This window comes from Microplitis demolitor, chromosome 10 (genome assembly GCF_026212275.2).
Source record: "Microplitis demolitor isolate Queensland-Clemson2020A chromosome 10, iyMicDemo2.1a, whole genome shotgun sequence".
In the NCBI taxonomy this organism is placed as follows: Eukaryota; Metazoa; Arthropoda; class Insecta; order Hymenoptera; family Braconidae; genus Microplitis; species Microplitis demolitor.
In genome coordinates, this window is record NC_068554.1 from 5,643,692 (window position 1) to 5,761,635 (window position 117,944).

The following is a 117,944-nucleotide window of genomic DNA, read 5'->3' on the forward strand; positions in this document are numbered from 1 at the left end:
TGAAGTAGTACAGAGCTGTCAGAAAAAAAATTACCTCGATTTCTGAATTAGTTTCATTTTTATTACACTTCCAAATATGAGATTAATTTGAAAGTAAATGAATTTAAAAAAAAAAAATGAATTGTATATTAAAAAATATATTGATTATATTAAAAAAAAAAAATCTTGTAATTAGTAATTAAATTTTGTTGTAAAAATAAATTCAGTGGCCATTTTGTCGAATCGCTGATTCATGCAATTGAATGATAATTAAATCTTGATAAAAACGATAATGAACATGGCGGTGAGTGAATAAAAAAAAGTCATGACGTGCAGATATTTGATTAAAAAAAAAAAAATTTATTATTTAACTTACTGTCTAGGGAACGTCCGTGGTTTGGCACGTCCATATTAGCTACTATAATAAATATATTCCAAAAAAAATGTAATAAAAGTGTTATATAAATAAATAAAATTGTGAAAGCAGGGCGACCAAAAAAAAAGCCGAAAAATAAATCAAGACACAGCAAACACAATGGCACAATATTTATTGGCAAAATAATAGTGTTATAATATGCACTATAAACTGTCAATTTTTTTATAATTATATAATATATGTGTATTTGTTTATATCTTTTTAATAATTAGTAACTAGTTAAGATTTTTTTTATTATGCATAATTCTGTTTAAATAACTAATACTTGGTCTAATACTTTTGCTTTAACTACAATCATGTACAATTTATTTAATTTTTTATTTCTATGTTAATATAATAATTTATAAATAATTTTTTTTTTTTTTTTTATTAAAATAGTCATCTAATCTTACTATATATGCATTTAAAAAAATGAATAAAAGTATATTAATAATTAAATTTACATAATCACAGACTAATTAAAAAATTGTTGAATTTCAACAATAAACTTTTTTTTCTAATCCTACGTATCTATAAGTGCCTACGAAAAAATTTAAAAAAAAAAATTTGAGAATTTTAACTTTGGAAACGTTATTTTTGAAAAATTGTGATTATAATTCAATTTATATTTCGGTTAATTATTTGATGATTTTTTGATGTTCGACTAATAGGAAAAATTTATTTTCAATTGAAATTTCATTTTTTTGACTGAAATCAAAAAATTGAATATAGAAATTTTTTTTATTGATAGTAATTGGAAAAAATTGTATAGAAATAGAAAAAAAATTTTATTTCAAAGCTTAAAATTTGTAGTTCTCAAAATCAATTTACGAAATAGCTTGAAATTTTCGTATTTATTTTTTACAAAATAAATAATGAAATTTTTGGATTCATTCAATTTTACGCTCATGTATTATATATATTTCTAAAAATTTATTTTCATATTTTCTTTCTAAAAATTTGAATTTTCTACTTCAATTTTTTTTTTTTAAATGTTTTCATTTTAAACCGTTTACGTCTTCCCAAATTTCGAATGAAACAAACTAAAATTTGCATCAAATTTTCATGACTTTTTTCAAAAAAATCGTATAGGAAAAAAAAAATATTTTATTAAACCATAAGCTTTCAAATTCTTTGCATAAAATTAACCCAAAAAAATTTTCAAAAAAATCTTCCGTCAAAAAAATTTCAATCCCAAAAATTACAAAATTTTCTGACCCAAAACTTCACAAAATTTCTTTCACACAAATTTACCAAAGCGCATTTCAAACTGAAATTAAGTGAAGCGCATCTGAGGTTCTTGAGCTTTGAAAAATTTTTTCCATGTCTATACAAATAATCGCAATTCAAATTACATTAATTTGAATTTCGTCTTTCCTTCGTATCTTTACTATTCTCAAATTTTTTTAGTGAGCGTAATTATTAAAATAATTAATAATAATAATAATAATAATAATAATAATAATAATAATAATAATAATAATAATAATAATAATAATAATAATATAAATATAAATTACATAAAAAAATGATGTCCAATAAAATTAAACAAAACAATTATTCGCAATTACATAAGCCTCTGAATTTGAAAACAAAAAAAAATATAAATATTTAATTAAATAAAGTAAAATTAATTAATTTAAATAAACTGTGTATAAAAAGCCAATGACTACAGTAGCATAAAATAAATATCTGGCCCTCTATATATATATATGTATATATAAATGTATATATTAATAATAATAATAATAATTGAAATATTGAAATACCTCAAACCCTTGTTGAAACTGCGCATTAAAATACAATTTAATATGTTTATTGTATTTTTAAAAATGTCAATAAAACGCCAGCGTACAATATTTTATAAATTATTACTATTTATTTTCACTCCCGAATTATCAGATCGTAAAAAATATTACGTCGTAATAATAAATATATAAATAAAAATAAAAAGTGGTAGTTATTGAAACATTGGCCACATGTGAAATTAAAAATATTCAATCACAAGTGAGTTGAATAAATATATAATCATTTGTTTGTATTTGTAAGTGTACGGACACAGTAACAAAATAACGATAATATGCATGTACACCAGGGCATAAAGCGTCATGCGGTGCAGCCAAGCGTTTGTTGCTGTTTACCTGCAAACGGCACGTCACCGAAGTACTCCTCGACGTTGTCTGCGGACATACTTTTGTCAGATAAGGACACGCTTGATAATGAACCACTTGAGGCGTCTAATGAGCCACTTGGTTGAAATTGTAACAAATCGTCGTCCGTTTCTGTTTCCATGTCACGTGACCGACGTTTGTATACCTTTAAAATAATTTACGGATTTTACATACACTTACTATGTATGTAAACAAATAATTATCTTAATTAATTATTAATAATTTATTTTAAAAAAAATTATTATATTAATTATTGAGTTTGATGATTTTTGGGAAAATTATTTTGTCGCGGCATCAAAAAATTTTTTGGTAATTATTATTGTATTTGTAGCCATTAAAAATTCAAAATATTTTTTTTTTTAATTTATGAACTTTTTTTTTAATTTTTTTCACTGTAAGAAATTAGTGGAGTGGATGCGGAGCAGATTATTGTATTTTAGGATGGTTGCTAGAATATTTTTTCAGACGCTGTATAAAACGCTTCTTTTTAATGAACAAATTCGTGGGGAATTCGGTTTTTTTTTTTTTTTTTTTTAAGTAAAAAGAACACGTGGCTCAGAATGATCAAAGTTCATTTTTCGATACGATCGCAGTTTTTTGTAAATATCTCATGAAATTTGCAGATTAAAGGAAAAAACCATAGGAACAATTTTGTAGGAAATTAAATTCTTGACAAAAAAGGTCTTATTCATTTTTTTTATAGAATGTGTATTTATGAAGATATTTTAAAAAAACTTTTTTTAGATCTGAATTGAGCGTTTTAAGGATTACAAATTTTGAAAATAACATTTTTTTAAATATATAGAAACTACAACAAGCATTAATGATTGATATGTTACGAGTTGCGAAGTTGTCTATATTTAAGAAAAAACGTTACTTTTAACATTCGTAAGACTTTAAATGATCAATTAATAAGATCTAAAAAAGGTTTTTTAAAATAACTTCGTAAATACACATTTTATAAAAAAATGAAAGTGACCTTTTTTGTCAAGAATTTAATTTCCTACAAAATTGTTCCTATGATTTTTTCCTTTAATCTGCATATTTTATGAGATATTTAAAAAAAACACCGGGATTCTTTCGAAACAAGAATTTTGATCGTTCTGAGGTACGTGTTCTTTTTACTGAAAAAAAAAAAAAAAAACCAAATTACCCACATATTTTTTCATTAAAAAAAAAGTTTTTTATAGGGCATCCCTTTTTTGCAAATTTTTTTTAAACTTTCTTTTTTGAAAATAAAAAAAAAAATTTTTAGATTTTTTATGGCCAAAATTTAAATGAGTCCTAACTTCAAATAATTGCTAGATTTTTTTTTTTCATTTTTATTATATTGACCTCTTTAGAATTTAGGCAACATTCAATTTTCACTTTTTTTTCTTATTTTTTTTTAGTAAATAAATTAATAAATGAGATATTGGAGATATAAAATTTCAAATGACCTCAAGAGGTCAAGGTTCGATTCCCGACGAGGGTAAAAACTTTTATAAAAAATAATTTATTAATAAATTTGATTTGCAGCTTGTATAGAAATTCACGCAACTTTTTTTCAAAAAATAGTAGAGAGAAAAATTTATTTTTTAAATGGACTTTAATATTTTTAATAAAAAAAAAAAAAAAATGATTTTTTATCCATTAGTGCGAGTATTAATAGTAACATTACAACTAAAAAATTTCCATTTCAATAGTCGCGAAAATTTTACCAAAAAAAAAAAAACACACAAAGACGTAAAAATGTAAAAATGAAATTCATACAGTCGGGAAATAAAAACTGACGCGATTTCAATGCAAATTTATTGAAATGGAATTCTTTCGCGGTCTGTTCTCTTTGGTCTGATAAAAAAAAAAAAAAAAATAAATAAAAAAATAATAATAAAACGGAAAAACATCGAGTACAAATATGAAAAGCGCGGAAATGTGAGCCGAATGTTCATCTCAACCGTAAATATTTTACATGATAAATACGAAGCTAGTGTAGGTAAACAAATAAGCTCAGTGTACACATACATTTACATATATATATATATATATATTTATAAAGGTTTGTTGACAGGATAAATGGTGAGTCGGTGATTTAAACCGGTGTCTTTCTTAATCTTGTTTAACTAAAGTGCTCATAAGAAACGCAGACAGGCAGATCTTGCAAACAGTAGTCAGATCTTACATCAGATGTTGTGTATTAAATTTTTGGAAATAAGGATAAGGATGCCTGTGTAAAGATGCGAGTAAGTGAGTGAGTGAGTTAGTGACTAAGAAAGACATGGAGGCGAAACCGCAGGTACAAATTTGTTGATTTCACGAGCAAAGATGACATAAACGGGTTGAGAAACTCAAGGGAAATATATACCTATGTATATATACATATATATTACACTATTATAGTAGAAGTACTGAGACAGAGTGTAGTGCAGGAAAGGCTTCATTATTCAAAGGGTGTCGACGTCTTGCGTTCTGCCGCTTCGTTGGACACGCGAAAGTTGACGGGTGAAATCCAACCATCCACGTACCCTACATCAAATTCTCCTTCACACGCGTATTTTCCGTAAATACATCTTGAATTGTCTACTCTCTTCTTCAGATTCTCTTTACTATCTCTCTCTCTCTCTCTCTCTCTCTCTCTTTCTCTTTATCTCTCTTCACATGTTGTCTATACTCGGTTGTCTACAGTCTACAGACTAGACTACACTAGGTATTCTCGACTCAACTCACTCGTTTTTGCATCTTCCATTTTCTATCCTGACACTTCTGGTAACATTTCTCAAACGTAACGAGAATCTCTATTCGATTCTGACGTTTTAAATTGCTCTCCCGCGTCACGTTCACGAAAATAAATTCCCGCTATTTACTTCAAAGCTTTCAAGCTCTCTTATCGACTTATTAATTTTTTTTTTTAATATTATATCACCAAGAAAATACCTTTTAAGATTTATAATCGTATAAACATGTCAAATTAAATTTTTTTAGTGAAAGCAACGTCTGGAATTCATTTGTTGGCCACAAAGGCCTTTGGCTCGCGCAGCCAACTCAAGCTTTTTATTAAATTTATCAATTTCTTATTATTGTACCAATTAATGTATACTATTTTATATACACAGTTAGAAATCTTGTGTCAATTTCAACATTGTGCGTTTGTGTTAATTATTAACATTAATTTTATGTTAAATAACTGAACACATCCCGAGTCGAAATCTTTGGCATACTTTGAACCTAAATGAGCATTCACGGCCTAAATTAGAATTTTTAGGACATAATCGTTGTAAAAACTTGAAATGAACCTACTTAGAGTTACAAAGGCTTAAATTACACCTACATAGTCATAAATCGTAAGACGAACGTAACTAGACTTAACAGAAGAGAGGACTTGCTAGGAATACTACAAAAAGGTAAAATTGTTAAATTTGCGGACTACTGAAGAATTGATACAAGTGATTCAGTTATTTCTCTCGTAGGCTAATGATACCCAAGGGTGGATTGGGTCCCACAGATAGCCTGGAACTAACGGAGCGTCAATTTAGAAAAATCCTGTTAGTAAAAACTGGCTGCAAGTGATCCACGGATTTTAACAGTCTATTGATATCTAGAAGTGGAATAGGACCTAAAAGCAGTCTGGGATAAACAGAGAGTCGATTAAAAAAACTGAGCTCATTCGCTTCACGATATATGTCTTTATAAGTCTGTTGATTCTATTCAAGCTTTTACAATGATTATGTTTCTAAAAAGTCTGATTTAGGTTATCAATGCTCATTCAGGTTCAAAGTACGCCTTAGATTTCGACTCGAGATAAAAATTTTTATTTTGACAGAAAATTTGGGTAAATTCAACAGACTTTTCGTGTTAAAATTAACTAATAAATATAAGCACATAACCTAACCAACTCAAGTACACTGATCTAATCTTAGTACAACTTTTGTCAATTTAGCAAACAATTAGTTCGATTTTCAGTAATTTTTCTAAAAAACGGAGCTATGAATTATCCTCCCGTAAAATGAGAATAAAAAAATCATTGAACCTGATCATAAAAATATTAAAATTATCTATGATTATATTTAATTGTAAATCAATTATAATTCAAGTTTTCTTGCAGACAATGCTGCTACAATGCTTTGCTTGTTTATAGTAATAAAGAAACGCGCGGGAGTGTTTAGCTAAACAACACAAATTTAGTGTTAATTTTCGAGTAACACAAGAAATGTCTGAAATTCCAGATTTTCTAATCATTTAACATAAAAAATCAAAGTAAAATAACACAAACGGTTTATGGTGAATTAACAGATTTCTGTGTTGAAAATCAACAAAAAATTTAACCAAATATTTTTTAACACAAATACACAAAATTTCTAACTGTGTAATAAATATATAATATAGTTTACAGTAATTATAATGTAATTTACAAAATATTTTATCATTCTGAGTAATTTATCGAATCGGAAGCAACTGAAAAACTTCAAAGAGAAATGCAAACAGATGGATGATCTACAGTGACTATATTTAAATATGTATACATATATTTGACATGGGAACATATGAAATGTATAAGGATCTAAGAGCCTTGAAGACATAGAGAGAGTGTTCCTCCATCCGTAGGTTATATTCACTGTGCGATATTCCATGAAGCGTAAGAAGACCCATGAAAGATTGCGGGTGCATATGAGTCAAGTTTATATGCCAGTATATATAGGTTGTGTATAGCGAGTACGGATATAAGGAGTTGAGTGTATAAAGTATGATATGGATATGCAGTAGAATCCGCTGAGGCAGACGTAGATGCAGAGTTAAAGGAAGAGCAAGTATGAGTGTAGAGGCAGTAAGTACAGAGGCATGAAGCATCATCAGTGCTTGTTGCCAGCTGGAAAAGGAGAATGTCACGTATATGGTAGATCACAGCAGAACGATCACAAGATGACATACACAGGAAACCCTCACTACGGTATTGAGATGGTTAAGCATGTCGAGGAGCTAGACTCCTTGTAAATCGCATCAGAGATCAAACACCCGGTTATATATTAAATGTGATTCGTTGGATCTCTTACTCTCTATTCTGTATTCTGTACTTTACTCTATTCCTCTCTCATGCTACCTCAGGATATATGTTCTTCCGAATTCTAATTTTGTGCCCAAATGACTCAAGTCAAACTGCATCGCTGATGTCTATCTCAATTTAACGGTTTCATTTGAAATTTTTTCGCATCTTGACGTTTGAATGACAAACCGATGCAAGGAATTTTGTTAAATCGAGGGTGAAATATTTTTTAAGTTTACTTTTGTTCCTAATTATTGATACAGCGGCTACCGTTTAATTGGATGACGAAAGTTTGTTTTCAAGAATATTTTTTTCATTTAAGGAAATTAGAAGCTAATTAATAAATGATAAGTTTAAGTTTTTAAAACTTACCTGACTGAGTGGACGAATTCGTTCGTGAATAGACTTCTCTGCCTGCAGAGCGGACGGTGGAGGATGATCTGGAGTAGGCGGTTGTATATAATGAGTAGGACTCGTCGGAATAAGCATCTGAACCCTCTTGAGTCTTTTATCCGTAGCTTCGCGTCCATCTCCCATAATTTGGCTCTCGTTTTGTGCATCACCGTTTTCCCGTCTGTCATCCAGCAAACTCTCTTGCGAGGATTTCAAAGTAAGAAATGCATTTGAAACAAACGTTCGGTCGTGGGAAGTTTCACTGCACGGTGACTCATCTACTGCCGCATTATTGTCGAAGTCATAATTTTCATAAGCTCTTTCGCAATGTCTGCGTAATTTCCGTCTTGGATTTTGAAGTTTTATCAAACGGTCGCCGTAAACTGCCGTCAGAGCAACTGGTTCGACGTCTGGTCTTCTATTGGTACCTTCTGATGTGCTGTACCGTGATTTCATGTCTACGTATTGGTCGACGCTTCTGGTTACGTGACGAAGCTGATCTCGCCGAGTTTGTAATTGTTCGAGATCAATGTGACTTCGAGCGCCACTTCGTGCAAGAAATAAATATTCGTAATTACTGGGACCAAGTGAACAGTCTGCTGACAATGACATCTGAGTTTGCAAATGAGTTGGTGATACCGATAAATTTCTTCTCGGAGGTTTTTTTGGTGGAGTTGGCTGTAAAAAATTTTTTTACACATAAAATATAAAATTGTCAAATTTTGAATAGAAAATTAAGGCATTAACTATTAAGGGGTAAAGGGGCCTGAAATACAAAAAAAAGAGGATATTTTTGTGATTTTTTTTTCACAGTATTTTCTTTATTAAAAGTCTTAAAATTTGTGACATTGTTAAGCATTATTTGAAGAATATTTTGTTAAATTTTCATAGAAAAATATTGAAAAATAAGTCAGTGGTAGTGGGGAGAGACAAGTCACCTAAAAAAAAAGTCCATGCGGTAGGCAGGATAACTCACGACTGCCTTATCTAAAATCAAAAAAACCAAAAAGATTTCTTTAGTACATTATTTTATCTTGGATTTGAACGGAGGAATAAACAAAATATTTTTTTTTTAATTTTTGGTAAAGGTGCAATCAAAAAATTTTTATTTTTACCAAAAATTGCTTCTTTTGTTTAATTAAAAAATAAGTAGTTATTGAAACAAAAATCCTTCGTTCAAATCCGAGATAAACTTATGTACTAAAGAAATTTTTTTGGGTTTTTGATTTCAGATGAAGCAGTCATGAGTTATCCTGCCTACAGCATGGAGACTTTTTTTTTGAGGTAACTCGTCTCTCCCCACTACCACGGGCTTAGTTTTCAATATTTTCTTATGAAAATTTAGGAGAATATTCTTGAAATGATGCTTAATAATGTCACAAATTTTAAGAATTTTAGTAAAGAAGATACCCTGAAAGAAAAAATCATAAAAATATACTTTTTTGTATGTATCTCAGACACTTTTCCTCCCTTTTTTAATAAAAATAGAGCACATCCGACGCTTCGTCATCAAAATGTGCAATTTAATCGAAATAGTTTCCCATTTAAAATAAAAAATTTAATGGTTAATTTTAATATCCAGCAAATCTATGCGTTCATTCATTATACGCATATACAATTTGATTAATCAAAAAAAAAATATATAAAAACTCTAAAGCATGACTCTATAAAATATTGTCTTATAAGTAATTATTGTTTAATGACCGACTTGGATTTTTTAGTTCACTAAAATTCGAATCTTGCAAAACAACTCTTTGTATTTTGTAAATGTTGCCTCAAAAAGAGAAATTATATTTCATGTTAATTTACTATATGTCTACGCATACTCTAATGCTGATTTGTATCGAGGATTATATCCTGTTGAAATCAAATAAATAAATAAATAATGAAAAAAAAAAAAAAATAATTATTGTTTAATTATTATCGATAAATTAATAAACGATTTTTTTTAACCAATTGAAAGTAACGCCATCTGTAGAGTGATAAATGATGTACAATCTACTTTTGAAGTCGATGAAGTAAAAAAATTATTGGCTGACTTTATTTTTATAAATAAATTTATTAATTAAAAAAAAACTTACCGAGACTTTACTATTAGAGGCAGGACTATGAAGTGAACTAGACAGCGGCGCCATGGGCAAGTAAATTCCGGAAATACCAGAATCATTAGGTAAACATCGTCTGTCCCGAGGGCTAGGTCCTCCAATACTTGACGAAGAAGAGACACTCAATTGATCAGACTCCCGGCCAGTAAATCCCGGGGGCAATGTCAAGGACAGGTCCTCAGAGACGTAGCTGCCCTCAGTACACCTTGGTGCCGGTGGCGTCTGATATAGTCCGCTGTCAGAGCCCCTAAACAACCAGCCCAATTTACTCATCATGTCACTAATTATTTATTACGATTAAAGTAACTCCATAACCACAATTACAATTAACAATTAAATTAGAAAAAAAATAATAATGAATGTATGTAAGCATGTATTTGTAATGTATAAAATAAAATATCTAAGAAGCCTGCTAATATATCAAGCCTCATATCATATAATATATCAGCGTCTGCAAATGTGTAGCTAAAGCCGTAACAGCATACCGTGTTCGCGGTGATACTGGTGTGTTGATATAAATGTCAATAGGTTTGTTGTCATCGGGTGTTGTTTGATCGGAGCTTGCAAGTGTGTTTATTGAGTTGAGAGTGTCTGACATTGACATCAAGACACTGTCGAAGAATGAACTTGGATCCGAGTAGCTTTCGGTCACTTGTAATTCCGGAGCATCGTAGTAGTAGTTGCCATCAAAATCGTTGCTGAAATAACGACGTAATGTCCTCGAATATTTTATAAACTACAATCTATAAATATCTACCCATTTAACTACAAATACTGATACGGAATGACTGTCATTTTGGGTTTCGGTCACAAAACGGTCAGCGGATTGTCTTGTGACCGATCCTAAACGACGAGTCTGTTTAAATAACAAATGACCGCCAAAAAATTTTTTGTCACGAATTTGGTCAGTAACTTCTAGTTACCCAGTTAGAAATTTTGTGTAATTGTGTTTAAAATTATTTGGTTAAATTTTTTGTTGATTTTCAACACAGAAATCTGTTAATTCAACACAAACCGTTTGTGTTATTTTACTTTGACTAATTTTTTATGTTAAATGATTAGAAAATCTTGAATTTCAGACATTTCTTGTGTTATTCGAAAATTAACACAAAATTTGGGTTGTTTAGCTAAATACTCCCGCGCGTTTCTTTATTACTATAAACAAGCAAAGCATTGTAGCAGCATTGTCTGCAAGGAAACTTGGATTATAATTGATTTACAATTAAATATAATTATAGATAACTTTAATATTTTTATGATCAGGTTCAATGATTTTTTTATTCTCATTTTACGGGAGGATAATTCATAGCTCCGTTTTTTAGAAAAATCACTGAAAATCGAACTAATTTTTTGCTAAATTCACAAAAGTTGTACTAAGGTTAGATCAGTGTACTTGAGTTGGTTAGGTTATGTGCTCATATTTATTAGTTAATTTTAACACGAAAAGTCTGTTAAATTTACACAAATTTTCTGTCAAAATAACAGATTTTGTGTTCAATCATTTAACATAAAATTTGTGTTAAAGATCAACACAAGCACAATGTGATGAATTAACACAAAAATTTGTGTAGACTGTTTGCAACACGATTTTGTTGAATTTGACACAAAATTTCTAACTGTGTAGATGATTCGTGACCGTCATTAAATATTTTGTCGCAGATTTTTGGTATCAATAATTTTGTCAGTCACAATCAGCTAGATGATGAAACGAATTACTTTTTTTTTAAATGATTGAAAAATTTACTTTTTCCCCCATATTCTCATTAAAATGGCGGTTTAAAAACTTTAATTTATATAAAATTATAAAGGCGCTCGTAAGATGTCACCACAATTGTGACGGTCCGTCATTTTATGAACGGTTCGCGGACTGTCTTGTAATCATGACGTGGTCAAAAATGACCTTACTAATTACAGCTAAATATTTTTACGAACGTCCTCAAATAATTTATCCATCAGTCGAAACTTTTACAAGATAATGATAATGACAATAATAATAACAATAATAAAGAGATTAATATGGAAGAAAGTAAAGAAAGACCACAAGGGAGCATAAGTTAAGTTATAAGTGTAACAGTTATTAATTTAACGTTGAGACGGGCTAACATTTACATTGTTTAACATGATGGATTCATCTCGAGACTAGGTAGAAGCGTGTACAAGACTAACGTCAAACATTGATGGTAGCGAGCGGGGTTGCCGAGAATAAGAGTCCAGAATAGGGGCCAGAGCTGCCGGAGGGTGACCCGAGGCGAATGAACCAGCGGACCACCATCAGTGAGGACTACTGCCTACATCAGGAAAATTAAACCAACCCAACCGGTGCTTAACGCGGTGGAGCAACATCACCACCTTTATACTGCGTCCTTTGCACTTTACAACCTACGGTCTCTTTCATTCATTCGGTTGCTTGCTCGCTCACTCACTGGCTGGCAACCAGTTGGTTCGCTCAATCTCGGGGTTTCTCTTCGTTTTCCTTCAGCAACTAAATCCCAGACTACCATTACTAGTAAAACTCAAACCACTGCTGGCACTAATACTAGTACTGATATTCACTGCTTTCTTCATTTACTTCCACATACAGCAGCTCATTCACTTCAACCGGGGTTTACATCTGTGCTTTTGTTTGCCCACATCTAGTATATTAAACCTGGCAGCTATCCGACCGACCTGTTACAAAACCCCATCTATATCTATATATCGAGTCTTTCTGGAAAATATTACTGCCGAGGTCAGTTTGAATTCGCCGGGTTGTTAAAATAGAGATACTGAGTAATAAAAATAAAGAAAAAGGTAAAAAAATTTTAAGTTTTGTCTGGCATTTTTAAATTTTTGTTCGACATTTCTTCACGTACTCTCTTGTCTTTTTATATGACTTCTTTCATTTTAGAGTGCGCTCACTGAGCGTAACATGCTTGGCTGCAACTGCTACTGCTTCTGCTGAGATACGAGAAAAATGGGAAAAAATATATACAAGAGCGAGGCATATCCATCTCCAGCTACATCATCATCACAGTATAATTTAAGTTCTCGAAAAATTGTTTCTGAATTACTACTGAGTGTTTGTGAGTGTATGGGGTGTTCTCGACTGCTGAAAATCTTTATGGACGATGCACAATTACGAGACACTCGTTCATTAAATATATAATATTAAATAGTACCTGGGGTTTTATGATACTTTTTAGTGTGGGTGTGTGTGTGTGTGTGTGAGTGAGTATGTGTGGGTCGGTAGATAGTGTGAATTAAAGTTTTACTAATGAGACTTACAAGGACATGACTGAAGTACCGGATACTCGGCGGTCTTCGTCCCGCGGTTTGTGATAAAACTGCCACTGCGTTGGCGACGAACCTTCTGCTGGAGAAAGATCTTCGCGCGCATTGTCATATGGGCTACCCAGAGTATCATTTGTGCGTGGAAGATGCTCGCTGTCTGCGTCACTCTCCACGCCGGAAGACGATCGATGTCCTGTAAAAATAATTTTATTTATTTGTCAGAAAAATTTTTCAAATTTTGACGGAATTTTTGAAACTAAAAAGTTCATTTTTAAATTACACAGTTAGAAATTTTGTGTTAATTCAACACATTGCGTTTGTGTTGATCTTTAACACAAATTTCGTGTTAAATAATTGAACACAAAATCTGTTATGTTGACAGAAAATCTGTGTAAATTTAACAGACTTTTCGTGTTAAAATTAGCTAATAAATATAAGCACATAACCTAACCAACTCAAGTACACTGATCTAACCTTAGTACGACTTTTGTCAAGTTAGCAAACAATTAGTTCGATTTTCAGTGATTTTTCTAAAAAACGGAGCTATGAATTATCCTCCCGTAAAATGAGAATAAAAAAATCATTGAACCTGATCATAAAAATATTAAAATTATCTATGATTATATTTAATTGTAAATCAATTATAATCCAAGTTTTCTTGCAGACAATGCTGCTACAATGCTTTGCTTGTTTATAGTAATAAAGAAACGCGCGGGAGCGTTTAGCTAAACAATACAAATTTAGTGTTAATTTTCGAATAACACAAGAAATGTCTTAAATTCCAGATTTTCTAATCATTTAACATAAAAAATCAGTCAAAGTAAAATAACACAAACGGTTTGTGTTGAATTAACAGATGCTGTGTTGAAAATCAACACAAAAAATTTAATCAAATGATTTTTTAACACAAATACACAAAATTTTTAACTGTGTATAAGGTAAGACACCTACTGCTCAATCACTCATGTATTTATATATCTATATATACTAAATTTTACTAAACATAGAGATACAAATACATGAAGTGATCGGGTACTAGTTCCCTGATCGGGTACTAGGTCTTTTACCTTAGTCTATGCATATTAAAAAGTTCAGTGACTTTTGAATTTGAAAAAATGGATATTCTTCAACGTAAATAATTAAATAAAAAATGATAGTAAATACAAACTTTTAATAACTGCAGTAATATCATGAGTAACATGAGGCGGGAACTGCCCCAGAAGATCCAGCACCGTATTGTGTCTTGCATCGCGTATCCCCAAATCAACTCCGCGGTCCAAAAGTGTCCTCACAACTTCCATTTTTCCACAAAGCGCAGCCTCGTGCATCGCAGTGCCAGCAGAAGTTCTCGTGTTGACGTCAACTCCCGATGCCAACAGAACTTCAACAACGGCCCTAAAAAATAAACCAACCATACCCATGAAACCAAAATCCATTATCGCTCTATTTATAATCCATTTCTCGACGATGAGTGATAAGTGATCTCGGTGATAAATGATGAGTATCTACGGGTAGATTCCGGTGAATATAAACATGGGATACACGTAACTAGCAATAGAGCATTGAAGTACAGTGATGGCCACCGTTAGCTCATGACATGATGAATGTATGTCGAGTAGGGAGATTCAGCGGATGGAATATAATGCCGCCGGGGGCCAGTGAATCAACCAGTAGTGGTATAGCGCAACAGCAGCGATCCATCGCATATAGGATTGGGAAACCCAGGGATACGAAGAGCAAGAGGCAAGAGGAGATAGAGATCCGATTCGCATCCACCTATGTTGTTATTACCGTACCATAGGGGTATTTGTACTGGCTTACCAAGAGCAGCGATATTGAATCCGATAATTGACATTACCCCACCTGACTCTTCATATTCCCTTTCTGTAACACACGCCTCCATGCCTACGATTATTCGCGGCTAACCCTGATCCCACTTTAAATAATTATTTATCCCTTTAACTTTTTTTCTTTATATATTTACTTATAATATGATTTAGTGTAAACACTGTGAAAAAATCTAACGTGAGTATATGATATCCCAGTGTAAATTTAACCCTGAAAATGCTGATAAAATGACACCATTAGGGGTGTTGAAAAAAAAGTAATTTGGTTTTTGAAGTATCAGAAGTCGAGTTGCATTTCGAATACAAAAAAAATTTTTCTACTGTTTCAAAAATTAATGACATGTTAATGTTGTTGGGTAAACTATGGGAAACGAATTTTTGTGATTCAAGTCTTTGCAAACTGAATCAGAGAAAAATAAAATTAAGTTATCAATGATTATCCAAGTAACACGTGTTTGAGCAAGATTCTGGAGTAAGTATCATGAGCAAGACCCCTAGCTGCTAGTGTCTTTTTCTACGTATGTCTTTCGCAAAATTGTGTATCAAGAAACTTATGCCAAGATTTGTGTATGTCTTGCTCATGGTATCGTACGCAAGAATATTGAAGACGTCTTGAACATGGTGCAATGAAAAAGTGTCTGACGCATTTCTTGCATTAGTAACTTATAGTAAGTATTTACGCATGGCTTGCTCAAGATCTGCTCAAGGTTCGAGGTCAATTTTGAGCCTTGAGCACATCTTGAGCAAGCCATGCGCAGCTATTTTGAACTAGTCTTCCTCCAGAATTGAGTTTTATTCTCGCACACATTTCTTGTGTAAGGCTTGCAATTTAAATCTGGTCACAAGTATCTGCAGCAAGACACATAAGTAGAAAAAGACACAGCACCTATCGACCTTGAGAGCAGACTTGCTCAAAAATTGGAAAAGATTATTACATGAGATAATTTATCATCTTTAAATCAGATATTGCTTTAAGAAAAATACCAGAGTTATAATAAAAATAATTATAATATTGTTCGTAAATATTTAGTTTGATAAGTGATTAAAAATTTCAGCAATTTGATCAATTTAATAAAAGTGACATTTCTAATTTTATAGATAATAAAATTAATTTTATCTCAATGCACGATAATTACACAACTCAATTGCGAAACGCTTTTTTTGAAAATAAAGATTGAAACAAAAAGAAAATGTAAACAAAACCTGTGATATTTATCAGTATGTACGGATGTTGGTAAACATAACTAAAAAAATACACAACCGATTGATCAATTTTATTTTTTATTACACGTGAATTTTTAAATAGAAGAACCCTTTTGAAAATCACTGTTCAAATCCTTTTGGTTTGATTATAATTGATAAAAACTTAAAATTGGCAATTCATGAAAGAATTTAGCTGCCATTTTTTTACCATTATTATTTTTTAAGGTATATATAAGTATATGTTTATTAAGCATCGGGCAATCCCATATCCGGTCGAGTCAAATTCAAATTAAGATCAAAATCAAATACAATTTTAAACCAGATCAAATTCAAAAGCCGGCGACGGGACGTATCTCAGGACTGAAAGACCTCACACTTTATGTGTGAAAAATTCTTTCAGCTCCACGCCTAGCCAGTGATCGAAGTTCGAGATTTTTTTCAATATTTTCTTGCATATGAAAGAGCCATCTATTCACAGAAAAAAAGAAATTCTCGACTGAAGATAAATATTCTTGATTCAAGAAAATTTTTTTGGAGACCTAAATTTTCTCAGATAAAGTAGAAATCTTCTCCGACCAAGACGACTTTTTTTTAACCAAGACAAATTCTCTTGGCTCAAGAAAATCTTGACTTGGTTCCCGAAACCGTTTGTCTTCAAAAATATTTTCTTGACTCAAGATATTTTTTTTTCTGTGTTGATTTCTTTTTAAATGAGCAAGTGAGTTTCGCACGCTTCGGTTTTCCAACTTTTTCGTAATTTTATTAAAATATTATCATTATTTCATGTTTCGTAGTTCTTAAAATATCTATACTTACACCATTATATTCCGATCGAAGTTAATTGACTTTGCATGTACACCGTTTTAACACCGGTTAGATAACACCGCTGCACAGGCGGGAATTAATTTTAACACTATATCGATTTGAAATAAGTCTATTTTTGGACCGGTTTTGTTATGGTGTAAAAATGTGTAAACAATAATTGATAAACTTATCTGATAATAATAAATATAAAAAGATTTAACTTTTTTTAAAATCAATATAATTGAAGAGTGAACAAATGGAACTAAATACACTGGCAGCCATCCAACTGTATCGCGATGCGATCATAGAATTATAGTCGAGGCGTTGTTGAAACGATTATTGCCCACTCTACTCCCCGTAAAACCCTCTTTATCCTTCCACCAGAATCCGTATCCTTCTCTTTTCCTCTTATGTAACATTCCTCCCCTTCTCCCTCCAGCCAACAATTCAACGTTTAGTTTTTTCCCTACGGGTTACACTCTGTCGCTTAACAATCACGGCAGATTACCAAACACGTTTTACGTAAAAATTTAATGGAACGGGTGCGGTTATACCCCGATTACGATGTAACCCGTAGTTTCGCGGCTGTTACGATTTAGCGGCCATTTAAAAGCCCATTCAAAATTATTATAATAGTTTATTTTACTAATGCAGATAAATATTTATAGATTTATTAAATTTACGTAAAATTTACTTTATTAATAGCCAAATAATTGTATATTTATTATTTGGTTGCATGCATTAGCGGTTTATTAAAAATTTACGATAATTATTTTTAATTCAAAACTTTTTACCGCATGTTTATTTTTTCGCTCGGTTTAATTCAATTAATTAGCTTATATTTTTTTTTATTTACTAAATCCATTATTCATAGATTACATTATTATAAAATGAATTTAAAAAATGTTAATTAAAGGCTGAATAATGAATTAAATATCAAGTTTTTTTTTTAACGCATAATTTAATATAAAAAAATCTTAAAAGCGGCAAACCCGTGGGCCAAATTCAAAAGTTCTCGCTGTTTTTGAGCTCAGAGAACTTGAAAACGTCATTATTGGTTGCGGAACAAATCAACCGAAATCCAATAAGTTCTAAGTCTTAATGAGTACTTTTGATTGCCGCCAAGAAGATTCAAATCGGTTGATTCGTTCCAAAGATATCGTCGGATAAAAAAAGCTTGCATATATACACACGGATGGACGGGCGAACATCACTCGGAAATAGTCAAAATTGCTCCCTAGGAGCTCAAAACATCGAGATCGGATGAAAACTCGATATTCGAAACTCGGGCCGAAATCAATATCTTCCATTTTTTTGAAAATTTTCAATTTTTATAGCGGGAATTTAAAAAGAAGTGATGTTATTATTTATAATTATAATAATAATGATAAAATAGGTATTAAATTTAATAACAAATGTATTTACGGTGAATTAAACATGTCAAATTGCCGTTAGGATGCTCATCATCTGTAAAATTAAATCCCGTATTAAGATGTGTTCTGTATGGATCAGAAACTACGACAATGTCTTAGTATTCAGCGTTTCGTGTAATGGGATTCGTTAATGCCGAGCTGATAGTTTGTGGTGGCGCTGGTTGTAGTGGGAGAGTTTGATTCAGAATTGAAGATTTGGAGTTTAGGTGGATTGATAAAGGGAGAAGCTGGTTTTAGAGCAGGTCCAAATGGTACTCTAGACTCCCGGGAATCTGCAATATAATCGTGGCCAGTAACACGCGGTATTGAATATAGAATAGATCTGAGTATATATAGTGCTGAGTATAGAGGGATTGTTGTGTAGTTGGTTGAGGGGTTGGTAGTCAGTATATCGAGAGTATCTGGCGTATATCGGTTGAATGGGATTATACAATACCGTGCTCTCTGATTGGCTCTAATCGGCACTATTGCACTTTGAGTGTATAGCTTCACTATATTGTAGCCTACCCACTGGTAGTAGTGTATGCTGTATGCTTTACATACCTGTGGCCATTTCGTGAAGCTAGATGCAGTGGTGTGTGAGGGAAGATTAGCGATGAGGAAGAATTACGAAGTGGTTCGATGAGTTCTGGATGTGTTCTCACTATCAATTGTACCGTTTCTAATCTGCAAAACATAATTATTAAAGTTTTTTTTTTGTAAAATACAATCAATTTGTAAATTTTGAGGTTTTTTCGAATAAACTTTTGATTTTACGACAAAATTAAATACACAATTAGAAATTTTGTTTATTAGTATAAAAAAATTGTTTGCCCTGGTTAAGGTTAAGAAAAATGATTTGAATCGACTATTATATAGACATACATTTAGCATGGATTGAATCATTTTTCTTAATGAGAGTGATTAAATTTTTTGTGTTGATTTTCAACGCAAATCTGTTAATTCACCATAAACCGTTTGTGTTATTTTACTTTGACTAATTTTTTATGTTAAATGATTAGAAAATCTGGAATTTCAGACATTTCTTGTGTTATTCGAAAATTAACACTAAATTTGGGTTGTTTAGCTAAACACTTTCGCATGTTTCTTCATTACTATAACCAATCAAAGCATTGTAGCAGAATTGTCTACAAGAAAACTTGGATTATAATTGATTTACAATTAAATATAATCATAGATAACTTTAATATTTTTATGATCAGGTTCAATGATTTTTTCTATTCTCATTTTACGGGAGGATAATTCATAGCTCCGTTTTTTAGAAAAATCACTGAAAATCGAACTAATTGTTTGCTAAATTGACAAAAGTCGTACTAAGGTTAGATCAGTGTACTTGAGTTGGTTAGGTTATGTGTTTATATTTATTAGTTAATTTTAACACGAAAAGTCTGTTAAATTTACCAAAATTTTCTGTCAAAATAACAGATTTTGTGTTCACTCATTTAACATAAAATTTGTGTTAAAGATCAACACAAGCGCAATGTGTTGAATTAACACAAAAATTTGTGTAGACTGTTTGCAACACGATTTTGTTGAATTTAACACAAAATTTCTAACTGTGTAAAATAAATCCTATAAATAAGTTGAATGTATAAATTTTGATTTTATCGGATTTATTTTTTAATAGGAAATATAAATTAGAAGTAAGGCAACGTAACCTAGAAAATTATTTAGCATTCAAGCATGCAAGTAAACGACATTTTATTTTGAATTAAATAAAATGGCGGGTTCTAAAATCACTAAAAAGTTTATAAAGTTAAAAAAAATTTATCAAATTTTTAGGTAGTCGTCATATTTTTCTAAGAATAAAAAAACTTCATTTATTTCATTTCGCAAATAAAATCAAATATTTATTTATATTTTGCCTGGTCGAATATTAATTTTATTTTATATTTTCACTGAAAATAAAAATTAATAAAAGTCAAATATTTAAAGTAGCGATTAAATAGAATAAAAAAATAACTTTTGTCGAATAAAAACCTCTCTATTTTTATTAATAATTTTATTAAAAAAAAAAAAATATATTTACCTGCCATACTGTGCAGCGAGATCAAGTGCTGATTCGCCCCGGCTGTTACGGATACTAGGATCACATCCGTACTGCAGCAGTTGTGCCACCACTTCTGTATGTCCATACTGTGCTGCACAATGTAACGCCGTTTCATTGTCTTTTGTCTGCAATAAATAATTTTATTTATAAATTTATATAAAAATTTAACATTCTATTTTCCAAAAACAGAATAATAAAATAATAAAATATCCCTACCGTGAGATTGACATTCGGTACAGACGGACCCTGGCTTAAAAGTAATCTGACGATATCAGCATCCCCAGCCCAAGCAGCCAAATGCAAAGGTGATGATCCTTTGGCGTCAACTACATTCGTTGATGCTTCGTACTGCAATAGCAGTTTCACTATTTCTCTAAAATAATTACAAAAAAAATATTATTAATTTTTAGTAATTAAAATCGATAAATAGATAAAGTAATTGAATACTTACTTATGGCCATTTAACGCAGCATGATGTAAAGCTGAGTAACCACTGGCGTCTTGCACGTTAGCTCCAGGACCTCGTCGAAGACTATAAAAAAAAAAGGCCATTCAGAATCCGAAATTGAAGCAAATTTTTCATTTTTGATAATTGTTTATTTGGTGATTATAAAATCACCTGGCGCCCAACTTTAAAATTTTGAACAAGGTTGCCAAATAGTAAGTGTACTCGGACTTCACACCGGTAGATCCCCGGAGGTGAAAAACCCGTTACAATATATTTACTAAAATTTAGTAAATATAGACATCGAAATTCATGAAGTGATCGAGTACTAGTTCCTTGATCGGGTACTAGGTCTTTTACTTCCATCAAAAATCAATCATGTAGTTTCGGACCTTTATTAAAATTTGAGAAATTATCCTAATAAAAAACAAAAATATATATACCTCATTTTATCAGCTATGACATCCTATTAACCCAATAAGACTACACGTTTCCGTTAAAAAATTATTTAAGAAAAAAAGCGGCGGAAGTAGCGTTCTTCGTTAATTTGAAAATTAAAAATTGCCACCATTTTAAACCTAATTGACCTATTTCGCTTACCTTTGAACTTAACTGAGCTTATCATTCATAGAATAAGTGTGTCAAGTTTCATTAAAATGCGTTTAGAAATGCAGACATTGTCATCGTAACAAAGCGCGCTATAATACATAAATATCTAAACTTTTGAACCAATAGTATTTTTGGAACCTACTCAATGAATTATGGTTAGACGATGGAGAAATTTTTTGAAAAGACAAATGCAATAGATAGATTTCTATGAAATCTATTAGAAAGCAATAAAAAAATAAAATAAATTTATGAATATTTAATAATGTAATTAAATTGTAACAACAGAATATCGTAAATAATTTAACGACTAACGGAACAACGAAATTGTTTCAGACCACTTTGAATAGAATCTATCTCACACCGTCCAATTAATTCAGCGAATATACTCATTCGTAGACCAGTCAGTTTCCGTTTGTCAGGCGCTTCATTTCCGCAATCAAGTATTCACGTTTGCTCACACTAAACTGGAGTTGTTGCGGAAAGACGTACGCGCAATAGACATCGATTTGGTATTTAAATAGACGAGAAGCAGTAAGTATATAAATAAATAAATAAATAAATATGGTGAGAAAGGAAAAAGCTGAGAATTGAATGAAAATGATGTTTTGAAGCTTGAAGAGTATTATTGATAATACGGAACAAAACGAGTTGAGATAATCCGTAGTGTCGACGTAAATGCAATGGTAAAGCTTCTCGGTCGCGTCAACCGACCTGCTAACGAAGCCTATACGTCTGACACATGTCCTCGTTAAACACTATTGTTACGTCAAACCAACAAAGTCCACGGTTATATAGATCCAATACACCCCTATATATAAACTTTGCTGTTCTCTAGAAGTTATATATGTATATATATTAGTAGGATAACTGGGGACTGGAACAGCCCCTGGAGAATTGACAACTTATGTTTCTTGACCCTTTTCTTAATCATCGTTACTTTGATACGAGTAAAATATTTTTATTTTATCTTATTACTTCCGGCATATGTTAATTTATTTTATTAGCTCATTTTATTGAAAAAAAAATTTTTTCAGTTTATAGTTATAATAATTAATATTATTTTGTTCCGATAAAAATTATGTATAAAAATTTCGAGCAAAATTTGTGGATTTTTAAGAAAAAATTTTTTTTAACAATACAGTTTAATACCTATCATAAGCCTGCTTCATAATCCTCTTTCCTTCAATCGGGAGTTACTGAGTCCAAACAGCTTCCCCCACAACCACTTTTTTGAGTTTCGTACCAGACATCCCGTTATAAGCCTCCGTTCAAATTCTCTAAATTATAAACTGACAATACGAACAAAATATCTAAATAAATTATGAAAATTTACTATCGATGTTTCGCGGAGAATAATTTAATCATTATTAAGTAAAATATTATTTATTGTTCATAGTTGTAATCATTAATTACAATTAAAGCTTCTGTTACAATTTAAAAATTTTATTGATCATTATGTTGATCAATAAAATTATTATTATCATTACTGTAATTAATACCGTTGTCATTATGATTTTTTGCATTACAATTATTATTAGTGTAAAAAGATAAGTATTTATTTTAGCGCTATAAGCACTAGAAAAATTGGGATAGTGACGTATGTAACAAAACGTAAATATGACGTTTAAAATGATATAAAATAAAACAGGCTTATAACGGGTAGTCGAGAACAAAACTAAACGCACGGTAGGGAAGACTGAAATTTCAAGAAAAATTTCCCCTACCTCCCCTAGACCAGACTAGTAACGGAAAGTCGACTGTATATTGAATGAGTCAAAAAAAAAAACTATTGAATAAAATGTAAGTACTTGGCTCAAGAATTATTTTAATTAATTACATATTTCATTAGAAGAATAAAAAATAACAGGGATAATTTAATTATTGACAATTAATTTATTAAGTATTATTGATATGGTATATTTATAAAACTTAATTCAAAGATTAATTATTAATTTTAATATTCAATTTATAAACTAAAAATACTCAATTTATTTTGTCTTCAATTTTTTTATTTAAAATAATTTCCTTACGAATTTGAATGACAGTAAATTTATTGAAGACTAAAAATTATTTAAAGAAAAGGTAAAATGGGCATCCTGAAGTTTTTAAAATAATAGAATTTTCGGCAAAAATAATTCCAGAAAAATTTACAAGGAAAAAAAATGAACATGGGCCAAATGGGGTCAACCTGAATTTTTTCAAATTTGAATTCGCCTAAAAAATGTTTTAATCAATTTAATTAATGGAAAATTAATTAATTTACATTTCCTATGCCATTTTTTAAATGAAAAAAATTTTTTCTACATGACTATTTTTTTTAGACGGCTAATTTTTGCCCAAATCCATTTTTCAATAATTAAGTCATCAATAATAAAATTTTCTAATAACGGAAATGACAAAGCATCTACAAATAAATCCAAATATATTTTCAAAATTGATTACACAATTACTATCCTCCCTATTCATTTATCCCCATATTTATCACTAAAATCCCCAATGATTGATAAAAGATTAATGACAAACCAAACACTCGTTTCCGCAATATAAAAAAAACTCAAGGTTTTATTATCAATTTCTGGCACTCAGCGCCCCAGGAAAATATTACTATCATTTTATGACACTCAAAAAATAATAAAATATATAAAAACTCAATAAATAAAAACTACCAAACTAAACATCTCATCTCTTCTCACATAAAGTTATATCGTATCAATAAAAAAGTCTAAATCTCATTAGTAGGATTTCCAATAGATCCAAGTCAAAGGCCGCGGCGTTTCTCTGATCCATTGAACGAAACATCAAAACGTTACCGCGATGAATGCATCCTCAAGTACATCATTCTGTTAGAATAGACTGAAAAACTATAATAAACGAGTATATAAAAAATAAAGATGAAAAAGAAATAAAAAGAAAAAAACGTGATGCTGTAGAAGCAGCACGTGCTTATACACTTGAGCAAAGTCTATAAGAACTTTAACCAGTTTCACTCTCTTTTCTTTTCGTCTCTTATTTTTTATACACATATAGATATATATTTGTTTGTTTTTTTACCCTCTACCCTGTTTTACTGTGTAGTGGTTCTACTACCGGTTGGTTATTTGTGCTGGATATAAGAGGGCTGTCTACTGTACATTGGATTGTGATTCGCAAAGCCAACTACTTATACACTCATACGTAGTTAAACTTTTCATCATCAGAGTTATCTTGATATTTATTTGTGTGTGTCACCTCTAAGTGCGTATACTTTATGATAAGAGTTCAAATGTCCATGTGTGCACATGCTTGTGTGGGTGAATTTGTATGGGTTAGTGTGAAGGGATGAAGGGAACGTGAACAAGTAGAGAGAAAAGGGCAAATGGCAAATAGCAAATCCCCTACAGAAAAGTTGGGGACATTTTACTCTCCATTCATCGCTTCACCCGCACACTCTTCTATCACTGAGTTTCTTAATTAAACTCTGAAGATTGTCTGGCAAAAGGACATCGGTCCTGTATATGTCACTAGTGTATGAGAGTATGGAAGTAGAGTAACTGGCTAGGGATATGAGTTGTCTTCAACTTTTACTTTTACTCTTAGTCTGCTTTCACTTTGAATTTACTTTTTTTTTCTAATGTGAATCCACTTGGACTTTAAGTTTTAATATGAATTGAAGACACGGTGGTCTTTTAGGCACAGGGACTTAATTAACGATACCGTAGGGAAGATTATTTTTTTTTTTTTTCAAAAGATGTAACTTACTAGTGGTAATGAAGTTAAAAGTAATTATTATATTCGTAATTCATTTATTTTTAAATAAAATTTTATTAGATTACTTTGGTGTAAAAATTGTGAAAAAAATTTTTTTTTGTAAATTGGAATGGATACTTTGGTTTACAAAATATAAAAAATGATTTTAGAATAAAAATTTTAAAATAATAAAAATCAATTAAATTTATTATGATCTTGAAGTTAGCAGACCTTTAATAATTTTTTGATTTTTTTTTTCAACAAATCAATTACGAAAAAAAAAAACTAAAATATGCACATTTAGAAAATTTATAAAACTATTGATGCAATTTTTTGGATTATTTTTTTTTTTTATAATTTATCATTTTTTTTAAATCCAAAAACTATTAGACGTCGACTAACTTCAGTATCATAAATTTATGATTCTGAAGTTAACAGACAATTAAAAATTTTCGAATTTTTTTTTGAACAAATAAAAAAAAAAATCTAAAAATATGGGCTTGTAGAAAATTAAACAAACTATAGGTGTATTTTTTTAGAATATTTTTTTTTTCATTATTTATCATCTCAATATCATAAATTTATGATCATAAAGTTAATAGACAATTAAAAGTTTTCAAATTTTTTTTCAACGAATCGAAAAAAAAAAATTCTAAGAATATGCACTTGTAGAAAATTTTAAAAACTATGGGTGCATTTTTTTAGAATATTTTTCTTTTCATTATTTATCTTTTTTTTTTAAATCCAAAAGCTATTAGATGTCGACTAACTTCAGTATAATAAATTTATGATCCTGAAGTTAACAGACAATTAAAAATTTTCGGATTTTTTTTCAAGAAATCAAAAATTCTAAAAATATGCACTTGTAGAAAATTTTAAAAACTACTGGTGAAATTTTTTAGAAATTTTTTTTTTCATAATTTATCATTTTTTTTTAATCCAAAAATTATTAAACGTCAGCTAACTTCAGTATCATTTTGAATTCACATTATCGACATTTTTTTAAATTTCCAGATCATTCAGAAGTCTCTCGTTATCTCTCAGTTTTCAAGAAAAGTAGACCGGAAGTTACTCATTGATAGCAATACCTAAAAATACAACAATAATTACCCTACGCTCCAATAAAAAAAAGATTTTTGTAATAAAAAACATTCTTTTGATCTTAAAATAAAAAACTTTACCGTTAAAAATAAATGTTTTTATAAAAAAACTTTTACTCCAAAACATCGCTCGTACAAAAAGAAATAAATATAGTAAGTATATACATTAAGGGTGCTGAGGCATCAATCGATAGTTTCCTCAGTAAAAAAATATATATAACCCGAGACATGTATCCATCTTGCCTACATACAGTAACTTAGATAAATGTTCTAATAAATTTTTTTCTTCCACCTACGCCTCTTGACTTTCTCTCAAGTCGTTTGTTAGTATCAAAAAAAAAAAAACCCCAGCAGAAAATTAACAAGTACAAGTATGAATTAATTAACAATCTCAAAGTGAATAAAAAATGGCATAAAAAATTTTTTTCTCCTTTGCTTAAAGTGCTTTTACACAAGAGGGAATTTCTGCCTAACAGTATATTAGCAACTTCCGCATTTAAAATAAGTCGTTATTATTCATTATTTAACACAACAAGTATCATTAAAGTAATGAATATTAAACTGTCTAAGTCATAAAAATTAACACATGTACAATTACTTACTACATACTTACATGTTAATTTGAATGATAAATATTAGTGTTGCTATTTAATAGTCATTAAATTACCCAAATAATGTAATTGTTAATCCTCAGGGCACGTGTTACACAAAACTGTAAAATAATGCAGTGTATACATAACGTACAAATTTATTTCATGAATTATTTAACGGATTTAGCCTCTTGGCAGTACAATCGATGTCACGTTCGGACAAGTCGATTGCGCAAATCCACAGAATTATCTCTCCCTGGGTTACTGCTACTAAATTATTTATTATTTTATTTTATTTAGATTTCTGTATCTATATTTGCAATACTTGGGTACACTTAATAACTCAACAAGTGTTTAATCAACAAATTAAACTTATACAAAGAAAAAAACATCTTTTCGAATAATTGTATTCGAAATTTTGGATCTAATATATTTTTGGTGAAAAAATTTGAAAATTTCATTCAAAATAATTTTCTTAATCAAAGAAACCTGAGTTTATTTATGTACCTGAGGATAAGAAGTTTTTTTGTGCAATTAAAGAAAAGTTGGAAAGTAAAAAATTTACTGGATGATCAAATTTCTGAAATTTTTCGCGTATAGATGTTGATATGTCAGCGGAAAATTTCAGGTAAACCACAATTTCTGGAACTATCCCTAGAGATAGAAGAAAATGATGCTTCGCGCCAAACATGAAATTGATAATGCAATAATTTAAATAGATTAATTACTCGACAAAATGTTGTTTTCACAGAAGTTTTTTTTTCTGTGTATAATCAATTAAATTTAAATTGTTAAAACTCAATTCATTAAACGAACGTTCTATAATGGATAGTTTATAAATAGGTCGTATCGTTCGTGGAATACTTGAATTGAATAAAGACTCCTATCCCGCGTACTTGAGTTTAAAAATAAATTTCATTTTAATTAATGGTGTTTATTGTAGTAACGAAATTTATTTTCGTATTAATTAATTTAAAAACGGTACAATTAATTTATTTATTGTTATTATTATTTTTGTTGTTATTGTTGTTATTATTATTATCAGTTATTGTGACGTAGTTTTAAAGGTTACTGAACTGTCAACACGTGCCGGAACTGAATGAAAAACGTGCGATGCGGAAAAAATAATATACGTGTAAATAAATAAATCATGACTTAAATAATTAATTTAAAAATTATTATAATAGTCAGTTGATAAACTTAATTTTAAATTATTCAAATTTTTCCGCCAAAAAAAATTTTCAATTAATTATAAATGACTGAAATTTTTTAAATTATTTAAACTCGAAAATATTTTATTAGCAAATATATAAATTTGTTTTTTCAAGTTTATTATTCTGTAAAAAATAGAAGTGTGCAAATAATTCGAACTTAGAAATTCGTATCGAATCAAATCGAACTACTCAATATTAGCAGTTAGAATTTTTTGAATTATTTGTGAATTTAAAAATTGCTCGTAATTTTTATAATAATTCAAAAATTTTCTTTTAAACGATTTGAAATTGTAATAATTTTTCCAATATATAATTCAAATTTTTATCTGAGGTAAATAGAGCTCGGACACGAGCTCCATTAAATAAAAATTAAATATTTGAAAGCTGATCAAAATTTTCTTTATTTAATTGAGTAATTTGAAAAGTTAAAAATAATTTAAAAACTTTCGGATAATCTAAAATCAATGAGTTATTCAAAAAGTTACAAATAATTCGGAAAGTCACGACTCATTCGAAATTTCAAATTATTCGATTTGAACTCGACTCACTTTAGTAAAAAATGAACTTAAGTGATAACTTTTTCCCATTATAAAAAACAAATTATTAAAAGCAGAATTTGAATACTTATAAAGAAATTTCCGTAGCTAATTTATGATAAAATTTCAAACTCCATTTAAGTCATAAATAATTTTAAAAAATTAAATAATTAATAAAAAATTGAATTAAAATATTTGAAGTAGTGTAAAAAAAAATTCAAATTTAAAATGAGTGTGAATATAGCATATATGACAAATTTTAAATTACAAATAACCGTATTAAATAATTAAAAATATAAAAATAAAAAAATTCACATACTGATTTTCGAATTTTATAAATGCGCATTTTTTAAATTTAATTCACTCAATTCAAAATTTAAAAAATTGACAACTGTCAACTACATTCACACATAAATTAAACGAAATAATTTCTGCGAACGAGTATTAAAAGTGACCGTACATAATTTATAATTTGAATTTAAAAAATACTCGGAATAACTTTATTGAACAAAATGATTATTTGATAGGGTCCTTACTCAGATGCTTACTCAACCTGGTGTACTAGATATATATCGTACCGGTACACGCAATTCAGCAATGAATGTTCAACAATGATTCATAACATCTACAATTGTTATTACTCCATTGATAAAATACCTGCAAGCAAGCAGCCTTGATATCTTTCCTTCCTTGTTATTTTCATTTCTTATCAGTTCATTCTACCAAATCATTACGCTCATTATTTATCAAATAATTAAATCCATGCTACTTCATCACTCAAAAAAAAAATAATAACAACAATAAAAATAAAAAAATAAATAAAAATTTTTTTTCATATTTTTATATAAATATTATATATTATTAACACCTAATATAGGTCACGAGTCTGCCCAGATCTTGATATTATACGAAACTAAAAAATCATTACAGCAAACAAGTGGAGACAGATGATGACCTGGATCTTAACTTTTTAAATTTAAAATTCCTACTTAACTTTTAAAACCTCATCCAGCAAATAAATAAAATAAGTGACCAGTTTATTAAATAATTAAAAATAAAGTTAACAACTAATTTAGTAGGTAAAAAAACGGGTTAACACCCACCTTGCCAATGGACCACTCCTTCGAGCTCGTTGACCAAGAATTTTTTCCACAATTGTAACATTTCCACTTCTTGCTGCCTCCAGCAGCTCCTGATCTTTTCCCATGTCCCATTTAACACTTTTAAACACTTGTCATATTACACCACCTTACTCACTGCTATTTAATTATTATTTTACTACTAATATTTACCGAGTTTACGAGATACTACTTTTCATTGATCCACCGGCGCCATATTACCACTACACAACTGACACCTGGCGTTTTTATTTCAAATTAAATTCCCGCCTCTACACGACACTGCCACTCATACTACTAGAAATTTTTTTAAATTTTATTTTTACTTTATTTACATTAATAATTAATTATACTGACTAATTAAATTATTTTTACTTATTTATTATTATTATAATTAGTATTTTTGAATACTTTATTGTTTAATTAAGGAACGGAGTTTTTAAAATTCAAATTCTGAGTTCCCGCGCGCAGTTCAAATCTCTGTCACTTTACAGCTGATTTTTTAACGTCACTTGTCATTAACTCCTCAGTATGGTCGCTTTATTTACTCAGTAATTAATTTGCTTTATTTTTTGTTATTAATTAAGTGATTAATTTTTAAATATTGTAAGTGATAATGAAAATTTATTTAAATATTGGGTTTTGTTTTTATTTATTTGGAATTGTTTGTACTAAAGATTTTCAACCGGGTATGTAACCTAACCTATTTTTGTTTTTATTTATTATTTTATACTTTAAATAATAATTATTTTTAATTATCATCAGTAATTCATTGATCGAAAATTGCTATGATTAATATTTGATAATTTTTTGAAATTAAATTTAATTTATTGGTTCGTTTTTAAAAAATTGTCTAATTATAGAAGTTGAGTAATAATTTTATAAATACATACAATAAATAATGAGATTAAAACTTGTTAGTGATAAAAATTTATCATCTACTTAAAAAAATAAGTAATTTATTATAATGTATGGAAATTAAAATTTATTTTGTTTTTAGCATTCTTTTTGCTTTATTTAAAACATTTATTATTTAGTACATTATTTACATGGATGAATTATTTATTACAGTAATTACATTAATTAATTAATTATTTATTTTAAATTATTTGCAATTAAATATTTATAAAAAAATCAGGTAATTTAAAAAAAAAAGTTTTTGGCGGGAATTTAAAATTTACAAAATTAATTTATTTAATTTCTTTTTTTTGTAAATAAAATATTATTTGAATAATAGAATTTGAAATTTTTTGTTTTTTAAAAAGGACTAATTACATGAGTGTGAATGTAACTGATAATTAGAAAGTTTTTAAATTTTTTAATTAATAAATAAAATTTGAGAATAAAAATTTAAAAATGCGGATTTAAATAATAAAAAAATCAGCGCGAGCTTTTTTTAAAATTTCATTATTTAAAACTTATAAATTATTTGATGCCTACTACATTCACACTCTTATAAATTATTTGATGCCTACTACATTCACACTCATATTAATTATTATAATTATTTTTAAAAAATAGCAAGTTGAAAATTTTTAAATGTAAAAAAAAATTATCATAGAACTTTTATTAATTAATTTAAAAATTTCATCTCTTACTTTTTAAATTTTAATTTTAAAAAACCATCAGACAAAAATAAAATATTTATTTAAAATTTTTAAATTTTTAAATATTTTTACCAAAGAAATTTTTTCATCATTAATGAGCCCAATAATTTTTTCTCCTTTAATTAAAAATTAAAATTAAAGTCTAGGCAACTTTTATCTATCTACTAAAAATTTCCATGTATTTTTTTTAATTATACTGAATTTTTTGTAATTTTATAATTTGAAGTCTTAATTAGTAACTGACTTAATTACAAATAAAAAAAAATATGAAGATATTTTGAATAAATATTTAAAAAAAAAAAATTAAAAAAGTTTTAAGTTCAAAGTTTAGTAAAGTTTATGTAACTCGAATTACGTAATGAAGACTCACGTAAATTATTACATAAATAATTTCTTTGAAGTAAATACCAAAAAAAAAAAATTATTATTTTATTTTAGACTCAGTAATAATTTCACTAGATACTGTTAATAGTTTGCATCACAATGGCCAAGCGTTTTACAATAAAACAATTTTATCAGCTTTAAAAAAAACTTCAGTACTAATCAGTAACATTCCACCTGAGTTATCATTTATCATAATTCAAGTACATGCTCAAGAAACAAATCTTACACTTGATATACAAAATGCTCAAAATAAAATAACGCAGATAAATGGCTCGAATATCGGGCTGCAGTTAGACTCGAAAGCTATATCATTCACTCAAATAAATGTGATAAATAATAATAATAAGACTGTACCAGCCTTGATAGCTATCACTGCTTATACTTTACAAGGTAATTTTACTTCTACGATAAATTTATCTTTAGAAATAATAATTATTATTAATAATTTTTTTTATCAGCTCCAGTTCCGGGAGGGTGTAACATGGAATTTGATATCGAAGTATCGCCTTATCAAAAATTATTATTGACAAATTCCACAGTAATTATTGATTCGCAGCCAGCATCTGTTTCTCTTATCAATGGATTAAAGTTACCATGCGAAAAAAATTTAATAACTTATGAAGCTTATCGTCTGTATACTGACGAAAGTGATTTTAGTAATGAGACATATTTTTCTACTATCATTAAAATGCTTACTGTTGATAATATAGTCAAAAATGGTGACAAGGTATCTATTATTTTTATTTATTTTTTTTTTTAATTTTTAAATAAAACTTCTAATTTCAATATCTCATAAATTATCAAGCCTACGAAAAAATTTGCAGAATGATTTTTTGTAGGAAATTTTGTCCTCTACAAATTTGTTCCTATACAATTATATCGTATCTTTGATAAATAACTTGCAATTTTGATTTAAAAAACTTGAAAAGAATTCAATGCTGATGCATTAATATTCTAGTATCTTTAAACTTAAATTACGAGTTATCTATGGAAAATATGACAAATATGTATCAGTACATTTTTGTAGGAAATAAAATTCTCTACAAAAAAGTTTCTGACAACTTTTCCGTAAATTGAATAGTTTAGATACTACTGTAATTCAAAGTAAAACTATATAAAAAAATTATTTAGATCTACAAAGATCTTAATCTAGTTTTTTATTTAGATCTCAGTAGATTTGTGATCTTAATATATTTACCCAGAGAAAGACAAAAAAAAAAATCAATAAATTGTAAAAAATTCGAAAGTTTGATTTTGAAGTAAATTTTGTGACTTAGTAAAAAAATTTTTTTAAATTTTAGATCTAACAAGATCTATATAAATCTGAGTAGATCTATTGGTATTAACATGTATCTGAAATTAAAAAAAAATAGATCTAAGTTGGCCTACAGTCGACTACCCGTTATAAGCCTGGTCTAGGGGACGTAGGGAAAATTTTTCTTGAAATTTTATTCTTCCCTACCGTGCGTTTAGTTTTGTTCTCGACTACTCGTTATAAGCCTGTTTTATTTTATATCATTTTGAACGTCATATTTACGTTTTGTTACATACGTCACTATCCCAATTTTTCTAGTGCTTATAGCGCTAAAATAAATACTTATCTTTTTACACTAATAATAATTGTAATGGAAAAAATTATAATGACAACGGTATTAATTACAGGAATGATAATAATAATTTTATTGATCAACATAATGATCAATAAAACTTTTAAATTGTAACAGAAGCTTTAATTGTAATTAATGATTACAACTATGAACAATAAATAATATTTTATTTAATAATGATTAAATTATTCTCCGCGAAACATCGATAGTAAATTTTCATAATTTATTTAGATATTTTGTTGCTATTGTTAGTTTATAATTTAGAGAATTTTAACGGAGGCTTATAACGGGATGTCTGGTACAAAACTCAAAAAAGTGGTTAAGTAGGGAAGCTGTTTGGAGTCAGTAACTCCCGATTGAAGGGAAGAGGCTTATGACGGGCAGCGAACTGTATTTTAAAATTCAAATTTAAATTTACTGATTATTATTATTTTATTATTTCTAGGTACCAACATTATTTTACACGTCACCAATGCGAAGAATTTACAGCTTATACCCAGGAGTAGGATCTGCTTACGTAATGATCGCAACATTTAAAAACCATTCATCAGCATACGTACCAATATTTTCTTACTCCTGTACTCCATTTTCTGATGACAAGTCTTGTTATTATTTAAGTAAGTAATCATATTCAACCATACATCAATTACTCATCCAACTCCTTCAATAAATAAATTTATTATTCAATTACAGACACAACAATATCAAAAGTACTTTGTGCCTCGGTACTATTTTTCGGAATATTTCTAACATTCATAACCCGTCGTCGTTATGAAGTGGAATTATTTTTACTCGGATGTTTAGCCGGTGGTATTGTCGGCTATACAATATTTCAAGACAATGAATTGGACAGCAAATGTAAGTACTTAATTTTTTAATAAAATTATTACTTAGTAATATAATAATAATAACAATAATAATATTTTAATTAATAGTAACAATAAATTTATCAATAATAATTGGAATAATAATGGGTTTATTACTGGTAATACTCTGGTGTATTAAAGGAATGCCATGTATTGGAATTCTTCAAGCGTCATTGTTCCTCGGTGCTTTGGTGGCCAGTACAGCGTACTTAGGAATGCCAGGCACGTATTATTTTATAGATAATAAAGTAAATAATGACAGTATGAAAGATAAATATAATTAGGACTGAATGAAAGAGCTAGAAAATTTCAATAGGATGACAAAAGTTGGGTTTGAGTTTTAGGGCATTTTAAATTATAGGAAAGTAATGAAAGCTGAGGGTAAATTTTTATGAGCTTGAGCTTGAGGTTTTAGTTGCGCAAGCTCAGGATGATCATCATTCAGGAATAGAGATGTAGAGAGAGTAGAACTAAACATTTCGTTGGGTATGCGGCTTCTATCAATGCTGCCCACTCATGTGGAAACGACGAGTCCCCTACTAGGGTCCGTCGTGCTTTCTCACCATACTGACTGATCTCACCCTCACTTTTTTATGCGTGTGGATGTAAATGTGTGACAAACCCCGAACAGAACGACCAGAAAACTCCCACGGACTAAACCAGCTTTAAAGATCCATATTTACCTAATTGCATTTATCGTACATATATTTATATTTATTTTGTACGTAACGTATTTAGATTACACGCTTGTTATCTCGGAGCATTAATTTATAAGTATTTACAATTACGAGTTACTTTTTTAACAATCGCACGAGCAATTTTTGTAAGATAATTTATTAATTTACTGAGTATCTCAGTAACTACAGGAGATAAGTGTACGTTGTTTATGATCTTTAGAAAGCTTACTTAATTCACTACAACTTTTATCTCAATAGAAAAATACGTAAAACTAATTGTTTAAAAGTTACAGCCGTTTTAAATACTGCGATTACTTTTTTTTATCTTACACACTAATTACATACTTGAAATTACTGTAACTTGCGAACAATTAATTTTACGGTATTTTTTTATCATACAAGTTTTAGCAAATTAATTTTCTTATACAATGACTAGAAGACGGATTTTTTCACTGACGTAAAATTCTTTCTATTTGAAAGATAATTTTTAATGAACAAAACGAACACAATTTTTAGTCGTTTTTCTTTAAAATAATGATTGAAATCGAAAAAAAAAATACAACGTAATAAAAATACCTGTGATATCTATCAGTATATACTGATGTCGGTAAACACAAAGCCTAAAAAAATACATAACCCATTGATTTATTTTATTTTTTATTGCACTTGAATTTTTAAATAGAAGAACTCTTTTGAAAATCACTTTTCAAATTCTTTTGGTTTATTACTCTAACCTAACAAAGTTGGTGTTATGTCGACGCTAATAGCCGTCATGGCAACGGTTGCTATGGAGACTGTTGGCATGGTAACGGTTGCTATGGAAATTCTTGTCTTGGTAATAGTTGCTATGGTGATGGCTGGTCATGTTAGCAACTAATAGGGACAATAGGCATCCATAATCAATATTTTTAATAATGACTTTTTCATAAGATGAGCGTAGAAGGTAGTTATCAAAATATTACAAGAAGTAAAAAATTATGGATCCGCGTCAGCGCGCAAAAGCCTTGTAGTAATTAATAAAAACATAAACCATGCATTTCATGAAAAATTTTAGCTGCCATTACTTTTAATACTTTCTGGTATATAGAAGCGCTATCTATTGATGACTTTTTGAATGGACGAGTTGTGCACGATTGGATTTTCCAACTTTTTTTAATATAAAAAATTTTAATTGATAATTAAAATTATTTATAGATGGCCAACTACCATTAGTCAATGACACAATATTTTGGATAATTTACGTAACAATAATAATAATTGTACTATTATTACTTTGTATATTTTCCCCGAATTCGAATATTATTTGTTGCGCTTTTATTGGCGCGTTCGCAATTATTTTGCCGATTGACTACTGGATTGGCTCGAGTCTCAAATACATTATTATCAATACTGTACGGAGGATTACAATCCATGGATTTAACGTCGCTATTATTCATCCACCCTTCCAATCCAAAGGTAATATATAATAATATTATGCTATATTATATTATGAATCAAAAGATATTGACTTAGCATATTTATTTGAGTAAATATACTTACTTGATATTAATATATACATATTGATATTATGATCTGTGGACTCGAAAAGACATATGGCTATCAATCTTCTGGGTACTGTTGGCTCTACAAAGTATTCATTTGCAAAGAAAAAGATTAAATGGCACTCCAATATTTCCACGTCGTGTCGATTATAATTCAATTGATTCTGAGAGTTCTTATCCAATTATTACCGAGGAACCTCATCATCAACGCACATTTTTAATTGGAAGGAATATTAATAGTGCTAGAAATTACACCACATTTTTGAAGTAAAAGTAAAAGTGAAAGCTCAATATTTTTATACAAAAGTTATCTATTTTAAATATATATATTTTTTTATATTAAGTGTTAATTATTAATTCTTTGAGTGTCAGTTACCATTAATTATTTTTTTACTGCAACGCCATCTAGTAGCTAATTTTTACCATGCATAGAAAATGAAAAAAATAATTTTAATACAACTTTTATCTACGAAATTCAAATATTTAAAAAAATAAATTTTATAAAAAAATTTTCGACAGTCGAAGTCCATTAACTCAAATGATCCTGAAGTTAGCTGACAGTTCAAAATTTTTTGGATTTTTTTTTAAACAGATAAATGACAAAAAAACAAAATCTAAAAATATGCACATGTAGAAAATTAAAAAAAAAAAAAAAAGTGCAATTTTTTTAAATATTTTTTTTTTCATAATTCATGGTTTGAATAAAATTCAAAAATTGAGATGTTGGCTAACTTATGAGTGTGAATGTAGCAGACACCAGACAAATTTAAAATTATAAATAAATAGAGTAAATAATTGAAAAAATAAAATTAAAAAAAAAATGCACTTATTAATTTTTGAAGTTTTTAAATGCCCATTTTTTCAAATTTCGTTTTATTAATTATTTAGTCTATTTATTAATAATTTTAAATTTGTTTGATGTCTGCTACATTCACACTCGTGCTAACTCCAGCATCATTAACTCAAAGCTTTTCCTCAATTTAACCCCCACTACTACATTGTCTCCCACCTGATACTATACATTTGTATGTCTGTAGATATTTATATATGAAGCATACATGTAATCTAAGATCGCATGCACGATAATTTACTTTTTCCAAAAGAAGGTACATCCGTTAACTCGGAAATTCCCGGAAAATTTTCGCTCCTTCATCGACTGTCCGAGTTAATGGAATCCGACTGAATTAAAAAAAAAAATTTATAACCTAAAATACTTATCAATCTTGAGCCGCCATTTTGAATATCCATCCTCCATTTTGATTAGAGTTCAAAACGCGTAAATATTTATATTAACCTTTAATTAAAAAAATTGAATTCTACATGGAAATAAAAGTAAAAATAAATATTAATATTTTGACACTCGAAGATTTGAATAAAAAAAAAAGTTTATTGATATAATTGAATAATAAGAGAAGTCAAATTACCTGACATTATAATGAAATAACATTTATTGAATTAAAGACAAATGTGGCCTAAAACATTGGGTCTATTATATATATATATATATATATATATATATATATATATATGTATATATATATTTATATATATTTTTTGTTTTGTTCTACTACTTACAATCTTAAGATAATCACAGCAACAATATCATTTTATTCACAACACTTACATAAAATTACTGCCGCGAATATTATATATTAGTTATAATTATAATTATTAATCCATTAATTATTAATATTAATATTTTTTATTGATGATAGATTTGTTTATACGCATACATTTTATTTTATTTTGAGTTTCTACGATAAATACTCCCGTGTTAAAATTCACTAACTTATTTAATTATAACAATTATTATTATTATTTTTAAAATCTGTACATTTTGTTATCATTATTCTAAATTTATTTATAAGTATTACATAATTGTGATATAAAATACTAAAAAAAATTTCCGAACGATAACACGGAAGAAATAATAATTATTTAATTATTTACATATTTCAAATAATTTTTTTTTTTTTTTGATCCAATGGCTCATAAAAAGTTTTCTCTATTCACTCAAACTTTTAAATTTAGCCTCAATTTTTTTTATTTTATCTCGAGTTTTATTCCAAAAATATAAATTTTCCCCTGTTACTTTTCATTTTTTTCTGAATATTTATATTTATTTTTATTTTTATTGAATACAATAAAATTTATTTATTCGTCGATTAATGAGTCATCTAGATTGATTTATTTGGTACTATAATTATTGATTATTACAACAATACATTTTGTAATAATATCGTGTGTAATTAAACCTTTATTTAACGTTACTTTAATAAACTTTCTTGTTGTTGAAATAAACTAACTATTGACTGTAATTATGAGATCGAATCAAACATTCTTTAGCTTTATTCTAAATTTATATACTGATTGTTTTTTTATTCATTTTATTACTTTATTATTTATTTATTATGTCAAATTATTAATGCAAATGCACTTGGGTTCATTTAAATCCGTTAATTAATAATAAGTTTCATTCATCGATATACAAAACAAAACATATTAATCTTTAAATCGTCGCGCCTTAGATTTTAATTTATAGAACAAAAATTTTTAGTAATTAATCAAAAGTATCGTAATCGATGTTTTAACGCGTCAATTACTTTAGTTACAATCGTTTTCCAAATCATTTATGCTGTAAAATGAGTATAGACTCGAAAAATTAATGTGCGGACATCACTGACCTTCGGCTTATGAAGCCAACACAAATAATTAGTACATATCATTAGTAATTGATAGTTTTCAATGTCAATTACTCTGTTGTTAAAATTTTTTTCTGTTTTCTGATGAGCATAGACGCAAAATTAATATGCGGGCATCATTAACCTTCGGCTTGTGAAGCCAACACGAATAATTAGTTCGAATTATTAGTAATTCATAGTTTTCAATATTAATTACTTTGTTTTTAAAATTATACTCTGTTATCTGATGAATACAGACTCAAAATTCATGTACGGGCATTAGTAACCTTCGGCTGATGAAACCAACACAAATAATTAGTACGAATTATTAGTAATTGATAGTTTTTAACAACAATTACTCTGTTTTTAAAAGTATATACTGTTTTCTGATGTAGATAAACTCAAAATTAATATATTGGCATCACAAACCTGAGGCTTATGAAACTAACACAAATAAATAGTGTAAATTATTAGTAATGAATCATTAGTAACATCAATTATTTGGTTTTTAAAATTCATTTCTGTTTTCTATTGAGTACAGACTTAAATTTCATGTATCGGCACCACCAACCTTCGGCTTATGAAGCCAATGCATCAATTTATAAGTAATTTATGACTTGTGTAGTTAAATACTCATCTTGTCATAGTTTCTGAGATTATTTTCTATTTTTTAATTACAGACTCAAAACTAATGTATTGGCATCACTAACCTTTGGCTCATGAAGCCAATGCATCAATTTATAAGCAATCTATAACTTGTCTAGTCAAATACTGATTTTGTAATAGTTTCTAACAATATTTTCTGTTTTCTAAAGACTACGGAATCTCAGAACTCGTGTGTTGGCATCATTAGCCTTCGGCTCATGAAAAAAACTTATCAAAAACCAATTCTACCATAGTATAACTGACTAACAGTAAACTCAAATACTAAAATTTATATTTTGATCTGAATAAAAATAAAATCGCGACTACCAGATTTAAAATAATATAAGTGCATTAAATTGTTAAAACTTACTCAATGATTTATATGCAAGATTACTATTAATGATTAATGGTTATTTGTAAATCTGTATATATTAATCTGTATTTTGTTTAATTATTAACCGCAAAGTCTACAGTTTTAAGTCTGAACAGAACAGGTCTTTTTCACTCATGCGTATATACAATATGCAGCTACTATTTATCATCAGTTATATATACATATATATTTATGTATATCTATATATGTATATATATATATATTAACTAAGGAGTAACAAAGTCTATTTTACATTTATTTTTACATCATCTACACTTATTAATTACTTAATCATTCAAATATTTCATTTTAAATTAATGTTTTATTTTTTAATGACAATTTTTAATATCTCATTAATTATTTATTACTTGCTCCACATTTAAAAACCATTTGCGCTTCTCAAACAAAAATTTAAATCAACGTACTGTGAAATAATAATTTTATTTAAAAGTTGAAATGCAAAAAATTAAATAAATTTTTTCATTAAAAAATTGTTCAAATAAATGACAAAAAAAAAAATGATATTAGAGTTGAATGAGAATTTGTTATAAAAAGATCGACGACCGCCATAACTAGACTCGAGCGCGATGGCCGACCCTAAGAAATCCACCCTCACTATCATCAGCAGCATCGAGTTTCCCTTTGCTTGATTCAACTGTTGGGAACCCAAAAAACAGTCAGCTCATCCCGCGAATCACCCCAACAGGAAATCTCGCGAGAATACCACCAGCCGTTGTAGCTCTCTATAAAACTTGAATCCCTTCTACTCAAGCTCACTCACTTGCTCTTATTTGGTAGCTACAAGTTCCGAGGTTCGTTTTCCCCCAACCCCAACCTCATTCTCTATTTCTCAAACCCTAACTTCTTCAACTCCTCCTCTAATTCTTACTCTACTTATTCTTTTCTGTCTTTATCTGGTCTCTTTCTTCATTTTGCAATTACCATACTCTATACTCTATACTCTATACACAGACACAGAAATTTAAATTGAGCAGAATCGATCTTGAAACGTACTGCAGACACATCTGCAAAATTTCTTTTTTATTATTACTATTATTATTATTATTAGTAGTAGTAGTATTATTATTATTAGTATTATTACTTTAATATTAATAAGATAAAATATTTAAAGAAGCGCTTAAACCCTGTATGATCCGGATGTTACTCCACAGTTTGGATTATTTATTTTTGATAAATATAATTTAAAAAAAAGAAGATAAATAAAAAAAAGTAATGAAAATCCAGGCCGAAAATGAGCAAGTCAGGGTGACAGGACTCACTCGGAGGCGTCGGAAGTTGTGTGGACTGGTGTCGTGGCTGGCGTGTTGCCGGTTGCTTGCTGATGATGGTGGTGATGCTGGTGGTGGACGACAGGTGGCGAGGGCAGCTGATGCGTGGGCAAACCCAGAGAAGCGAGAAGTGGCCGTGTAAGAGAACCAGGTGTTGGCGCTTGTGGAGGCGGGCTCTCCTGCCCGACGAGAAGGCTCGCGGGCGGGAACCCGAAAAGCTGGGATCACTGAAGTCGTGGCCAGTAGTTACTTGTTAGATCCGGTGGCTGGGATGGTATTTGAACTGGTACTGATACACCTGCTGATATTACTCCTGTTAACATTTATTTATTAATTATTTACTTTTTGTAATTATTGTTGGTAATTTAATTAATAAAAAGTTTTTTAAAAAATTAATGAGTATTAATTATTAATGATTTATAATATCGGCAAGTGGAATTTTTAATTATGAGCCGGTGGTAAAACATTTTAAATTATAGCCGAATTTAGAATCGAGATATTGAAAATTAGCATGATACTGAAGTTAGCAGCCACTTAAAAATTTTCGAAATTTTGTTTCAACGACTTTATTTTAAAACGAAATAAAAATAAAAATATGCACATGTAGAAAATTTAATAAACTATAGGTGCAATTTTTTCAAATATTTTTTTTTTTAGTAATTTATTGTTTAAAAATAAATCCAAAAGTTATTGGACGTCGGCTAACTTCAATATCATAGTTAATTGATGTCTAATAATTTTTGAAATTTATTCATAATGATAAATTATAAAAAAAAAAATATTTTTAAAAAATGCACGTTTAATGTTGTCAATTTTCTATACGTGCATATTTTTAGGTTTTTTTTAAAATGTAGAAAAAAAAATCCGAAAATTTTTAATTGTCTGCTAACTTCAGAATTATAACTTAGCCGACGTTTGATAATTTTTGAATTTTTTTTTGCAAAACAGTAAATCATAAAAAAAAAATTTGAAAAAATTGCCCTTATAGTTTTTTAAATTTTCTACATGTGCATTTTTTACTTTTTTTAATTTTGTAATTCATATGGTGAAAAAAAAATCTGAAAATTTTGGAATAACTTCTGGATTATCGAAAATTTAATCAGTCGAATTTTTCATTCTTTCTATTCGATTTATAAATCGAATAGAAAATTAATTATCGAATATTTGCGGTGTAAAAAATTGGGAGTAAATTAGGAGTCAATATTTTATTCGAGTTTAATTTACTCAGAGTTTTTGAGTTTTTTAAAAAATCACTCACGGTCGCAGTAAAGGCAGTTTTTTTAGCGGAGTAATTTCGGAATTCGATTTTATTTTAATGATCGACTCCGATCCGGAGTTTTAATTTTAAAATACACTTCGGAGTAAATTTTACTCCAGGGAAATTGAATAAATAAAAATCTTTTGCTCCAAATTCACTCCGAATTTAATCCGCATTCCGCAAATTTTTTACACTGTAATTATTCTCAATAAATTTAAATTTAATATTAAAACACAATTAATGGAACCGGTCTATTAAATTTAAAATCGATTCCTTGTAATCAATTAATCGATTCATTAAATTATAAGTCGATACACTGCAAAAAATTTCCGAACGCGGATTAAATATCCTAGAGTTAGCAGACAAAAATTTTCGGATTTTTTTTGTAAAAAAATCCATTACAAAAAATAAGAATAAAAATATGCACCTGAAGAAAATTTAAAAAACTACAAGTGCAATTTTTTTAAATATTTTTTTTTTTTTTAATTATCGTTTTTAAAAAAATTCAAAAATTATTTGATGCCGGAGAACTTCACTATCATAAGTTAGTAGACAATTAACAATTTTTTTACAACAAATCAATTACGAAAAAAAAAAACTAAAAATATGCACTTATAGAAAATTTTAAAAACTACAGGCGCAATTTTTTTAAATATTTTTTTTATTTATCGTTTTTGAAAAAAATTAAAAAAATCATTGAACGTCAGCTAACTTCAGTATCATGATTAAATCCGGAGATGATTATTTATTTAATCCCCTCGGAGTGATATTTACTCCAAAGTTTATTTTGAATTGAAACTCCGAGTGACAGAGTAAATTCAAATTTAAAAGTCCGTAATCACTCCCAATTTTTTACCGTAGATTTAAAAATGTTGGACAATTTAATTCTTAAAATAACATTTAATAAATTATTTACTCTCTTTTTAATTTAAAATATTTTTCTAAAAATTTATGAACACTAAATATACAATAAAAAATATATACTGATTCATATATGCATTGAAGAGCGTTGATTGTCTGAGCAAATAAATTTTTTATCCAAAACAAAATAAAAAATAGCGTAGCAAAGTGCCTGATAAAGTATATATTTATATATATTTATTAATATATAATAAAAATAAATTTTTCGTCACCATTCCGACGGAGAGTTATAGACATAGGCAATATACAACACACCATTCTTGCACGCTATGGTCCCTATTTCCTCCCCTTTGGGTTCGCACGTTATTGAGCGCTCGCCCAGCCGAGGCGAGACCCAACCCATCCACATCCACATTCTCCTTCTACCCTCCAACCCGCGGGCTCTACAAGAAGGGTAAGAGGAGGATTGTGTAGAGGGTGAAGCTTTCTCTCTTTACCCCGCGCCTACCGCCAACGCGGCTTTCGTTAAACGCAAGAGGGGCGCCGGAAGTATACTAAAGGGATGGAAAAAGATGTCTATATATATGTATATATATATATATATATATACACATATAACTTGGGTGAGGAGAAAGAGGAGTGAAGAGCAAAGAGAAAATAGTCAGTGAGAATTGTGGAAAATGGAAAATTTAGAGAGGAAAACCGCCGAACATCCCATTCTTCGATTCAGCCCAGGGCGTCCATGCCAGATTTGTTTTAAAATCCTTTTACAATTCCGTTATTCCGTTACTACTGTGTGCGTATGCATGGAACTACGTATGCACACGACTAGTATTGTTGATATAGAAAAATAGTGTATCGTATGGTAGCTTAGATTGACGATTCAGCCCGCAATTACCACAAGTTTTTATTCTCACTTTGGGTATTGTCATTTTTTTAATTAAAATTTTTTATTTTACTCGTTTTTATTCTCAAGCTCATGTGTATATTTTTTTTTGTCAATGAAAATGGTGTGTGTGTGTGCCCGGATGGAGTTAAAAAAAAATACATGACACAAAGTGCTGATGTAGGATCTATTGATTTAAATTTTGATTTTTGTGGAAACTGGATTTTAAATCCGTTGTCATGTCATCGATGTCATGTCATTTTTTATTTTTTTGTTTTTTGTATTATTTATTTTTATTTGTAAAAATAGTTAACAAGCAGAACTCCCTCTCACTTTACTGAGTATTAGTTTGATTTTTTTTTCCATAAACTTTAAAAGCTTGAGTAAAAAAATAAAATTTCTGATTACACGAATACGGAGGTGATAAAAATAGACACTGTGAAAAAATTTCGGAGTGATATTTGATCTACTTGGAGGAAAATTCACTCCGAAGGGGAGTTTATTTTAATATTGAAACTACGGGTCGGAGTGAATGCGGATTCAACTAAAATCTAAAAAAGAGCCATCCGGCCTTACCCGGAATGGAAAGGTAGATTTCTTATATATGTAAAAACAATAAAGCTACAATAGTGTAATTAATACTTATTTTTCAAGCTTAAATATGAATTTTAAGTAAATGGAATATGCCTTATTATTTAGAAGTTATTAGAAGACTAAGCAGCAAAAATAAGCTTTTTTTATTTTTTGTGAAATTTTCGATATCATCAAATTGTTAGAAAAGATGTTTCAAAAAATCAAGTATTACAGTGAAAATTACAGCTAATCGTTCAAATTTTAAGATACTTTTTACAGAATTGAGTTATCATTTTCGGTTCAAAAGTTATTTTAGGATGAAGCCAGAAAATTCATTTTTATGAAAATCAGAAGAAATTTCAAACACCCACAACTTCCAAACTAATCGACCGATTGGGCTCATCTTCGAACTTGATCAAGGTAATCGTCCAATAAATAAGTGTATAAAATTTCATTAAGATCCGTTAAGAATTGCGGGCGCTATCGTGATGACAAGGCGCGTTATATTGTATATATATATATACGTACATACATACATATATAAACTTTTGAGTGGATGGTATTTTTTGACTCTACTTGGTAAATTAAGACATATGGTGGCAAAATTCTTTGATAATTCGATCATGAGACCCATTGCAATAGACCGATTTCTAAAGAAATCTATCTAGTTACTCTGCTGAAAAAACAAACTCCATATTTACTCCATGTGCAGAGTGATTTTATTATTAAACTCTGTAACTCTGACGGAGTGAATTCGCATTTAAATAAAATCCGTAATCATTTCGAATTTACTCCCAATTTTTTACAGAGTACTCAATTAATTTTGTAACCATTTGAATTTCCTACTCTTTCAAAAGTCGGGATTAAATTTAAAGTGATTACAGATTTTATTTAAATCCGAATTTACTCCACTACTCGAAGTTCCAGAGTTTTAAAAAAAAAATTATTTCGCATATGGAGTAGATAAGAAGTTTGTTTTTCCAGCTGAGTGATTTGGATTTTATTAAAATCCGCATTTACTCCGGGTTTAATCCGCGTTCACTTCACAAATTTTTTACAGTACAGAAAAAATCCCATGACATTTTTACGTAATTTAAAATTTAATGATAATAATAATAAATGTTAACATTATTATCATAGGCCCATTTTACCCCGAATACAAATTAGTTATTACCACAAAAAAAAAAAAAAAAATAAAATTCAACAAAAGTAAAAAATTGGCAATAAAAAAGTTAATAAGCTAACGAGCGTATTACTAAAATTAATAAGAGTTAAATGGCTAAGTAATTTGGCATAGAAAGCCGGAACAACAAAATATGCAATGAGGATTTTGTGTCTGTACATTTCACAGAGTACATGAGTAGAAAAATTATCTGTATCCGGCGCATTAGCATTTTACAAGCATTCTCTCGTCGTTTCCTCATCTGTGTTCTCTACATATTATATGTACACAAATATATACATAGATATGTACATAAAATAAACTTTTTCCTCAAGAGTATGTACACTGAGTGACTGTTGTCTCTCGAAAAAGCCATCAGACATCACAAGTGCGCTCATATATTTATTTTATCATAATAATTATTCATTCATTTTATCATAATTTTATTTATCAATAAATATTCAACGACAATTTAAATCCAAGTAATTTTTATGGTTATCAGTACTAATTTTTTTTTTTTTTTTTTTTTTTTTTTTAAACTCTAGACTGGAATCGAACCGCTGACTTCTTGTTTACCAGACAATTGGCCAGCGGTCCTTAGATTTAAAAAATCAATTAAAAAAAAGTTTTGTTTATTGCGTTAGTAATTGACTGTTCAAGTTAACAAATAGTCTATATGTTGTTGATGTTATTATTATTTACTTCTGTTGAAAAGAAAAATCCCGGTAATTAAAAAGAATGCAAAGAGCGCATGATAATAAAGGAAAGGATCCCAATTAAAAGTGATTTAATTTACTTACCAGTGGCAGTTGAAGTGGTAGGTTGGTATGGTGCCCCTCCTGGACCGGTCGGTTGACCCCCCGATGTGCTCGGTGTTCCACCGTGGGAGGTCGGTATGCCGCGATGGGGTTGCGAATGCGCCGCACTCGTGTGATGAGAATAAGACTGGGTTAAAGAGTGCAGCGGCTCGTGAAATACGTACGCAGGGTATCCTTCGGCTCGCTGTTGCAGACAACTGCCACCCATTGATCCGCCCAAACTACTAGTCATTGAACTGAAAACCATCAAGTTCAACACTATTATTTTCACCTTATAATTTATATATCATTACAAACTATTGTTAGCATTTTTTCATTCATTTTATTCTACTACAATTTACTCATCTTTAAATCGTTGTAACTTGGGCTCTAATTATCGTACAGTCACGAAAAAAAATTATTTTATAGTCGAAATTTTATTCTATACTTTTATACTATTTTTACTAAAATAATTTTTATTCAAATCCGAGTCCAAAAAAAACCTGTAGAATTTATTAATTTTTTTCTGTCATTACTTAGGGGAGGGTTGAGGTACTTAAGAAAATGCGAGGACTCAAGTACGTGAAATTTTTTTTTTTGTAGGGATATTCAAATAGAAAAAATTTTTAGTTTCCGTTAAAAAAAAAATTGCATTTTTGCGGGCAAAATAGTCACCCCCAAAAAAGTGAAAAAAAAAATTCTGGATATTAAATAAATTTTTTCGTAAGTAATTTACATTAAAAAATTGAATTTTACATAATTATTAGATGCAAAAAAAAAAAAAAAATTTCTACTGACACTCGATTTTTGAAAAAGTTTAACAAAAAAAATTAAAAATAATTCTTAAATATATTTACAAAAGTAATTTTGGAATTTTTAAAAAACATTTTTTTTTTATAAAATTTTAGGAGTACTCCGTTTTCCCCCCTCTCCCTCAATTTAATTTTAATTAATGCAATTAATGGCAGAGTTTTAATTTACAAACAATTTTTTTTTTTAGCCCAATACAATTTTTTCTTCAGAATTAATAAAAATTTATTTAAAACCCCGACATTTAAATTTTAAAATCCATCAGAATCAAGAGAAAAATTTTCCTAGTAACCGCCATTACCTATAAGTATCAGGCATAGTAGCGATAGGCTGGGGAATGGACGAGTACATGGCATTGAACCCAGCATTCAACGGTATCCTAGGAGTAGCCGGCGTAGCAGCAGGTGGTGCCGATCCACTAGAAATTCCCCCAGCACCTCCACCGACGACCTGATCAACGGCAGCACGCCGCTGATTGCGTAATTTTTCTTCCCTGCGCCACTTTGCCCGTCTATTGCTGAACCAAACCTGTAATTAAAAGAGTAATTATTAACACACCAGCCATTTCCACCTCGTCTTCAATTACCACACTCATAACCCAGTCATCCCAAGCAAGTAGTAAAAACCACGTATAGTCAGACGCAACTACATGGCTACGCGCCTCCATGGCTTCCGTTCGATTTGCTACATCACAGATTTAACATCAACATCAACATCAACATCCCCATCCACATCTACATCCAAAATGGATCTTCCCAACAGCTCTGCAGCTTTTCGGCCATTTCAAGAGGCCCCATTATAATCCTATACCCTCAGGGTGCGTACTACTGAATTCCCAAGTACTTGCTTTATATACATATCTATCTATATACATATATACATATATATATATATATATATATATATGTATATATATATTGAAGTAGAAGTAGGATCGGCCAATCAGAGGGCAACTTCCCCGGGGACGCATCGTTGCCATGGTATCCCAGTACGAAGAACCCTCTTAGGCCTTCTCTACTCTTCTCTTCTCTTCTCTTCTCTCGAGTTTGAAACCCTCATGCCTCAATCCAATATTTCCTCTTTATATATCTCTTTTATTATCATTCTTATATACATATAAATATATATAATCATCAATAAATCTTAACATTTAAAGTTTGATGTAAAATAAAATAAAAAAAAAATAGTAATAAATATTTGAATGAAAAAATGTCAGATGTAATTTTAAAAAATAATGATAACAATGGGTCCAGTTGATATAGACTCGGATTTTCTCTTCTGAGTTCCCAGTGGCGGAGTTCGTCTGTTAGTTTCCTGCACTTAGCAAGATCAATACCAGCCAACGAGGCTTGAAAACATGCGTCAACATGGTCTTGCACTGTTTGTACGTCCACATAACGCTTGGTTCGAGCCCCCACAGGCCGCCTACCTCCCGACAGCGAGTACCTCGCTGACTCAAACCCCTTTTGCGTTTATATCACGGCCAATCCTCAACCTGTGTTGTTGTCGCTTCCTCGCTTTCTCGTCCAGTCTCTCCCTCTCTTTCTCTCTCTTTCTCACTCTCTGACCGCTGGATATGCTCGGTGCCGTGTGCCGGTACATTGTGTGTCGGCAGGAGGCTACGTCCAAACAATGTACGACAAGGCTGCGTACATATTAGCTTGTACTCGCCATACGTCACCTCATGACGTTTTCGTTGTAATGTATTAATTAAAATTATTATTATTATTTTCACAATAGTGGGTGAGATTATTTCACTTTTTTCAAAGCGGACGAATGTTTTATTAATTTAATTTAAAATAATTTATTGTTAATTGATTGACCGATTAGTATTCAGTAGCTGGAGGTCAGAAAGAGGGTTTTGGTTTAGTCTAGTTTGTTTTTTGTTTGGATGTTTTGAGATTTTCGAGCAGTTCTATGTTGAAGCACTATGGGCAGTGGTTTGAACGGAGCCTTTTAATGTTAGAGGCACGCCCCCACACACTCGTACACATTCACACTCACCTGGATACGTGCCTCAGGCAATCCAATCTTCTCGGCGAGACGCTCTCGTGCAAATACGTCCGGGTAATGGGTCCGCTCGAATTCTGTAATAAGAGCAACATTGCAACAAGTGCGCGTCATTACTCTGCTTTAATTTCGTTACTTACAAATTTTGTTTTCAAGCTGTTTATGCATGTATATTATATGGAATTATTCAAATAATTATTTTAGTTTTAATTTATTAGAAGTAGGAAAATATGAAGTTTTGGCTAGATCTTTAATTTTTAATATCTTGTAAATTATCATAATTACGCTAATTTTTCAAGAGACCATTTTTGTAGCAAATTAAATTTTCTACAAAATATGTCCTTAGATCTATTCACATATTTTGGATTTTTAATGAATTATTGACTTTTGAAACTTAAAAAAATATAATTCTCAAAATTATCGTATTTTTTTCAGCCTAAGCTTTAAATTTAAAATATCTTGTAAACTATCAGAATTACACAAATTTTTTAAAGGACCATTTTTGTAGCGAATCAAATTCCCCACAAAATATGTCCTTACATCTATTCACATATTTTGGATTTTTAATGAGTTATTGACTTTTGAAACTTAAAAAAATATAATTCTCGAAATTATCGTATTTTTTTCAGCCTAAGCTTTAAATTGAAAATATCTTATAAACTATCAGAATTACACAAATTTTTCAAAGGACCATTTTTGTAGCGAATTAAATTCCCCACAAAATATGTCCTTACATCTATTCACATATTCTTTATTTTTAAAAAGTTATTTGCTTTTGAAACTTAAAAAAATTTAATCCTCAAAATTATTACAGATTTTTTTTCAATCTGAGTCTTAAAGTTCAATTATCTCGAGAACATTCATAATTATGTGAATTTTTCAGGAGACCATTTTTGTAGCAAAAAAATTTCTCTACAATTTATGTCCTTACATATACTCCCGTATTTTCAATTCCTTACGAGAAATTTAAAATAATAAAACAAACCAAAATAAATACCTTTTTCAAGCGCATCGATCTGATCATTGGAAAAAGAGGTGCGATTGCGTTGCAATTTACGTTTGAGCCTGAGCCGAACCTGTGAATCTTCATCCCCAGATGAGTTATGATCTGAATTACCATCAGACGTTGTTTCTTGTTGATGTGACAACAAAGACCCAGCATCTGTTTAAACAAATAACAATAACAATAATAAAATAAATGTAAATATATGAGCTATATAAACAATATAAATAAATAACTTGAGGTGAGAGACATGATGCAAAGCATCTACATCTAACTTGTTCACATAAAACATATATATATATATACATCTATCTATCTATATCGTGTCTATATATAGCGAACATAGAGGCTGTCAAGCCCTGAAGGGCGACGATTATCTTCCGCCTCTGCGCACCGAACCCTCGGCTTTATCATCCCTCCCGCCCTATAACATCTACATCTACATCCACATCTACGGTTACAGCTACAGCTTTGGACCCTTTACTCTGTCGGCTCCAGAGGCTCCAGAGTTAGTGGCGCAGAGCAGGGGGGTCTGTACGTCAGCTGCTCGCTTTCTTGCTTGCTCACCCTCACCCTCACCACTTCTCAGCTATCTGTGACCTCTTTGTCCCTCAGAATCTCTACCATCACCATCACAATCACCATCCTCAGCACTAACACTAGTACTAGCACTAACACTAACACTAACACTAATACCAGTACCAGTACTCAATTCGACTCTACTATACAACTACACCCTCGTTATCCTCTCACATTCTCATACTTGAATTCAGCGGAGACATTTCCTCACAAAATACCGAGACAGAGGTTGGAACCTTGATGGTACATGTAACTTGTAGCCTTGTAGCTACTTGTCACACCAAAGTGTATGTGTGTATACCAGCTTGCTATCTAGCTACGCCTCAACACCCAACCCTCTGCTTTCTCTCCTTTCTATACCAGCTCTGCTTTGGTCTGCTCTACTCACTGGCAAAACTAGTTAGATCATAGAGACACGATGTCTCGATTGCAATTCGTTCGATTGCACTCAATTTCATCCAAACGTACCTCAATGTCTTGTTTGCTTCATTATTTTTTCGTGCGTCGTCACAATATCTTTTTATAAAGATTACTATTCATTAATTTTGATAATTATTATTTTCATTTTTTAATCCTGCGTGTCAATTGAGACTATTTATTTTTTTACTGATTTCAAATTTATTTTTAGATTTTTCTTGATCAATTTTTTGAAATTTCATATATATTTAAGAATTTAATTTTCGATACCTTCATTCAAAATGACGGTACCCAGAAATTATTTCAAAGCTCGCAGCATTCTTTCGCAGTCTTTTTTTAAAAATAAGCAAAAAAAAATTTTCTGTTCATTTTTGAAAAAAAAAAAAAATTAATTTTTGAAAAATTAAAATTTTTTTTTAATTGACTATAAATTAGGCTTAACTAAAATTTTTCAGCTTTATTTAAATAATTTAATTGCCGAGTTTACGTTCCAAGCTTTAATTTCTTTTTTTTTTTTATTTTTTACTTCAATCCATTTCCGTTTTATTAAAAGACAAAGCGTAAAAGACGAGTGCTTATAAAAATAGTCATAACTTTTATTTTGAATCTTAAAACACGTTTTTAAATTTTTTTCTCTAATTTAACCTGAAAATTTTTTTTTTCAAACTTTCGCGCCAAAAGAAAATTCAATAATTTTAAAATTTTATTCATAAATAATTTTAAAATAAAATATGAAATTAAATTTTTTTCAAGTAAATTTTACAGTTTTAAGCAAAACTACTTGATATTGAATATGAAATTCAAAATTTCGCGCGAAATTTTTTTAAAAACTAAACTGTTTAAACTAAAGAAGTAAATAAAAAAAAATGGTAATTTCTGTTAACATAACGTAGTTTTCTGAGACAATAAATCTATTTAATCAGCTCGTGTAATTAAAATAGCTCTTACAACACCCCGAAGCATTTTAATCCAATCTGCATATTGTTGTCTCGGATTTCGTGTGCACGCGCAACTGCGGTAAGAGGACAAAACAAGTAAACGAGAAAGAGAAAGCACTTTGGTGGCATCGTTAATCTGTCTATTGAATAGGAAAGCAAAGCAATAGGTAGTAGGTAGTAGTAGGTAGTAGGCAGTATAACCAAGCATCTGGAACAGTCGTCATCTGTAAGGGCAATCTGCACCCGCAATCTCAATCTCCATCTCGGTTCAATGATTTCACAGATCCTATTATTACATTACATTATATAACTCCATACCATACACATTTATATATTTTATATTCAACCCAGCTATAACAATATGAAATACACTTTGCCTTCATATTTTATCTTTTCTTTATATTTAAACTTTATTCTGTCGTCGCTTATAAAATCCTGCCCATTCTTATGTCGCCTTTAAAATTTTTATAAAAAAAAAAATACTTCGACACTCGAAATCACGCCAAGTACTTGAAGGATCACAGATGACAATGGTTTTAAAAAATCAATACTTATATATATATAGACATATACATATATATATAAAATAGTGAGAAGTAAAAGTAAAAATATAAAAATTACCAGAACGTTTGAGAAGCGAATCATCACGAGGATGCAATTGACCACCGGGTAATAAGGATTGACCAGTTCCTGGTGCAGCTGTTGTTGGTATCCCGGTTGCCAGAGGATGATGGGAAGGTGTAGCTGAGTACCAGGCTGGCGGCCAACCAGTGGCCTGACCGTTGAACATTCTCAGCTTGTCGTAGACACTTTCGGCGCCCTGATGGGCCTGAACTGCTGCTGCCTGTTGCTCTTTCTGGGAGGCTAGATTTCTCAGCACCCTGTTGATCGAGGACACCTGGACACAAACAATTTTATCAGATCATTTATTTGTTTGCTTTGGGTTATGGGCTCTAGTTCTAATTGTGGAAATGGATCTCAAGATGGCCTTACAGATTATTTTTTTTTTATGTCAAAATAATTTTGAATTTGTAGTGACGTTTGGACAAAGAGACATTTAGGATGGAAAATTTAAACCTGCGGTCCTTTTGCGCAGTTGTGGTTTAGATTTCAAGTTATAATGAACGCAACCACTGCGATAACTAGAATAGTTTGTGAATTTCAATCTGTTAGACGAAATTTATTATCAAAGTTATTTTAGTAATCTTTTATTTTTTTAATAATTTAATTAATTAATTTTTTTTTTAGTTCATTACCAGATATTCTCAAGTAATTTTTTTTGAGTTTGAATATTTCAGACTTTGAAGAAAATTGAAGTTCAATTGATATTTGATATTTTTATAAAATTTAAAATATGAGCATTTTGTTTTTTATTTTAATGAATTTCATAATTAGTAAAAATGAAATAATTTTTTTTTAATTAATTAAGATTGGAAAATTAAAAAGGAAAATTTTTTAATGTGAGAAAAAAATACTTCCGGCAAGACATCCTTTTTTTCTGTGCATTAAAAGTAATAATATATGATTCTGAAGTTAGCAGACAATCAACAATTTTTGAATTCTTTTTTAACCATTTAATTTAAAAAAAAAAAAAAAAAACTAAAAATATGCACATGTAGAAAATTCAAAAAACTATAGGTGCAATTTTTTTAAATACTTTTTTTTATAATTTATTTTGTTCAAAACAAAATTCAAAAATTATTAGACGTCGGCTAATAGTATCATTGATATGATTTTGGAATTTTTCAGAACGATAAATTAAAAAAAAAAAATATTTTTAAAAAATTGCACCTGTAGTTCTTCTAATTTTCTACAAGTGCATATTTTCATTTTTTTTTTTCATTGTTCGCTAACTTTAAGATCATGAAATAATTTGTCAGCTCACAATAAAAAATAATGATGATACTGAAATTAGCCAACGTCGAATAATTTTTTGATTTTTTTTTTAAACAATAAATTATGAAAAAAAAAATATTTGAAAAAATTGCACCTGTAGTCTTTAAAATTTTCTACATGTGCATATTTTTAGTTTTTTTTTTTTTTTTTTTGTAATTGGTTTATTAAAAAATAAAATACAGAAGAAGAATTCGATTTTCAAATAAATTGTACTCTAACTCAAAAATAAATTCAAATGATTCGTAAAAAACTAAATTACCTATAAAAAAATAAGTAAAAAAAAGATAATACTAATAATAATAATAATAATAATGAATTATCGTGTGTTAGTATTAGTATTAGCATTAGCATAAGCATAAAGCAGTAGTATACCATAGACTGTAAGGTTTAGTTTCAGTAGTGTAGTTTAGTTTAAAGTATCTCCCTTGGCGGGAATAGCGACTGGTCCGCCGCACAGCAGCCGCAGCCTCGATGCAGGCCATTACACGCGCGACCAAACACGAATAATTGTTAAGCAGCACGCTTAACTGATCCCATTCAGTTTATTCTCTACCCGCTTTCCGCCATCCGCCCCCTTATATTACGATACAGACTACAGACTACGAGCGAATAGGCCGGGGTAAAGACAAGGCCTCTACATTCAACCGAACTGTTAGGACCCAAGTGCGAGCGTTAGTCCAAAGCCACCAACCCTACATGTTTAATATATATCTGGGTCTGGCTCATTCTCTGCTAGCTCTTATTAGGGAGAGATGATTTTACTCTGTTGTATTCTCTTACACTCGACATACGGACTCTTATTATTATTATTGTTATTATTATTATTATTATTTGAGAAGAATGAATGTACCGAAATGACGACACATCCGCGTCTCCAATAATGACTTACACGCGTAGCAATTTAGTATTGAATGAAAGGAGATAGAGGGATCACTCCCTACTTCCTCGGTATATGTCTTTAATCCGGAAACTTTTTTTGCTCTACTGTCGTCCTACGTGATGAGCCTAGTGACCTCTCTGTAGGATACCCAGGATGTTTGTAAGATTCAGATATAGGGGATATAGCAAGGGTGGAATGGACATCCTCTGGTACACGTAATGGACCGATTACCTCCTGTGCTATCGTATTGACGAGACTTTGATTAGGGTCGAGTGGATAGATCCGACGGGTAAGTTTAAGTCTGAGTGCCCATACTACAATTTATTTTTTCTTTAGTCAATAAATTTTTATTGTTACAATTTTTATTTGAAATCATTACACAAGAAGGGACAAAAATTTTTATTTTCTGGAAGCTTTAACAATAAATTTAATAAATTACTGTGTGTTTGAAAGAGTAATTAAAATTTTTTTTATAGATCACTTTGAATGCCGTAATGAATTTATTTAGTAATTATGCGTGAATAAAAGTAAAAAAAATTGGGGTAAAATGGGTTAATTTTTTAACAAAACAATTTTCTTTGTAGATCAGAAGATTTTTTTTTTTTTTAATTTTTTAGGGGCAAACTGGTCATTGCAGTTTAAAAAGAAAATTGTATTAATTATTTTACAGTCGAATACTCGTTATAAGCCTGGTCTAGAGGACATATGGGAAATTTTTTTTGAAATTTTATTCTTCCCTACCGTGCGTTGAGTTTTGTTCTCAGCTACCCGTTATAAGCCTGTGTTTGTTTTATATCATTTTAAACGTCATATTTACGTTTTGTTACATATATATGTCACTATACCAATTTTTCTAGTGTATATAGCGCTAAAATAAATACTTATCTTTTTACACTAATAATAACTGTAATGCGAAAAATTATAATGACAATGGTATTAATTACAGCAATGATAATAATAATTTTACTGATCAATTACGGAAAATAATATGTAGTATCATTTACTACAAGGCTGCAGTAAATGTGTTTGTAGTTAAAAATACTACATAAATGATAAAAGTTACTAAATATGCGACAAATTTTACTAAGTTAATAAGTTGAATTTACTCCTATCTCGCGGTTAATTCTACTGCACACTGCAGTAACAAATACTCCAGGCGGGAGTTGAGAGTACTACAGAAGAAGCACTTCCCGCTATTTCGCCATTTTGAGGTTAATCTGTTGTGTATATTCAATTATTAAAGCGTCTCATAAATAATCATCTGACTTTTTTAAAACCTAAAAATTAACAATTAAAATTTTTTTTTTATTCTACTTGTTTTTACGGCGCATTTATGATAACAAATGTCGTGAGAAAAACAATAAAGATTTCGATAGCTTTTTTGCCTTTAAAAGTTGGAAAAAAAATTGGCTTTCATGTTTTTGGATAAAATTTCTATTTTATCTTTTTTGATAATATTGATGTATTTTTTTTTTTTTAAGTACATAAAACAATGAACAATTAAAAAAAAATTGATCAATTTGATGAAAAAAAATTTAACATGGCCCAGCATGGGTGGAGCCTATTTGTAAATAATTACCATGTTTACTATATACAAATAACTCAATAAGTGATTTTTAGAAATAATTTATAAAAATTTGAGGTTATATACCGTTTATTTTTACGTAACCGCATATCGAGTAAATTGAACTACAATTGGAGTTACAAATACCGCATGCTGTGGCGTATCTTACTTTTTTCGATAGTTGACGCTTAACTACAATATTGTAGTAAATCTAATCACAATTTGGAGTTGTCTCATGTCATACTACAGCCTGTGGTAAATGGAACTCCAGTTGTTGTTGCCATTACTACAATTTATTTTACGTGTAACTTAATGATCAATAGAACTTTTAAATTGTAACAGAAGTTTTAATTGTAATTAATGATTACAACTATGAATAATAAATAATATTTTACTTAATAATAATTAAATTATTCTCCGTGAAACATCGATAGTAAATTTTCATAATTTATTTAGATATTTTGTTCGTATTGTTAGTTTATAATTTAGAGAATTTTAACGGAGGCTTATAACGGGATGTCTGGTACGAAACTCAAAAAAATGGTTATGTGGGGAAGCTGTTTGGGCTCAGTAACTCCCGATTGAGGGAAAGAGGCTTATAACGGGTAGTCGACTGAAATTTATAAAAAACTGAAACATTTTTTTTCCAACTATTTTACCTAGTGACCAACTTTGAATTCTCTTACCAAAATATAAACCTTTTATAACAAGGTTTTTTTTTATTACTTACAATTCAAAAAAAAGACAAAACGATTCCAAAATTTTCAGTAAATTTTTTTTTTAAATATTCGAGTTTTGTTCTAATTTCAGAATTTTTTAAAATTAATTTGCACATTTTTCCAAGACCATATCTAGACACTCCAAAATTCTACTTAACTTTTTTTTTTTCTAATACAAAATATAAATTATCAATTTCATTCCAGTAATTTAATTATTATTACTAATTAAAAATTACACTTCAGAATCTAACTTCCTTAAAAAAATTAACAAATTCATCAAAAAAATAATTAAAAAAAAATCAATTAAAATACTGACGAAAAAAAATTTCTACTGACTTTACCATTACAATGACCATTTTACCCCCTGACCAACTTGAACTCCATTATCTTAGACTAGTATAAATTTATTTAAAATACAGTTTTACTTTGTCCCATTTTTTTCTTTTTTCATGAAAATAAAATTTAAAAAAAAAAAAAGAATAATAATAATAATAATAATAATAAATTTATGAAAATTACTTACACTAGGTATATTATCATTATTACAAACTCCCTCTTGTAACAACCGATCACGTATTTCCCATGCAAATATTGACGGACATTCACGTTTATAATCAGCAATTTTATTTACAACTGGTGTCGTTGCTACTCGTGGTTTACTGCCACCGATTGCACGTGGTTTTATTGATCCTGTTTCATAATATCTGTAATTAATAAGTGAATAAATTAAATAAGATAATAATTATTAATCAGAAATAGATTTTAATGATAAACTATATATGTGATAAGTCTTAACAAGAAAAATCGGTGGTTATCATTAAGTATACAGTAGAGTAGAGAGAATGAAAGGGCTAGAATTGTAATGACCACAAATTGTATGACGTGTGTGGTGTGGGATTGGCTTTGAAAGGAGAAAGAGGTGGTAGTGCGGTAGCGTTTTAGAGAAGAGAACCATCGCCGGGTACGGGGTTCATACTCCATTGGAATTATTGTCACTCCGACAGGGGGCTAAAGCTAGTTATTACGCGGTAGCTCGGCTTTTAAGTTACCCCTGCACGCGTCCAACAATTACCCGGTGGATCGTATGGATAATAGACTCCTGTTAATTCATCAAGGAGTTATACTTAAATTCATTTAATTACCATTTATAATTGCTGCTATACATGCACAATGAAATACAAGTGATCAATTAAAGTATATTTTGTCAATAATTTTTTTTTTACAAATAAAGTTTCACTTTTGATCGATGAATTTCGTTTGAAAAAAGACATTTAAGACCCAAATCATTTTCAAAATTTTTAATATATAAACTGTCAAAAATTTTCGGAGTGAACGTGGATTAAATCCGGAGCAGATGACTGTTCATTTATATAATCCGCTCGGAGTAAAATTTACTCCGGGGAGTTTATTTTGATATTCAAATTTCGAATCGGAGTGAATGTGGATTTAAATAAAATTCGGATCACTCTGTATCCGATTTTTTTTTAAATTCTAGAACTCCGGAGTAAATTCAAATTTCAATAAAATCCGTAATTACTTCAAATTCACACCCGATTTTTTGACAGGGTATTTATTTGCCTCAGTGAGGAGTCTAGTTTCCGTTGCGCCGCCAAATGACCGCGAATTCTTGTAGAACTCGACGAAAAACTTTTTTTTTAAGCTATAGCTTTTTCAAAAATGGACTAATTAAGACCTTTTTTTTTTTTTTTTAATTTTCGTCTTCAAATGTATTTTCCGGAAAAAAATCCAAAAAAATTGAAGACATTAAAATCTTTGAAATTTTTAATTTTTTTGAAAAAATCGCATTTTTCTTCAAATTTACTTTTCTCAAAAACTAAGCGAGATATCGAAAAATTTTATTCCTTAAAAAAGTTTTATTTCGTTGAATTCTACAAGAATCTTCGGTCATTTGACGACGCCACGAAAACCGAAGGAATTCCCAGCTCAGTTATAAATTTTGTAAATTTTTTTTCATTTTGAAATTTATTTGCCTAAATATTTTTTTTTATAATGAAGAGGAAAATTTGAATTTCAAAAATTTTTTTATATATTTATTTAAAAATAATAAAAAATCGTAGAGTGTAAATTAAATTTTTTGGAGACTTGTTTTAAAACCGGATTAAAAAATTTTCAAAAACTAAAATATTGTGATTTTATAAAATTTTGATTGTAAAGACACGTGAAAAATTTTTTCAAGCCAAACCGGAAGTGAAATCGCATGTTTAGTTTAGAGTAAAAGTGAACCTGAATTCTGAATTTGACAAAAAAAATATTGATGGGTAATTATATTAATTAAGAATGAATTGAATTATTGATTAAATAGAGTAATTACCTGCCAAGAATTTTTGAGACACAGCCATTACTGACTTGAAGTATGCGTGAAATGTCACACGGTCTTGCACCGCTGTGAGCTAGTTCGACAATTTTTTGTCTGGTGGAATCCGGAAGTGGCCTTCCATTAACGTAAACACCTCCGAGTTGATTGACCCCACTGTGTCCAGCTGACGAGCATCCAAATATTGAGTTCTGACTGACCATGCCCCCGCCAAGACCTGGTCCGCCTCCATGCATCAAGTCATCCTCTGTGAACCACAACGATCAGTTTAATCTCTCGATTACCTCTCACGTGTCACCGTCTATATAATTTATACATGCACATATTTACATATTCTATATTCCTATTTATTTGCACGTCAATATTATTACGTACACAATTCCTCCTTTACTCACTAATTATTATAATTTTAATGCAATTTATTATTTTTTTTTTTTTTACTCTCTCAGTAAATGGAATAGAATTATAAATGCAATTTTATGGAATATTATTATCAAGAATTATATTGAAGATTTTAAATGCAGCTCGTAATTAATAAATTAAATTAATCTCCTTGTAATGACATAGTTTAGTAGACAAGATAAGACAGACAATAATTATTATTTCAAACTCTCAAGAGATATAATTAAGATTTTAATCATAATAGTTATTATTATTATTATTATTATTATTATTATTATTATTATTATTATTATTATTATTATTATTATTATTATTATTAATTATTATCAATTATTATTATTATTATTATTATTATTATTATTATTATTATTATTATTATTATTATTATTATAATTATTATTATTATTATTAATTATTATTAATTATTATTATTATTATTATTATTATTATTATTATTATTATTATTATTATTATTATTATTATTATTATTATTATTATTATTATTATTACTATTATTATTATTATTATTATTATTATTATTATTATTATTATTATTATTATTTTTATGATAATTTGCGAAAGGTAAATTTTCTCTTGGAGATTTAATTGACAATTTAATAGATCGCTACAATAATATTTTATTTTTTTCTTTAATAGTCTGATCAAATATTACTTTATCTACTTATATATTTATTTTACCTGCTGCACTGTAAAAAATTGTCAGTAAATTCAAAGTGATAATGGATTTTAATTCAATCCGAATTTACTCAAAATTTAAAAGTAAAAAAAAAGTCACTTCGCATGCGGAGTAAATACACAAAAAAAAATGAACTATATAAAATGAGAACAAAAGTAATATAATGATAAAGTGATCAGTAAATACTATTATTCTGAATAGTAATTTTCCATGAATAATTACAGGATAAGTATAAATTTATTGTCTATGCAGAAAAAATTACTATTTGAACTTTAAAAATTTTAACTGATACTTAGAAAATTTATGACACGTATTATAAAATTTATTGTTGGAAATGATAAAATTCCCCATATTGACATCCGGGTTCCAAATTATAACTCCAAATAGGGGAAGGGGGAGGGGGCGAAATAGACCTCTGGGGGCAAAATGGGCTGACATTTATAATACAAATAAGCCCTTATTTCTTAAAGGGCCCATTTTGCCCCACCCTCCCCTGCTAATATTTAAAGTTGATTTTTTTCCCTGTGGGGAGTTTGTTTTTCCAGCGGAGTAATTTTGGAGTGATCTGGATTTTGTTTCAATCCGCATTCACTTCAATTCAGAATTTTAATATTAAAACAAACTTCCCTTCGGAGTAAATTTTACTCCAAGGGGATCAAATAAATAAACAGTCATCCGCTCCGCATTTACTCCAGATTTAATCCGCGGTAAGTCCGCTCATTTTTTACAGTGTATGTAAAATTTGAAAATATTCTTTTTGGCTTTAATTGTAATTGGATAAATAATTATTCAAATCAATTTATACAAGGGTTAAAATCGAGAAAATGTTAAATTTTAGTCAACTAAAATAAATTTTTTTATTAAAAATTTAAAAACGAAATCAGTACTCGCGTTCTCGGGCTGCGAGTATTTTTTATATAAAAATTTTTAATTTTATTTTATTTAAACAAAAATAAATAGTTGAATAATTATCATATATTTTTTTTTATTTTCTAAGCATGCTTACAAAATTTAATACCCGAAATAAATAACAAATGTTTATAAAATCTCTTTGTCATAAATTTTTATGTAATCCTGAAATATCCTTAAGAATTAAAAAAAAATTTATTTCTGTGATAAATTTTTTCATATAAATTCCTCATTTGAAAATTACCTCAAGATCATTAATAAAATAATTTCTTAAAAAAATTTTTATCTCAATAATTAAAAACGTATTGATAAATTAATTATTGAAGTAAAAATTAAAATCAATAAATTTTTTTTTTATAAAAAAAAAAAAAATAGTTAATTAAAAATGTTAAAACGGATAGATGAGATTTAAAAATGATTGAAGTAATAAAAATTGAGTGTATCAGTTTTTATAACGACGACAGGCAAAAGTGCTCCTGGTTGCAAACAAAGAAGAGAACCGCGTGCATCCTGGCATGCGGTAAATTAAAGAGAGTGGAATGATGATGAAGAGTAAAAGAGAATGAGAGGAAAAGAGTCCATGTATATATATGTGTATATATATCTATATACATTAAAAGAGAAAAGCAAAGAAGCGAATACACCGTCAGGTTGCACACGCCAATACACGCCTACAGAGTACGATACAGAGAATAACTATATAGACGACACACATTCTTTATTTATAATTTTGCGTTAATCTACGCGACGACCAGGCAAAAGCGAGTCATGCCGCAAAGTGAGGCAAAAAGGTTCCACTTGGCTGAGCGTGAAACGGGACACAGATTAAATCCCATCCTAGTGGTGTACGACGTCCTCTCACCCTCTCAACCCTCACTCGCTTGCTCATTCCTCTACTCATCTAGCGGCTTCCCCGCGGGCCCCACTCGCCGCAACCCCTTCTGTCTGCTTCTGTGCAGGTATTGCCTCTGCTTATACATACCCACCACTTCAATGTACATCAGTACAACCCTCTCAGCCTATTCGTCATGCTATACGAATGAGCAAGAGCCGTTGATACAAGAAAAAAAAAATTCATAAAGAAGCGCCTCCGTTTTTTTCATATTTTATAAAACATTTTTCATATTTCCATATAATTTTTACCTGCATTATCTTAATTTCACTTCGACGTTTAAATTTACAATGTAAATTTCATTCGAATGATATTTGAATTTTTTTTTTAAATTTATAACTACAAAATTTTTTATAATTTAATTTTTTGAAAATTTTCATATTTTAAATTAGATTTACTAGAATTTTTTCAAGTAACTATAGAAAGTTATATTTTTGTGGTTGATAAAAATTTTCTATATATATATTTAAGAAATTAAAAGTAAATACTGGCCAATTGCCAATAATATGGCGTTTTTTTATTAAAATAAATTATTTAATACTTTTTAAGTAAAATATTGATTTGATTTGACCAAAATAATTTTATAAAAATTTCTAACCTCAAAATTCAATGAGATTGAAGTTAGCCGTCTAATAATTTTTTAAATCTATCCAAAACGATAAATTATAAAAAAATAAATATTTGAAAAAATTGCACTTGGAGATTTTTTGATTTTCTACATGTGCATATTTTTAGTTTTAGTTTTTTTTTTTTTTTGTAATTGATTTGTTTAAAAAAAAAAAATTAAAAAATTATTGATTGGCTGGTAACTTCAGGATCATAGATTCAGCAAAATTATATTTTAATATTTTACTATCATATATTAATGGTATTAAAATTTTGTACAGTGATTTAAAAATGTTCACTTTTAAAGAAAATAATAATAATTTGATACAAGTTATTGATGATATATTTTAGCTTTGGCAAAGTATTGAAAACTCGAAGTGAGTAATTACTATAGCGAGTTTTCAAGTATAAATTAGATTGAAAAATAAATAAAAATAATAAATCATTATTTAAAGTGTACTTTAACAAGTTAGAGTAAAAAAAAAAATGTTATTTATTTATGATAAAATTTATAAATGATCAAGTATATAGATTGTGGTTTAAATTTATTCACGCGTAAAATGATAGCATTACTATACGTTATACGGTATAATCTATACACGGGATTAAACTCTTTTACGTTCATGTCGAACGTTGTGTATTCATGTAGATATGTCGATATATACATACATACATATATATAGATTTACATAGATATATGTGTGAGCAAGAGTAAAATATAAAGAGGACAGAATGAAAATGTGATTAATGGCAATTCGATAATGGAAACAAAACACAGTACGCCAAGCGAATAATACTCGAATTTAAAGCGCAAAGTTTACGTCGTGGGTATTTGTTGACGGGTGCGATAATGGTACGGATAATTAGATCGTTTTCCCATGAGCATCGGCTGATGCATTCACGAGAGCTATATTGGATGAGTGACTATACTGGAAAAAAAAAAACGAATGTTTGCGAAGGTACTCTCATGATACCGGTAAATAATATATACATACATACTCCACATTACATATATATGTACATGTACATATATTTATATTTATGTGTAGAGATCAAGTCCATTTGGACTTTGAGTTGACGATAACGAGCAAGAATCTCTTGACACCCTCAAGGGCCCTGTGTATTTGTCCAGCCGGGTTGTGCCGCTTTCTCTCTCACGAGTAGTTTCGAGACTCATTAAGTTCTGTTAACTCGGCACAGAAGTGCAAGAACCCGTGGCTATGACTACCCGAGCTCTACATACCAATTGCCAAGGCGATACTGAGCATTTAAGGGTGAAATTATATCAACAATTAGATGGATTAACGATCCTCTTAACGAAATTATCGATGGATAATTTTTTGATTGGGTATTACTTCAACACAATACCCGCCGCTTTTTTTTATCGAAATTTTGCTTAATTACCGTTAAACTTTTTTTTTATTCCAATTAACAATTAGTATTTTTAATTATCCACTAAATCTCTAACCTCGAAATTTTACTTGAATTTATTTTCACCTTTAAATTTATTTTTTAATAATTATAGTAGATTATTTCAGTTAATTCACTTGTAAATTAGTTAATTAAATTTATTCGAAATTAATTGAAGGTTTATTCTGAGTACAATGAGTCTGTAAATATTGCAAGTGGAAAAAAAATGGCCGCCAGTTAATTTTTACGAATTTCTTAACCTCCAAATTTTATGAGTGTAAATTTATCAGACATAAGGTAACTTTTAAAATACATATAAATAAAGTAAATAACTAAAATAATAAAATTTAAAAAAATGCATGTACTAATTTTTGAATTTTCTAAATGTGCATTTTTTTAAATTTTTATTTTATATACATTTTATTTTATTATTTCAAAGTTTTAAAAATTATCAGATATCTGCCAACTTTATTGTCTTACAATTTTAAGAAAATTAATTTTATGTTTTTTAAAAATAATTAACTAAATTTTAATTAAGTAGACAACTTTAAAAATTTCAGGTGAGACAAAATAATGACTGGATATAATTTTCATTGAAAGCAAATTGCAAATAAAGTCGAATACTTGTAGAGTAAATGAAAACTAAAAAATTAATCAATGAACACGATACTTATGTAAGAGGTGTTGTATCAAAGAACAAGGAGGTAAAAAATTTAGCCGCAATTAATTAATAAACGGAGACTAAAGAGTACAAACGTTTGACGAGTGAAAGACGGCGAGAGTGTAGGAGTAAAGTAGTCGTGTGAAAAATACATTAAACAGACGCTCTTGAACCTGTGTGCTGTGCTGGGTAAACTTAAGAGTGCAAGAGAGTTGAGGTACTAGTGATAGACACACCTGAGGCTACAGAGTTTCATTTCATGGCGAATGACATCAAAGATACTGTCGCACGTTCTCTAATGAGTTGAATTGTGGTTTAACTTGAATTACGTACCCTAGAGTTTTTAATTCATCTTTTTATTACATTACACTGCATTATAATAGATTACAATAATGTTTATTATTATTATTTATTTCATAAAGAAAAATAAAATCTTACGGTTTGAAGTTTCGTAAAAGTTTTTATGATTTATCTTAAAAAATTACTCGCATTGTAAAGTTTTTTTTTTCATTAACCAAAAAAAAATTTAATTAATTATTAATCAGTATTAAAGTAATTATTAATAATTTTCCAACTTCCGGTGGCGGTAATAAAAATGAATAAAAAAAAAAAATGTATCAAAATAAAAAAAACGCAATGAAAAGTAAACAATCTTTACCGAAAGAAAATGATGATAACAGTTACAATATATTATGGGAATGGTTCCCATAATGCATGGTAACCGGTTTTTTTGAAATGTTGATTATAGGAACGGCACCCATATATATTATGGTAACCATTCCTATAATTATGGATATAATTCCCATATGGTAACTGAGTAGTTCCTATGGAATCATGGTAATTGTTACCATGTAACTATGATAATGATTACCATAATATTATAGGAATAGTTACCATAATATATAGGGTTTATTCCCATATACACTTAGGAACCATTACAATGTGGTTATAGGATTGGTTACTATTTGCTTATAGGAACTATTCCTATGAGTATGGTAATCATTACCATGATTCTTTCACATGCGATATGGAAACTGTTACCATAATGATAGAAATTGTTACCATACTTATGGGAACTTTTCCCAGAAAGTATGGGTCTATATCCCATAATCCCAAGTAATCATTACCATAACAGTATGGGATGATATTTCATAAACGTACTAGGAACAGTTACCATAATTTTCTCTCCGTGTACTGGATCTAAACAATCTAGATCCTTGAAATGTTTTATAGGTGCACGGAGAGAAAACAATAGTTCTAATTCTTATGTAGAATAGTAACCATTACTATGTTACATAGTAACGACGATTTTTTAGCGTCAAGAGTCACGGGACAGAGTAATTCTCCATTCTACATGGTGACGTTGGCTATGCTAGCATAGGAATGATTACTATTCTACATTGACGAGAGAACACTATGCAAATGAACATGACTACAATGTTACTTAGCAACATTTACGGTCTTTTTTTTATTTTATATTTAGTAAATAAGGTTATGACAAAAAATAATTCAAGTTACTTTAAATATATGTAGAAATTGAATGAATCTATTGAAATAATTAAAATATTGCTCAAAAAGAAGTATCAATTTTTATAAAAGATAAAGAATAAATTGAAAAAGAGCCATCCGGCCTTACCCGGAATGGAAAGGTAGATTTCTTATATATGTAAATACAATAAAGCTACAATAGTGTAATTAATACTTATTTTTCAAGCTTAAACATGAATTTTAAGTAAATAAAGTATGCCTTATTATTTAGAAGTTATTAGAAGACTAAGCTGCAAAAATAAGCTTTTTTTATTTTTTGTGAAATTTTCGATATCATCAAATTGTTAGAAAAGATGTTTTAAAAAATCAAGTATTACAGTGAAAATTAAAGCTAATCGTTCAAATTTTAAGATACTTTTTACAGAATTGAGTTATCATTTTCGGTTCAAAAGTTATTTTAGGATGAAGCCAGAAAATTCATTTTTATGAAAATCAGAAAAAATTTCAAACACCCACAACTTCCAAACTAATCGACCGATTGGGCTCATCTTCGAACTTGATCAAGGTAATCGTCCAATAAATAAGTGTATAAAATTTCATTAAGATCCGTTAAGAATTGCGGGCTCTATCGTGACGACAAGGTGCGTTATATTGTATATATATATATACGTATATACATACATATATAAACTTTTGAGTGGATGGTATTTTTTGACTCTACGAGGTAAAATAAGACATATGGTGACAAAATTCTGTGATAATTCGATCATGAGACCCATAGCAATAGACCGATTTCTAAAGAAATCTACCTAAAAATCATAATACAGTAGACTCTGGTTATGTTACATCGGGCGCTCTACTCACTTTCACGTCAATTTCATTTTTTCCTGTGAGTAAGAGTATGGACAGAAATATAACTTATAACCAGAGTCTACTGTAGTTAGTAATTAACAATTTATTTACTTGGTTTGTTTACTTCGTTGTCTTATATATATTTATTAAACTGTAATGACAGCTATTCAAGCATGGGACTGAGTAGCATTCCACATAGCCCTGATTTCTATGCTAGATAGCGATTTTTACCATTTTATTTGTTACGATGTAACATAGTATTCATTACCAGAAAAATCCTAATGAATTATATTCTACATTTCACTATTTACCATTTTACAAAAAATGAGTTTGGTTACTATGGAGAATGGTAATCATTACTATTCATTTCTCTCCGTGTGCTAGTATACATATCGATACTGCCATTCTAATATGTCGTATCCCAAATTTGGGAAATTTTTCAGGAGACGATAGAAACGTTGCACGGTCGGCAAAGAAAAATTATTTGTATTATGTTTACATTGGTATAACCTACAAATTTATTTTCATGTTTTCATAAAATACAGGCATTTGTAGTGAATAAATAATTTTGAATTATATGCTGTAAGAAAAGTCAAAAATTATGCATCATTACCTTCTCACTCATGTCGTTAATTGCTTCCTTAATATTATCTTAAAATCAAAAATGTTAGACGTGACTAAACCTATACGAATGTGGGATACGACATATTAGAATATTTATTTAAAAATACTAAATAACCAATTTGACCTCTAAAATTTTTACATAAGCTGCACATTGTTACAATGATTCCATTTTTAAAAAAAGTGAAAATGTCAAATTTTGTGGGATAGGGAATATTAGAATGGCAGTATCGATATATGTCAGCCGAAAATTGCAGCCACCCCCAGTTACCCCCTAAGTCTCCCTTAAACAGTTGCGCGAAAAATGTTCCGATCTTTGGGTACAAAAAAAAAAAAAAAAAAAAAAAAAAAATGACTTTTGGTAGCCTAATAAGAGCTTAAACTCTGTGGGTTTAAACTTTTTACTCGCTTGACACAGCAAATGCTGAAGAAAGCTGACACCGAGAAAATCAGTACGGTGGTGTGTGTGTATTAGAGGTCGAATGGGGCCGCAACAGGGATGTTTTAGGTGAGAATAACATAACAAGGTAAAGTAAGGTGCCAGTACCCTATCTATTGCGGTACCACACGGAGGGTTGTGGGCTGGGTTGTGGGGCTGTTGCCCCGACAGAAGCCACCCAACTGCTGCTATAGGGTTACGGCGAGCTAACCTCTGCCAAGTTCTTTCAAGCCCTGCATAGTCTGCTCAATCTCTACATGCTCTATCGGCTTTCTTTTTCTCTTACCCTTACCATATCTAACTACGGCACACACACACGCACACACACACGTCTTCTTAATCTCACAAACTAATTTCTCGGGTTATAGAGTCGATGTTAAAGTATTTTCACACTTTACGGATTCTTTTGCTTTTTTAAGTCTTTTACATTATTATTACTCATTATTTAAACAGTTTACATTTTAATTATGCAACGTATTATTTATACATCAATTATTATATATTTTTTTGAATATTTTAATATTTTTACGGTTGATAAAAATTCTCTACTATTGGATTATTCATTCATATATTTAAATTTACAGATAATATTCTTTTTTATGAATTTGTTATTTTATGAAACCGGAAACATTTCAATTGAAATGAAAAAATAATAAGATAAGGAAAATGAGTAAATTAATTCATATTTATTCAATATTTTATACGCGAAATATTTACAAAAGAAAATTAGCATTAAAAAATTTTTTTATGAACTTGGGGTTAAAGACAAACTTTTTCTTAACGTACGGTTCTAAGATTTGAATTTTTGTTTTTAAATTAATATGCGAAAAAAATTATTATTTAAATTTTTGTTATTAAATTGTGTCTTGTAGTCTTTTAGCTACTGAATGTAAAAATAAAATTTTATATTAGTGTATTATGAAAAAAAAAAAAAAAAAGGTTAAAGAAGACACCCCGCGGTGAACCCGACGCTGCGTGACCTAGCAGGACGTTAAAATACGTCAGGATCCTCGTCAACGAGTCGAAAGCGTCACAAAACTGTCATGATTTAATTCTCATTCCGATACTATTACAGATTAATATCTATTCTTATAACTTTAAGTTTAAAAAAAATAATGATAATAATAATGATGATAATTTTCAGCAACACCGCGAAATCGTGAAATTCAAATTTATGAAAATAAATCGTACTGAATGCGTTGTACATTTTGAAATACAAATGACGGATCAGTATTTTCAGTATTTAATTTTTACATTTATTAAAATACCTGTGACACTGGTGATGTAGACATTAATTTAAATCATCGCTCGCGAATCGAGCGATTCAAATTTATTTTGTACACCATTCCACCGCGGTACTGTTTTTGCATCGCCTCACAATCGTGATTGTTCGCTTCGACGACTGCCAGTCAATTAATAACGCATTTCAAATACCTTTTTTTTATCGACGGATAAATATTGTGTTTAACTAATAATTTATTATTGTTTTTGTTTTTCAGTACTTCAGTAGTCGATTTCATATTTTTTTTTTTTATGGCTCAATAAACTTTTTTTTTATTTAATTTATTTTGCATAAATTTTTTAAAAATTTTATTATTTTGTGCAAAATAATTTTCATAAAATTTTATTGCCAATTTTTTACTGTGTTTTAATAAAAATTTTTTTTTTTACTTTTTGATAATAATTTTTGGAATTATTGCTCAAAATAAAATATACAAAATTTTAAACATTTTGTGGAAAAAAAATTCTATATATATATATCTGTATACAGAAAAAAGAAACTTTAAAAATTACTGTTTAAAATAGTAACTCAGAATCTAGATGTCAATAGACATTGCAAAAAATTTAATACTGAAGTTAGCCAACGTCTAATTTTTTTTTGGATTTTTTAAAAATTATTAATTATTAAAAAAAAATTATTTGAAAAATTGCACATATAGCTTTTTTAATTTTCTCCATGTGCATATTTTTTTTCCTTTTTTTTTTGTAATTTTGTTGAAAAAAAAATCCGAAAATTTTTAAATGTCTACTGACTTCAGGATCATAAAAAATCGGGAGTGATTACAGATTTTATTTAAATATGAACTCACTCCGTCACTCGGAGTTTTTTAAAAAAAATCATTCCGCATATGAAGTAAATAGAAATTTTGTCGTTCGAGCAAAGTGATCTGAATTTTCTTTAAACCCGCATTCACTTCAATTTCAGAATTTTAATATTAAAATGAATTTCCCTTGGAAGTGAATTTTTCTATAAGACTGAAACTAGCGGACGTCTAATAATTTTTTAAAAAATGATAAATTAAAAAAAAAAAATTGCACTTAGAGTTTTTAAAATTTTCTACATGTCCATATTTTTCTTTTTGTTAAATTAAATATCTTGCTAACATCAAGATCATATTTTACTTATCAGAGAAAATAAAATAAATAAAAAATCATCTGCTCCAAAAATTACTCCGAATTTACTCCAGATTAAATCCGTCGTTCATTACGAAAATTTTCCACAGTAAGGGAATGTTAAAATTACACAAATAAATTTTACAATACATGTCATACATTTTTGAACTTACACTTAACGATTTTAAAAGTACAAATATCAATTTTTCCTATGCATATAAAATAAATTTTAATATTTATCCTTCAAAAATTTACGTTTAAATTATAAATTGAAGAATCGCTGTTTAGAATGATATCATTTACTGATCACTTTATTATTACATGACTTGTCATTTCTCAATTTATACTGTTCATTTTTTTCCGTGTATAAAAATAAATTTAAAAAGTTATCTTGTACAAAGTGACAGCTTACAAGAAATGTCTTACCGTAATCTAGATACATCTAAATAATAAAATAAAAAACAAACCTTTATGAGGCATTTTCCAAAACGACGGCTCGGGGGTGGACGAGCAAGGGTTAGCCACCCCCGCGCCCAACAGCGTTCTTGCCGCGTGCAGCGCCGCCGCGGCCGCTTCTCTGCTCCTAACAGCCGCAGCGCTCGGCGGGTAATCTGAGACGCCGTCACTTCCGGCACCTGAGACACCCCCGCCGCCTCCGGCCACGCTAACACAGTGCTATCAACACACAAACATAATTAATTATTAACATTCAATCTTACAACAATAAAAAATCTTTACAATTTAATTCAAATCCTTACAAATAAATTTTAAATCCCTTTTTATTTTTTTAAAAATTTAATTTTTACATTTGAATATTTTTCATAAAAAATATCCATGGGTTTAAAATAGACGATTACAAGGTAATTTTACTTGTCGAGTAAATTTACAAATTAAATTTTTTTTGTTATTTTATTTAAAACATAATTACATGAGAGAGCGGTCACGTTGAATATCGATTTCTGTGTTGGTTTAACGTCGCTATTTTATGTAAATAATTTATCGTGTACACAATATAAATATGTAGTATGAAAATAAACTCAAAGGTTTATTATTAAATTAATTTATTAAAATTTCTGTCATACTTTTTTTATAAAAAAAAAAAAAAAAAAATCATAAAAAAATTACAGAAAAAAAAATTTAGTGACGCAAAGATTTTTATTCACCTCAAGAAAATTTTTATTTAAATAAAAATTTTTTGTTTTCCAAAAATTCAAAATTTTTCTTGTGTCAAAAAATTCTTTTTTTTTTTTTTAATTATTTTTTGACTTGTTGATTTATTTTGAGTAATCACAATAAGTTTAATTTAATAAAAAAAAAAAAAAAATAATAAAATGGAATAAATAATTTTAAATACGTCAATGAGTGAATACGATTCACATCAAGTGTTCGCGGGGCTTCTATTCGATAAAAACCCAAGTTTTTTTCACCTTTGACTTTGATTCTGATTGTGCTGGGATGAAATACTTGTAGAGTACTAAAGACCGTCGGCATTTTTGATGTACAAAACATTGCCGAGTGAGTTAAAATAATAAAAGAAAAATATATAGATATAATAATAGTGAATTGCTATGAAAAACGACCCCTTTAACTTAACTCGGAACGCGATTATAACTGCGTCATAATCCTAAAGAGCTTGAGAAACGTACAAAACGCATTGCAAGATTTTTATCCCTCCTATTACTGAGCACTACACTGTACTATTATATACTCTGTAGTCTACTACACTGTAATGCTGGTGAATAGTACAGGGAAAATAGAAAAGTAATGAGTTTTACGCGGCGCTAACGAGTTTTGCTTTCATTAAGCCAGGGATTTTTTTTTAAACCCTCTTGACTCTGAACCATTACGATACACAGATGGATCTTTATATATACTTACAAATCGTTATTTAAATGACATTAAAAACCTCATATTTTATATTTATTTTATTAATGTTTATAAAACTATTTTTGCTTATCACGACTTGATTTTTTTAATTTAAATAACTTGTTAACTATTGACTTTAGGTAAAACTTTATATAAATGTTTTTTATAGAAAATTTTTTCCTCTACAAATTTGTTTCTGTGATTTTTTTTTGTATCTTTGATAGTTTAGCTGCTATTTCAATTTTAAGTTCTTGGAGCAAAAACGAAATGGAAATTTTAAGTAATTTGTCTTTAAAATAAAATTACGGGTCAAATAATAAAAATACGAAAAAATTACAAGAGACAAATTTTACAGGAAATTTAATTTGCTACAACTTTGTTTCTATCCATTTTTATTGTATCTTTGATCCTTTACTCAGAATTAAAATTTGAAAGTACTCGTAAGTACTCCAGTCCCTTCAGTATTCAAATTATAATTCTTTTGTCTTTAAAATAAAATTACGGGTCAAATAATAAAAATACGAAAAAATTACAAGAGACAAATTTTATAGAAAATTTAATTTCCTACAACTTTGTTCCTATACATTTTTATTGTATCTTTGATCCTTTACTCAGAATTAAAATTTTAAAGTACTCGTAAGTACTCCAGTCCCTTCAGTATTCGAATTACAATTCTTTTGTCTTTAAAATGAAATTACCGGTCAAATAATAAAAATACGAAAAAATTACAAGAGACAAATTTTATAGAAAATTTAATTTCCTACAACTTTGTTCCTATGCATTTTTATTGTATCTTCGTTTCTTAACTCAGAATTTCAATTTTAAAGTTCTCGTGAGTACTCCAGTCTGTTCAGCATTCAAATTAAAACTTTTTTGTCTTTTAAATTAAAATTACAGCTCAAATATCAAAAATACAAAAAAACACATTGAAAGAATTTTGTAGCGAATTAAATTTTCTACAAAAAAGTATTCAATGACTTTATTCGTAAACTCAATAGTTCAGTAAAAATTTCTATTAAAAACAATAAGAACGGAGTAACTAAATTCTGAATTTGAATTTTTTATTTAAATTCAAAATATAAAATGATAAATAAATTTAAAAATAAAGTATCTTTGTTACAATTACTTTATAAACACAAACAAATTGAAAATTTTTACCCTTACAACGTAACAATCCCAGCACAAACCTAAGATCCGATTTATCCGTATTATCCCGTTGTTAGTCGGCTACAGATCCATAATACACACAACTAGGCACCTTGCGGTTTCCGTTAGCTTATAAAACCTCAGTAGTTTATAATACCAACAAATCAACATTCAAAGCCAATATATTACCCTGCATTGTAACCATTTTTTTTTTACCCCATCCGATAAATTTACTCCCTAAATCTTTGCCACTAAATTCCCAACCCCCAAATAATTAAAAAAAAAAAAAAAATTACATACCGTGTCGAGAATGGCCGTGATCAGGCCGGATCCGATCACCGGGAACGAGTATCAGCGGTGAAAATTTCACCGCCAGCCGACAATAACTTTTTTTAAAATATTAACTCCAAATATAATAACAACAATTAATATTATTATTAATTTACAAACAATTCCTTGGGTTGTACTCAACTCATACATAAAACAAACAATCACGTCTAAATAAATTTACGCACTCCACAATAAACAATTATTATTAATAGTAATAAGCACCGTCTAATTTTAAAATTAAAAAAATAAACAAAAGTTTTTAATCACTTATCCGTCGGTACACTTAGTTTATAAATAATAAAATCACTGAACGCGTGTTGTAACACAGTCGGTTAAACAAAATTATCAAGGGCTCCAAAATATGTACATTTGAATGAGCGCAATAACTATTATGACGGAGTTAAAATAAAATAACACTTGCTATTGGGTTAAATTAAAAAACTTTTATTTACAACAGTCCAAGTTTGATAACAAATGATATCTAAGATTTAAAGGTATTCCATTTGAGTGGAGTTCTAGTGAATGAGCGGATAAATTTTAGTAAAGATGTTAATATTGATGATGACCAACAATCAAATGATCCGTACGAGCGATGATGAGGAATAATATTTGTCGTTTATTGCGTTTATTGCGCCTGGTTGGCCGATAAAGCGACGGTACGATGGAGCACGTGCAACTAAACTGGGGGTGCAGTGACGCGTCGCTACTGCGGTGCGCGGCGCCCGATTGACCACCAGAGTCTGCCTTTCCTTCACGCGAGGATCCCTCGTACGCTTCGGGATTTCGGCGTCGTCATCTTCAGCCCCCCACTTCTCGAACCAACCGAATCTGAACCCCTAGACCCAACATCCTCTGGCTCACTCTGGTCCCTTTGGTTCTGCTTCCTGTCCTTTTTTAACCCGATACGCTCAGCTTTGCTGTAGTAGGATACATGGACAGTAGACTAGTTTTTACGATGGGCGGGACCTAATTCAAGGTAGTGGGGGGAATTTGTCAGAAGGCGCCGCTATCAAATACCGGGCTTCAGGTAGGGGTGAACAAGGTGGGCGTTACTTACTCGCTGTTGGTGGGATCCCCCCGACGCCATTGTTACACTGGTGATATCGCGGCGTCGCGAATGTACGCGGGCTTCCGACAAGCGACGCTAGAGCGTCGCGACGCCACTTTTAACCTTATCCGCAACGTAGACGCGACCCGCCGGTTAACAACTTGACACTTGTATTGTTTTATTTTTATTTTTTTCATCAGGTAAGACTTTTCTATAACTCTCTTTTCATTTTTCATTTTTTTCAAAAATCTAACATTTATTTTTCAAGTGATTAATTTATTACAATTTTTTTTTTTTTTTAAATTACAAATTATAAAATTTGAAAAAAATTTTTTAAAATTGTGTTCAAATTTTTTTTCAAGTATTTGTTAAAAAATTTCTTTTTTTTTTTTGATTTTTTTTTTTGGTACGAAATATTTGTTGAAAATTTTTTTGTTAATTTTTTTAAGAGTACAAAGATGTGTAACATAACAAACGTTATTTTATTGTGGAAATAACAACATCTAGATCGGCTTTCACGGTTCGCAAACACATTCGCGCATAATAACCCACGTGCACCAACGGTATACGGTATCCGTCGGCGAATATAAGACTCATTTTATAAAATATAATGCAAGATTTGAGCGTGAATTTAATCGGCGTAAAAGCGACGACTGCGGCTGGATGAATTTGTCTTACGACACACAATACAATTCAATGTATAACATCCTTATGTACACAGAATATTAGGTATTATGTTATTATAGACATTATAGTGTGTCGTAGGTTACACCATGGTGTGAAAAAGGGAGGTTGTGTCCCCCTGCATATTACATTGGTGTGTTGCGAACCGCAATACAGGTTTTAGGATCAGAACATCATTCTATATAAATATATATATATATTACTCACGTGTAGTTATATTCACTCCGCCATTGTATCGGATTTATCTTTTACTCGCGTTATATTCTTCCACGTGAATTAATCGTCTGCGCTTATTTTCTCTTGTAACCAATCCAGGGTTGACCGGGATATTTAAAAAAAAAAAAATTTTAATAAAATTGACATTTAATTGCTACACAAAAAAATTTCTTGACATGAGAAGTTTTCACTTGCTTCAAAAAATTTTGAGCATTATGAATTAAAAAAAAAAATTTATTGGAGCAAAAAAAAATTTTTGTTTGGGGGTGGAAAAATTTTTTGCAACAAGAAATTTCGACTCGTTCAAGAAATTTTCGTTTTTAATTTATGGCAGAAAAAAAACGTATTTTGAGTCAAGAAAATATTTTGTAAAACATTTTCAAAAATCAAGCCAAGATTTTCTTGAGCCAAGAGAATTCGTATTGGTCAGAAAAGATTTCTACTTTATTTGAGAAAATTAAAGTTTTCAATAAAATTTTCTTGAATCAAAAATACTTTGTCAAAAATTTCTTTTTCTGTGTAGTACAAAAATTTCCTACGCCTCTGTGAAATTTAATTATTCAATTAAAAATATAATTTATTAAAATACAAAATTTGTTAATTAACTCCATTAAAAAATAAAAATATGTCAATTTATAAAATTTCCAAAAAAAAAAAATTTATTAAAAATTTGGATGTCTATTTTACCCTAGATGTCTACCTTACCCTCTTTTCCTTTATATATCACCAGAAATAATATTCAGTAAAAAAATTAATTTTTGTAATTTTTACGGTGTCCCCCAATTTTATTTATAGAAAAATAAAAAAATTTTTTTTTTGTTTAACGATGTTATTTTACCCCAGTTTTCTATAGAAAATGATTCAATAAAATTCTATAATAGTTTTTGTGAAATAAAAATAAAAATATTGTTTCTCTAAATGGTATAAATATGCATGGAGTTAGATAGAGTGTGACAATCATTAAAGACGAAACAGCTGGGTTCAATTAACCTGCGATTACTTGTGTACCTAGTTCTTATGTACTTTGTTAGTCAGGGTATGTACCAGCAACCAGCAACCATCAGCGTGTACGTGTACATGATGTACGTGTGATAAATGCTCGAGGGCGTGCACTTAATTACACCCTATAGTAAATCTTTTCATCTTATTTTGTAATTTCTTTCCTTTTGATAAAATTCTACTGTGTTTTACTTAATACCACGATTTACCTGTGTATGTTATCTGAGATTTTAGTTTTCGATCGTTGTCTGCTTTTTATATATTTTAATGAATATACTTTTTTTTTAAAATATTCAGGTTACAGAAAAGTAGGTTGGAATAATTATTTTTGATAAATTAGAAAGCCCATTAGAAGTTCATTCTTGATATGTTTTAATCTTTAACGGATGTTAAAATATGATTAAATTGACATGTAACATCAGCATGTTATCTTTTATCAATTTTAGATATTTCAAAAAAATAAATAAATAAATAAATTTTTTTTTTAAAATATAATTGAAGAATTTTTTAAACCAAAATTTTGATAAATTTTTAATTGGAAAAATTCGATTTGTGGAAAATTAATTTGTTTAATTACAAATAGCAATTTAAGAAAAAAATTTTATTTTATATTAAAACTAATTTGCAAAATTCATAACTGCAATTTTTATTAAAAAAAAAAAATAAATAAATAAATAAATAAAAAATTTTATCAATGAAAATTGATAAAAAAAATTCCTAACTATGATTTTTAGTCGTCTTTCAGAAAACAGAAATTTACTTTAAGACTGAAATTAATGATCCTGAAATTAACCGACAATTAAAAATTTTCTGATTTTTTTTTCAACAACTTAATCACAGAAAAAAATAAAAATAAAAATATGCACACATAGAAAATCTTAAAAACTATAGGTGCAATTTTTTTCAAAATTTTTTTTTATATTATTAAATTATAGACCTCGGCTAATTTCAGGATCAATGAAGTTAACCGACAATTAAAAATTTTCAAATTTTTTTTCAACAAATTGTTTACAAGAAAAAAAAAATAAAAATATGCACATGTACAAAATTTAAAAAACTATAAGTGCAATTTTTTCAAATACTTTTTTTTCTAAATTTATCTCTTTGAAAAGAAATCCAAAATTTATTAGACGTCGGCTAATTTCAGTATCATATTTTTTTTTTAATATTAAGGCAAAAATTTATCCGCAAATTATTTATAAAGTTTGTTATTAAAAAACTGGTCGTATGGATATTTAAAAAAAAAAATGATATGATATAGGAGGAGTAGATTTGAAAAATAAATTAATAACTTTTGTAAAAAATTGAAAATTAAATCAAATTTTTACGAACAAAAATTTTTTATAGAAATCAAAAATCTATTTTTTATAAAATCGAACGATTGATTTAGTTGACATAAAAGTTATTTATTTTGGGCAAAGTACAAGTTTAATGAATTGTTCGACATTGTAGCATATTGAGGGAAGATAAAAGAGGTGTATACATAAAAGTTGTTAGCGAGTCTCGACTCATGAGTATCAAATTTAACACACAGCTTTAAGCTCTCATTTGCCTTACTCATTCTCTCTCTTTCTCTGCTCGAAAACTTTTCGTTCTCGCCCCATTTCACTGAGGAATTCAGTAGTACTGGGTCGCCGAGGACGCCACTACTGTCCCTGCAAACCAGTAGAGTAGGTACTACTTGAGTATGCCGACACGACCGAACCAGAAAATAGTGATAAAGTATCGCGTTTTAAAAAAATAAAATAAAATAAAAATAACTAGCCGATTAAGAAGAAAAAAGTCGCTAAAGGGACAGATACTCGATTAAGCGTATGATTAAATTAACTTTACTTTCTTTTAAAAAAAACCCCAACTACACATTTTATTTAAAGTTTAAGTAAAATTATTTTTTTACATCCGTTAATTTAAAATTTTTTGAAATTTTATTTTTATTAAACGGGAAGGTGGGGCAAAGTGGACCCCTTGGGGCAAAGTGGGCCTCCATACAATTTCATGGAGGCCCATTTTGCCCCAGCCCTATCTGAATAATTGCAATTTTTAAGAAAATTATTACTGATGTCGATGGCGCGAAATTTAAAAAATCTAAAGGGTGAATTTAAAAAAGAAATTTTTTTATCATGCGCTTACCAAATCTGATCTCCCTAAATATTACATACGATATATTTAATATCTATAACTATATTAAGTTATCAGTATCTATATCTTTTGATTGGAATCGGTTGGTCACGAGTCACACGTGCTATTATATTGCATGTTTTGTGTGCTCTATTATAAATCCAAGGCACACTTTCTCCATCAGCACTCCGGTCACGCCCATCTCTCGCCTTTCGGCTTATCCATCATCCTCGTTTCAATTCGTTCCGTCATTTGAACTATTCTTTTTTATCATTATTATTATCTACAATAATAAATTATTATCTCTATCAAAAAATTTCGTACTATAAATAATACAAAATTTTTACTACAACAAAATTTACGCTGATTATTTTTCAGTACAAATTTTTAATACTCGGGGAAAAATGGTCATTCCAGTTAAAATAAAATTTTCTTTAATTATTATTTACTCATATGAATTTTTTAATTCTGAGGTAACTAAAAATTTTGAGTTATAAATTTTGAAATGACCACTTTACCCCTCTTCTCTATAAATGTAATTTTATTAAAAAAAAAATTAAGACATTAAAAATTAAATTCAAAAAATTTTTATGACTGAAGTTAGCCGGCGTCTAATAATTTTTTGATTTTTTTTTTCAAACAATAAATTATAAAAAAAAAATATTTGAAAAAATTGCACCTGTAGTTTTTAAAATTTTCTACATGTGCATATTTTTAGTTTTTTTTTTCTCTTTGATTTGTTGAAAAAAAAAAAAATCAAAAAATTGTTAATTGTAATGATTTTAAAGTTAGCAGACAGTTAATAACTTTTGAATTTATTTTTAATAAACCAATAACAAGAAAAAAAAACTAAAAATATGCACATGTAGAAAATTTTAAAAACTACAGGTGCAATTTTTTCAAATATTTTTTTTTTATAATTTATTGTTTGAAAAAAAAAATCAAAAAATTATTAGACGCCGGCTAACTTCAGTGTCATAAATTTTTCTCGTAAAAAATGATGATTTAAAATAAAAAAAAATAATAATTTAGATAAAAAAAAATTTCCATTTGAAAATATGTCAATTTTTGTTAATATATAAAAATGAATATGTTTATATGTTTATAGAATAATAAAATAAGTATTAAATGATAGGTTAAAGTGGCGCTTAAATTGAATATTATACTCCAATTTAAAGGTTCATAGCATATCCCTGATATATGAGCACATGAATGCGATGACTGATAAATTTTGAATGCAAGTGTGCGTCGGCAAACGATGAGCCCCCGACATCTCGGTGTAATCAGACACCAGGAAGGAAAAAAAATCTCAAATAAAAAAAGATAAAGATATATAATTGAAAACATATATCCCCGTGGTTTAAGATCCGTGCCGCGGACTACCGCTGATACACTTGACGTACAACCAAAGTTAAGTCTTTAGCATAAGGTTTAAGCCGCAGCTTTTTTATTCATCCGCAACTTTCCTATCATGATTAACCTGATTTTTCTCTGGCTTTTCATTGCCATTAATATTTACTTTATTTTTTATCAGACGTCCATTCATTAATTCTAAAAAATTATTTTATCAATATTAATTATTTTTTGCGCATTTTTAGATAAAAATTCTTATCCATTTTTTTTTAACAAAAAAAAATTTGCGATAATGCAGGTAATTTTTTTTATATTTATCACATGCGCTTATATATAGCCAACAATACCTTGATATATTTTTAAAAAAAAGTGTATAAGTAGGTGTAAATACGAAAAGCGATATGATGCGTAACGATGCAGTGGCCACTAAAAGGGGCCGCCATCTGACAGAGACCGGCTTTTCTCAATAATTTCAATGGAAAAATTTTCTCACAACCTACATCGACATTATTATCATTATTGTATATAAATATATATGTATATATAATATAACAATCTATACAAGTATCTCAGTGTCTCATTTTTCGAGTGTACACTTCACAGACACAAGCTGCGGGAAAAAAATCCCCGAGGAATAAAAGAAGTGGCAGCCTATGGAGCCGCAACCAGTGGCCGGCAGTTTACTACGCAGCCGCTCCTTTTTTTTGTTACATATGTATCTATATATATTTATATATCCCAACCCCCTGGTGAATCTTGTCTATTTAAGCCCCTTGGCATCCCGGTGTTCATCAGACTCAACCCTTTTTATTTTCGCTGTATCTTTTTTTTTTTATTTTAATTCGCAGGATTTATTTTACAAAATATTTCAATTCAATATTTATTAATAACTTTTTTTTAATTATTAAGAGTCTGAAAATGAAAGTAAATATGTATGTAGAGGTTTGAGTGAAAGGAGATTAATAAATAAATTTAAAAAAAGTTTAGCGGCACTTTAATCTCTTATACATTACATGAGACTGTGTACAGTAGGAAGCGGCATGAGTCTGGTGAATTGAATAGGAAAGTGGTGATGGAATAAAAAATAACTGAGAAGATGGTACGGTACCGTAATCATGTACATTGGAGAAAACGTTCGACTCATTATGGCAACATAAGGTAAGTATGATGCTTAAGTCGCCGACAACTGAATTGAGGGGTAGAGATCAGAGTAGACTGAGAGAATGGATGTGAATACCAACAGTGCTGTGGATAAAATATATAAGTATGGGTATTGTGGAGGGTAAGAGAAAGAGAGTGAGAGATGAAAAGAGAAGATGCGGCAGGGAGAATAATAGGGGGAGGGTATAGAATAGTGGCCGGTAACATCCCTTATTTCGCGGCGGCTCATCGCACGCATCGGCGCATCCCAATACTCTCACTCCTCCCATCTACATCATCATCGTCATTCAGGATCCAGGTGGCTGCATCCCTTAAAAACCATACCGTCTTGTTACCTATATACGCGCTTTAAATTTATACTTTTTAGACACCTAGTGTCATTATTTTTTTTTATACTTTCTCTCAAATAAATTCATTATTTATGAATTTTTTTTTTTTTTTCATGCAATTTATTAATAAAAATAAGAACTGAAAGTAATTTTTTTTAAATTGGCATAAATATTTTATTATAAAACCCGGTAAAATGGGCCGTTAATAAAATAATTTCATATTTTTTATTATACTTCTTACAAAATTTATTGGATTGATTTATGGGAGAAAAAAAAAATGCCAAAAAATTTTACGACTCATTCTGCCCCACTTCCTTATAAATACTTAAATTCCTATTTTTTTTTCTTGAGTCAAATTTTTATTAAATTTTCAATTTCATTTCGAAGTAAAATATAATATTTTTTTTTTACTTTAAATAAAAGCTCCTTTACTCGCTCAGTACCATTAGTCGCTCGCTTTGACTGTTCAATGCGTTTTTTGTAATTTTTATAAAAAAAAAATCTTCAACTAAAAAAATTATTATTAATAAATAATTACTTGTGAATATAAATATATTAAAATATGATGTATCAAATTATTTTATAATAGATTATAAATTTAAATTTACACGGAAAGAAAATTCTAGCAAAATTAATATCGTAATCGTGGACTAGGCTTTTATTAGCGTCAATTTTAAAATATCATTTCAAAATTTACTATATGGGTTATATTTTTTACTATTTAACATCGTAATTTTAACAAAGACCTTTAGGATTCAAAATTACTCCAAAAATTACAATTTAATATCATAAAAAAAAAAAAAAAAAATTAAAATTACAATTCAAAAACTATATTTATTCCTATTTTTATTTTTCTATGTACTTTTGAATAAAATAAATATGACAGTGCTGCCTCTGTTACAATACGATGTAAGCTCGAAAAATTACGATAATTTATCGTAATTTTTAAATATTCTGCGTCCTCCGCAAGAGGCGCTCTCATGACTTATGAATGAATATTCAAATTGTTTATATGGACCTTAAAAATAAGTTAAAGTGTAAGTCCTCAGTGGCCTAGTGGTCCAAGGCGGAAAAATAGACAAAAAGCTAGATGAAGTTTTAAAAATTTTATATCATGGCTACTAAAAAGAGAAAAGAAAAAAAATAAATAATCTAACCAACAACAAGTAAGGAGTACAAGGATCAGCACGAGAACCAATGGATGTGAGCTGCCCAAGGCAATGGGACAACCATCTTCTTTAATTAAAATAATAATAAAGGCTTTTTTTTAAATTATTTGCGGCCTAATCAATACAAATAAAATAAAATATTATGTATGAGCTATGTATATTTATAATTTGCAAATAAACTTCTTTAAAAAAAAAAAAAGTGGTCCAAGGCGTCCGACATTTCGAATTCGAAAGGACTTGGGTTCGAATCCAACGTCCGGACGATCATCACTTGATTCTTTTATTTAAAGTTTCTCTTCAAATTTTACGATATTCACATCGTAATTTATACTAGAGAGCTTAAGACTTGGTATTATTTGTCTGAAGTATTATTTCTTAAATGAAATTTCCAACGCTAGATCGTAAAAATTACGATTTTTAAAGTCTAGTTCACCACTACAACAATCAGTAGAACAAATTACGATATTACAATCGTAAATTTTACTATAATTTTCTTTCCGTGTAGTGACTGTTTTCAAAATCGCGCCCAATCGGACACTTCTTACTTTAACGTTCATTCGTCAGATTAAATTTAGGCTACGTCATTTTTTTAAGAATTGTTATAAGTATATCTTATTAAATATATTTTTAAAATTTATGAAATTTTATATTATGAAAAAATAAAATAATATAATTTATAAATTATTTGTCCAAATCAATAAACTTATGATACACTGAGAAAAAAATTTACTTTTATCAAGAACATTCACTTGATACAAGAACATATATTCTTGATAATTTTCAAGAATGCATAATTTTGTCTCAAGAATTCCGTAGAATCGAAAGAAATAATTTTTATTTAATTCAAGTAAAGCTATTTTTTGTTTACTTACAATGTAATATCAAAGTCATATAATAACAGGATAAATTTGATGCTCTTTTCTCAAGAAATTGATAATTAATAATAATAAAATAAATATTTTGAACGGATTTCTTGAACCAAGAAATTCTTGCTTGGAAAATAGTATTTTTTTTTCTCAGTGTAGTTTAATTGACATTGTCTTTGAGCGACTATAGGGCCATGTGTTGATCGAGTAATGGTCATCGCAACTTTTAGTGAGCGACTATGGGTACACTCAAGGACCTTATTTAAAAAATTAATGATAATTATCAACATTATTCTTCAAACTTAAATTTTATTCTAATATTTAAAACTATAAAAAAAATATATGGTTTTTTATTTTATTTATTAATTTATATTGAGTGATTTAATCTTACTCCAATAAAAAGTGAGTGGGTATAGGAGCTTTTACCTTACATATTTTAAAAAAATTTTAAAAACACAATTGTAATTAATTTGAACGCCTAAATTATATAAATTTTTTTTTTTTGTTAAAAAATAATAAAAAATTTTAATATCCAATAAAAATTTTCTACAGAATTCATTGAATAAAAATAATGAATTATTTTAATCCCGATATAATTAAAGTAATAAATGATTTTTTTTCTATTCATAAAAATATAAAAAATTTATTTCCATTAGTAAATGATCTTACAGATAAAAATTAATACAGCGGTGCCTGTATGAAGTATCGATACCATACTTATTGTAAACATTAAAAGTTTCATATATATCTATAGATATATAACCTGTATAAAATCCATAAAAAACCAGCGCGAATAACATACTTACGCGCGATCATCCGACCACGGATTTCAGTGCGTGTATGTCGGCACTTTTTTATAAAATAAGAAAACTAAAAAATGAAGAAAAAAAAACAGTTCCAAGTTCCAAGTAAGCTAAAGACTTATATATAATAGCCCGTAAGTGAGTGAGTGAGAAAAAAGTATTAAGGACGCGGCATAGTCGAGGGTCCACGAGCAGACTTGTCAGCAGTCGAATGATTGAAAAAGCAAAGTAAAGTAAAGTAAAGTAAAAGTAAAGCTTAAAACCTCTTACTCAGTGTAGCATTGAGTTCTAAGACATGATCTACACTAGTTCGATCCAATCCGTAAGTCTTCGGATCGGTGGGCACGAAAATGCACGCATGGATGTACGTTCAACAATAACTACCAGACGGTGTATATTACTTTTGAAAATAACCGGCGTGACGTAAACGCGGTGGCGTTATTGTTAACTTACAAAGGACTATTTGCCGACACAATTTACCAGGATTATTGTCTGGTGTCGGTACTGAGGAACTAAAACGCCCTGGATATTAATCCTCATTTTCAGAGCTAAGAGCTACAGATAAAAACCAGATACATATACATTTTTAAATTTATCTATTCTTACCTTATAATATACATAGACATATATATTTATATATATATATATATATATATATATATATATATATATATATTGGTGTATTCCTTCATCGATCATGTTCTCGAGGATCTCTTAAATTATTCATGCGTACTCTTGTGTCCACGACGACGAATGAGGACGCGCACTTGTAACGATGACAACCCAACTCAATTTTAATGGAAGGACACTTTTCTTTGATGATACCGGTCATGTTTCGTCGGTACTGTCCCGTTATTATTTATTATAATTATTTTATTTTGTCATTTCGTAACATCTTCAAATCTATTTCTATCACTATTTGATGGACAGTAATTTGATACTTTAAATTATTATTATTATAATTAAACTCATCTGCTTTCTTACTCTTTATTTTTTTGACTTCCCGCTAAGAGAGTTTAAAATTTTCAAAAATTCGGGAAGTTATTGGTTGCAGTCCGATTTTCGAAAATCGAATTTCTAAGAGATCTTGACGTTTTGAGGTTCTAGGAAGCTATCCTGACTAACTTGTATGTAAATATCTGTAGCTTTTGAATGGATGAACCGATTTTGATGGTTAAGGTGTCATTTGACGCGGCTGGCCAGTATCTAAAAGTTGAAAAAAATTGAACTTGATCAGTAGGGCTCGTTCAGAGGTATTCCAATAATAAACTTTTTTCAAAAAAAATTTTTTTGGTAACTTTTAATGTGCTCAATGGATTGATTTGAAAAATTCTTTCCATGTAGCTTTGAAAAAATTATTTTTCAATACAATAAATTTTTTCAATAGACAATTGCCTCAAAATTTGATTTTCTCATAGATGTAACTTGACTTTATTTAAAAATCATATCAGTCAATAAAAAATTTTTTAGCGGCAGCAATTAAAATTACAAAGTTAATAATAAAAATGATAATTGATAATAATAATATACCGTCGGCGTATTAAAGATCGAGACAAAGAAGACCAGGACTCAGCATTCCACGGCAGCTTACAAGCTATCGGATCGAGCATCGCTCGGCTTCTCGTATCCAAAGGTGGCGGATTTGTTTCTTTCTTATCCGTACTTGTACCCAGCAGGCAAGGCCTCCATCTTTTTCTTTTTATCTTTCTCCTATACGTCCATGTTACTTTCAGTGTCGGGAGCACGACCCGTCACTCTACGAACTAGAGATTCAAACGGGCTTATGAGCTCCACAGCCACAGCATCAACCAAACCCATATAATATATACAAATTTAGGTGTAGACGTGGCGCTATTCACCTATTCCTGCTACCGCTCAGCTAAATTATTTAATACTTACCCGAACAATATATATATATATTTAAGTTACCCAGCATTCCTATACATCCTGATCGCTCTTGTCCTCTTGTCTTACCTGCAAAAGAGTTTAACCGACTATATAATATATAATAATAATAATATATGCATGCAACAGACATGAGGAAATGAGAGACGGATGATTTGGGCAGGCTACTGGTTTATATTCGCGTCCACGTCATTTCATCTTAAATTTTATTTATTAAAATAATCCATCAGGTTTAATAAAATATAAATATGTATTAATATAACGTGCATGAGTTTATTCATACGCTCATTAAACGTCGGAACAATCAGTTTAAAGTTTTGTTGGTTATTAAGTCGAGCCATTGAATGGAAGTAAAAAATAAAATATTTTTATTAAAATAACCGGACTGAATAATAATTATTTTTAAAAATAATATTTTATTAATTAGCGGGGGATCTGTCAAATTCTCTATCTTTCTATTCTCATCTGAGTCAAAAAAAAAGGATTAAAAACAAAAATGAGAATGAAAGAATTTTTATATAGGTTCTATTTAAATAATTCTGTGATTGGCACCTGGAGCCTCGGGTTATTTTTTCACTCACAGCATGTTTCTCGACGTCTTCGCAGTGTGTATGTGACGTCCGAGGCACATGACACGAGATCGGTCACGGTGACAGGACGTGAGGCTGAATGTGTGCATAGAAGTTGCCGTCAGGCGGAGGAACGAGGAACGAGTATGGACAGATAAGATGCAAAGGGAGTAGGACGGACTGGAAACTGGGGCTAAAGAGCACCGTAGAGATGGAGATGAAGATGGAACATAAATAAAAGAGGTGAGGAACAAGGCAGGACCACCCCGTCCGCGGCGATCATGTCGATCACGTAAACTGGCCGCCCTCTCATCCATCATACGGCGGTGAGGCTTGTCCTGGTTCTCTAATCGTCAACGCGTTCATGTATTATATTATTTAATTTTCCGGTGTGATCCACAGGACAATTAATTACACCAACAGTCATCTTGTTATTTAATTTTGTTCACGACTAATTGACTAAATGTTTCTCGCTTTTATTCTTATGCTTATGTTCATTTTCATTTTTATTTTTTAACTTTACTAATTTCTTATTCTGTATTTCAGGTTATAATTTTTATTTATTTTTTAAAACACTTATTTTTGTAAATTTTTCAAAGTTTTTATATAAATTTATTTTTACAAAACCATTGAAAAGTATTTTTGGGAATACTAATTTAGGTGTACTATAAGAAATACTGTGTCGGTGTATTTTTTGAGTACTGGTCTTGAAATAGTTTTTGAAATAATAATTCCGATGGATTTTTTTTCAAATTTTAATGGAAAGGTGTTTTGAAAATCACATAAAAATGTATTTTTAAAAATACTAACCTCTAGTGACGTGAAAAATACTATTGGTGGTCTATTTTAGAAGATTCTAATTTGTATGCATTTCTAAAGATGTTATTTCCAATTTTTTTAAATACACATTTTTGAGTAGTGTTCAAAATTCTAATTAAGGTCTATTGGAAAAAAAAATCCAACTTAAGTTTATTTTCTGGAGTACTAATTTAGATATATTTCTAAAGATACTAATTTAGACGCATTTTTAAAATTACTTATTTATGTCCAATGTGAAAAATACTAATATCAGCTTGTTTTTAAAAATTCTAATTTAGATTTATTTTTTAAGATATTGATTTCAGTGTATTTTTGAAAATACTATTTTGAGACTACTTCAAAAAATACTAATGTAGATTAAATTGTTAACAATTATGATTTTGGTGTATTTTTGAAATTACTAATTTCGGTGTATTTGTAAAAATCCTAATTCCGATATATTTCTAAAGATACTAATTTTGGCGCATTTTTTAAATTACTTATTTATGTGCAATGTGAAAAATACTAATATCAGCCTGTTTTTAAAAATTTTAATTTAGATGTACTTTTTAAGATATTGATTTCAGTGTATTTTTGAAAATACTATTTTGAGACTACTTCAAAAAATACTAACGTAGATTAAATTGTTAACAATTATAATTTTGGTGTATTTTTGAAATTACTAATTTCGGTGTATTTTTAAAACTACCAATTTAGGCGTATGTTGAAAAACACTAATTTCGATAAATATGTTGATGACTATACTTTCAGTGTCTTTTTGAAAATACGATTTCAGGTTTACTTAAAAAAATACTAATACTGATGATGGATTTTGGAAATACAAATTTTAGTATATTGTTAAGTATACTAATTTAGCTGTATTTTAAAAAGGACTATTTTTTATCTATTTGTAAAACTACTAATTTAGGCGTATATTGAACAATACTAATTTTAATTAATTAGTGAGTATAATTTCGGTGCATGTATTTTTTAAAACTACTTATTTAGGTGTATTGTAAAAAATTTTAACTTTCATGTCTCATAAAAGTACTAATCTAGGTGTATACAAAATATACTAATTTAGCTGCATTTAAAAAATGACCAATTTTGGTGTGTTTGTAAAACTACTAATTTACGCATATGCTGAAAAATACTAATTTCGATTAATTCAACCAATATAATTTCGATGTACGCATTTTTTTCTAATACTAATTTATATGTTTTTTAAAAATGACTAATTTTGCTATATGTTGGCAAATACTAATTTCGATTAATTCTATCAGTATAATTTCGGTGTATATTTTTTTGAAATACTAATTTAGCTGTATTTAAAAAATGACCAATTTTGGTGTATTTGTAAAACTACTAATTTACGCATATGCTGCAAAATACTAATTTCGATGAATTCAACCAATATAATTTCGATGTACGCATTTTTTTCTAATACTAATTAAGATGTTTTTTAAAAATGACTAATTTTGCTATATGTTGGCAAATACTAATTTCGATTAATTCTATCAGTATAATTTCGGTGTATGTTTTTTTGAAACACTACTTTAGGTGTATTTTAAAAATTTTTAACTTTTATTTATCATAAAAATACTAATCTAGGTGTATGCTCAAAATACTTCGGTGTATTTTTAAAAACATTATTTTCAATGAATTAAAAAAAAAGTAATTATAACATATTTCTAAAAATACTAATTTATATGTACTGTTAAAAATCATCATTAAACTGTATTATTACTCAATAATAAATAATATTGTAACTGAAAGGGTTGAATAAAAAATACAAAGATCAAAGAAACAATTATATGCAAAACTAATTAAGGAAATAAAATATGAATGCCTTGGCACGTGTCCTATTGACAAAAATATTTTCTGTACATCGTTGGATAAGTGTGTCAACTAATATATACATATGTATTTCATTCAAGTATATGTAAAAGGCGGTGATGAGTTCGTTAAGTAACAGAAAGTCGGTAACGAGGTATGGTACAATAATTATTAGCTACACCAACTTGAATGTCAATGACTCATTCTCCACTCGATGAGCGCTTACGTAGAGGCATAGAGAGTCACAAACTAATATAAGCTTGACAGAATTATCTGTATTAATACTCATTGTTTGTATCTTCTGTCCAACTTTTGAACTAACTGCTGATTTTAACTGGAGATGAAAAAAAAAACAGTCACTAAAACTTAACTTATATCCTAAAATATCAAAAAATGAAATCCTCTTTAGGATTTTTTTGACACTTGGCAATATTTTAACCACAGGATATTATTTACCTCTTTTAATTTTCTCAACGGCTTAAATTCCGAACTGGCGTCTTATTTTTGAGATTTTAAAGAGATTACAATTAACGGATTAGTTTACATTTTATTTATCTTATTTTTTTTTTTTTTTTGCAATCAAACTTTTTCATTTATTCAGATTATTTTTATTATTTGCCTTATTGATTTTTATGTTGGTTAAAAAAAAAATTTATGATGTGTGAAAAGGACATTAACATCTACCTGGCAGCGATCTATCGATTCATCATTGTGTCAACGAGGTATTATGCCGAGAGAAAAGATGAAGTGTCTTATCTACCGCGGTAGTATATTCAATAAATAAAATAAAAAATATACAACTCTATTTTTTTTATTTACTTTTTTATCTAATAAATAAAAAAATATACAATTTTTTTCAATACATCTTTAAAAAAATATTATTTTGTTTTATTACAATTTTTAAAGATTTAATAAAAACTCATTTTTCAAAATTTTGATTTCCCGCCATTTTTAAAAAACTAATTAAAAATTATTTTCATGCATTTTTGAAAATACCAATTTAAAATTATTTTCTATAGTAGTAATTTGCATGTATTTTTAGAAGTACTGATTTCAATAAATTTTTGGAGAATACTAATTCAAATGTATTTTTAAAATATTAAATAATAAAAATTTTTAGAGTACTAATTTAAATGTATTTTTTTAATTACTAATTGTAACGTATTTGTAAAAAAGTACAATAGTAATGTATTTTTTTTAGTAGTAATTTAAATGTATTTTTGAAAATACCGCCCAAATATTTTATTCACAATAGTAATTCTATGTATTTTTAAGTACTTGAAATGTATTCTTTAGAGTTATAATTCAAAAAGTATTTTTTTTTTAATTTGTGGATATAAATTTTTGAAAAATACTTAAATCAATCGATTTTCTAAATACTAATGCAAGTGTATTTTTGAAGAGGTAAGTGTAATGTTTTTTTTGGAGTATTATTTAAAATGTATGTTTTGAAATACTAATACGAATGTATTTTTAAAAATACGATTGTAATGTATTTTTGTAAAGTACTAATTTAAATGTTTTTTAAAAAATACTTCCCAAATATATTTGTCAAAATACTAATTCTATGTTTTTTTCAAGGATTTATTTAAGTTAATTCTCCAAGCACTAATTTAAATGTCTTGTAAAATGTATTTTCAAAAGGGTAAGTGTTATGTATTTTTTGGAGTACTAATTTAAATGTATTGTAAAAAATACTGCCCAAATATATTTTTCTACAATACTAATTCTATGTATTTCTTAAGGGCATGTGAATTAATTTTTTTATGCACTAATTAGAATGTATTGACTCAAATATCAATTGAAGTGTATTTTTTAGTACTTGGAATGTATTTTTTATTGTAATAATTCAAAAAGTATTTTTTTAACACTTGATATAAATTTTTTAAAAATACTTAAACCAATGTATTTTTTAAATACTAGTGCATGTATTTTTGAAGAAGTAAAAGAGTAATGTATTTTCTGGAGTAGTAATTAAAATGTATTTTTTAAAAATACTAATACTTATATTTTTTTTAAAAAAGATGGTTGCAATGTATTTTTTCGAAGTACTAATTTACATGTATTTTAAAAAATACTTCCCAAATATATTTTTCACAATACTAATTTTACGTATTTTTCAAGTATTTATTTAAATGTATTGACTGAAATATCAATTGAAGTATATTTATAATTAGTACTTGAAATGTATTTTTTAGAGTAATAATTCAAAAAGTATTTTTCTAATTACTTGTTGACTTTTATTTTTTGAGAAATTTACCCATGTATTTTTTAAATACTAATGCAAGTGTAATTTTGAAGAGGTAAATATACTGTATTTTTTCGAAGTACTAATTTAAATATATTTTAAAAAATACTCCCCAAATATATTTTTCACAATACTAATTTTACGTATTTTTCAAGGATTTATTTAAATGTATTGACTGAAATATCAATTGAAGTATATTTATAATTAGTACTTGAAATGTATTTTTTAGAGTAATAATTCAAGAAATATTTTTCTAATTTCTTGTTGACATTCATTTTTGAGAAATTTACCTATGTATTTTTTAAATACTAATGCAAGTGTATTTTTGAAGAGAAAAATATAATGTATTTTTTGAAGTACTAATTCAAATTTATTTTTCAAACTACTATAATACGAATGTTTTTAAAAACAAATGATTCTAGTGTATTTTTCAGAATACTAATTTATTTGTTTTACACTGAATACTAATGCAAATACACTTCTCATTCAATGAAATTATTTAAAACTACTAATTTAAATACATTTTTAAAATTTTTATTTAAAAAATATTTTAAATGCCAATTTAAATGTATTTTGGAGGAAATATAATTGACATATTTTTTTAAACGACCCATTAAAAAGTATTTTTCAAATACCAATTTAAATAATTTTGAGATCTAAAAATGAAAATGTACTCAAAAAACTACTATTTAAGTACAATACTAATATAAAAAATAAAAATGAGTGTTGTAAAAATACAACTTAAAAATATATCAAATATTTAAATACTTTTGAATATAAAGACATAAGTTCCCATAAGTAAACAAAAACACCTCAAAAAAAAAGTAATTTAAATTTAAAGATATAGATAATCTCAGCAATCTTTGCATAGAAAATAGGCGTGTCTAAAACTCTTGAAATTTAAGTCTTGAAGAGGTCGTCGAAGATAAACGTTTTAAACGTTTCCCGAATTAACCGTAATCCTTTTCAAATAATAAGCTTCTACTCGTTAAGTGTAATTAATCCAAAGAGAAAGCATCAGCGTACGTCCATTGTCACTTTCATTATTATTATCATTATTTCCTTTATTTTTTTTCTTTTCCTTATGAATAGAAAGACGAAAGAGCGATCAGAGTGTGGTTTTTTTTTTAAATGGTTACTTTGATGTTTAAGTAACAGAATAAGAAGAGAAACGAAAAAAGAACCGCGGGCAAGAGATGCCTCGGACTTAGATGGCTCGTCTACGCTTAGCCTTGTTATATCCGTGGACTTGGATATTTGGATACACATAATCTCTTTTTTTCTTCAACTCTTCTCTCATCTCGGGATCTTATCCACGACCTGAGGGTCCACTAAACCCGAGATGATCTACCTGACTCAGTGGGTGACAAATAATATCGAATTGCCTTGCTCGGGATTTCCTGAGACCTGTTGTCGATAGATCTCACATTCAGAGCCAACTCTACCATCAGAAAGACGATACATTGCCTTATATTATTAACATTTTGACCTAACTATTTTTTAATATATACTTTTTAAATCTTATATAAATTTATTTTACTATTATCTATTTTCGAAAATATTATTTTCAGTTTATCAAACTTTAAATTAATATTCTGACCAAACCATTGAATATACGACAAAAATTGAAAGAAATAATTTTTTAGCAAATTTAATTCTCTACAAAAAACCTAAGGATCAATTTTTATGTAAACTCAATAATTAAGACAATATTTTAATTATAAGTCACATAAAAAATTTTCGATCTGTAAAATCAAAATTTTTATTTTATGAAATTTATAGTCATGATTCTGGTTAAAATATCAAAGATATGACAAAAATTATCATGAACAATTTTCTAGCCAATAAAATTTCCTACAAAAATGGTCTCTGTCAATTTTTACATACGAGCATTATTTCAATGTCTAATTACAATTTTAAATAATAATTTTAGAAAATAAGAATTTTTTGGCGCCAAAAATTTTTTTTTGTTCTAAGAAAATTTTAACTTGACCCAAGAAATTTTTTGCATCATAAAGTGAAAACAAAAATTTTCTTGGGATGAGAAAAAATTTTCTAAGAACAAGAAAAAAATTTTTTAGGCGAGAAAAAAATTTTTGAGTCAAGAAAAATTTTTCTGTGTACAAAAATTATTTGATACACAATAAATTAAAAAATATTTTAGTATCTTTTGTGTCTCAATAATAAAAATAAAAATATTTTAAAAAAATACTTGTATTGAAAACCGGTATAAACAACTCTCTTGATGGGTGAACACAAAATCCATATATAATATATAAGATGTTATAAAAGTACGTACAAAGTGAACTTAAAGAGGCTGCGTTCACTCGCTCATTCATTCATTCACAAACTTTTTCATTGCAACAACGGTGGCAACGGCCTGATAGACTTACAAGAGACTCTTTGATGTCTTACCGCTTTTCAAACGATTCATACTCCGTTTGTGCTGTGCATTTCCATATTACCACCGTCATGTCGATACTTTTCAATGTTTAAAATCTACAATCTACAATCTAATGTTACGTATATATATATACATATATTTGGGCAGTAGAATGGCACAAGAGCATTTAGCCTTAAGCGTACAAATCACCCCGTTGTTGCTTACGAGGGGTTAGAAAACCATTTTATTTGTATTACTGTAGATACTTTGTATACATGTTATATATATACATATATACAGATGAGAATAAGAGCCAACCAAGTAAGCTAACCCCCGTACACCCCCATCGCCTTATCCACTACAGTCTACAGGCGTTTCATCCCCTACTGTGCGTTAAAACTCCCTTTCGTTTTGCCCTTCGATATATAAGTCGCGGTGCAATTCGCTTCTCTCATCCTTTTACTCTCTCACCCTCTCACTCTTTCACCCCTCGGGCCCTTCCACCCTCGGTTTGACTCTTGATACAGTGACGACAAGCTGTTTGTAAACAGCGTATAAGAATACTACTCGATTATGATATGGACCCTTTTAGTTTGCTGAGTAGCAGTAGTCTAATGTCTACGCTCTCTATGATATTATCATTAAAATTTTATGTACCAATATTATTTTATAACTTTATTCATAGCTATTCAGATGGAAATTTTAATAATTTACTCAATTTTAATTTAGTAACTTTATTTTTTTTAACTGTCAAAAATTGGGAGTTAATTCGGAGTGGTTACGGATTTTATTTAAATTCAAATTCGCGCGGCAAATTTTTTACACTCATTAGAAATTTAAAAACAAACGAGAGTATTAGTATTATTTTTTATGAATAAAAAATTATCATTTGATATTTTTTTTTTTTTTGCAAAAAATTGTCATGCTTCGAATATGAAAAATTTTTTTGAAATAAATCAAAATAACATGTACCCGATATTTAAATGTCATAAGAAATAATTGCCCGCTTTAGTAGACCGCCATGTCTCGGCTTAAAACAAATTTTTTTACCAAAAGTTCTACACTATCATTTATCTAAATTTTGAACAAAAATATTTACAAAAAATATCATGCAAAATTAAATTTTCTATAAAGAGAATTTTTTTTGATTTTTATCTGCACCCGCTATTTTCGGGTCCGGGCCCATAAGGAAAAATATATATTTGCGGGAAAATTGCATATATGAGACATATGCTGTATATATGTCTCATATATGAAATTTGCCCGCCTAAATATTTTTTTCGTACGGGGTGTCAAAAAATAACTTGATTTTGACTTTTTTGACTTATAGGATTTGCTTTTGACTTAATGAACTTGATTTTGGCTCTACTTACATATTTGAACTTCAATATGAAAAAGAAAAAATTTTTTTTTCAGCACCGAGCCCTGTCTAGATTTTCTATACAAATTTTCGATGGAATTTCTTAGGCGACGACCCGGACCAAAATCAAGGCGTCCGTTGGATGTTTGCAGGCCTCGAGGGTATCGGACGAATTTTCTGGAAGAACTCAATCACGTAGAAGTGAAGTGTGAATTTGAAAATTTCAAAAATTTTGAAAACCATTCTTCGGTCTTTAAATCACATTTTTTGTACAGCACAAGTAAGTATCTAAATTTTGAATAAAAATGCAACAAAAATATTTTCAAAAAATTGAATGCAAAATTAAAATTTCAACAAAAAAATTTCTTTAACTTTTCATCTGCACTCACTAATAGTGTGAATTTTGAACTAAAAAAAATATGAAACACCACTCGTCCCACAGTGAAACTCAGCAAATGAATCTGCATAAACAGCCTAAAAAATAATAAAAAAAAGTATTGAATAGCAAACAGAGCAGGATAATAATGAACCGAGAGCTGATGATCAATGCTCATTAGTCTCCGTGCATCAAAGGCACAATCGGCATACCGAGGACAAAGGACGTGATGCGGGAACTGGCTTTGCAACTGTAACAGATGAGTAACCATCAGTGAGATTGCACAATTACTACAATATACAACTTTCTAAACAACCCACACACATTCAACGAAAATCAAAACGTCCAGGATATATTTTTTCCACGATACCACTCAAATAAATAACAAAGTACTTATAAATCAAATTTTATCTCAACCTTTCCTTTCCTTTGCTTTATTTTATTTTATTTTTTTTTTCACATGTCCATAAGTATTATTAATGCTCGAGTGAGCATAAGAACCTAAAAAAAGTTTGGAAAAATGTACCGGTCATCTTCTTCATATCCATGCGTGACTGTGTGTCCAAAAGTTGTAACATCTCAACATAAATTTGCGGAACGCCTTAGACCTTAGGAATATCAAGTGCTCATCGATAGGCCGACTTGACAAATGGACCCTTTGTCCTGTTTATACCATACTCTATATAAATATATATATGACCCAGGTACGATCATTGTCATGACAACAGGGAAGAAGCGACAGAGGACATGACTATTCAAAAAAATAAAAAGAAAAAAAATACAATAAATCTATTGTTGAAAATTCTGTTCATTCAACTTTTCACTAGCTATTTAGATATTTTATGTATGTATATATAGATATATTTATTATGATATAGATAGTTTAGTATTGTAGGTTATTTAAAATTAAAATAGTAAAGTTTGGGAGATATTTCAATCGCTAGCATAAAATTTTCTCAATGATCAATGACTGATGATCAATGACTCGAGTCTACAGTAGTTCAAAAGTCAATGTACACCTGTATTGAAAAATAATACTGTTAAAGTGGACACGAGCGATGATAATAGATTTTTTAACTCTCGATCCCGACACCTAATGTGAGAGGACCGCCCATTTTGTGTCTCTTTTCATAAGAATATTGACTGTCATCACAATTCGGGTCTATGAAAATACTGGACGTTTTTAGTTGATGATGTTCAATGGACTTTGATCTAGTCTATTACGCAGAATTTTTTTTTTAAGTGTCCTTAATATGACAATTGGTAATATTTATATGGGAAAAGTAATTGAGGTGAAAATATTTTATTGTTGGATTTATATGACGATAAATTTTATCAATAATAAATAATTCTTGGTATTTTTTTATTAAAATATTATTTATTTTTATTTTTCCTTTTGCCAGAAAAAATACATTTTTTTTTATGAGAACAGATATTTTAATTTGATAACAAAATTTTAAGCATAGAATTTTTGAAAATTTTTTAAATGAGTGGAAAAAAAATTTTTCGAATTATTTTTGATAAAAATTTTTTTAAGTCGAATTTGAAATTTTTATTTTCAAGTTCGTAGACTTAAACTTTTTGTTTTTATAACTTTTTATGTGAATTAGTTTTGATTTCAGAAAATGTGAAAATTAAGGAGGGTTACTAATGTGACCGCTTGAAAAAAGATAATTTTTAGGAATTTTTTCAAAGAAAACTACTGCATGGAATGTTTTAATGTTTTAAGGATATACTTGTGCTATATAATGAATATAAGATAAAAATTTTTAACTAAAAAATTCAAAATTCAGCGAGTTATTCGCAATCTCCAAACGCTCAAAAAAAAGTCTCCCACTCAGTGATAGCAACCTTCATAGTGCATGAAATCAAAAAAACCAAAATGTTTATTAAACTGGAAGGTATTTCCCGTACCATGACCCTCGGGCGAAGAAAAAAATTGAAATTTAACAAAATGGCGTTTTTAAAAAAAATTTCAAATTTCGCGCGAAATTTTGATGATTTTTGGCCTGCCCAAATTATCGGAAAATTATCGGATTCGATCGGAAAACTGGGGGTTCATGGTACGTAGAAAGATGTCAGTAACTGACAAAAAAATTTTTTTTTAAGTATGCATTGAATCAAGTTCACGAGACTCTATTGGAACTAAAAATCGATTTCGAAAAATTTGTCAGTTACTGTGTTTTGAAATTGGGCAGCCGATGTACGAAACAAGCTGCAATTCGATTCAAATCGATCAGATAATTTGTCTTCGAGTTATACTGCAGCAATTTTGAAAAATGTATTTTTGAGAACCGATAAGTGGCTGCTCTTCAGATGGCTGTTACTCAAAAAAACTATTCGAGATATGCACTAGAAATTTTAGTATGTTATTTTTCAAGATGTAGACTATCAAAATATGCAAGAAAAAAAAATTGATGTTTTCAAAATTTCACACTTAATGACACATCTTTGTCTTGAAATCCTATCACTCTTAAAAAATCATAGCCTGCTCATAAAAATTTTTCTAAGCTTTAAGAATAATCTATCAATCGCATTTATCAAATATAAGCTTTGAATTTATATTTTAAAAATTATAAGTCCAAAAATGAAACAAAAAATTTCAAAACAGAGATTTGAAATTTCAAAATAAAAATCGTTTCATAATCTGATAATTTTTATCCAAATTACAATATTTTGAATTGTAAAATTTTTTTCCCATAAAAAAATATTCATCTTTCGATTGCTAATTTTTTGAAACAAAAAAAAACAACACATTGAAATAAAATATTTAGCAGAGCATATCGGTTTTGCGTCTATGAAACACAGACAGATAAACAAACAAACAAACAAACCAACAAACACAAAGAACCCGAAAATAATAAAACAATTTCTCGATGAAGCATTTGCGATTACGACAGCATTTGAATGAGAAACTCATGAATCGTAACAATATACGGATGAGCATAACTTAAATCCGTTCACATGCACCTGAGTCTCCATTCTCTCATCCATCCATCCAACCATCCATCTATCCATCTATCCAGCATCCAGGATCCCACACCAACTACACTTTCAATCCAGCTTGGGTTGTACCCGAACGCTTAGTTGCTCATTTGATTCAGCATAATGCAAGAAAGATAAATGCATGTAAGCGCTGACGAGCACATTGTGATGTGGATTGTGGATTCTGTGGCGTAACGAGCCGCGAAAGAGTCACGCCGCATCGCCTTCATGTCCGACTCATCCTAATCATCAACACATTTAATTGTAGCTTATAAATTATAAGTCCACTTTCAAATAAGATCCAAGTTTACACTCAAACGCAAACAGAATTTTTTTTATTTAATTTAAAAAAGATTTTTTGAAATTATTGGCAAGTCAAAATTAGTCATTAATATGATTATTGCTATGTTCAAAAATATGAGGTAATATATATAGAGAAAAAGCGGGCAAACCGGGACCAGATGGGTAAAAAGAACAACTTTAAAAAATAAATAGCTCATCAATTGCTCGTCATTTGATGTCAATTGACCAACTAAAAAAAATGACCGCCGGTCATTTTTTGAATTTAATGTCGATTCCCGCGAAATGAGAATAAAAAATTATTAAAAATTTGACCAAAAAATGACCGAAAAATTTTTGACGGTCATTTTCCATCTAAGTAGTTGAGCAAGCCAAATTTGTTTATTATCGTCAGAATTTTTAGATAAATTTTATTTTTAATATTTAAAATATTTAGGTTGCACATAAAATAGGTTTTTTTTTAAGAGGAATTTTCGTAAAAAGAAAAAAAAATGTTCATGAATTTTTGTGACTAACCAAAAAAAAATGACGTCAATTGACGATTATTTGCTCGTCAATTGCTCGTGATTTGACCAAAGTTAAAAATGACCGTCATTTCGCATCACTACTTATGACTGTAATCATCTTTGTACTCTTTTGAATATCCCAAAATTTTTTTTAAAAATTGTTTGTTAAAAAAATATTTTTTTTCAGCAATTTTTCAGTGGACTTAATATATAGTTACAATTTTTAAAATTATATTAAATAATACTGTAAAGCAGGAAAATGTGTGTATGTGCACACGGACATGCATAAATTGAAATAAATACATGTAAAAATTACTATGACCATCTTGAAATAGATAATGAAATAGAAATGATCTTATCAAAAATTATTGTAACCATTATAAATTTTACTACGGGCATGGTTTTTTATACATGCATGTTTAAATTTCCGTCAGGTGGCTAACGTGGTCCGTTTTTACTATGACACCCGAGCATTTCAATCCAGAATAATTTTACCGTACACAAACAATACATACGTTAGTCACAAAAAATACATACAATGTCTATTTCGCAATATTTAAATTTTATAAAATTTATTTATCTTCAATAATTTTTTTTAGCATCTTTATTTACTAACAGTATTTCAAATTTCTTTTTTCACTTAGATTAGGTATAAACAATTTTATTATGGTAATTTTGTTTAAATAAAAAGAAAAAAAAATTTTTGCTTATTTCTGAGGGTGCCCATTTTTTTGTGAACAGAGTAACAAATTTTTTTCGATGACAACTGGAAATTTTGTTTCGCCCGACCTTCCCCTATATGATCGTTATAATGTTATTTATTTCACTATATATAATATATATGAAGTCATATCTATAATTTTTCTGCGTTAATGTATGATTATAAATTAAAAAAAAAAAATACATATATATTAGGGTGGGTCAAAAAAATCAAGTATTTTTTTTTTTGATCTGACACACGTAAAACTAGTTGGTAAGTGCCTCTAGAAAATACTTACCAAGTATGAGTTTTTAATTTTAACGGGAAGATGACCGTCATCATAGTTTTCCATTTTCAATTTAGTTTCATATAAACATGGTCATATCTCATCACCAACAGATTGTTCAACCAGTTGCATTGTCACTCTTCATAGTAAATTGAACGCTCTACAAAAATGGTCTCTTATACTTTTTTCATTAATCTAACCATTTGAATGATATTCAAGTTCAAAGATTAGAGTATTTTAAAGAAAAATAACTTTTTGTTTTAAATTTTGTAACTTACTAAAAAATAATTATTGTCAAATGAGTTTCAATTACTTTTATAGGAAACTGAACGCTCTACAAAAAAGGTTTCTTGTAGTTAATCGATTACTCTAACCAGTTAGAAAATATTCGCATTGGAATCCCAGAGCGTACTGATTTTAATAATTTTCTGATAAATATTTCCAATTTATCCATTCAATTTTTGAATTTCGACAATATTCACAAAATTTTGTGGAACAAAGAAATTTGAATGACATTTTAAATTAACCCGTCGGAAAATATTAAATTACGATCCTAAATTGTGATAGAAGTTATAAATAAAAAATATCATTAAAAAATTGATTCGAAAGAAATATATTTTCAAACAAAAGATAAGACATAACTTGCAAACTGTCATTCTATCAAAATAAACTCAAATTTTTTCTGAATATTGTTGAAATAGATAAATTGAATGGATAAATTGGAAATATTTATCAAAAAATTATTAAAATCAGTACGCACTGGGATTCCAATGCGAAAATCTTCTAACTGGTTAGAGTAATCGATTAACTACAAGAAACCTTTTTTGTAGAGCGTTCAGTTTCCTATGAAAGTAATTGAAACTCATTTGACAATAATTATTTTTTAGTAAGTTACAAAATTTAAAACAAAAAGTTATTTTTCTTTAAAATACTCTAATCTTTGAACTTGAATATCATTCAAATGGTTAGATTAATGAAAAAAGTATAAGAGACCATTTTTGTAGAGCGTTCAATTTACTATGAAGAGTGACAATGCAACTGGTTGAACAATCTGTTGGTGATGAGATATGACCATTTTTATATGAAACTAAATTGAAAATGGAAAACTATGATGAGGGTCATCTTTCCGTTAATATTAAAAGCTCATACTTGGTAAGTATTTTCTAGAGGCACTTACCAACTAGTTTTACGTGTGTCAGATCAAAAAAAAAATACTTGATTTTTTTGACCCACCCTAATATATATATGTTCAAAATATAATATTTGACATCAACAATTTATCAAATTTTATTTTTGAATGAATATTTTACACAGAGTTATATTTAGAAAAATATATGCCTCTAAGAATACCAAATATTACATATATGAATATATATAAATTAATATATTATAACAAATATACGCGAACATACATAAATAATTTTGCTGCAAAACATAATATGACAGGTTTGCAATATATATTTTTAATTGATAACATTATGATTTTAATCAAGATCATGCTTTAATTTTCATAATTACGTAAAAAATTAATATTTACGTAAAATTAATCAACTTAATTAAATTTAGATATAAAAATTTCTAAAAACAAAAAAAAAATTTAACGATGTGTTACTTTTCTTCAAAAGAAATATTTACATTAATATCAATAAATAAATAATATCAATAATTATATTTATAATAAATCATGTAATTTATTCGTGTCATCGAAAAGTATCATTTAAGATATAAATGTTTGATTAGTTACACCAAGGGTCATATTTTTGTCGAATAGATGATGGGATGTTAAAAATCCTCCCTCAATGACAACAACTAAACACCCTTACGTAACACATTTTCATTTAGGTTATTATTGTTATTATTACTATTATGATAATGATAATAATACTAATATTAATGTTTGACACAATGATAGAGGATAATAGAGAAGGTAACGGGGTTTTATGATGAGTATAAAAATGGGCGTCAAAAATTATGATCGACTGCTGATTCTCTAGTTTTATATATACGTATGTATATATGAATGTATGAGTGTATGGATGGATAGATGGATGGGACACTTGAGGGGATAAAAATGCATAACTTGAGGGTCCAGGTTCGAGTCTCCTCGACTGTCGACTCTTGAAAGTTTTACAAGACCCCCGGAGAGAAAAATTCGCTACGGCCAGCTGTAACACTCGGGCTGATATTTTTGTCTTTATTTACTGCATTAGAGGATTTTACATGTGAATTACGAGTTGTAGTCAATAGTTTTGTGTAATTTGTAATTGATTTCTTGTTTTGTTGAGATTAAACGAAATTGATGCAATACGCGATAATTTTGCAAAAAAAGGGTACACGAAAAGAAAATTAAGTAAGCATTCCTATGTATTATGGGAATGTTTCCTATAATACATAGGAATACTTCCTATAATTTTCTTTCCGTGTAAAAGTAATGTTCACACTTTCCTTTAAATTAATATTCTCATGATAGTATAGGAACCATTCCTATGAATTGTAGGAACCATTCCCATAATATTATGGGAATCGTTCCCATACTACTACGGGAACTACCCCTATACCATTATTGGAACCATTTCTATAATATTATAGGATCAGTTCCTATAATATTATAGGCACCATTCCTATAATACTATAGGAATGGTTCCCATAATATTATAGGAACTGATCCTATAATATTATGGGAATGATCTTATAATAGTATAGTAACCATTCCTATAATATTATGGGAATCGTTCCCATACTACTACGGAAACTACCCCTATACCATTACCGGAACCATTTCTATAATATTATAGGAACCATTCCTATAATACTATAGGGATGGTTCCCATAATATTATAGGAACCGATCATAATATTATAGGAATGGATCTTATAATAGTATAGTAGTCAGTCCTACAATATTAATTTATAAGAATCGTTCCTATAATCTATAGAAATCGTTCCTATATATTATGGGAATGGTTCCCATAATATTATAGGAAGTATTCCCATAAATTATAGAAACCATTCCTATAATTATAGGAATTATTCCTATAATTATGGGTAATATTCCTATAATTATAGGAACTGCTCCCATAATTTATGGTCGTCATTCCTATACTGGTATAAGATGAAATTTCATATAATTATAGGAACCATTCCCATAATTTTCTTTCCGTGTAATTTTTTTTTTGTGGAAATTGTTGATCAGGCGTCCGCCCGATTCCAAAGCCTAATGAAAGCCAAATTTTTAAAAGAAAAAAATTGGACAAATTATTAAATGCAGTCATTCGGAAGTTTTATAAATTTTTTTTCCTGTACAAAATAATGTATTCGTACCATGGTACATGTATGCATACAGTTAAGAGATCGGTACATATGTCATATATATTTTTCTGTAGGAGTTAGCATCCTTATTTTATTGTATTTTTAATTCAATTTTTTGCAAAATCATGCATTGCTTGTAAAAACTACTTGAGAAATTACAGTTTCAAATATGAATTTTTTTTAGTAAATTGAACTAAAATTACATTTCATTTATACAATTAATAGTTCCAAATTATATTCTGGTTATTAATACATAAGTTTTAATGTTTAAATAAAAGCTACGACCTTTACAAATCCGGGTTAGAAAGAGTAGGTGCGATTACGAAATATTGTAATCAAATTACAATGATTTCAAACTGTGATTTTTCAAATCTAAAAATAACAGATTTTTTTTTAAATTTCATAGCCTATGACAATATTTCTCCCGTTGAAATAGAAAATTTTTATATAAACCTAGCGTATTCATAATACTCTTTTTGACAAAAAATATTCAGCACAAATTCAAAATTGGCTCTGATAAGAATTTGTGATTGGGCAGCCGAACTTTTTATAGAAAAAAAAATTTTCGGTTGTTTGTTAGTTAAAAATATTTTAAAGCAAAGAAGAAATGAACTATTTATGTACGTATTAAAAATCGCCAGTTCGGTAGGAAAAGTTTGAAGCAGAACAGCAATGGTCAGGTAGAAAATACGAAAATTTTTTTATGATTACATACCGACGTGGAAGTTACTTTTATTTTATCTCCTGAAGGTAGAAATTCATATTTATCATCACAGTAGGATGTTATGAAATATTTTTCCATTACTGTACTTATGTAGAGGGCAAAAGATCATTATTCTGATGTTCTGGATATCAATTTTTCAAATTTTCAAATTTAAAAATCGAGTCAACCTAGTTTCAGTCATTTTTTGTTTTATTTTTTTCTGAAAAATGCATTAAAGAAAAAAAAAATGTATTTTATTTTATTTATTTTTTAAGAACTTATGAGTATAACTTTTTTATAAAATTTTAAAAAGTTACCTAGAGGCCTTCTTTAATTGGTTAAAAAAAAAAAATTTTTTACTTTGCACAGAAAAAAAGATTTCTTGGCGCAAGAAATATTTTGCACTATGAATTGAGGACAAAAAGTTTCTTAGGACGAGACAAAATTTATTATGCAAAAAAATCATTGGTACCATTCAATTTTCTCGAGTAAAAATTTTTTGCATCAAGAAATTTTTTTTTTTTCAGTCTGAGAAATTAAAAATTGAAACTCTCTACACGGAAAGAAAATTATGGGAATGGTTTCTATAATTTCATGAAATTTCATCCTATGCCAGTATAGGAATTACGACCATAAATTAGGGGAGCAGTTCCTATCATTATCGGAATATTACCCATAGTTATAGGAATGATACCCATACCATTATGGGAATGGTTCCTATACTATCATGAAAATATTAATTCAAAGAAAAGTGTAAAAATTACTCCTACACAGAAAGAAAATTATGGGAAGCAATCCTATGTTTTATGGGAATGGTGTCCATAATGGTATAGGACTTGTACCTACACTATTATAGGAATGGTTCCTACATATTATAGAAACTATCCTTATACCATTCTGGGAACAATTCCCATAGTATAGGCACAGTTCCTATACCATTATGGGAACCATTCCTATAAATTATAGGAACCATTCCTATAATAGTATGGGTACAAGTCCTATACCATTATGGGAAACATTCCCATAATACATAGAAATACTTCCTATAATTTTCTTTCCGTGTAAATACTAAATTGTTAAGCACCTGGGGATATGATAGTCAACTTATCGACATAGTCTTCGCTAATAAAATGCATGAATTTTGGGGAAATATGTTTGAAAGCTAAAAACCCGCCATAATCAGGTTGACTCTTGTAAAATAATCCAAGTCCACCTAGTGGTACTGCTGGCGATAAATCGATCGGCTGCATATCCAAAAACGGAATCGTCGCATGGCTACCATATGTATCCGACCATCCAGACCTCGTCAAACCGACATAATGACTTCCTGACTCACTCATTTCATAGGTTTGTTCCTTTATTTCCAAAGGTGTAATCAGATCCATTAAATCTATACTAATCCTTCAGTAAATAAAAAGGTCAAAAAATTTACGTATCAATTACGAATAAATTTGGTAACATTTACTATTTCATGGTAACGTGATTAGCCGTAATTTACCTTGCAACTTCAGAATTTTGTGGATAACGCAAGCTAGTTTGTCCAATACTGATGAGATTATTAGAATCGTACATTTCAGTTCCCTGTATTACCAACGAAAAATAGTTATCATCCAATTTTTCAAACTTAACACCCGTCACAAATTCTCCATCAGGCAATAAAATATCATCCATATTAAATGATCTTAATGTTTCAGAAAGCACAGCATAGTTTGGATGATTCTCTCTTGTATAGCTCCGGTCATCTGTATTCCATCTAAGAGTATCAGGATCAACTTTCCCATTGACAAACGTTCCACATTGAATTTCGATGCTAATTATGCCATCTTGAACATGGAATCGCGTGTTCGTTACAACTCTGGCGATAAAAATCAAATTATAATAGAAAGAAATTAATGAATTTCAGAACGTAATATAAATAAAAATTAGTATCTTACTCGTTTCTATCGGTACTACATGATTGCAATAATAAACTCAATTTACGGACACTAAAAATAGGATCTGAGGATTCATCACAAAGACAATGTTCTCTTAAACCTGGATAAGTTCCTAGGACGCATTTTTTATCCTCACCTCGAGAAGCATAATCCATGAATTCTGAAAATGTTGATGAACAATTTGATCTATAGTGATTGGGAATGAATACCTGAAATTTATAGTTTTGCACGAAATAACGTGATGAGTACAATAGCTAGGTCTTTATAAAATTAATAAATTTAAGAGGGGTCTGCCATTTTTCTTTTTATCACACTCAAGTTGACGAACGGTTCTACTCTTATTGCACTTTGGACAGTACATGAAAACTTTGTTCACCTTTTTCTTTTAAACACATGAATATTTTTGAAAAATGAAAACGTAGATTGCTAGATTATAGAGTAGCATTGAACCTCATCCTTAATTTCGCACTTAGACATAATTTACTACACGGTAAAAAATGATTCTCAAAATTTAGTTATAATTACTATGTGGAAATTAACCCGAAACTATTGATAGCATTTGATAGCTTTTACTTTTGGCATAAGTGAAAATTGCTATTCCATAAGTAGAAGTTACAAACGCTTAGTAATTTTTAATTTATGAGAGCAAATTTTATTTATGAAATGGCAATTTCTTAACCTTGTCAAAAGTTATCGGATCTTATTATTGGTTTTGAATGAATTTCCACATAGTAATTTTTGCTCACTTTTTTCGTGTATAGACCCTTCTTAAATCTATGAAATATTTACATCAGAAACTTACATGTGGGCAATGTTTAGTGGCAATAAGTTCTGGAACAGCCAAATCTCTCCACTCCGCATAATGTGCACATTCATATTCTATTCCTCTTCTATCAGGTATAAAATTGTCATCAGGGGTGCTTTGAGTTCTAACAGATGCGTAGTTTTTGATACGAATATAATTTTCTCCTGGTAGAAGATGTTCAAAAAAATATGATAAAATTATCAACTAAAATGTTAATTGCATTTAAAAAACTAGGAATCGGTGCAAAATAAGGGCAGCAAAAATATTTATTTTTGCATCCTTAGTTTATACTAATTTATGTCTATTTTCTGTAACAAAAACCTTCTTTCCATAGTTGAGGATCACAAGAAATTGAAGATTTGAAATTGATATCATTGTTGTTGCTTAAATGATACTGTATGGACTCAGTTATTTTAATAACACTCTGTTTATAAATATTGAGATACTCGAGTTGTCTATCTCTATAGAAATCTATAAATGAAATTACTTATTTTATTTTAATCTACAGTAATATCAATAAGGATTTTTTGATTAAATTACAAGTACAATTACTTGGATCAGTAGATTTTAGTTTACGATACTGATAAGCCAATATAATCATAGTGTAGCCTTGGGTGACTGTTCCTAATACGTATTCGTAAAAACTGTATAGTTTGTCGTAAGCAGATATATCATTACAATCACGATGATAATTTTTCTGAAACAATAAGAAGACAAAAATATAAACATCATGATTTATTTATTTGTACATGGAGAAATTATTCTTATTTGAAATATTATGGTGCCATCCCTAACAAAAAAATCCATATGGGAATTTAGCCTAGATTTCTATGTGGGTTCCCTAATGGTGTTTTCGGATGGTTTCCCATATGGTTTCCTATAGGAATTCAGTATAGACGCCGATATAGATTCTCGCATGGATTCTTATGGGAGTCCACACCATGCCAAATCTATGAGAATGTAGTATGGATTCTCATCTGGATTTTTACAAAGATTTCCCATGGGAATCCAGATACTCATGGTTTCCTACAGATACTTATATAAATCCATATACTCCCATATTTATTTTTATGGATTTTTACATTAGTCCATACGTTCCTACATGAATTCCTATGGGTTTCCATGCAATCCTACTTGGATTGTTTTGATAGGGACAGTAAAGCTGGACCCTGTTGACCACCTGAAGGAAATTTAAATAAACAGAATTTCCGTCAGGTGACCAACATGTTCCAGCTTTACTATAACGCCATAGCATTTCAAACAAGATTTCCTTCATGTATCACAAAATGATGTTGTCATTATTACCTCATTCCTAGAATAGGCGACAGCTATTTCGAAAATATTTTTTCTTGCATAACTATTTTTACCAGCCAATTCAGTTGCCTTTAAAATGTCCGTTAGTTTATCTTTCAAGTCATCGCCATCAATAATTGAGGAAATATATGTATCGACGGAATCATGACAATAGTTTTTTATTTGAGCATAAATACTAGAAAAATCATTTCTATACCTGGTCTCAATTATATTCAATTTGTTATTTATTTCTAACATGTAGTTCATATCTTCTCTCAAAGCGGTTTCCAAAATTACTCGGATAGCATTTGCGTTCATGACAGAAGTCAAATTTTTAACTTGGTCCTTCACTTGGTCTATTTTCAAACACGCATTGTAGATGTCATCGAGTTTACCTGTTACTTCATTTTGAAAGACTTGATCGCTGTCGTCATTTTTTATTAGCTCAATAAGACCATTCATGCCAGTAACTAGTGTAGTAATGCCGTTAATTATATTAACTAAACCTTTAACTTGATTTGCTGGATTCGGTATTGATTTCACATCAGCGATCAATAATGTCAAGCAAAAAATGAGGACGATCAATCGAATGATCAATGATTTACACTTTAAACCCATTTTAACTAATATCAGCTAACTTATATATATTTAAAAAAATTCTTATTCTATAATAAGAATTAAAATATTAAATATATCATTTAAGTAAAATATCAAAATTATTTTTATAAATGATCTTAATTTTTCTTACCTATAAAATTGGTAACGAAGTCAAATATTTTTCACGACAAATTCAAATTTTATAAACCCTAATTTCTACACACAAAATTTAAAAGTGACGGTAAAAAGTCATTGCTTTTCCACTTATAAAATATAATAACGTCTTATCAGTATCTTACAGTAAAAAATTAGCAGAGTAAATCCGGAGTAAATGGCTGTTTGTTTATTTGATCCTCACGGAGTGAAATTCATTACAAAGGAGAGTTTATTTTAATATTAAAACTCCAAATCGAAGTGAGTACAGATTTAAATAAAATCTAGATCACTTTGCTAAAACTCCCTATTCACTTCGCATGTGATTTTTTTTTAAACTCCGGGACTTCGAATAATGGAGAGAATTCGGATTTGAATCAAATCCATAATCACTCTGAACTCACTTCCAATTTTTTACTTCGTAACGTAATCACAATATTAATGTAAAAATAGCAAAACAATGTTTGGGGTAACTTAATAACTGAGGGAAAACTCGAGTTGTAGTGCTTCAGTAGTAATTTTCAATAAGTCACTAATTCAAAAAAACAAACTACTGTATTTTCTGAAAACTTACTCAAGATTTCTTCCAGAATTTTTCTAACAATTATATAATGATTATCGTCATTATCAGTGACGCCAAAGAGTCTATGGATAGAGGTTATCAAAATAAGAGAAAAAATACGAACTTTTTTCACGTTTTCAATAATCTCCATCTGTGAACTTCTCGGTCTTAATCTTGATCTTCACATTAAGATCACAGTCGCGTTATCGATATAATATACAAAATAATCGTCTTATTATCATAACTTTCGCAATGTAATGTTAATATCACGAGTTTATTTCTTTAGCAATGTGGATTTGAATTTAAACATTCATTAAAATATGAAAATTTAATTTTCATATTTTAATGAATTTTCAAACTACACTTAATCAAATAAATTCTTTATAAAATTAGAAAAGTTTATGAAATCCACTAGATTCTTATAGAAATTTTATATAAATGAACAAAATTCTATACAGAAAAAAAAATATTTCTTAGCTTAAGAAAATTATTACTCGCCCCAAGAGAAAGTTTTGCATTATGAATTAAAAACAAAAATTTTTAACTATATAAATTTTTGTATAGTACCGAGTACATATTTGTTAAATCTTAGTAGAGATGTACTCCAATCAAGTATATTTTCTTAAAAATCAGTGTAAATATGACTGACAATTAAGAAATTGAAAATTTTTTGAATAAAAAAATAAAATATGAGAAGAAAAAAAAAGAAAAAATGCGTATTTAATAATTAAAAAATCAGCGCGCGCATTTTTAAAAATTTTTTTATTTAAATTCATTTATTCAAAATTTATAAATTGTTTGATGTCTGCTACATTTACACTCATTTCTCAAAATAAGTATAGAAATTCTTAAATCAAGGAAATATAATTACTAAGTTAAAGTATATATTTACTATAATTGAGAATATTATTTGTTTGTATAGTACCAAGTAAATATTTTTTTAAATGAAGTATTTATACTTGAGAAAAGTTTTTTTTTTTTTTTAAATTTATTTTAAAAACTAAGCTCTCTATTAAGTAAAAATTTGATATTTTAATATTGATCAAAATTTTCTCGATTCGAATCAAGTACTTTGAAAAGTCGCAAATAATTCGAAAAATTACTAGTAATTCAAAAAGTTTAAAATTATTCGATTCAAATGCCTCTAGTATTTTATGACCATGAAATTTTTTATCAAACTTATTTATTTATATGATGAAAATTTTAAAAAACATCATAGTCAAGTTTTTTCATCAAACGATGCATTCTTAAAGTATACTATTTATATATATATGTTATATACCAAACATATGACGAGTAACCTCAGAAATATTGGCGCTAGCATCAGTCATATGTTTACCTCTTAATGAGATCCGATAAAAACAAAGTATACAAACTCTTTTAAAAGCTACACCAAAGTATAAACAACCAATAAAATAAAATGACAGCAACAAAACCATTAGAAATACCTCTGCCTCTATACATAAAAAAAGAAAAGGACGAAAAAATATCATCTGACGAAAGTGATGATACAGATACCGACAACAGTGATAGTACATCATCCTCACTATTATTGCAGCCTTCTATTTTGCAAAAAGATTGTCTCAGTACTGTTGATCTCAATGACTTCCTTCGTCTGACATCAATGGTAATTATTTTAATTTGACTTATCAATCAATCCCTATATATATAAATACATAAATAAATATATATATATTTAAATTATAGGTGAGACGTGTTTACTTTTCATACTTACACAAATCAATTATAAATAATTACAACGTGTGCTGCTCTTCAATAAAAGGTGAAAAAGATATATCACGTGGTGATTTGAAAAAATTTTCTAGTCTTTTAGAACTTAATGCAGTTCGCGCCTCCATTGAAACGTCTCTTTATCGCCAAGCGATTTTGAAAATAATAACAGACGTCAAAAACGATACTTTGAATCATAAAATTCATAATAAACTAGCAGTTTATCTTGACACCCCGCCTAAAACAGTTGATGCTGCTGTACAAACTTGTTTTGAAGACGAAATTATTAAAAATAATTTTAATTTTTCAAAAAATGCCGATAATATTAATAACAATTTAAATAAACAAGATAATAATGACAGCTGTCAAATTTTTGACAGTCGATTATCAGAAGAATTAAAAATTAATAATTTAAAGTCTACTGGTCGTGAGCAAAGGGTTGAACAAGATGGCGGGTTTGAAAATAAAGATGAAGGTATGGAAGTAAAAAATAATATTAATGAGATAGAAGATAAGATTAATAAAAATATAATTGATGTTTTTGGCAATTCTGTAAGTAATGACGATGATAATATCGGTGATGACGACACGACATGTCAGGATATTCAAAATATTGATGAAGATACTCATGATACTTTAGTTCAACATTTAGAGAGCATGTTTTGTGAAAGTGATGACAGCAGTGATCTAATGGCATTAATTGAAAAACATTCGGGTGTTAATAAAGCGAGTATTGATATGGAGGTTAATAAATTAATAAAAACAAATAGTAGCAGCAATGTTAATAATAGTAGTAGTAATTTAAATATTAATGGTAATAGTAACGGTAGCAGTAATAAACTAGACAGAAATAAAGTTAAAAAAAAAGAATTGGAGGTTAACGAAGCCGGTAAACGCAAAGTATCGTTCACTGATTATCAAAAAATGAAGAAGCGGTCGCTGGATGGGAGCAATAGAGTTGAAGAAAAAGAGGACAAGCAGACGAAGAAAATGAGAGGAGTTTGGCTGGTGGAGAGGATCCACCAGGTATCGAAGTTGAGGGCCAAGATGCTGGAGCTGTCGGTGAGGAACTACAGGAAGCATGGAAGGCTGAGGGATAAATTTCAGGAATTGTTTGGAGATGACGAGGATGAAATGATGCCAGAGTCCCCGGTTCATATTGAAGAGCATTTGAATGCTTGCAAAGAACGAATTGCACCCTGGGTTGTTAAATACTTGATGCCGTATTATGAAAAGAAAATAAATGGCAATAAATTGTTGTTTAAAATCGTTGCCAAACATGTTTCGGATAAACTTATATTAGAAAATACTTTTCCTGGTAAGTTTGTTTAATTATTATTTTGTTAATTATTTAAGAGCATTTTCACCCCCTCCCCCCTCCTCACTTTTTAAAAATATCCAACGACTCAATTGTAATGACCACGTGGTCATATTTAATGTACATTAAAATTTTGATAATTCCCTTATTAAAAGAAACGATTAGAAAAAAACATTTTTAATACTTTTTAATGCTTTTGAATCGCCTTTCTTATGGGCATTTAAAATTGCAAATCGTTTCTTTTAATCAAGGTTAATTTTTAAAAAATTAAAGCATGAATTAAGAAAAAAACGCAGCTACACTAAGAGAAAAAAATTACCCTCAGTTCAGATAACTAATACATAGTTATAAAATGTACGATGACATCGTAGTTGTTTTAACTGTGTTGTAGTTCAATGAACAATGCCAATTGCGAACGTAACTAAGTAAAGAATGGTACGCTTATTACAAAAAAAAATCAAGAAAAATCTTGAATTATATTCGTCGACGATTTAAATGATGCTAAATTAATGAAATTATAATCGTACAATTGCTGAAACATTTGTGATTCTGCTGAAGTATAAGTTTCGGGCACTATGATATAGTTCAAGAAACTAGAAATATTAGTTAAGATGACTATTTTTTCATTTCCACCCTTTTCTTGTTACCACAACCATGCACTTTTCTCTCAGTGTAGGATTTCGCCATAGAATTTTTAAAAAATTACTTAGTTGTCATCATAAATAAATTTTAGTCTAAAAAATTTGACATTCAAAATTATGAAGGTTTTACTGAAATTTATTTTTCGAATTTTGTTTAACTCCTAATTGATATCAATGATATTAAAGTTAGCCAACGGTTAATAATTGATGAATTTTTTTCAAAACGATAAATTAAGGTAGAAGTAGCATTTGTGGACTGCTCCTTTTTTGGAAATATAAAACTCATTTTAATTAGTAAATAAAGTAGAAAATAAAATTTCCATTACGACAGCATGATAAAAGTATCTTTGTACACATTTGAGAAATTAATTATGACATTGCGTTTATTTACAAATTACTTAATTTAAATTTTTAAATCGTTCCTAATTTTCAAATTAATGTTTTAACTTTTTATTGAATTAATTATCAAAATTTTTATACAGTTGTTACAATCGAGTATTTTAAAAAAGTGGAGGACACTACCTGAGAATGGCCTGAATGTATATAAATATTTATTAATTATTTGTTTTTTGTTCCAGAGGAAGAATGCGTCAGTCAATATATAAAAAATTATTTTAAAAACAAATCATGTATCAAAACAGAAGCTGATATTTATATTTAGATGTATTATTAAATATAAATGACAGTAGAAAATTTATAAATAAACTAGATTAATTTTTTTCAATCTGTTATTGAAATTTGATTTTTTTGCTCAGTATTAATGCCGTCAGCTTTTTGCTTTAATGTGTGTTTTTTTTTTTTATTTAAACTCTGTACAAAGTATAATTAATTTACAAAACGTTATTTGTAATTATTTGTAATAACTCATTTTGTATTTACTATTAAAGTTTTTGTTAATTTTAAGTAGACAGATAATAATTATTGTTACTGTTAATAACAATAAAATTAACTTTTTTTTAATGAAAAATCTTTTACTTAAATACTTTTCACTACAATAGTACTTAATTATAACCTCCTCGATCCTGATGCTCCATATAGAGGACAATTTTGCTAGGATTAGCAGTTAGCAGCTATTTGCTAAATCATAAAAATAATTATTGCTGCAGCTTTGAAATAGATGGCTTTAAAAACTATAAATTAGAAAAAAAATATTATGTTTTTTGGCTTCTTAAAAGGTCTATAAGGTAAAAGCTCCTATCCCTTATTAAAAGAAGCGATTTAAAACGATTTGTAATGTTAAATACTCATAAGAAGGGCGATTCAAAAGCATTAAAAAGTATTTAAAATTTTTTTTTCTAATCATTTTAAATCGCTTATTTTAATGAAGGATACCCGCTCGGTACCATTAGTTGCTGACTTTAACTATTTAATACGTTTTTTATAATTTTTATAAAAAAAATCTTCAACTAAAAAAATTATTATTGATAAATAATTACTTGGGAATCTAAATATATTAAAATATGATGGATCAAATTATTTTATAATGGATTATAAATTTAAATTAAGTGACTGTTATCAAAATCGCGCAAAGCCGGACATTTATTACTTTAACGTTCGTTCGTTAGATTAAATTTAGGCTTCGTCAAATTTTTTAAGAATTGTTATAACTATATATTATTAAATATATTTTTAAAATTCATGAAATTTTATATTATGAAGGAATAAAGTAGTATAATTTATAAATTATTTGTCCTAATCAATAAACTTATGATAGTTTAATTGATATTGTCTTTGAGCGACTATAGGGCCATGTGTTGATCGAGTAATGGTACATCGCAACTTTTAGTGAGCGACTATGGGTACACTCAAGGACCTTATTTAAAAAGTTAATAATTATTAATTATCAACATTATTCTTCAAACTTAAATTTTATTCTAATATTTACAACTATAAAAAACAAATATGGTTTTTTATTTTATTTATTAATTTATATTGAGTGATTTAATCTTACTCCAATAAAAAGTGAGTGGGTATAGGAGCTTTTACCTTAAGTACAATCAACTACCCGTTATAAGCCTGGTCTGGGGACGTAGGGGAAATTTTTCTTGAAATTTCAGTCTTCCAATACCGTGCGTTTAGTTTTGTTCTCTACTACTCGTTATAAGCCTGTGTTTATTTTATATCATTTTAAACGTCATATTTACGTTTTATTTCATACGTCACTATCCCAATTTTTCTAGTGCTTATAGCGCTAAAATAAATACTTATCTTTTTACACTAATAATAATTGTAATGCAAAAAATTATAATGACAACGGTATTAATTACAGTAATGATAATAATAATTTTATTGATCAACATAATGATCAATAAAACTTTTAAATTGTAACAGAAGCTTTAATCGTAATTAATGATTACAGCTATGAACAATAAATAATATTTTACTTAATAATGATTAAATTATTCTCCGCGAAACATCGATAGTAAATTTTCATAATTTATTTAGATATTTTGTTCGTATTGTTAGTTTATAATTTAGAGAATTTTAACGGAGGTTTATAACGAGATGTCTGGTACGAAACTCAAAAAGTGGTTAAGTGGGGAAGCTGTTTGGACTCAGTAACTCTCGATTGAGGGGAAGAGGCTTATAAAGGACAGGCTTATGACGGGTAGTTGACTGTAAAGTAAAAGACTCAGTACCTGATCACTCCATGTATTTGTACAGATATATTTAACAAATTTTACTAAATATATCTCTACAAATATATGGAGTAATCAGGTACGAATTCCCTGATCAGATACTGGATCTATCACCTTATACTTATACAAAATTATTGAACTAGCAAACAAAATGATGCCTTAAAAC

At 28.8% G+C, this 117,944-nt stretch overlaps 5 protein-coding genes across 6 annotated transcripts; 2 read left to right on the forward strand and 3 right to left on the reverse strand.

The window, feature by feature from the left end:
• Positions 1 to 1,940: 1,940 nt before the first annotated feature.
• Positions 1,941 to 30,234, reverse strand: LOC103570666 (ankyrin repeat and sterile alpha motif domain-containing protein 1B). 2 transcript variants are annotated; one of them, XM_008548475.2, is made up of 10 exons: positions 30,011 to 30,234; positions 21,139 to 21,219; positions 20,904 to 21,060; positions 20,667 to 20,812; positions 19,181 to 19,303; positions 14,519 to 14,745; positions 13,345 to 13,543; positions 10,057 to 10,327; positions 7,955 to 8,653; positions 1,941 to 2,710 (listed from the first exon to the last, which is right to left on the reverse strand). In XM_008548475.2, exons 1-10 carry the CDS (start codon positions 30,112 to 30,114, stop codon positions 2,501 to 2,503), a joined length of 2,217 nt encoding a protein of 738 aa, XP_008546697.1. In that variant the 5' UTR covers positions 30,115 to 30,234; the 3' UTR covers positions 1,941 to 2,500. The 2 variants fall into 2 exon arrangements, with proteins under 2 accessions (XP_008546697.1, XP_008546698.1); XM_008548476.2 differs by having other exon boundaries at positions 2,656 to 2,744.
• Positions 30,235 to 30,530: 296 nt separating this feature from the next.
• On the forward strand, positions 30,531 to 37,044 carry LOC103570667 (transmembrane 7 superfamily member 3). The gene is made up of 8 exons (XM_008548477.1): positions 30,531 to 30,714; positions 32,071 to 32,406; positions 32,475 to 32,743; positions 34,069 to 34,240; positions 34,317 to 34,481; positions 34,559 to 34,711; positions 36,361 to 36,621; positions 36,755 to 37,044. The coding sequence occupies exons 1-8, from the start codon at positions 30,642 to 30,644 to the stop codon at positions 36,976 to 36,978; spliced, it is 1,653 nt and encodes a 550-aa protein (XP_008546699.1). The 5' UTR covers positions 30,531 to 30,641; the 3' UTR covers positions 36,979 to 37,044.
• A 4,696-nt stretch (positions 37,045 to 41,740) lies between these two features.
• On the reverse strand, positions 41,741 to 73,245 carry LOC103570688 (paired box protein Pax-6). The gene is made up of 10 exons (XM_053742461.1): positions 73,132 to 73,245; positions 72,222 to 72,429; positions 60,381 to 60,648; positions 58,572 to 58,752; positions 53,611 to 53,887; positions 51,050 to 51,214; positions 50,047 to 50,129; positions 48,344 to 48,570; positions 47,236 to 47,489; positions 41,741 to 42,008 (listed from the first exon to the last, which is right to left on the reverse strand). The coding sequence occupies exons 1-10, from the start codon at positions 73,243 to 73,245 to the stop codon at positions 41,920 to 41,922; spliced, it is 1,866 nt and encodes a 621-aa protein (XP_053598436.1). The 3' UTR covers positions 41,741 to 41,919.
• Positions 73,246 to 107,181: 33,936 nt separating this feature from the next.
• LOC103570689 (uncharacterized) lies at positions 107,182 to 110,755 on the reverse strand. The gene is made up of 7 exons (XM_008548516.1): positions 110,150 to 110,755; positions 109,397 to 109,541; positions 109,166 to 109,315; positions 108,842 to 109,008; positions 108,040 to 108,248; positions 107,604 to 107,960; positions 107,182 to 107,506 (listed from the first exon to the last, which is right to left on the reverse strand). The coding sequence occupies exons 1-7, from the start codon at positions 110,753 to 110,755 to the stop codon at positions 107,182 to 107,184; spliced, it is 1,959 nt and encodes a 652-aa protein (XP_008546738.1).
• A 2,022-nt stretch (positions 110,756 to 112,777) lies between these two features.
• LOC103570668 (MATH and LRR domain-containing protein PFE0570w) lies at positions 112,778 to 116,087 on the forward strand. Its single transcript, XM_008548479.2, has 3 exons — positions 112,778 to 113,076; positions 113,157 to 114,498; positions 115,718 to 116,087. The coding sequence occupies exons 1-3, from the start codon at positions 112,870 to 112,872 to the stop codon at positions 115,798 to 115,800; spliced, it is 1,632 nt and encodes a 543-aa protein (XP_008546701.1). The 5' UTR covers positions 112,778 to 112,869; the 3' UTR covers positions 115,801 to 116,087.
• Positions 116,088 to 117,944: the final 1,857 nt, after the last annotated feature.

Bases quoted from the DNA above. Each gene is read 5' to 3' on its own strand.
- LOC103570666 (XM_008548475.2), bottom strand. From the start codon at position 30,114: ATGGGAAAAGATCAGGAGCTGCTGGAGGCAGCAAGAAGTGGAAATGTT. The intron at 19,304-20,666 runs GTAAATATATTT...TATGTTTTGCAG, and splicing joins CTCGCTGCACAGTATGGCAG to ATTAGAAACGGTACAATTGA. The intron at 13,544-14,518 runs GTTTGTATTTAC...TTATTTTTACAG, and splicing joins TATTACTGCAGTTATTAAAA to GACATCGATCGTCTTCCGGC.
- LOC103570667 (XM_008548477.1), top strand. From the start codon at position 30,642: ATGAAAATTTATTTAAATATTGGGTTTTGTTTTTATTTATTTGGAATT. The intron at 34,712-36,360 runs GCACGTATTATT...AATTATTTATAG, and splicing joins AGCGTACTTAGGAATGCCAG to ATGGCCAACTACCATTAGTC. The intron at 36,622-36,754 runs GTAATATATAAT...GGACTCGAAAAG, and splicing joins TCCACCCTTCCAATCCAAAG to ACATATGGCTATCAATCTTC.
- LOC103570688 (XM_053742461.1), bottom strand. From the start codon at position 73,245: ATGCCGACGGTCTTTAGTACTCTACAAGTATTTCATCCCAGCACAATC. The intron at 58,753-60,380 runs GTAATTACTCTA...TATTAATTACAG, and splicing joins GTCTCAAAAATTCTTGGCAG to ATATTATGAAACAGGATCAA. The intron at 42,009-47,235 runs GTAAGTAAATTA...AAATGTTAACAG, and splicing joins TACCACTTCAACTGCCACTG to GAGTAATATCAGCAGGTGTA.
- LOC103570689 (XM_008548516.1), bottom strand. From the start codon at position 110,755: ATGGGTTTAAAGTGTAAATCATTGATCATTCGATTGATCGTCCTCATT. The intron at 108,249-108,841 runs GTAAGTTTCTGA...TATAAATTTCAG, and splicing joins CCACTAAACATTGCCCACAT to GTATTCATTCCCAATCACTA. The intron at 107,507-107,603 runs GTAAATTACGGC...TATTTACTGAAG, and splicing joins CAAAATTCTGAAGTTGCAAG to GATTAGTATAGATTTAATGG.
- LOC103570668 (XM_008548479.2), top strand. From the start codon at position 112,870: ATGACAGCAACAAAACCATTAGAAATACCTCTGCCTCTATACATAAAA. The intron at 113,077-113,156 runs GTAATTATTTTA...TTTAAATTATAG, and splicing joins TCCTTCGTCTGACATCAATG to GTGAGACGTGTTTACTTTTC. The intron at 114,499-115,717 runs GTAAGTTTGTTT...TTTTTGTTCCAG, and splicing joins ATTAGAAAATACTTTTCCTG to AGGAAGAATGCGTCAGTCAA.